This window comes from Chiloscyllium plagiosum, unplaced genomic scaffold, assembly GCF_037043375.1.
Source record: "Chiloscyllium plagiosum isolate Xiang-an unplaced genomic scaffold, Cpla_swu_hap1 HiC_scaffold_47, whole genome shotgun sequence".
Lineage (NCBI taxonomy): Eukaryota > Metazoa > Chordata > Chondrichthyes > Orectolobiformes > Hemiscylliidae > Chiloscyllium > Chiloscyllium plagiosum.
The window spans coordinates 22989840-23134018 of NW_028270185.1; the positions used below are offsets into that span (position 1 = coordinate 22989840).

General features: G+C 41.5%; 2 long non-coding RNA genes and 1 gene segment (V, D, J or C); all 3 read left to right on the forward strand.

Moving 5' to 3' along the window:
* Positions 1-1305: 1305 nt before the first annotated feature.
* Positions 1306-34113, forward strand: LOC122542912 (T-cell receptor beta chain C region-like). The segment is given in 6 exon segments: positions 1306-1435; positions 1699-1926; positions 28947-29288; positions 29562-29582; positions 30568-30674; positions 33347-34113. Coding segments are annotated over 6 exon segments (771 nt in total).
* A 5970-nt stretch (positions 34114-40083) lies between these two features.
* On the forward strand, positions 40084-101189 carry LOC148136011 (uncharacterized). 2 transcript variants are annotated; one of them, XR_015754750.1, is made up of 3 exons: positions 40084-40211; positions 79779-79938; positions 101038-101189. It is a non-coding gene; the product is annotated as an uncharacterized LOC148136011 (long non-coding RNA). The 2 variants fall into 2 exon arrangements; XR_015754751.1 differs by lacking the exon at positions 40084-40211 and adding an exon at positions 79285-79398.
* Positions 101190-103910: 2721 nt separating this feature from the next.
* On the forward strand, positions 103911-118601 carry LOC122546034 (uncharacterized). 2 transcript variants are annotated; one of them, XR_015754725.1, is made up of 3 exons: positions 103911-104075; positions 115488-115704; positions 118164-118601. It is a non-coding gene; the product is annotated as an uncharacterized LOC122546034 (long non-coding RNA). The 2 variants fall into 2 exon arrangements; XR_015754724.1 differs by lacking the exon at positions 118164-118601 and adding an exon at positions 115820-115914.
* The last annotated feature ends 25578 nt before the right edge of the window (positions 118602-144179 follow it).

The following is a 144179-nucleotide window of genomic DNA, read 5'->3' on the forward strand; positions in this document are numbered from 1 at the left end:
GATTAGGAAGGGTTTAGAGGAACATGGGCCAAGTGATGGCTAATGGGACGAGATTAATTTAGGATATTTTGTCAGCATAGACCAAAGGGTCTGTTTCCCTGCTGTACATCTCTATGACTCTATTGCAACAGCAGTGAGTGGTTTTAATTTTCTCATAAGTTGGACGAATCGAATTGCCCAGCGTAGGAAGAGTTCATAGTCTATATTTAAGCCAGATTGTCATATCAATATGTTCTGGAATCAGCCTGGGCCTAAACTATGCCAGAAATGGAAATGAGACAGGATTTATTTTTGTGCCATCTGCAAATTTGACGAATGTACATTCAATTTTCTCGCCTGAGTCATTAATATATATCGGAAATGATATATATTAGTCATATATTTTGTCCCCACCATTGATTCCTGTGGCATTCCACCAGTTACAGGTTTCCATTCTGAAAACACTCTCCTTCTCCTAACTGTCTGTCTGCTATTATTGGAAAGTCATTAATCATTTCCATTATGGGTACAATACAGACGACACCAACTGTCACTTCCTGCTAAAAAAGATACTATTCTGCAGCATCTGATGCAATTCTACCTTGTGTTAAGGGCAAGAGAAATATGTCCTCTCCTGTCGACGTGTATACGAAAATAAGAGGAATTATTTCTCACTTTCGCCTTCCTTAATTTACAATTATATTAAACTTGAAGCACTTTCTATCGTCTTTGACTATCTTCGCAAGTCAACGAATCTTCAAAGGAGTCCTTTTTCTGAAGCCTAGCACTGTTGCATTGTGGGGAACGTGGTAATCAATTTCTGCCAAAGTCTCGACAAATAATAATGTAACAACGATCATCACGGCTTTCCGTTAAGTCGTTTCAGGATTAAACTGTCTCCCCAGGTTACTGAGCGAATTCGCTGCTTTTCTTCAAAATTGTGGCACTTGAAATGTTAACATCTTCTGAGAGTCCAATAAAAAAGGATTTCCGAATCTCCCTCCGTACTGAGCCTCCGGCAAATCCAATGTCCACTCGATACCGGTCTTCTGACTTTGCAATATTGTGTCTCCGAGAGCGCAGGACACTGTCTTATTCCTTCAAACATGCACTGTACCTCCCTGCTGCCCCTCCGACAACGTAACACTCTGTCAATACTTCTCCTTTCAGTCCAGCAGAACTTCTTTTGCTCTGCACTGAGTGTCGCTCTCGGTTGTGCTTTAGTTGTAATCATGTGATTTAAATGCAATAATCTCAGTGGCGAGGGCGCGGCCTAGGGGGTCTCAGTTAGTATATAAATACACGCAGGACTGCTTAAGCTTCTTCCAACTGAGCAAATTGCGAAAACAATATCACCCGGTGATATTCTATAAAACAGCTAGAACATCAGGAGGCAGAGACTGGGATAGAATGCATTTGGGCTCGATTTCATGCATCATTATTTTATTGTTGCCGTGTAAGTTCCTTGGCCCTCCCACTGAATTTACTGAGGTCATGTTCAGAGATATTGGAAATGTTAGGAATTACAGTATTAATTGTCGTTAGTGGTGAACTGGTCAGGGAAAGGTTTTTGGAACATTTAACAATTGAGTGGTGATTGTGAAAGGGCAATTGTTGGATCTCGGCGATGAACCTCCGAGGCACATTAATAATGGTTTGCTTTCGAAAGCGTTGCCAGTAACTTTAAAAGCAAGTTTTCCTTTTTCTTCTGTTACATAGATGTGATCTCTCAGGAGCATCGGATCTTCCAATCGCCAACTCAATTATCTGTTGAATGGGGAAAAGGCGTGAGCTTGGACTGCCGACAAAGTCAGTCGTTAGAGTACATGTATTGGTACCAACAGAAGAAAGGTGGAGGACTGCAAATGCTTTTGCGCTCATATGGCTATGACAACAATATAGTGAAAGAGAAAGGTGTCTCTGATCGGTACCAAGCAACAAGGAATGGTATGCAAAACATTAACTTGAACATAACTGGGGCGATTACAGAGGATGAAGGGATATATTACTGTGCTGCCAGTAGTGCCACAGAGGCGCAAGTAAGTGATCCTTCAGTTCAAAAACCTACCATACCTCCCACTCTCAGATCCACAGTAATAATGGAATCGCACGTTGACAATCGTCAACACACAAGGACATAAAAACTAAGAGCAGGGGTGGGTAATTCAGGCTCTCAAACTTGCTTCAATAGGATTCAGTATCATCATGGTTGATCTTATCTCGGTCTGAACTCCACTTTCCTGCCCGCTGTTCATTCCCCTTTAAACCACCACGAATTAAAATATGTTTAGCTGTTCCTTAAATATACTCAGTGTCACGGCGTCCACCATGCTCTCCGATAGCGAATTCCACAGATTCAAGACCCTCTGAGATAAGTAATTTCTCATCTCAGTTTTGAATCTCCCATCCCTTAGCTTAAAACTATCTCTTGGATGTTTTGTCAACTAACATTTACACTGAGGTTCAGAAGGAGAAATTAAGTAAGAAATTAAAATAGTTTTGGAGATCGTGTTAGAGGAGGACAGAGGCCAAGAACTTTAGGGAGGCAGTAACAAACCTGAGGCCCAGAAAGAGAAAGGATGTCGAAGAACTGCAGGCATTATTGAGACAATGCTGCCACCTATCGCTCTGCTTTCGCTATTGCACGTAACTCGTTGATTGGCTAAAACCTGGTTAATTTGGAAAGTAAGAAGAAAGAAAACCGTCTCCATTGCAGCCCCTTCATTAAGGTTTTCTGAAGTAAAGCTTGATATGATCCTAGATGAAACCATCACATTTCCGTTATGAATTGATTCTGGGCTCGGAATGCTTTTGCTTACTATTTACAAAGTTTGATATCTCAGACATATAAGATCCAATTTGCGAACAGACGTCAAAGCAGATCCCATTGATTTCTTAGCAATCCACCCAGACGTTAGTGTCAGTGCGGGTCCCCAAATCTCATGAAACGTTTTCCTCCTTCACAAGGAAATGTAGTCTTTTCCTTTTCCAGAGCTAGATTGCTCTCCAGTTTAAAACCCCTGCCGAATTTCAGATTACGATCCTCGGCCAAACGGTATATGAATCCAGAGTTCCCTCAGATCTATTCTCACACCTAATGTGATGAACCCACTACATTTCCGTTACGAATGAATCTACAAGCATATGGTTTTCATCTAAACCAGAGGGGTTCCAATATCCTGGGTGGGAAATTCGCTAAAGCTATTAAGGTGGGTTTAAACTAATACAGCAGGGGGATGGGAACCAAAATTGTAGGACAGGTACAGAAGAGAATGAGAGTAGGGAGTTCCCAAATCAAGTATCTGACACTGGCAAGCGAGAACCTGGTTGGAAGTGTGTGTACTTCAACACGAGAACCATCCGAAATAAAGTGGGTGAACTGGCAGCATGGGTTGGTACCTGGGACTTCGATGTTGTGGCCATTACGGAGACATGGATAGAGCAGGGGCAGGAATGGCTGTTGCAGGTTCCGGGATTCAGATGTTTCAGTAAGAACAGAGAAGATGGTAAAAGAGGAGGAGGTGTGGCATTGTTGATCAGGGAAAATATTATAGTTGTCGAAAGAATGTTTGAGGACTCATTAACTGAGGTAGTATGGGCTGAGAAAGAAGTCACCAAGCTGGGAGTTTTCTATAAGCCTCCGAATAGTCCCAGAGATGTAGAGGAAAGGATAGCAAAGATGATTCCTGATAGGAGTGAGAGAGGCAGGGTAGTTGTCATGGGGGACTTCAACTATCCAAATATTGACTGGGATCACTACAGTACGAGTACTATAGATGGGTCAGTTTTTGTCCAGTGTGTGCAGGAGGGCTTCCTGACACATTACATAGACAGGCCTACAAGGGGCGAAGCCACTTTAGATTTAGTACTGGGTAACGAGCCTGGCCAGGTGTTAGATTTGGAAGTAGGTGAGCACTTTGGAGACAGCGATCATAATTCTGTCAGGTTTAATTTAGTGATGGAAAGGGATAGGCATACTCCACCGAGCAAGAGTTACAGCTGGGGGAAGGGAAATTACCATGCAATTAGGAAAGATTTAGGAAGCGTAGAATGGGGAAGGAAACTGCAGGGGATGAGCACATTAAAAATGTGGAGCCTATTCAAGGAAAAGCTCCTGTGTGTCCCAGATAAGTAAGTACCTGACGGGCAGGGAGGAAGATATAGAACACGTGAGCCGTGGTTTACGAAGGAAGTGGAATCCCTGGTCAAGAAGAAGAAGAAGGCTTATGTCAGGACAAAATGTGAAAACTCAGTTAGGGCGCTTGAGGGTTACAAGGAAGTCAGGAAAGACCTAAAAAGAGAGCTCAGAAGAGCCAGGAAGGGACATGAGACGTTGTTGGTGGATAGGATCAGGGTTAACCCTAAGACTTTCCATAGGTATGTCAAGAATAAAAGAATGACGAGAGTTAAATCAGGGCCAAACAAGGATAATAGTGGGAAGCTGTGTGTGGAGTCAGAGGAGATAGGGGAAGCACTAAATAAATATTTTTCGACAGTGTTCACTTTAGAAAATGAAATTGTTGGTGAGGAAGATACAGAGATACTTGCATCTAGACTAGAAGAGATTGAGGTTCACAAGGAAGAGGTATTAGAAATATTGCAGAGTATGAAAATAGACAAGCCCCCTGGGCCCGATGGGATCTATCCTAGGATCCTCTGGGAAGCGAGGGAAGAGATTGCCGAGCCTTTGGCATTTATCTTCAAATGATCATTGTCTACAGGAATAGTGCCTGAGGACTGGAGGATAGCAAATGTGGTTCCCTTGTTCAAAAAGGGCAGTAGAGACAACTCTGGTAATTACAGACCAGTGAGTCACACTTCAGTTGTTGGTAAAGTGTTGGAAAAGTGTTGGAAAAGGTTATAAGAGATAGGATTTATAACCATCTAGAAAAGAATAATCTGATCAGGGGCAGTCAGCATGGTTTTGTGAAGGATAGGTCTTGCCTAACGAATCTTATTGAGTTTTTTGACAAAGTGACCAAACAGGTAGATGAGAGTAAACTGGTTGATGTGGTGTATATGGATTTCAGCAAGGCGTTCGATAAGATTCCCCACAGTAGGCTATTATACAAAATGCGGAGGAATGGGATTGTGGAAGACATGGCAGTTTGGATCAGTAATTGGCTTGCTGAAAGAAAACAGAGGATTGTAGTTGATGGAACATGTCCATCTTGGTGTCCAGTTACTAGCGGCATACCGCAAGGTTCGGTGGTGGGTCCATTGCTGTTCGTCATTTTTATAAATGACCTGGATGAGGGCTTAGAAGGGTGGGTTAGTAAATTTGTGGACGACACTAAGGTCAGTGGAGTTGTGGATAGTGACGAAGGATGTAGTAGGTTGCAGAGAGACATAGATAGGATGCAGAGCTGGGCTGAGAGGTGGCAAATGGAGTTTAATGTGGACAAGTGTGAGATGATACACTTTGGCTGGAGTAATCGGAATGCAAAGTACTGGGCTAATGGTAGGATTCTTGGGAGTGCAGATGAACAGAGAGATCTCGGTGTCCATGTACACAAATCCCTGAAAGTTGCCACCCAGATTGACAGGGTTGTAAAGAAGGCATACAGTGTTTTGGCCTTTATTAATAGGGGGATTCTGGAACCAGGAGGTTATGCTGCAGCTGTACAAAGCTCTGGTACAGCCACACTTGGCGTATTGTGTACAGTTCTGGTCACCGCATTATAAGAAGGATGTGGAAGCTTTGGAAAGGGTGCAGAGGAGATTTATTAGGATGTTGCCTGGTATGGAAGGAATGTCTTATGAGGAAAGGCTGAAGGCCTTGAGGCTGTTCTCGTTAGAGAGAAGAAGGTTGAGAGGTGACTTAATAGAGACATAAAAGATAATCAGAGGGTTAGACAGGGTGGACAGGGAGAGCCTTTCTCCAAGTACGGGGATGGCAAACACGAGGGGACACAACTTTAAAGTGAGGGGAGATAGGTATAAGACAGATGTCAGAGGTAGGTTCTTTACTCAGAGAGTATGCCTGCAACGGTAGTAGATTCACCAAGTTTAAGTTCATTTAAGTCGCCATTGGACAGGCATATGAACGTACATGGAATAGTGTAGGTGGGATGGGCTTCAGATTAGTATGACAGGTCGGTGCAATATCGAGGGCCGAAGGGCCTGTACTGCGTTGTAATGTTCTATGTTCTATGTTCTTACCATTTGTTCTTCCTTTCCAGCGTATTTGTTCTACTTCTTAGGTCACTGCTAATGGTCAGGCGATACACCAGCTTCTTAACACAGGTTCAATTGCTGCTCCTCAATCAGGCTGTATCTCGTTGAGACTCAAGTACTGAACTCCAGCATCCATTCAGTGGCACAATTCCAAATCTCCAGCTGCTCCAAGCGAAACCTATTTCCAGCTTCAGAGAACCAGCAAACAGTAGTCGATTAGCAACGTGGTTTCAACTTCTATTGCCCCTGATTTTCGTTCAGCCCCATTTTGTTTATAGCTGCGCCAAGCAAAAGGTTGCATTCCTTTGACCTACTCCCAGCTGCACTGGACAATAAAGGCTTCCAGATCGTCACTTAACTCAAAATTCTTACAGATAATAGCAAAATGTTTTGCTATTTGCTTCTACTCTGACATTTCCATGACGAAACAATTCTTGGCTGACTTTCTGAATTGAGTGACAATCTGTGCTGTTGTTGCTGGGCAAAAATCAGTTATAACTGGCATCGTAATATCTGTGCGTTAAATATTACAGTGCTAGCTCACACAGCAGAAATTCATGCAAGATTGATTCTGTCACACATATGATATGCAAACGTTGCTCAGGAAGCAGATAACCTTAACTCAACACTGGAAGAGATTTTTGTCTATTGCATAGATGTAAGTGCTTCAATTGGTAACCCCCTGACATCTGAGCCAGATCCTTCCAGATGAGGGTCGACTCCTGAAAGTTGGGTACGAGTTGAATGTTGGCAATTTCAACACTAGTGCAGAGGGGGCGCTGCCTTTTTGGAACGTCTGCTTGTGGAACACCACACTGCTGGTGGATTGGGAATGCGGATGTACTGAATAGTGGGAGGAACCAATGAAGTGTTAGTACTTACTGAGCAAGCAATTTCAGAAAGTCAGGACTAAGGACGGCCAGGCAGCAAAGACAGACTACGACACTATCACAGGTTCAATGCTGACAGAGCGCTACATTACCAGACGTTCAGTGATGAGTAAGAGCACCGGGCTGTGGTAGACTGTCTGAAGAACTGTAGTGACTAACCTATGAATTATGAATTAGTAAATTTAAAGTGCCCATTGTAGATAGGTAAATACATCTAGAGTGCTCTATATCAGAGGGACAGCGCTGAACTGTCAATATCAGCGCTGTGGGAACTCAATTGAAAGAGACTGATTCACGAGGGAGTGGTTCACTCGCAAGAGAATCCTGCACAATTGTAATGCCTGAGAGCGCCCTTACTGATGGCTGGTTCGTGCCGAGGAGGTGAAGCATTGTCAGAGGACTGCATAATTTTATTACCAAAAGATCAGTGCTACATGCATCATCAGAGCGGCTTAATTCAAGAAAATATATCAAATTGAAAGCCCATCTGACGTCTTCAATGAAGAAAGTATGTCCAATCATTGAAATGAAGAGCAGGATGATTTCTGCTTGCTATTGCAGGGCCATCATTTTCCCCTCAGCTAACAAAATTAAAAATAGATTTCCTCACTATCGTTCAATATTTTGCTTGTGAGAACATCTGTGCACAATCGGGTGGCTTAAAGGCATGGCATTCTAACCAAAACTCCATCAATAAACACATCGACTTACATCCCATTTATCTTGCCTTGAGAGAAAGAACCGGAAATGACATCACCCACCTTAATAAACCAAGACCTATAAATGGAGAGGCGAGACATACCACCAGCGATTCACCGGCGACTGTCCCTGATGATGTTCACTAGTTATGGTGAGGAAACGTCTGAAAACAACCCTTCCAGCTCAGCGAGCTGACTTATATACTTATCATCAACCTGAGCTACAAATCGCTGACACTGATGAAAACTCCCAAAGTGTTGAGGACGTTTTAATGGAATTATCCATTACTTAATTTAAAAAGATTAAAACAACAATTTCTGAGGTTAACATGATAAAACAACTCGAGATCATCCACAAATCTGGAGCCATTGTAAATATTTTGTCAAAGGCAAGTGTAAGTCCTTTGTCGCTGCTCAATTCTTCAAAAAAAAGTTCAGAAAGCTTATTTCATGAAATGATAAACACAGGTACGAACACACACATTATAAGCAGGACGAGGCCACTCATTGAGTCTGCTCAGGTATTCAGTACGATCATGACTGATATGACAAACAGAACTACTGGAATTTTAAATTGTCTATTGTCGGTATATGTACAAAAATCATTTGGTTCACTAATACCCTGAAGGGAAGAAAAGTTGCCATCCTTACCTGGTCTGGCCCCTACGTGGTTCTAAACCCGGAGCAATGTCCTCTGAATTGGCCTAGTCAACCAACAAGTCCAGGCACTGCCGACGATGCCCTCCTCTCATGCAAGAATAATAAAACAAAATGCCGGTAATCTAACCCCCGCCCTTCATTACTGTACATAGGCAATAATCAGTTCTAAGGACTAAGGACTAAGACATTTTGGGAGTGCGCCTTATGTATTATAAAATGTTTAGAGCTCCCGGAACATGTCGATGCTTGATGTCAATTTTATCCTCCGCCTACGCACTTCCTGTAACTTTGTCAGCATTTCGTTCTTCTCCTTTCATATGTTTGTCCAATCAGAACCCTTGCCGTGGGCTAAGCCTTTTCTCATCACTTCCGGGTTGGATTTATCCATCATTATTTTATATCAATGTTTATTTTGCACTCTAACCATTTTCTTTACGCCGACCCGAACAAACCATTTGACCACAAACAAAACTCTGGCACCTCCAGTTTCTCTCATCCAGGGAACAGTGCATCAATCTGATTGGTTCCTGAAAAGTACAACCATTCAGTTTCTGTCTTTGAAAATCACTTTTACACCTCCTTCAATGACATCACGTTTCTTTCTGTGAAATGGATACCAGACCTATGCACTATGCACATATGGTCGAGTCAAGTTCCTTTATTGGCTTAAAAGAACTTCCCAATGAAATAGTGGGAAGTTAATATTTTGTTCGCAAGGGGAGAAACTACAATATCAATGGTATTGTATTCAATAATTCGTTAACATTCCAAAAGATTAATTAGAGTATTAATTCCATAGCCACTCACATTCAGTATCGAATATGAAATCAGGATAAAAATCTGGTAAAAGCAAGTTAGCATAATTCAATTACATAAATACACTAATACCATAGCGAATTGAGGAACAATGGACGGAAAGCTAAAGGAAGTGCCATGCCTATTTAGATTATATTGCAATTACAAGTAAATAGACATTATCAGCACTGACTCTCATGGTAATTTCAACATTTAAGTATCCTATTAAGGAATGGAACCACATTCATAATAGGAAATATGTAATAGAAATATGACTGTACCTGCATCATTCCACCTTGCAGTTTTGAGATCTCAATTCGATCGAGTTTATGATTTTCATTGAATGTTCTGAGCGTGATTGCAGGCACCGGTTCTGGAAGTTAGTAGATGGCACAAGGGGTTTCCACAACTTAGTGCAAAGGTTATCAATTCTTCTGAATAACGTTTCAATCGTTATGAACTATTGCGCACTTACTTCCATACAGCCGTCACCTCTCTACCGCCAGTATTTGACACCCATGTCCAATTCCTCAATTGTTATTCATTGTTAAACACTTCATCAACGTAGTGAACCTGAAGTTTTGTGCTGCATTCGGTCAAAGATGAAACACCTTAACACACATGACAAACGGTGGAGTTTTCCATGCTACTGTTAGTGGCAGGTGCACGGTGAGCTGGATTGGCTTGAAGTAAGATCAACTGAAATGATAACAACATCGCACGCTTTACGGGAGGCAGTGGCCTGGTAGTATTATCACCACTCGAATTGAACTAGTGTTCTGGTGGCCAACGTTCGAGTCAGATGGTGGAATCTGCTTCCAATTTCTTTTTAAAAGTCTGGAATTAAGAATCTACTTCTAACCGTCAAATCATTGCCAATTGATGGTTGAAACCCCATGTGGCTCACTCATGTCCTTCAGCGAGGAAGAAAAATTAGCTTTTCAAGTGATAAGTTTACCAGCTTACAATGCACTTGATTTACTGTAGATATCAAAGGTCTTTTGGTTGAGAAAATGTGTTAGGTTCCCAGCGTCCTGTACATTTCAGAAAAGATGCAACAAGTAATAGTTCCTCTCTCTCTCTTACATGGTTAAAAGGGCCTCCCACTCGTGTGTCACAGATGGAAAGAGGTTGAATAACCTCCTCCAGTGTCTGTACAACTGAAGATAAAGTAATTGAATGGTCACTTATTTTCAGCTTGAACATGCTGAATAGCCTGTTCTTGTTCCGATGCATATAGCTCCATTGGTTGGATGAATTCCTTAAATCCCTATTATACAAGTTAAAGTGCAGTTGATTGGTTTCCTCTTCCATTTTTTAACGAGCTCTGATGTTGTATGTCCTCCTCAAGTTGCTGTGCTCTATGGTTGACGAGTCCACCCCATTGTCTTATGTATCAAGTTTCAGAAGAGGTTGTGGAGTCCAACTACGATCTAACCAATCCCAAATGACATTGCAAACGAAAGCTGGGCAGAAGGACTTAAGAGGCGGGGTCTTATGCCATTCATACTCGACATTTTTTTTTGTATGAGAGTATTTCACCGTGGGGACAGCAGGGCACTGTGATTAATTCCAATGCAACCTCTGTACAAAAACCTCCTTCGAAACGAGCTCAACAGAAGACAACAAGGTGAATGCACCACCATCACATTTCAATTAAAGCGGTTCAGGGAAATACCATGAAAGGACAATTGTAACTGCAAGGCACTTCTAACGAAACAAAATGCATCATCTTTGTGTCATTTTTCTGAATATTGATCACTCTTCATCCCAACTTCCTTTGACAAGCCTGACAAAGAATCATTGAGCCATTTCTCACATTGCCATTCCATGCAACTTCCTTGGCGGAATTCAAATGCTTCTCCTCCGTTTTTAAAGTATTTTTGTGCTCCACCACCCTTTGAGTGTTCTCATGACTTGACCAGTAACTCTTAATTGCGACAACAGTCCACTTTTAGGTGACCGTTCCATGCTGTTGGAATCTGAGAACATGTGGAGTCAATAACATACTTTGAGATGGGCACCAAATTAACGGTAAGAGAATGAACTTTGTTCACCTCAGAAATTATCTAGCAATAAAAGTTCACAGTCCTCTGAGATCTGAGCTACTTAAAACGTCAGAGACTGTTCTGATATGTGTCAATGCGCCCAATGCAGTACAGTGACAGCATTTATTTATCACTTCCGAGCAATATTCAATTCCAGAGAAGGCATTGATTCCCTCTTCTGATTCACAAAGGAAAATGCCTGGGTCATTCTGGGTCAAGTTGGAGGTGGTTCTTGTAATCTGTCCAATACAAGAATACAACAACGCAATGTTAACGAAGGTGTAACGTGCCATGCAATTAAATTATAATTCTACCCACGCATTCAGAATCTGTTCAGAATAAACTGGTCGACAGGGACCAACATTTAATCATGCGGGTACAGATGGAACCAATAGATTAGAACAACGTCTTAGAGGCAATTACAGCATGCAAGGATGCATTCAGAGGATGCATAACCTGGAAGCATACAAAGTCAAATGAGATTCATATGTTTGATATCAGTATACTTCATTTAGAATGGCATCACACAGACTAAAAAGTGACGCTGTTTTGAGGCTGTCTGTGACGGGGTAGTGTCACTGTGCTTCAGAAGTAAATTATTTCGGGCCAGGCACTAAATTAACAGTTCTGGGTAAGTCATCTATCTTATTTTTTCCCAGTGTGTCCATTAATACTTTATTGATGACTAATGAGCCGAGCCTTTCATATTCTCTCCAGTTCAATACTTGTTTCTTAAATTTTTGCCTGTGAAATGCCGATCTCTTTCATTTCGTAAGAAACAATTCCCGAGACCGTTCATGATTGAGAATTGAACATTGTTCAATTGAACATTGGTCCTGGTACCAAGTTAACAGTCTTAATTAAGTCTACAGTTATTTCGGTTCTAGTATTGATCAGAATCCATGTCAATCTGCAATTGAACATGATGTGGGGGGGGGGGGGGGGGGGGAGAGAGATGTGATACGTTCAAGATTAAAACAAAACATTGATGAGACTTACAACCTGATTCACTCTGTCACTATTTTCTCCTTATTCCAAGTTGCCTTTGTACCTGGATGACTTGCTTGCCCTGTAAGGGCAGTTAAGAGTCAATTATGTTGCTGTGGGTCTGGAGGGCAGACTAGTTGTCCTTTCCTAAAAGGACATTAGTTTACCAGATGATGTTTTACAACAGTGGATTCAGATCATCTCTCGATTTCCAATTGCCGATTTTACCGAATTCAAATTCTGCCATCACCACCTTGGCTCCAAGGACAGTACGTGCGTTTCTGCAAAACCAGTCCAGAGAAAACGCTCCATATAATCTCCTTCCTAGAAGATAGCATGCATATTATAACATATTGTGGGTGACATAACCAGAAATGTTGCATTCTATAAGTATATAAAACATTACGGGGTGATGTAGTCAATGTGTTAAGATGATTAAAGAATTCGAAAACCTACATACAAATATTTTAGTACCTTTGGTCAGTGAGATGGAGAAGCAAGGAAGGGTTTGCAGCATCTTAAATTAACAACAGTGTATTTTGTGGAAGCATGTGGAAATGTAGAAATATGTTGTTCCAACAAATCTCCCGAGATTTACTGTCCACTTGATATCTCAACTGTGAAATCGGTAAATGCTTGTTCGGCAAAGGTATTACGTGTTAAATAATCATGGCGGGGTAGTGAAGTTAAAATACCAAAAAAAAACCCACGATGTAATTGAATGGTGGAACAGAATCTAAAGAGGGAATCATCACTCGTATGTTCGTAAGGTCAATTCAGGAACTATAGTAGGAACTTCAACAGAACTGACTTAGCAACACAGACTCAATGGGGTTTTGCTACAGCTTGGTACCGCTGTGTTCTAACAGCGAAGCTTACTTTGGAGATGGGACGAAGTTGGTCGTTTTCGGTAAGTGATTGCATTCTCAGCGCTACAGAAAGTTGTTTAAATTCATGTCTTAATGCAGAGTTTGGTTGAGGGGGTTGAAATGCAGGACCTTGGTAAATAATTATGGCTTTTATAGTGGAAGGCTTGATGAGTCACTGGACTGGTGGAAAAGAGCTTGAGAGAAAACATAACTGAAGGTCCTTGGAAGAAAACTGAACATCCTCAAAATAAACAGAAATTGAAATAACATTATTGCAAACAGAATTGTTGAAGTTGGCGTGTGAGAGTAGAACAAGAGCGCAAAGCAATACTGTACAATGAAAAAGTATCAGATTCAATTGGTCTTTATGTAGTTCCAGGAATATATTATTAAAGTCATAGAGTCAAACAACATGGAAACATACCCTTCCGTCCAAGTGGCCCATGCCTTTCAGGTTTCCTAAACTGAACTAGTTCTATTTGCCTACATTTAGCCCATATCCCTCTAAACATTTCCTAACCATGTACCTGTCTGAACGTCTTTTACATGTTGTAATTGTATTCACCTGTAACACTGTAGCGACATTGGATGAATTTATAAACATAATAAAGATTGACAATGACCGCATCTGAATTGGGAGGTGTTGGCCGAGCGGACTGTTAATCCAGAAACCCAGGTAATGTTCTGGGGACTTGACTTCGAATCCCATTATGGCAGATGTAGAATACCGAAATTAATCAACTGTAGTATTAGAAATTTCATGACGTCCATGAATCGATTGTCAGGCAAAATTCAGTTAGATCATTAGTGTCCTTTACTGAAGGAAACTGCCATCCATACCTAGTTTGGCTTACATGTGACACCAAGCACTTGGAATAGGGTTGACTTTTAACGCCCTCGGGGCAATTAGTGATGGACAATAAATACTGGCCGAGCTGTGACACCCTACGTCCGAGAGGCATTAAAAAAAAACTCAACAGTGTGAGCTCACTTTGTGGAAAATAGTAGGGTGAGACGTGATCTGACTGAACTTTTTTCAGATGATGAAAGGAGTTTCACTGAATCATAGAATCCCTACAGTGTGGAAATAAGCCATTTGGCCCAACAAATCCACACCGACCCTCCGAACACTTACTCACTCGGACCTATTCAAAACAGCTTAAATAGAAAATGTACTTTGATTGCAACTGAGACCATATTCAGAGGCTATAAATATAAAATAATTGGTAATAAAACCAATCGGGAATTCAGGAGAAAGTTCACCAAAGACCTAGAATAAATGTTAAGAATTGTTATCATATCAAATGATTGAAAGTGATTACAGTTGATGCATTTAAGATGCAATACACTTGCGGAAAAAGGCATAAAGAGAATTGCGGGAGACATTGGCATGAACCTGGACGATGGAGTGGTCTGTTTCTGTTACAGATATTTTTATTATTCAATACATTTCCTATTGATCTAAAAGTTTTTAATAGATTAGTAGATAACAGAAAATAATGTTTTCAGATTATAATCGTATTGAGAGACGTGAAATATCAACTAAAATTCTAGGATAGATTTGCAGTGACCTGTCAACATTTACTAGCTTGACAACAGAGCTAAAATTGAGGAAGGTTTGTATATCGTACTTAGTGACTGATATAAGAGGTGACTGACTGGTTTGATTGATGTGTGTAAGATAATATAAAAGTTAATCCATCAGCTATTTATTCTGTTGGCATAGTTCATAGTAAAGCATGGAATGATATTTGCATAGTGGAGAGTAACTTTAACATTAAAGTCCGACTGTCCAATACGGATGTCAGGAAATTCATGACTTTTGAAGGGTGTAAAAATTTGGGTGCCTTCCCTCAAGGAAACTACTGAAGCTAGGGAGTCAATTGTAACTTCTTAAGATGAGATTGGTAGATTTTGTTTTTGCCAGCAAGAATATTAAAAGATATCGAAGAAAGCGGTATGACATAACTAGTTGAAGGTCACGACAACCCCAAGGGCTGCGGAGTATATCTTCTAGTTCCTATATTGCTTTGTTTGTTGGGCTAAAGTTTCCATATTTCCATCTGTACCCTTGTTCTGAAGGGATTGTGGTAGAGAGAGGTGAAATGTTTTAATAGAGGCATCTAGCTTTCTATTTTGTTGACATTTGCTACCTTGGACGTGAGATTAATTTGATTGTTTTCAATAAGTTTGTGAGTGCGCAAATGTCTAAATATCCATTAGTCCTTTTATCCTCTATCTATCTGTACTGGCCTGGCCTGCAAATGTCACCTTTTGCTTCCTTTTTATGCATGCCTTGAAATCTGTGTAATCATTTGCATTTCTGTGCATCTGTCTACTTATGTTGCATTTTGATACCAAGGTTTAATGTAGTGTGGTTGGGAATGCTCAGCCTGTGCATTTCGGAGAAGGAACATTCTTAACAGTTTTGGGTGAGTTAGATTATTTTTGTGATGGAATCATCTCGCAAGACAAAGCTTTTCACTGTGCCTTGGTACACGTGACAATAAATTCAATTCAATTCAATTCAATTCAATTTGTGTTCCTAATTTCCAGTTCTCCTTCCTTTCTTCAAACTGAGGTTCATCTTGAGTGCAGAATTTAGTTAAAAGTTATGAAGATTTCTGAGAAAACTATTCTAGTATGAGCAGGGCTAACATGTCGAGAGGTGGATAGATGGTATTGAGAATGTTTGCAGTCAAATTCAAGAAGACTAAAGTCAACTAGTAATGGGAGATGCAGTTCAAACTAGTAGGACACTAGAATTTTTGTCTTGTCACATAATGATGTAGGAGCAGGAAGTACACAATTATCGCATTTTGGCGATGGCAATAAGTTAACAGTCTTCAGTAAGTTAATGCTTTTTTGGACCCAAACAGCTTTGAAACAGGAGAAACAATTTGCTCTCCTCAGTTTGAAGAAAGGAAGGAGAACTGGAAATTAGGAACGCAAATTGAATTGAACTGAACTGAATTGAATTGAATTGAATTTATTGTCACGTGTACCGAGGCACAGTGAAAAGCTTTGTCTTGCGAGCAATACAGAGAGATCGCATAGTTAAATACCATAGATAAGTAAATAATATGTAAGCAGCAGCAAAAACAAAAACACAGATATTGGCGAATGTTAAGAGTTTGTGAGTCCATTCAGTATTCCAACAACAATAGACAAAAGACAATAGGTGCAGAAGTAGGCCATTCTGCCCTTCGAGCCTGCACCACCATTCAATATGATCATGGCTGATCATCCTTAATCAGTATCCTGTTCCTGCCTTACCTCCATAACTCATGATTCCACAATCCTTGACAGCTCTATCTAACTCTTTCTTAAATGAATCCAGAGACTGAGCCTCCACTGCCCTTTGGGGCAGAGCATTCCACACAGCCACCACTCTCTGGGTGAAGATGTTTCTCCTCATCTCTGTCCTAAATGGTCTACCCCATATTTTTAAGCTGTGTCCTCTGGTTCGGCACTCACCCAAAGGAGAACAGTAGGATAGAAACTGTTTTGAAACTGGCTGGTGCATGTGTTCAGGCTTCTGTACCTTCTCCCCAATGGTAGAGGTTGTAGAAAAGCATTACCAGGGTGAGATGGATCTTTGACGGCGGCCTTTCCTTACAGCAGGTCCAGTAGATGGATTCTATAGATTTGAGGTTGGTCTTTGTGATTATCCGGGTCAGTTCACCACTTTCTGTAACCATCTCCGATCTTGAATGGTACAGTTGCCATATCAGGTAGTGATACATCCAGACAGAATGCTCTCAATGGCGCGCCCATAACATTTGGCAAGGTTACTTGCCATCATGCCAAATTTTCTCAGCTGCTTGAAGAAGAAGAGATGTTGCTGGGCCTTTGTAACCAGTGCATCCACATGAAGAGTCCAAGAAAGTTTGTTGTTGATGACCATTCCCAGGAGCTTGACAGTCTCCACTCGTTCCACCTCTGTGCTGGGGGACATGAGTAATAAATGATTGCTACATTAAAGAAGCAGCAAACAAAACAACTAAATATTGGGGTTTGTCTAGGTGGCGGTGCATGAAGACCCATAAGGATAGCCTGAAATGCAAAGAGACAGATATAAAGAAAAATGGAGACCATGAAAGAATGAATGAATGCAATGCAATCATCAATCGACCAAATGAACTTATTTAGATGTGTCTGGAGAATTAAGGGTTCAGAATGTATTGATACAGCAATATAAAATTGTGTCAAGAAACTGCGACTATACATTTCTCAACAGGGTAAAGCCTGTATTTAAGGTTGGTGATCTTAATACATAAAAACAATGCTAACCATAGCTGGAATGAAGTTCCCAAATCTTTCTGAAATTTCCAATATTCCTTACAAAGGAATCAGTGACTAGGTGGAAATTGATAGTGATAATTACCAAGTGTACAAGAGTTTGAAATGATTACTTAGTACGTAATTTTACAATATCAAATCAAAGTGGGATTGTGATGGAGGGACATTGGTGTTAATGAATACTCAAAATATTTGGAAGGAAGCGTTGAGGGTGCAGAAAGCCACTCATTAAAAATTTAAGAGGAGATAAGAAAATAAGTTTTGATCAACTTTTAGGAGTCAGTCGTTGGATCCCAGTTAAAGAAATGTGTTTGCTTTTGAACAAAACACGGTAGGTTCTTTTTCAAGCCTTGGATATGGAGCAGTAATTATTTACTAGAATGGCTCCAGACGTGGGACAGCTGTGGGGACCTGACATTTCCTATGATTCTCTACAAGTCAGTAAAGAACAATTAGGGATTTAATCAACATTTTCAAAATTAATTAACATCTTGTGTCGTGTAAACAATCATAAAGCTCACTTTGGCAGAATGATCGGTGACCAATGTTAATGATTTTGAGGTAATTGATATGAGGTAATTGATATAAAAGATTCAGCAGAGTGATTTCTCATAGAGGATTTGGTATGGAATGTGTTTTGCTGGAAGCTTGCTGAATGGAAACAGGGTAAACATTTTTTATTGAAAAAATATTTATGAGGCAATGAGAAAGCAGAAAAGTGAGTGAAATTAAATGAATGGCTCTTCCGAAGTTTTACTGGCTGACAGGTCTCTTTTTCTGCTTTATAATTATAGCACTTTTAGCGTGGCATTGGATATAAAATAAATTAAGGAGATGAAATAAGGAATCAGTTAAGTAAACAGTGGCCAATTGCAAGACTGCTTTAAAAAACACTTTATCTTGTGAAGTTTTCTATCAAGGGTCTCACATTGTGTTCTGGAACTCAATATTATTTCGGAAGTGGCACTAAATTGACTGTAATCGGTGAGTCTAGAAATGTTAGGTTAACTTGGAAAATGTATGTTGTCAAAATTGCTAGGAAAGAGGTTTGAGATATCGGTTCGATTGCTGAAATGCCTTTTGTATTCAATGCATTTAGGGGATAGATGGGACCTAAAAGACAGAGAGGGGTCATCATTGATTGAAGAATTGTATAAAAGGAAAACTATTTTAAAGAAAGCTTTTTTATTATTCCACGTTATGGATTCTTATAGATAGCAAAAGGTTACTTGTATTATGAATTAAAATTTCCCGAATGCTTTAGAAGGTGGAATAGTTTTGTAACCGTGTTGAAGCACTGTGCTCTGGAAGCTATAATTATTTCTTTGGTGAAGGGACTAAACTGACCGTTTTTGGTGAGTTGCAAGTTAAAATATACGGTTAAAATTTTCATCTTTCAAATAAATAAATGAATTGAAAATTAGGTATTCTGCCATTTTTCTAAGACAAACATTTCTGGTGGGAAATATCAATTTCAAAATTCATTCAGAATATGAACATGTGAATTTGTTGAGAAATATAGAAGGAATATTTTTGATTGTTTGCCTGTTGTCAGAACCTCCGGAAAGGCTAACATTTATCGCCTAGAACTAATTGCCATTGAAAAGTTAGTAGCGAGCTGCCTTGCTGAACTGCTGGAGTCTATTATTTTGGAGATATCAGGAGCCTTGTTAAAAAGAACGTTCCAATATTATTGCCCACTTCCACAAAGATGGATTAAAGATCTTGTGGATTGTTCATTCTAAAAATTGATATACCAATAAATAAACGAAACACAATATTCCAGATGCACGTCATCCTCCTAATTTTTTTTTTAAAATTCTCACTGATTCAAACTGTCATTCTATTTCTATGTCCTCTCTGTATCTGCTTTCATTTCCAATGCTAATTTTTCATCTCGGCCATTTCCTGTTGCAGAAAGTTCGACATTCCCACAACTGAGTTATGATTTCCTCCAGAATTCCTGAAGTTGAACTACAATACAATTTTGCAATCTCCATCATTCCCTCATTCCCCCGTTCTGCAGAACTCCACCACTTCTGTGTCTCTTCAGGTCGAGTTTAGATTAGATTTCCTAAAGTTATGGAAATAGGCCCTTCAGCCATACTGACCTTCCAGAGAGTAGCCCACCTGAACTCATTCCCCTACCCTACATTTACCCCTGACTAAGGGACCTAGCACTATGGACAATTTAACATGGCCAAAAGACCTGACCTGCACATCTTTAGATTGTGGGAGGAAACCCATGCAGACACGGGGAGAATGTGCAAACTTCACACCGACCGTCACCCGAGGTGGGAATTGATCCCAGGTCTCTGGTGCTGTGAGGCAGCAGTGCTAACCACTGAGCCACCGCAGTGTGCTTGACTGCTAAGCAACTAAATTCTGGAAATTAGCCCCAGATTTCAGTATCACATTCTGCTCTTAGTTAGACTAATTCTTAAAGTTTTTGATGCAGTTAAGGGGTTGGATGATAAATGCTGGCTGTCAATACTGCTGCGAAGCATCACTTATTTATTGAAATTCAACACCTTGTATGAAATGCAAGGAGTGGTGTTGTAGTGTATTTTCTATCCATCGTCTAAGTTCAGTTTAAAAGGACGTAAGTGTGTCATTTGAGAATCCTTCTCAGAGGACAGCATTTTAAATAGTTGGCAGTTTTAACATTGTTCTGTAGCACTGTGCTCAAATAACTATGACTATACATTTGGCGATGGGACCAAATTAGTAGTTTCAGGTAGGTAAAGAATTCAAAACTTTATTTTGACTTTTATTGTTCGTAAGTTATCTCCAGTGGGTAGTGGCAGATAATCATTTGGCTCTTGGTTCAAAGCCAACTTTGGAATCCTGATTTGCTTTAAGAATAGTATTGTTATTGTTTCATCCTGTCTCAAGTGGAGATGACCTTTACTATGAGTCTATTCTCTGAAATTCCTACTGTTCACACTGAATATATTCAATGCAAGATTCTTCCCTTTCTTGACTAATGCAGTGGGAGACAGACTCATATACAGTATCTTTTATTGATCAGGAGAACTTCACTGCGTTTATACATGGGTATCTTGCTGAATTGAAAAACCTCTTCACATGTGTCATTCATTCGGCAAAGTTTTCCTGGCAACTGTTAGTAGAAATGCACTGTTAATTACTGGAAGTGTCAACTAAGTAGGATGTAGTAAGGATAAAGATGACATTTGCGACCTCAGTGTGCAGTAGAGTCAAACATTGTCAAATAAAGGATAAAGAAAGCAAAGCATTGTGAGAGGGAGGCAGTGAATATGAGGAAAGTTCACAATAGAAAAAAACAAAGAGAGAAAGACTTAAATAAAGTAAGAGAAAAATGAAAAGAAAGAAATGTATGAATGATTGAAGAATTGCTTTTTAAAGTGATCTCAGAACAGTTTACTGCCTGTAGGTTTGAGAAGTCAATGTTAAAACTGTTCAATATCAGCATGATAGAGATTGATTGGCACTATATCCACAATATTATACTTGTATTTCCATTCCAAATTCTTTGTTTTATCTTTTTGCAGTGAATGTGACATCAATGTTGTTATTTTCAATAATTCGATAGACCATCACTGAAATTTTGTAAATGTTCATTACACTCTAGTATTTGAATCAATCTATTGTTAGCTTTGTTCTAAGTTCCAAGTTATATGCAACTCCAACAGCAAGGAAATTCACTGAGATGTCTTATAGTATATAATGGTCTTTTTGGGTTTGACTGATGGCCCCAAATAATTCAAGAGAAATTGAGACTAAAGGATGACACCTTAAAATTAGAGGTAGAATGGAGTGTTCTCAGGAATCATTCCTTCACACAAATTCTAATAGAACTTAGAAACTCCCTCATTAAATTGCAGTGGGTGCTAAGATTAAACTGAAACATTAAAGCAGAGTTAAGTACTGTTTTAGATGCTTTCAATATCAGGGATATGGACCGAAGTTGGGAAATGGAAATGTGGTACAGATTGGTCATTGAATGGGAGGAGAAGGTTGGGAAACTGAACGCCCTCAAAACAGTTGATTAGATGTTAGCACTTATGCAATACATTTGTAAAATTGTTTTGAAAACAGCAATGAAGTATAATTTGAGGGACAAAAGTCTTGGATAGGTAAATGCAAATAAAAGTGTTCTTGCTTATATAATGCAGGATACAATATCACAGTTTGCAGATGACAGTCAACCAGGGCGAACTTTCAACTGTGAGGCAAATTTTGTGATTTCCAAAAGGTCAGTGACAAGTTAGTGAAGTGGGGCAGGTGATTGGCAGGTGAGGTTCAATGTAGGGAGGTGTGAGGCAAAGCACTTCGGTCAGAAGAACACTGAAGGGCAATATAAATTAAGGATTTCAATTCTAAAGGGGGCTCAGGAGCACAAGCACGTTGGTGTAGATGTACACAGATTACTGAAAGCAGCTGGACACGTGGAGGGAACTGTACTTAAAATATGCAGTGTGCTTGGCTTTATTAATGGGGTATAGAGTTCGAGAGAAAGACACTAATATTGAACTTGTACAAAGCACCTCAGTTCGTGTTTTATGTACTTTGCAGGCTCCACATTATAGGAAAAATGTGAATACATTGGGGAAAGTGCTGAAATAATTTCCCAGTGCAGGAAGGTTGGATGGGATGAAAGGCGTCCTTCTGCACTGTAACAATATTGCGGTTCAATGATATCCATGTTCCAAGAAATATTAACTAAACTTTTGAAGTTAATTTGCTGCTCTCAAATGTGTCTTTATAATTAGACAGTTGAGAAAAGACCAGCTAACTCAAAGACATTGTAGTCAATCAAATAAAAGTGTTAATATGAATAAAAGAGTTAGATCTACTTTTATTATATAATCATCAAGCACCAGATCCTGTGTTTTGATACAGATTGAAATAATGCCCAGGATCAAAGTCAGTTCTCAACTTCAGACATAGTACAATTTTGACAGTATTGTGTTTGCAAATGTGAAGCAGTGGGAAATTGAAGAGCAATTATGTAGAGAGATTGCTGATAGCTGTAAGAATAAGTGAGTTTTATTGATAAATTGGGACGGCCAGTGTTAAGAGCTTGGATGGGGATGAATTTTTTAAAATATGAATTTAGATTAGATTACATTACATTACATTACAATGTGGAAACAGGCTCTTCAGCCCAACAAGTCCACACCGACCCGCCGAATCGCAACCCACCCATACCCCTACATTTACCCCTTACCTAACACTACGGGCAATTTAGCATGGCCAATTCACCTGACCTGCACACCTTTGGACTGTGGGAGGAAACCGGAGCACCCAGAGGAAACCCACGCAGACACGGGGAGAACGTGCAAACTCCACACAGTCAGTCGCCTGAGGCGGGAACGGAACCCAGGTCTCCGGCGCTGTGAGGCAGCAGTGCTAACCACTGTGCCACCGTGCCGCCCACGAAATATGTTCAAAAAAGTTTTCTGAATCACTATATGGATGGCCTGACTAGAAAAGGGGCAAAGCTGAACCTCCTCTTGGAAAATAAGGCAGAACACGTGACTGAGGTGTCAGTGAGGGTCATATTTGGACCAGTGACCATAATTCTATTAGTTTTAAAACAGTTGGAGGAAAGAATAGGCCTGCTCCGTGTATTAAATTCAAAGTGTGGGCAAAGCCAATTTTGATGGTATTAGACAGGTCTTTGGAAAGTTGATTTGGCGAGTTTGTTTGCAGGTAAAGGGATATCTGGCAAATGGGAGGCTTTCAAAAATAAGATAGTGAGAATTCAGGGGCAGCATATTCCTCCTCAAATGAAGGGCAAGGCTGGTAGGAATAGTGAACACTGGATGACTAGAGATATTTAGGCTCTGGTTAAGAAGAAAAAAAGAATATGTGTCAGGTACAGACAGCTGGGATTAAGTGAATTCCTTGAGCAGTAAACGGGGTATAGGAGTACACTTCAGAGGGAAATCAGAAGTCGAAAATAGGATATGAAATAGATTTGACAAATAAGGTTAAGGAGAATCCAAAGTGATTCTGCAAATATTTTAAAGGCAAAAGAGCAATTAGAGAGAGATTAGAGCCCCTTAAATATGCTTGAGGCTAGCTATGAGTATCATAGGAGATGGATGAGATGTTGATTATTGTACATCAGTACTTACTGTGGAGAAAGACATGGAAGCTCGGAAATGTTGGTAATAAATAAAGATGTCTTGAAAAAAGTCCACATCACAGAAGGTGAAATCCTGGAGATCTTAAAACACATAAAGGTAGTTAAAGCTCTGGAACCTGATCAAGTGTATCCCAGGACATCCCAGGAAACTAAGGAAGAAATTGTGGGGCCTAGCAGAGATATTTGTATAATCGATAGCTATGGGTAAAGTGCTGGAAGACTGGAGGGTGGCTAATATAGTCCCGTTATTTAAAAACGTTTAAAGGAATAGCCAGACATGCACAAACGGGTGATGCCAGTGGTGGGTAAACTTTTGGAGGAATTCTGATATACAGGACATACATGCGTTTGGAAAGATATGGACTGATTATGCATAGTCAGCTTGGATTTCTGCGTAGAAAATCAAGTCTCACATACTTAATTGAGATTTTTTTTGAAGAGGTAATCAAAAGGATAGATGAAGGCAGAGCTATAGTCTTTGTCTACATGGACATTAGCATGGTCTTCAGCATGGTTCCATATGATAGAGTGTTTGGCAATGTTCGATTATATGGGATCCAGGAAGACCTAGCCAATTGCATATAAAATTGCCTTCACAGTAGGAGACATGAGGGTTGTGGTAGAGGATTGAATTTCAGTCTGAAGGCCTGTGACCAACAGTGTGGCATCAGGATCGACGCTGGGTCCACTGTTGCTTGTTGTTTATATAAATGGTTTGGATGAGAATGATTAAGTAAATTTGCAGATTACACCAAAATTGATAGTAGAGTAGACAGAGAAGAAGTTATCCATAAGTTCAGACGTATTTTGATCCAATCAGCTGAGGAATGGCAGATGGAGGTTGAAGTAGTTAGATGTGAAATGTTGCATTTTCTTAAGTTCATGGCGGAGCCCTGGGAAGTAGAAATTCATGGAAACTGTACCATGTGGAAACAAACCATTAGGCCCAACAAGTCCACACTGACCCTCCAAAGACTATACCACCTAGACACATTTCTCTACCCTGTTACTCTATATTTCCCCTCACTGATGCACCTAACCAACACATCCCTAAACATTATGAGCAATTCCTTGAAAGTAGCCTCACAGGTAGACAGGGTGTCGATGAAGATGTTTGGCACGCTTGCCTTCACCAATCAGAGTATTGAATACAGGATTGGGACGTCATATTACGACTGTGCAAGACATTGGCAAGGCCACATTTGGAGTGCAGCATTTAATTTGATCAACCTGCTATAAGAAAGATATTAAACTGGAAAGGGAACTGAAGAGATTTACAAGGATGTTAATGAAACTGGAAGGTTTTAATTGGAAGGATTAGGTGGGATTTTTCCCCCTTGGAATGTACAAAGTCAAAGAGTGACCTTACATGAGGGCTGTAGATAAGGTGAATAGCCAAGATCTTTTCCCTGGGTAGTGGAGTCCAAAAATAGAAGACATAGGTTTAAGGTGAAAGGAGAAAGATTTAAAAAGGACCTGAGGGGAAACATTTTCACAAAGGTGTTGGTGGATATATAAATGAGCTGCCAGAGGAAATAGCAGAAGCGGGCACAATTACAGTGTGTAAAAGATGTGTTAACAAGTTCATGAACGGGAAATGTTTAGAGTGTTTAGGACCAAATGCTGGCAAATGGGACTTGTTCATTTGAGGATCTTGGTCGGTATGGATGAATTGGGCTGAAGAGTCTGTCTCTTTGCTACATAACACTATGACTCTTCTTATGTCAATCTGAAATATATATTTTTACTAAATAACAATAGGGTGAAGTAAAACAACAGATCACCTGGTTGAAATCGCTGTTAGTGTGACAGGAGGAGTAACAGGAAGAAAATTATTAACTCTCCATGATTAATTTAAATATAAAACACATGAATAAGAAATATAAGAACAGCTTTTGCCCTGCTGTAGTCAGACTTATGAATGGCCCTCTTATTATATTAGAGTTGATCTTTCTCTGCACCTTTTCTGTAGCTCTAACACTATGTCCTGCATTCTGTTCAATTACCCTGATGTATTTATGTAAGATATGATTTATCTGGTCAGGATAAAATATAATACTTTTCATTGTATCTTGGTACCAGTGACAATAATAAATCAAATCAAATCAAATTAATGCTGCTATTGAATTGGTAACTGCTGTAACTCAAAACCAGTAACTTTTGAAAAGGAACCAACAGACCCAGTTGCTTCTTAATGAAACAGAGGAAGCAACATAAGGCCAGGAAGTAATCACTGATCACTTGAATCTGTTCCATCATTTCATTAAAGTACCGAATGTTACTAAGGATGAATGGGTTCTCCTTAGGGCTAAAAACATTAATGGGAAATAGAGCCGAAAGACTTGAATTACTTGGAGACACTGGAGAGACTGAGACCATTTCCTTAGGCTGCTAAGGGAGAGATTTAATAGAAGTGTTCAATGTCATGAAGTGTTTCAAATACATGGAGGTTTGGCAACCATAGAAACACATAATTTGTGTGACCTTTAATTTTTCTCTATATATCCTACATTTGGAGCCTTTATGTTCAAATCTTTGTGACCTAAACACTGGAATTCCTTCCATAAACCTTTCCACACCTGTCTGTTGGGTCACTATATCAATTTATTAAAGTCTGTCTTCTCATTGATAAATATCATACAGTTTTCTTTAGTTGTTAAGACTTTGGTAATGTGTCCAGAATATCTCTGACCCAGTGTTAAGTGTTGTTCAACTTGCCCTGATGTTGATGGTCTTGTGAAATCTTTATTTCATCAACTGCACAAGATAAATACCAATGTATTTACCTTATGAAGCATGACTTATTCCTCTCCTTAGCATAATGGCAAATTCCTAGTGACCTCAATTTAGGTAAGGTGTTGGGGCAATGCAAAAGGTTGCTGGTTGCTGGATTAAGTTCAGTATGGAGAGACTTCCATTTAACAAATGCATGAAAGAAACTGGGATCATTCTCTTTGAAGCAGAGACAGTGAGGTGGAAATTGAACTTGTTGTTATAATTATAATGGGCAATCTATAAAAGACAAGTAAGCAGTAACACTAACAAATATGATGGACACCATAGCATATGACAGCATTTGAATTCGATAATAACATAATATCAGAAGAACTCAGCGCAGGGGCATGCAATTCTGCACTCGTCATGTAACATGATTCAGCTGATCTCATCTCGGCCTCACCTCAACTTTTCTGCCTGCACCCAATACTTTTTAACATGTTCTTACTTAAAAATCTGTCCCTTCCTTAAATTTATTTACTGTCCCTGTATTCACCTTACTCCATGATTGCGAATTCCACAGATTCATGATCCTACGAGAGAAGCAATTTTACCTCGTCTCTATTTTAAATCTGCTATTCTGCAGCCTAAATCCATGGCCTCTCATTTCAGATTGTCTCAGAAAGGGAAACAACTACTTTACATCTACTTTGTCAACTCCCCGTTAACACTTCATGTAGCTCAATTAGATCTCGTCTCATTCCTCAAAACTCTAGCGTATATTGGCCTAAACTGCTCAATCTTGCTTTTACTTTCTGGAAAATATGTAGTGAACCTTCTCTGAATTGCCTCCACTGAATTACATACATCCTCAATTAACGACCAAAACCCAAATTAAAAGCTAACCTATTGACTACTACTGCTGATTGTTGTAAAAGCCCTTTTGGTTCACTATTGCCTTTTAGGGAAAGAAAATTTGTCATCTTTACCCTGGTCTAGTCTACACTTGATTCCAGGCCCATAGCAATTTGGTAACTCTTAACTGCTTCTGTGGCCCAGGCAGCGATCCTCACATCCCATGAAGACATTTCAAACAAATGTTAATTGCAGCCATTGAACAGAAATGCAAATCTGAGGGAGAAGATCCCAGTAAAAGGGAAACTATTAGGAACAGACTCAAACTTTAGTTCTGGACTTTTCCAAATGGAAGTGCCAGGACAAATGTTTGGAGACAAGACTTCACATCCCATGACAGTATCTGAAAAATTTAAAATCAAGTCAGTTGCAATTCTGGAATTAAATACTAGGCCCACTCAGCAATGTTGACCTTGAACATTAAGGATCATCCTCATAATGTATTTTGTTTAGTTCAGTCCTTTAGGGAAGTGCATCTGATATGTATACACTGTTTAAATTATTCTGACTTCAGACTAACCAAATGTGGTTGACTATCAGTTGACCTCTAAAATCGTTGGCAGTCAACCTCAATCATTTGAGAGCAATTTGAGCTGAGAAATATTATTGGTATTGTCAACAATGCTTGCATGCCAGAACAAATAAACAAAAAGTAAACTTCACAAATGACGTTATGAAAATTTGACTGAATATCATTTGCAGGGCTTTTGAGGGGATAGCAGAGTGGTGATGAATTGAATATGTTACCAGTAATGAATTATATTCTTTATTTTCCTTTATTCTAATTCCATGTTCTAAGGTCATCTCTAATTGCCTTTCAAAATGAATGTCTTGCTGGGTCATTTCAGATAATTCACTTAAGAAGGAAACACATTGTAATGGGTGTGAACTCTCATGTAGGCTTATTAGATAAATAGAGTTGAAAAATGTGATGCTGGAAAAACACAGCAGGCCAGGCAGCATCCGAGGAGCAGGAGAATCGACGTTTCGGGCATAAGCCCTTCTTCAGGAATCCCGAAACGTCAATTCTCCTGCTCCTCGGATGCTGCCTGGCCTGCTGTGTTTTTCCAGCACCACATTTTTCAACTCTGGTACTCCAGCATCTGCAGTCCTCACTTTCTCCTTATTAGATAAATATGACAGATATCTTTCTCGAGAACATGTTGTCTTCTGTTCCCACAGCAATCGATGATAGTTCCGTGATCATTACTTCTGCAATGAGATTTATGGTCTAGTGTTATTAGCTGAGCTCAAATTCCATCGAGGGCATTAGCCTGTTAGTCGACTCACTACCACTATGCCACAGCTCACCAATTTGTCTAGTATCTTCCCTTATTGCTGTATCATTCCATGGCTGCACGCATTATATTTAAGATCACATTTCAGATATTAGACAAGAGTTGAATTTGGAAGTGCCTTCACCAATGAAACATTGTGAGCAAGAGTCCAATAAATTAAGGTAAGTAGGATAGCATGTTGGACCAGAATTCTGTTAAAAATTTCCAGATTAATAGGAAAATAACACTGGCAAGAGGCAAAAAGAATTAGATCAATAAAAGATTCAGATTATCATCTTTGCCGTCCTTGATTATTTAACTTAAAATGCTTCCAGTTTCTAATGTGATTAGATCATTAATTGATAATAATTAACATGTGGTCAGCAAATAGTTGAAAGCGCCAAAGAACTTAATTATTCTGTGTACGATTGAAATTCTCGTTAGAATTTCATTCTCATCCATGCTCTTTGCATTAATATTTACTTAATTCCCTCACAGAAGGTGCTATCAAGGAACCCAGCATCACTATTTTTCAACCCTCTCCAGAAGAAGTTAATAAGAAGCAGAAGGCGACAGTGGTTTGCCTCATATCTAACTTCTATCCAGACAATGTCAAGATCACCTGGTTCATCGATAATGAGATTCAGCAGGCCAATGACACAAGGATTCTGACTGATCCTAATTCCAGATCAGTGGATGGGAACAAATCCTACAGCATCACCAGTCGGTTAAGATTGGAGGCCCGTGATTTCGTCCAGCCTAGAAATGTTGCATGCAAAGCGGATCACTATACTTCAGAAAAAGCGATGACATACAATGCACATTTGACCATCAGTGTTAGTAGGTATTTGACTAAAACTCATTAAAATGTTCTGTGAGTTGCAAAGAATTTATACAGTTCCAGACTTTCAATTAAAAATATTCAATTGATAATTCCAGAAAAATCTAGACTCAGTTGCAACTGTAATGATGAATGTCAAAGTAAAGACTCATTTAAAAGACTTAACAGTTTGATAAGGTTTTGTGACTTACAACTTTGATTATCTGCATCTACACAATTGATACATAAAGTATTCTGATGCTAACAGCTTGTGTTTCTTTTTTTCTTTTCAGCAACCTGTGGTATTCGTAAAGGTGAGTCTCTAACTGTTTCTAACTGCTTCTGGACAACACACTAGAGGAAGGAGGGGAAAATCTTTTAAAAAATGCAGGGAAAATTTACCACAATAATTCTAGCAATGAGAGATTTCAGCTAATAAGTTAAAGGAGATGAGATTTTTCTCCTTGTAGGAGATTGTGGAGAGATTTGAAAGATTATTTCAGATTAGAGAAGGTAAATCAAGAAACTCTTTTCCCTGAGCTGATATCAGAAGAACTAGAGTAAGCTAGGGGAAGTAAATTGTGTGGAAACTCATGATTCAGAACATAACAATGGCCTGGTAATGCAGAGGACCTTTGTGGGAGTAGCGATGAGCTATTATTTCAAAACGAAATTGAAATATTTGAAGGAAATAATGATCAGAAAAGCAGACTGGAATTGACTAGTTTCTCTACAGAGAACACATATATATTAAATGGGTTGAATGTCTCCTTTTGTGCCCTGAGATTTTAAATGATCGTGGCATTTGTTTTTGTTGATCTTGTTTAGTGGATGGGTATTGGCTTAGAAACTGCACAGAACTCAATGCTGCTTCAAGATCTTGCATTTCAAATTGATATTTGATCCCAATTTTTAACATGTCAACATAAAAGAGACTCCTTCAAATAGCACATCTCCCGCTTAGTAAGCAGTAGGAGTGTAGGCCTCAATGATGAAGCTCACTTCTCTGGAGAAAGGGCATGAACATATTATCTTGTTACTCAGAGGAATGAACACAAATCACGATGATTCCTAATTTACACACTTCTGAGTTCCCAGTTCAGACCCACCTTGTTTGTATGAACTTACTATATTCAGGTAGGCCCTAGTGATAATTCTCTTGTCAAAGGTAGATCTTTTATGTTCTTGAAGATTGACACTAACAGTAGACTTCTGAAGTTCAAGTGTGTTATATTTTTAAACATATATATTGTTCGCTTTGAGAGAATCTAAATGTTGTTCACTATGATCATTTCACAGAAGAAAGAATCCAAAGCATGGGAACAGCAAAATTGACGTACTTGATCCTGTTCTGCAAAAGCATCTTGTATGCAGTGTTCGTGTCATTTCTTGCTTGGAAAACTAAGGTAGGATTGGACTGGCTTGTGATCTTCGAAATTTGTATGATAGATCTAAACTGTGTATTTGAAATAAGAATGAAAAAATGCATTTTACCCAGAGAATTGTGGTGTCTGAAATGTACTGTTTATAAGGGTAGTGGAGGCAGATAACCTCACAATGTTTAAAAAATGCTTGAATGAGCTCTTGCAATATTACCAGACTGAGGGGCAAGTGCTGGAAAGTGGGACTTATGTAGATTTAGTGTAGCTTTGGCATTACAGATTTGATAGGCTGAAGAGCCTCTTCTGTACTGTATGATTCTATGATGTTTGTTCAACAGGTCTTTTTTTTTGTTGATTCATGTGATGTGGGTATTTATTGAAAAGGATATTTATTGTCCAATCCTATTGCCTTGAACAAGCTGGTGATGAGCTGCCTTCTTGAAAGGCTGCAGTTCTTGTTTCTCCCTGATACCCAAAAACTTCAGTTTTGCTAATGCTTAATGTTGCTATCTTCAGTCAATTGTTGCCTTGATGTCAAGGGCTGTCACTCTCATCTCACATGCAGATTCACCAGTTTACATTTGTATTTTATCCCATGCTATGGACTTTTCCAAATAAAATTCTATTCCACATTCATTCTAACTGCTCCCGATATCTCTGAAGTTATTGTGGAAACTCACCTATTCATTATTAGAATTATGAAAAAATAATAACAGAGAAAGAGATCATTTGGCACACCTTGTCCTATCCAATGCTCATACACTACACTAACCTGCTCTGATTCCATTTAATCTAAACTTTCTAGTGACTTGGCCTTCTTGCATTTGTCTACCTTTCAAATAAAGATGTCTATGCTATCACCTCAGCAACTCTTCACAATTGCAGATGAAAATGAAAAGCAGAAACAGAATTTATTTTGACCTATCAACCTCATTCTTCCATTTAATTCAATAAATGGTCAATTCTGCCTGATCCTCGAGTCTTTCATTCTGTTAATCCCTGCTTTAATGTAACCTGTTGGGGTACATGCTCATTTACCTTGTGAGAGTTGCATTTGTTTTTGAGGTTAGCTCACATTCTTCTAAATTCCATGGAACATAATGCTTTCCTACTAATTCACTCACCTTTGGCCCATCCCTTCATCTTGGGACACAATTATTTTGCATGCCTTCCTAAGTCAGGTTTATCCTTCCTTCTGGAAGGAGACCAAAATGGTGTATGGTATTCCAGATGTTCCCTGGGTAATTACAGCAAGACATTTTTTTTTAATCTTGAATTAAATTGCAGCGGGTGACTTCCATTCCTAATTCTTTGCTCTCTCTGCATGTTCACTATTTGTTAATTGTACACAAGGGCAGTTGGATCACTCGCACTACCAAGCTTTTCCAGTACCTTAAAATTTAATTAAAAATTTGCTTTTCGCCTTTTCCTACCAACTTCATATAATAAAAATAGAAATTGCTGCAAAATCTTAGCAGGTCTGTGGAGAGAAACCAGTGCTAATGCTTTGGGTCCAGTGACCCTTCTGCAGAATTAGATTGTGTGAAGTACAGATAAAGTGCTGCTTCACCGAGATGGTGTATTTGAATACTGATCAGGGAGGAAGTAAACAGGTAGGTATTGCACTTTCTGCATTTGCAGGGGAAGGTGCCGCGGGGTCATTTGGAGTGAGGGATGAGTGGACCAGGATGTCCTGGAAGGCTGAAGGCTGAAAAGAGAGGGGAGGGGAATATGTGTTAGGTGATGGCATCCAACAGGAGATTCTGGAAATGGCAGCTAATGATCCTCTGGATGTGGATGCTGGTGCGATGGTAGGTAAGGCAAGGAGGACCTATTGCTGTTGTGTGATAAAAGAGAAGAGGTGAGAGCTGATATCCGGGAGATAGGTCCGACCCGGCTGAGGGCTCTGTCAACTATGGCACGAACGAATCCTTGGTTGGAGGGGTTTTTTTTAGATTAGATTAGATTACTTACAGTGTGGAAACAGGCTCTTTGGCCCAACAAGTCCACACCAACCCGCCGAAGCGTAACCCACCCAGACCCATTCCCCTACATTTACCCCTTCACCTAACACTACGGGCAATTTAGCATGGCCAATTCACCTGACCTGCATATTTTTCTTTTGGATTGTGGGAGGAAACCGGAGCACCTGGAGGAAACCCATGCAGGCACAGGGAGAATGTGCAAACTCCACACAGAGAGTCGCCTGAGGCAGGAATTGAACCTGGGTCTCTGCTGCTGTGAGGCAGCTGTGCTAACCACTGTGCCACCATGCCACACCAAGTGCTTTACATAACTTCATGGTATAGTTTGTCTACCACCTTCTTGGCCAATCTCCTAACCTACATAAAACCTTGTCTCCCAAAATGCATCCCCCTCAAAGATGATCAAGATTTGCATTAGCAGGCAGCATTGAGAATATGAGAGATATTTTACTATGTGGAGAAGTGTTATGATTAGACAGCACTGCTTAAAAGGAAGGCTAATAGAAGGAGATTAAGTTATAATTTTCCAATGAGAGCAGAAGAACTGCTTTGAGCAGGGACAGAACTTGGAAAGTGGAGAATGAACAGGATAACTGGATAGCTCATTCAAAGTACTAGTAGGGGTACAATGGACAAGATATCTTCATTAAATATTCTGTCATTATATGATCCTCCTGATGGTAATATGTCTGTTTTCTTATTTGGTAATAGATCTCTTCCAGCAAGCGGTTTGACTGATCATCATAAAGCACTGAACTCAATGAATGGATAATAGCTGAACACATGAAAGAGGGAGAAGAGACAAAGCAAGTGAATTGTGAATATCGATGGGTAACTTTATCCAGGCCATTCCTGCTGCAATCCTGAAACTTTGATCTTTTCCCTGACTCTCCAACAGTGTTGCTTGAGATTATCAGATTAAATTTATGCCTTGACTTGCTTTTTCAACAGAAATAATTATTTCATAGTCTAATTTCTTTAAGTGTCTGTGCTTTGAATAGATTAAATTTTGAGGGTGCACCATTCCCATTCCAGTCTGTCATTCTTTATCAAACGCTAGCCATTTTAAAAAAAATCTTTAAGTAGAATTAGGGAGATTAAAATGCAAGAGGAGGATATTCAATGAATCATGCATGTGCCTGTTCTTTCAATGTCAACCATGAGTTCCAATAATTACAAGGCCAACAGTATCAGTTTCTCTAATCCATCTATGCAGGTGAATTTCTGCATGCGAAATTGCATTTTCATAAAGCAATGTATATTATGAAGTAGTATAAAGCCTTTTGTAACTTAAGATCCCTTTAATGCAACTGTCAATGCTAATCACCTCATAGATTGCAATGAAAATGGAGATTAGAATCATGCATCATTTGTAACAGTGTTCAGTAGATAAAGTATAGTCAAGTAATGTGTAATTTTGTACATATTGCTGTTTGTTAATTGTTTAAGAAATAAAAAGAACATTTTAAAAAAAATAATTGAACTTCTCTTCATTATTATTTGAATTTTGTCCCACGTCCTCTGCATTACAATTCCTAGGTATCTTACAATATGTATTTTGTTGAATGCTGTCGATGAAAGTATCAAAGGATAACACATGGAAAAAGATGTACAGGGAAGTTACCTTTATTATCCTTCAAAAAGAAGAGATGGAATGGTGGCATTATCATTAGAATATTAATCTAGGGACCCAGGTAATTTTCTGGAAACCTGGGTTGTAAATCTACTATGGCAGAAGGAGAATTCTTTAAAGAAAGGTCTAAAATTGGGAGTCTAATGACAACTGTGATAAGCAGTTTGATAACTTGGAAAGCAGTGATTGAATGCTTAGAGTCAGCACAGTCATGAAAGGAAAATCATGTTTGACATCTTTATTTCGTTTTTGTGAGGATAATTAAAAGAGTTGAAAAGGGTGAGCAAGAGCTTGAGGTTTATTTGGATTTTCAGAAGATCCACAAAATGTTCCCACATAAGATATTAGACTTACTTTAGTGTGTAAAATTAGGGCATATGGAATTGGGGATCGTGTGCTGACCTAGATTTAAAAACTGGTTGACAGACAGGAGTAGAAATAAACGGATCTTTTCCAGAGTGACAGGCACTGACTAGCAGAGTTTCTTAGTGAACAGTGCTCAACCCCAGCTACTCGCAATATATACTCATAATTTAGATAAGAAACTAAAATGTTTGCAGACAGAGCCAAACTTGGTGGAGAGTGCACTATAATGAGGAGGCAGAGATGTTTCAGTGCGACTTTGACAAGTTGAGTGAATGGGCAAATGCATTGTGAGTGAAGTATAATGTGAATAAGTGTGAGGTTATCCACTTTGGCAGCAAAAATAAAAATTATAAAAATAACGATAAGATTATTACCCGAAGAATGACAGATTAGGGTGGTATAGGAAGGATAATATTAAACTGGAAATCATTCAGGAAAGATTTGCCACGATGTTGCTGGGAATAGAGGGATTGAATTAGAAGGACAGCCTGGATAGGCTGGGGCATTTTTCACTAGATCATAGGAGATTGAGACATGACCTGATAGAGGTTTATAAAATCATGAGGGGCATATATAAGGTGAATAAAAACCTCGGGTGGGTGAGTTCAAAACTAGGGGGCATGTTTTTAAGGTGAGAAGAGAAAGACTTGAAAGGAACCTGAGAGACACTTTTTGACACAGAGTGTGTCATATGTAGAATGAACTGCCAGTTGAAGTGCTAGATGCAGTTACAGTTACAACATTTAAAGACATTTGGGTAAGTACATGAATAGGAAAGATTTTGAGGGATATGGGCCAAACGCAAGCAAGTAGAACTAGTTTGGTTTTGGAAACTTGATAGGCATAAATGAGTTGGACCAGAGTCTATTTCTTTGCAGTATGATTCTATGACTCTAGGCGCAATGATAACTAGATAACCTTGTACACCAGTCACTGAAAGTAAGCTTGCAGGTGCAGCAGGCACATGAACAAAGCAAATATATATTGGCCTTCATAGCAAGAGGATTTGAGTACAAGTACAAGATGCCTTACTACAAATTTACAGCTAAAAAACATACCAGGGGTCTTAGCTGCAGTTTTGGACTCCTTATTTAAAGTAGGGTGTTCTAGCTATGGAGTGATTGTCCTAAAGGTTTAGTAGATGCATTCTATGGTTGGCAGGATTGGTGTATGAAGATGGAGTGGATCGATCATGACTTATGTAGTGGAGTTTTGAAGAATGATTGGGGCATCTCATAAATAAAACTATAAAATTCTGGCAGGCCTAGAGCAGGTAAAACAGGAAGGAAGTTCCCAATTACTGGGAAGTACAGAACCAGGACTCACAGTCTTAGGATGTAGGATAGGCCACTGAGATGAGGAGAAACATCTTAACCCAGAGAGTGGGAAACCTGTGATAGTGTTAGGGGCTAGTGTTAGGGTTCACCCATGGAATTCTTTTCCAGAGAAAGCAGTTGAGGCTAAAAGTTTCTGAATGAGTCTCATTGTCCTTTTGTTTTCTTTTAATTTCCATTCAAATCTTGCCTTGTTTATTTCTTGCTCTTTCTCTCTCTGTCTCTATCTATCTGTCTATCTATCTATTTATCTATCTATCTATCTATCTATCTATCTATCTATCTATCTATCTATCTATCTATCTATCTATCTATCTATCTATCTATCTATCTATCTATCTATCTATCTATCTATCTATCTATTTATCTATCTATCTATCTATCTATCTATCTATCTATCTATCTATCTATCTATCTATCTATCTATCTATCTATCTATCTATCTATCTATCTATCTATCTCTGATTGCCTTTCTTTTACTATCCCTCATTGCATGCCAATGTCTCTTACTTTTTCTGTTTCTCTCTCTGCCCACTGTCCCCACACTCTCTCGCATGAATTCAATTGTGTTCCTAATCATGTACCTTCTCTTTTCCAATATTATTACCTCCTTGTCTTCTTACCCACCAAACTCCCACCTTTCCCAGCTCCCCCAGTCACTCTGAATATTTTCTTCAAGGGAAATGCAAAGTGCAACAAATGTCCTTTGACAGTGAGAAGAAGGAAGAGTGAAGAGAAAGCTTATTGGCATACTATAAAAATAGTAATTTTACTTTTGGGAAAGCTATAAACTAAGTGCAAAATTTGATAAGGCAATCATGTCTTTTGACTTTAAAGATGATGTCAAGGAAAACACATTGCTGAAAAATATTGCTTCAAAACAATATTTGAATTGCAAATGGAAAGAAAAACAAGCCGTAGTGTAGTGAAACACATGTTGAACGGAAGTTGTGGGATCTGAGTTTTCAAATGGCGTGGTACAGCTTTCTGCTGAGAGGTTTCGAATGTAGGTCATTGCATACAAGTTTCTCTCTGTGGTTTAACGGAATGGGCTAGCTACAGTCAAGTTGCTCTCTGTTTGGAGGTGCATTGCCTGAGATAGTGCTGTCTCTTCTCTTTTTGAGTGATAAGAATCATGAATGCCTACCACCTGCCACCTCCATGGAAAAAACTCGGTAAAAACAATGACTGCAGATGCTGGCAACCAGATTTTGGATTAGTGGTGCTGGAAGAGCACAGCAGTTCAGGCAGCACCCGAGGAGCAGCAAAATCTGGAAGGGCTTTTGCCTGAAACGTCGATGTTGCTGCTCCTCGGATGCTGCCTGAACTGCTGTGCTCTTCCAGCACCACTAATCCAAAACCTCCATGGAAAGCAATGCAGCTGCTGGGGATGCTTTGAAGTCATTAACACATTTCTTCAGCTAAATATCCATTTTTTTTTATACAAACATGCTTCTTATTTTCATTTTTTTTCCATATAATCAGTTTTTTCCATCCATTTTGGTTTTCATAACTTTACTTATTGATTCTTTTGTTCCTTTTTTAAATGTCTTTTGCAAAATCACATTTGCCTCTTCTGTCTTGCTTTGCTTCTATCAACTCTTTGCCCATTATATCCTACTCTTTCTCTTTAATTTTTATCTATTTTTTCTTCTCTGGTTGTTTGTCTTTCTGACAGCTTTCCTTTCATGTCTTCAGTCCATTACATTTTCTCCTATGGCCTCCTTTTCCCACTTTTCTCATTGATTCATTTTTTTGTTCCCTTGCATTTAAATAATTTCAAACTGGTATTCCTCCTCACTTCTTTTCTCACCATGGCCTCATATTTGTTTCTTCACTTCCATCTTATCAAAAAAAAACTCATCATTGCCCTTTATTTTCACCCTGCTTTCATCTCAGGATGAACGCACATTTTAAATTATGGTTTCTATTGCTCCTTAATTATCACATTATCAGATTTTCTGTGTATAAGAGAGAAAGAAAATGAGACACTGAGAATGGGAGGAAACAATAGAAAAATGGGACAGAGAGAAAGAGAAAGAAGACAACAAGAGTTTGGAAACTAGGTAGATAGAGTGATCAGTTGGCAGACAAATAGACACATGGGTAAATCAGGAGAAAGATAGATGGATAGATAGATAAAGTTTGGTACTGAAACTTGCAATGCAATAGTAGGAAATACAGGCTGTCTGCAAAAGAGCAAGGATTTAACAATGAATTACAATATCAGGGTATGGAAATGCAAACACCTATAGATCTATTCAATTAGTAGTAAGTCCTGAATACATATTAGGGGTTTCATCTGGCACTGGTTTATCATCAATGTATTTTATTTGCTTTATGTAAATAAATCTGTATAACTCTGTGAAAAAAAAGGAACATAAATTTTGACTGTTATTCTGACGCTGCCTGAAAGGATAATATTTTGTGCTGAGTTTTGATGTTCATGCAAAGGATTATTTTGCCATCTGTGTCAAATGACCATGGTTTTTCCATTAATTCTTGATTTAAGTTTCATATAGAGACTACAGAAACTGCTGTTCAGTTATTCAGAGCAAATAAATCTACAGTGAAATTCCCCAGCTGGTACAAATGTAAGGTGCGGGGGTTAGGTGGCAAGGAAATATCATTTATCTGCCATGATGAGAAACCTGAAGTTCTTATCAGAGTGTAGAAAACTAAGCTGCCTTTTATCAAATGGTACTGGGATGATGGGAATATCACATCGTGGTTACTCAGCTTTCGGCTCTACACATTAGGAAGGTCTTCAGTGCCTTAGCAATGATATAGAAGGCATTTGCAAGAATGGTACTAGCATGGATGGACTTCCAGTTGCTGGATGGATTAGAAAAGCAGTGATTATTTGGTGAGTGTGGCAAAGTTAAGGAGTTAAGATGGAGAAATGTGAGAGAGCTACTAAACATAAGAGTGGACTTGATAGCGAGACTAGAGAGAAGCTGCTTCCTTGGAAGTGAGGTCAGTCAAAAGATGACACGGATTTCAGACAAAGGAGCTGGAGGAACCTTTTTGTGAAAGGGTTTTTGAAATTGAAAAATAATTTTGAAAATTTAATTTGACATGTAATTGCTGAGCACGGAACAATTTGCGAGTTGAATAGATCTCTCTTAGGATGGACTTCATTCTGTACTGTATCATTTGATGACTGTAGTTGTGAATTTGGGAAATAACAAATGAATGCTTGCTTCTCACCTAAGCATGAGCAAATGCTTGCCAGAATTTCTATTATTATGGCTGTACTAACTGTGATATTGATATTAATGAGCAATCATATGAAGTGATACATACTGTGCGCAAGTACATATCAAGTTAATTTCCTTACTGAGTTGCTGGGTTTCCAAGCTGTCACCCAATTGCCCTAGCATGTGATCACAGGACCATTCAGTCCTTTGAGCATCTACTGCCATTTGAGAGCATTGTAGTGTGATTCCAACTAAGTTCAAATAGGCAAATATTGTCATTAAAATATTTTAAATATTTTCAAATTACTGTGCAGCCTCAAGAATGTACTGGGCAAGTCAAATTCCACTGCTGTTTGTGTGAAGAAGTTGGTCATAACATCATCTGGGATGACCCTATCTCATTTTAATGATGTTTGGTTTTATTCAATAAGCCGCCCTGAAAAATTAATTGTTTTCTGTTTAACTTCCAAATCATCTGATCAATATGAAGTCTTATCATCTCAAAGAAATGTAATGCCACAAAAGAAAGCATTAGGAACATAATTGTCTGAGCTCCTGACCATATGATTCTAAATACTCTCTTATAGAAGAGAAAACACGTCCAGCCTCTTAATGTGACAGAATGGTTACAACACAGAAGTAGACCATTCTGCCCCTGAGTCAATGCCGGCTGTATATAGGAATAATTCAGCAAGTCCCAGTTTTCTATCTACGCATCATTTCAATTAGTTAGCTTGAACACCTGCAAATCTGTCTGTACTCTTCAGTTTTAATGCTCATCTGGAAACGTTTAATAAAATGCAGCAACATTATCAAATTACACAGAAAGCAAAAACAGAACACAAACAAGCAGGATGTGTGGTTATCAAAGAACAGCTGCAATGTTTTAAATAGGTCAACAGGTGCAAAATGTGCAGAACGTCAGCCTGGTGTGTGAGTTTAACAATAAGTGAGTTGTAACATCAAATGCTGATTACAGAAGCAAACCCACAGCCGTTGTGTTTTTCCACCAGAGAGAATGATGCAGAACATTACCTTAAAGGGTAAGTTAGCAGAGTGATCATTTGACTAGGCTAGTAATCTAAATGTGTGAGCTAATAATAGAGTCATAGAGATGTACAGCACGAAGCAGACACTTCGGTCCAACTTGTCCATGCCGACCAGATATCCCAACCCAATCTAGTCCCACCAGCCAGCACCAGGCCCATATCTTTCTAAACCCTTCCTATTCATATACCCATCCAGATGCCTTTTAAATGTTGCAATTGTACCAGCCTCCACCACTTCCTCGGGTAGCTCATTCCATACATGTACCACCCTCTGAGTGAAAAAGTTGTCGCTTCAGTCTCTTTTATATTTTTCCCCTCTCACCCTAAACCTATGCCCTCTAGTTCTGGACTCCTCCACCCCAGGGTAGAGACATTGTCTATTTATTATATCCATGTCACTCATGATTTTAGAAACCTCTGTAAGGTCGCCCCAGCTTATTCAACCTCTCCCTGTAGGTCAAATCCTTCAACTCTGGCAACATCCTTGTAAATCTTTTCTGAACCCTTTCAAGTTTTACAACATCTTTCTAATAGGATGGAGACCAGGATTGCACATAGTATTGCAAAAGTGGCCTAACCAATCTTGGGATATGAGATCAGAAGCTGTCATGACAGATAATTTAATCTGTGCAATGAATGCCAGTATTGATATTTTAAAAAATAGTTTTAGAATGGGGCCGTAGATCATCACAGAAATCCATTGGAACAGGGGAAGATCATTTAGCCCCTCTCAGCGATTCCATCATTCATATCTGATCTGAAGCTTAACTCCTTGTATCCAGCTTTAGTCATTATCCCTTGAGACTTTTCTTAACAAAACATTATAAATCCCAAAATCTATTTTAACAACTGATCCTGAATTTGTTGCTGTTTGTGGACAAGATTGCCAAACATCTACTCCATTTCATGTGTAGATGTGCTTTCTAACATGTCTCCTGAATGATCTGGTCCTAATTCTCAGGCTATGATCCCTAGTTCTGGTATCCTCAAACAGTGGAAATATTTATCTTTATCTACCTTGTCTTTTCATGTCACTATCTTGAAGTCTTCGATCAAATCATACTTCGACCTTCTAAATTCTACAGAAAAGTAATTAATGCTTCACTAATGTCCCTAAAGCATGGTACTGGATTAGTGGTGCTGGAAGAGCACAGCAGTTCAGGCAGCATCCAAGGAGCAGCGAAATCGACGTTTCGGGCAAAAGCCCTTCTTCGCTGCTCCTTGGATGCTGCCTGAACTGCTGTGCTCTTCCAGCACCACTAATCCAGAATCTGGTTTCCAGCATCTGCAGTCATTGGTTTTACCTCCTAAAGCATGGTAACTTGCTGGTCTTAAATGATCTGGTCTATGAGTCCATACTCACTATGTAGTTGCTTTCAAGAATGATATAGAAAGCCACAAAACTGTCAGGAAGATCTGTAACTAGCGCACATTGTCTGGCTCAGGAAAGTAGATCATAATTGTCTTTACAAGAACAATAGAATTGACAATAAATTCAGTATTTTCCACATGATTGCATAGTGAATGAAAATTAAAGGGCTTACTCAAACCATGAGTACCTAAACATGTGTGTATCTAGTATCCCGCCTCTCGACTTCCCACTAAGACAAAAGGTGCTGTATGTTTCCATCATTCCCCTCAATGATCTGTGTTTAAATACTCATTTGAGTGACCAATCTACAATTACTTTAACGTGCTGTCAACCACCCATATCCGTCATTAATATCTGTGCTGTCTCCTGCATTACTAAATCCTGAACTTACATAGCATGCTAATGTATCTGTCATATTATTTCTTCCAGAAAGATTCATCCTTTGCATATTTTGACCTATTTTTGGTTGCCCCTTTGTCCTTGAACTCTAATGTGTTTCCTACATTTTGCTTGGTTGCTGACTTACTTTCTACCCTCTATAAACTTGATCTTACACCAAAGACTGTCACCTAAGTCTCAACTCATATCGGGTCACATTCTCCTATCCATAGGTACTCACTGACATACATGACCTTTTCATATATCAGCATCTTGTTTTGAAAAACTTTGGACTTGTTTTAAAATATTTGAAATGCTCCCTGAATCTGCAAATTGCTCCAAATCCACAAACCCCTGAGATACTCGTATTCTTCAATTCACTTAACTGTGGTCTCTTGGGCTACTCAATTAACTCTTTCCACTGCCTCTCCACTGCTCCCCACACCTGGATGTTATTTCCTCATTGAAATTATTCCTTTAACCTGCTTGACCAATCTTTTGATCTTTTGACCTGTTATCAATTTATGTGACTAATTTAACATTTTTAATGGAAATGTGAAAGGTATGTGGGTTTATTAATAATTCTACATAAGTTCTTAAATTGTTTGTTTATGCCTGTACGCCTTGCATTGGAAGGGGGTCAGTTAGCTCAGTTGGTAGGTTTACATTTACCTTCAATATTTTGTGGTTCCACTGCTTTCTGGCATATTTCAGCTCCTGTATCTACTGTGAACTTCCAGCAGCTGCTGATTTCTCATTTTGAAACTCTTATCAAGTAAATTTTGCCTATGATTTCTTAAAGATTTAGGTCCTACGTCTGCTATGTGTTTCCCATTTTGTGAGCTTATTCCTGCCTTTGCTGTGCATTTTCCCCAGTTCTTGCATTCACATTGTAAATATCCCTCAAATGGGGTGCTGAATTACATAGGTTTATAAAAAAGAACAACTGGTGGAAGGTTTGGTTTATCACAATGCATAATTTGAATAAATCATTTACTATATTTACTATACTTTGCAGACAGATGGGTGACAGTGAGGGGGACTGGGAGGAAGCAGCCAGAGCAGGGATCCCCTGCGGCCGTTCCCCTCAAGAACAAGTATACCGTTTTGGATACTTGTGGGGGGGGACGACTTACCAGGGGTAAATAATGGGGCTCAGGCCTCTGGCACGGAGCCTGTCCCTGTTGCTCAGAAGGGAAGGGTGGAGAAGAGCAGAGCAATAGTAATATGGGGACTCGATAGTTCGGGGCACAGATAGGCAGTTTTGTGGGGGCGAGAGAGACTCACGTTTGGTATGTTGCCTCCCAGGTGCAAGGGTACGTGATGTCTCTGATCATGTTTTCCGGGTCCTTAAGGAGGAGGGGGAGCAGCCCGAAGTCGTGGTCCACATTGGCACCAATGACATAGGTAGGAGGAGGGCTGAGGATGTTAGGCCGGCTTTCAGGGAGCTAGGTTGGAAGCTCAGAGTTAGAACAAACAGAGTTGTTGTCTCTGGTTTGTTACCCGTGCCATGTGATAGAGAGTCGAGGAATAGGGAGAGAGAACAGCTAAATGCGTGGCTACAGGGATGGTGCAGGAGAGAGGGATTCCGGTATTTGGATGACTGGGGTTCTTTCTGGGGAAGGTGGGACCTCTATAAGCAGGATGGTCTACACCTGAACCTGAGGGGCACCAGTATCCTTGGCGGGAGGTTTGCTAGTGCTCTTGGGGGGGGTTTAAACTAACTCTGCAGGGGCATGGGAACCTAGACTGTAGCTTTAGGGTGCAGGACCTGGAGTGTAGGGAGGTTAGGAACATGGCATCAATCTCAAAGGAGGGTGCCTGTAAACAGGAAAGTGGCTTGAAGTGTGTATACTTCAATGCAAAAAGTATACGAAATAAGGTAGGTGAACTTGCAGCGGGGGTTGGTACCTGGGATTTCGATGTTGTGGCTATTACGGAGACATGGGTAGAACAGGGACAGGATTGGCTGTTGCAGGTTCCAGGGTTTAAATATTTTAGTAGGGTCAGAGATGGGGGTAAAAGAGGGGGAGGTGTGGCATTGCTTGTCAAAGATCGTATTACAGCGGTGGAAAGGAAGATGGATGAAGACTCGCCATCTGAGGTAGTTTGGGCTGAGGTTAGGAATAGGAAAGGTGAGCTCACCCTGTTAGGAGTTTTTTTACAGGCCTCCTAATAGTCCTAGAAACGTAGAAGAAAGGATTGCGAGGATGATTCAGGAGAAGAGTGAAAGTAATAGGGTGGTTGTTATGGGGGCTTTAACTTTCCTGATATTGATTGGGAAAAATATAGCTCTAGTTCATTAGATGGGTCGTGTTTGTCCAATGTGTGCAGGAGGGTTTCCTGACACAATATGTAGATAGGCCAACAAGAGGTGAGGCCATACTGGATTTGGTTCTGGGTAACGAACCAGGCCAGGTGTTAGAATTAGAGGTAGGTGAGCACTTTGGGGACAGTGACCACAATTCGGTGATTTTTACTCTAGTGATGGAGAGGGATAAGTGTGCACTGCAGGGCAAGAGTTATAGCTGGGGGCAGGGAAATTATGATGGGGTGAGGCATGACTTAGGATGCATGGCTTGGAAAAGTAGGCTTCAAGGCAAGGGCATAATTGATATGTGGAGCTTGTTCAAGGAGCAACTATTGAGTGTCCTTGATACGTATGTACCTGTCAGGCAGGGAGGAAAGAGTCGTGTGAGGGATCCATGGTTTAATAAGGAATTGGAATCCCTTGTTAATGGAAGAGGGCGGCCTATGTAAAGATGAGGCGTGAAGGTTCAATTGGGGCGATTGAAAGTTATAAGGTAGCCAGGAAGGACCTGAAGAGAGAGTTGAGAGCAGCAAGGAGGGGACATGAAATGTCCTTAGTTGGTAGGATTAGGGAAAACCCTAAAGCTTTCTATAGGTATGTCAGGAATAAAAGAATGACTAGGGTAGGAATAGGTCCAGTCAAGGATAGTAGTGGGAAGTTGCTTGTGGAGGCTGAAGAGATTGGGGAGACACTGAATGAATACTTTTCGTCAGTATTCACTCAGGAACAGGACATTGTTGCCGATGTGAATACTGAGTCACAATTAAGTAGAATGAATGGCTTTGAGGTATGTAGGGAAGAGGTGTTGGAAATTCTGGAAAGGGTGAAAATAGATAAGTCCCCTGGGCTTGATGGCATTTATCCTAGGATTCTCTGGAAAGCAAGGGAGGAGATTGCAGAGCCATTGGCCTTGATTTTTATGTCCTCTTTGTCTACTGGAGTAGTGCCAGTAGACTGGAGGATAGCCAATGTGGTTCCCTTGTTCAAGAAGGGGAGTAGGGATAACCCTAGTAACTATAGGCCGGTGAGTCTCACTTCTGTTGTGGGCAAAATCTTAGAGAGAATTGTAAGGGATAGGATTTATGAACATCTGGATAGGAATAATGTGATCAAGGATAGTCAGCATGGTTTTGTGAAGGGCAGGTCGTGCCTCACAAACCTTATTGAATTCTTTGAGAAGGTGACTAAGGAGGTGGACGAGGGGAAAGCGGTAGATGTGGTGTATATGGATTTTAGTAAGGCATTTGATAAGGTTCCCCATGGTAGGCTACTTCAAAAAATACGGAGGTATGGCATTGAGGGTGAGTTGGAGGTTTGGATTAGGAATTCGGCTGGCTGGAAGAAGACAGAGGGTAGTAGTTAATGGTAAAGGTTCATCTTGGAGTGCCGTTACTAGCGGTGTTTCTGCAAGGATCTGTTTTGGGACCATTGCTGTTTGTTATTTTTATAAATGACCTGGAGGAGGGGCTAGAAGGTTGGGTGAGCAAGTTTGCGGATGATACGAAAGTCGGAGGAGTTGTTGACAGTGAGGAAGGATGTGGCAGGTTACAGCGGGATATAGATAAGCTGCAGAACTGGGCAGAAAGGTGGCATATGGAGTTCAATGTAGCTAAGTGTGAGGTGATTCACTTTGGTAAGAGTGACAAAAAGATGGGGTACTGGGCTAATGGTTGGATACTTGGTAGTGTGGATGAGCAGAGGGATCTTGGTGTCCATGTACACAGATCTTTGAAAGTTGCCACCCAGGTAAATAGTGCGGTGAGGAAGGCATATGGCGTACTGGCTTTTATTGGTAGAGGAATTGAGTTCCGGAGTCCTGAGATCATGTTGCAGTTGTATAAGACTCTGGTGCGGCCGCATCTGGAGTATTGTGTGCAGTTTTGGTCGCCATACAATAGGAAGGATGTGGAGGCACTGGAACAGGTGCAGAGGAGGTTTACCAGGATGTTGCCTGGTATGGTAGAAAGATCGTATGAGGAAAGGCTGAGGCACTTGGGGTTGTTTTCATTGGAGAAAAGAAGGTTTAGGGGTGACTTGATAGAGGTGTACAAGATGATTAGGGGTTTAGATAGGGTTGACCGTGAGAACCTTTTTCCACCTATGGAGTCAGCTAATACGAGGGGGCATAGCTTTAAATTAAGGGGTGGTAGGTGTAGGACAGATGTTAGGGGTAGGTTCTTTACTCAGCGAGTCGTGAGTTCATGGAATGCCCTGCCAGTAGCAGTGGTGGACTCTCCCTCTTTATGGGCATTTAAGCGGGCATTGGATAGGCATATGGAGGATAGTGGGCTAGTGTAGGTTAGGTGGGCATGGATCGGTGCAACATCAAGGGCCAAAGGGCCTGTACTGCGCTGTATTCTTCTATGTTCTATGTTCTATATGTTTAACATAAGTTCCAAATGCAATTTTCGAAAGAGTTCATGTTCAAGAAATAAAATAATGTTGTTGCAAAACTCATTTATGAGAAAATATACAGCTTAACTCATTAAAAAAATTAACTACCTCAAGGAGGTAGATCTTTACATGGCAACAATATCATCATCAGCCTTGATTTTGGATATTTGTTCCAATTCCACCTCAGGACTCAATGGACAAACAAGGTGTTTCATAAGCAGCTCAAATTGATCATCAATCTGTATACCTTTTGGATGCAGCCACGGCAGGCTAAAAGAACTAGAAAGATATAGTAACTGTACTATTAGCAAGATCACAGCTGTCATTCAGGTAGCCTGTTTAAAAGGCATCAACAGCAACTTAGGTGGAAAGATGACCAGTAACAATCCGGCCTTCAGTGTTATCGGGTTTTCTAGAAACAGGAGGATTTTATAACAATCATCCTTGAGCTGTCAGTGCCACTTCATTTATGTTTGTGTTGGTCCTTTCGGGATTGGTGCTGAATTTCTTCTTGAACTGTTTAGGGAGTGTAGGTACATTCAGTGTGCAATTGTGGGGGTAGGGTGGAAATAAAGCATTTTAGTCAAGTGAGGGAATGGCGATACAAGATAATTTGTAAATCAAAGGGAAAATTCCAGGCGATGTTTCTTTAGAGACTGTAGAAGTTTAAGATTCAGATGTGTCTTAAAAAGAACCTTAACAAGTTACTATTTTATACAGTACATATTACTTACATCTTGTGTTGCTGGCAAAGGGACCGAATATATAAGTGCGCTGATCAATCTTGTTACTTTATTTTGCATGTTGTTGTGCCACTTGAGTGTATTGTAGGTACACTCATTCTGGCAAGCTGACAGCAGTCCATTATACCCCTGAATTTGCCTTGTAGATGGAGGCTAGACTTTCGAAACAAGTTATTGAGCTAGTCACCACAGGGTTTACAGTCTCTGAACTGCTGTTGCAGTCACAGTATAAGTAATCCAATTAAATGTTTAGTCAATACATGTTCCCAGGTTTTGACAGTGGTAAAAAACAGTGATGATATTCCCAGTGAAGATCAAGGAGTGTATGTCAGATTATTTCTTGTGGGAGATAGTCTTCCTCAGCAATGTTTCTCAACGTGCCATACAATAACTAGCCATTAGAAAATAACATCATAACAATCGTGCAAACACAGCTGAATCATTTTCTCCTTCCTTTTTCTAGGATATGTATTGAAGAATGTTGTTAATTCATTTTTTTCAACAACTTTACTGCAAACTGGAAAAGGATATGATTGAATTAGTCATAGAGTATGTCTTTCAAATTGGCACTTGATACAACTGGCGAGTGCAGATTTATTGTAGTAGACCAAAGAACCAGAGGGAAAGGATTTTTTTCTAAAGTACACAACTACTTGACAGCACTGTCTGAAATTGTGGAGGAAGCAAATTCGAAAGCAGCTTCTATAAAGGGATTTGGATAAGTATTTGAAAGTGGAATGTCAACCAGGTTTGTAGGACAGAACAGCAGAGAAAGATTAAGGAAATGAACAAGGTCTCTTTTTAACTTCTGAAGTAGAATGTACATGAAATTAATTCATGTAATTTACTCCAACAATCCTGTTAGTCTTTGACTTTATCTCTCTCCCTCTCTCTATCTCTTTCTATCTCTGTCTTTCCCTCCTTTTCAACTTATCTCTGTCTGTACTTTCCCTAAGTGTTGTTTCTGTCTCTCTGTTCCTCTCTGTACTTTTGTGCCTGTCTGTCAATTTCTCTCACTTACACTCTCAATGTTTCTTCTCCTCTTCCTGTTTCCTGTTTCCTCTGCCTCTATCCGTCCATTAAAAAACCTTTGTTTTTGTGAGAATGAGTTCCTTTCTTTGTTTCTCTCTAGGGCACATCCTCTCCATTTTTTTGCCATTCATTCATGGTGACTCTCGTGTTCACTTTATTGAACGATATAATTCTGTTTGTCACACCTGTCTCCTTATTGTTCTTTCTTTGCATGCTTCTTTCTTTCAGTCTCTTTCTTGGAATTTCCATCTCGCTGTTTTCTTATCTGAACATCTCTCTGCGTCATTGTTTTGCTCTATTTTTATTTTCTCCCTATTTATTTACCTGTGTTTGTATATGTCACTGTCTTAAAAATTCTCCACCCGTGTGCCTTTGTTTTTGCTTCAGTCTCTTGTTTATTTCTCTGTTCGTCTTTCCACATTATTTTTCCTAAACCTGTCCTTGCTACTTTGTTACACATTGAGGAGATGTGCAAATTCAGAGATTGCCAATGCAGGGCCTTAGTTGTTTCCCCTGTCTCAATTCGCTATCGCATCCTAATGGGGTATGAAAACCTGGAGAGCTTTCAGCTGTGGGAATAGAGCATTGATGTTGATATCACATTTGAGCAAAATGTCTGCATATGACTCACAACTTTACCTTTAACACCTCAATGGTGATAGTGACAATGTAACTCAGATTCTGGGGATCTATAAAGTGTTTTTGGTCAGTCTAACTGAAAGACAGACATAAGGCAATGATAACATGCCTCAAGTTGCAACTTCTTGCAGCTATCTGAGTCACAACAATAACCTGCACTTATATAGCACCACATGCTATATATTTTCCTGAAGCATAACATAATATAAAATGAGCCCACAGTCTAAGTGGTACTGTCACTAGACCATTGATCCAGAAACCCAGGTAATGTTCGCTGGACCTGGGTTCAAGTCCTAACATGGCAGACGGTGGAATTTAAGTTAAAAATCTGGGTTTAAAAGTTTAACAATGACCATGCCAATTGTCAGGAGGGGAAAGCAAAACATTTGATTTACTGCTAACCGTTGGGGAAGGAAGCTACTGTCTTTAGCCAAAATGTAACTTCAGATGCACAACAATGTGGTTGACTCTTAATTATTCTGGGTAATTAAGGATGGACAATAACTGCTGACACCCACACATCATGAATGAATTATTTTCAAAATTCCAATGCTCCAGATAAGTTGGAATTTCCTCTCAGCATCGATCTTGTTAAAGGTCTTGAAAGTTGTAGTCCCTTCAATGAGGTCACTCTCATTCTTCAAAATTGTAGAGGTAACCAATGGTAGAAATAACCATTAGATAAAATGCAACTGTGCCGTTAGAATATAAAATATGGAAGAGCATAGCATAGGAACAATGTTGTGCCAAACATAACGCCAAATTAAACTAATTTCTTCTGTTTGCCCTTGGTCCAGATCCCTTCATTCCTTGCATATTCATATGCTTCTTTAAAAGACCCTTAAATGGTCCTATTGTATTTGCTTCCAACACACCCCTGGCAGCACATTCCATACTCTTACCACCCTCTGCATAAAAGAGACTTGCCCCTCACATCTCCTTTCTTAGGAACTTACTCCCCTTACCTTAAAAGAATGCCCCCTGGTATTAATATTCCAAATTTGGGAGAAAGATTCTGACTGTCAACCCTATAATCACAGAGTCCCTACAGTGTGGAAACAGGCCATTATGCCCAACAAGTCTACACCGACCCTTCAAACAGTATCCCACCCAGACCTATACTCCTACCCTATTACTCTACATTTCCCCTGACTAATGCCACTAACTTACACATCCCTGAACACTGTAGGCAATTTAGAATGGTCAATGCACCTAACGTGCACATATTTGGACAGTAGGAGGACTGGAATTGAAGCCGGGCCCCTGGCTCTGTGGTGCACAGTGTTAACCACTCAACAACCATGCTGCCCACAGTATGTCTCTCACAATTTATATACATCTCTCACAATTTTATAAACTATGATCAGGTCTCCCTCCAGCCTCCGCTGCTCCAGAGAAAACAACCCTAGTTTTTCCAGCCTCTCCTTATAGCTCGACTCCAGACAGGATCCTGGTATACCTCATCTGCATCTCTCCAAATGCTCCTGTAATGTGACAACCAGAATTGAATGTATTATCTTAAGTAGGTCCGATAAACATTTAGAAAGCTGCAACATCACTTCCTGACTTTTGTACTCAATGTCCCGACCAATAAGGACAAGAATGCCATACACTTTCTTTACCACCTTATCCACTTGTGTGGCCACTATCATGGAGCTGTGGACTTGAACCCCAAAATTCCTATATATATCAATGCTGTTCAGGGTCTTGCCATTAACTGTATACTTTCCCTTAACACCTCACACTTACCTGGATTAAACTCCATCTGCCAATTCCCCTCCCCCATATCTGCAACTGATCGATATCCCACTGTATCCTTTGACAGCCTTCAACCTTATCCACAACTCCCAAGATCTTTATGTCACTGGCAAACTTCCTAACCCACTCATCTACGTTTTCATCCAAGTCATTTATATAAATCATGAACAGCAGAAGTCCCAGTATGGATCCCTGCAGGACACCAATATTCACGGACCTCCAGGCAGAAAAGTGCCTTTCACCACTGGCTTCTATGGCAAAGCAATTTCTGAATCCAAATCGCCAAGTTACCATGGATCACATACAACTTATTGTTCTAGATGAGCCTTCCCTGAGGGACCTTGGTGAAAGTCTTACTAAAATCCATGTAGAACAACATGTTCTACCCTCATCAATTGCCCTCATACAATCCTCAAAAACATGAAGCAAGTTCATAAGGCATGACCTGCCCCACACAAAGCTATACCAACTGTCCCAAATATGTGAAACTTCTATCCCTAAGAGTTCTCTCCAACAGGTTCCCAACCGATGTGAAAATCACTGTCCATAGTTTCCTGGATTATCCCTATTTTCCTTCTTGCACCGAGGAACAACATTAGCTACTGACCAGTCCTCATGGACCTCTCCAGTGGCTAGTGAGGATACAAAGATCTTGATCAAGGCCCCAGCAATCTTCCCTCTTGCCTCTCTCATTTACCCAGGGTAGATACCATCGGACCCGATAGACCTATCCACCTTACTTAGAGAAGGTGTTCAAATCTATCCTAAATATGTAATGGCGGAGCATTTCAAATACAAAATATAATCAAGCAGAGTCAGCATGATTTCATGAAGGGGAATTCATACCTGCCAAATGTATTGTCATTCTTTGAGTAGGTAAGAAGCAGGATAGGTAAAGATGAAACAGTAAGTGTGATACAATTTGATATTTAAAGGGCATTTCAAACATGCCACATCTCAAGGGAAAAAGTGAGGACTGCAGATGCTGGGGAGTCAGAGTCAAAAAATGTGGCACTGGAAAAAGCACAGCAGGTCAGGTAGTATCTGAGGAGCAGGACAGTTGACATTTCGGGCATAAGCCCTTCATCCCTGATCTCAAGAGAGTAAGGTAAGACTGGAGAGCCTCTATTTTAACACAAAAATACATTATAGATAAGGCAGATGGGTTAAGGGTATGGATTGACACATGGAATTGTGATGTTGCTGCCCTTACAGAGACATGATTGAGGGAGGGACAGGTCAAGCAACTCAACATTCCATTGTATAAGATCTTTACAAGTGACTCGAAGGTGTGTAAAAGGAAAGGTGGTGTCATTTACTAATTAAGGTATTAGTCACTACAATAAAGAGGGATGCTATCTTGCAAGGGTGAAGATTAGAGAGGTGCTGGAAAAGCACATCAGGTCAGGCAGCATCTGAGGAGCAGGAAAATTGACGCTTCGGCCAAAAGCCCTTCATCAGGAATGAGGCAGGGAGCCTCCGGGGTGGAGAGATAAGTGGGAGGGGGTGGGGGCTGGGGAGATGGTAGCTAAGAGTACAGTAGATGGATGGAGGTGGGGATGAAGGTGATAGGTCGGAGAGGAGGGTGGAGTGGATAGGTGGGAAGGAGGATTGGCAGGTAGGACAGATCATGAGGACAGTGGTGAGCTGGAAGATTGGAACTGGGGTAAGATGGGGGCAGAGGAAATGAGGAAACTGGTGAAGTCCACATTGATGCCCTGGGATTGAAGTGTTTCAAGTCAGAAGATGAGGCGTTCTTCCTCCAGGCATCGGGTGGTGAGGGAGTAGCGGTGGAGGAGGCCCAGGACCTGCATGTCCTTGGCAGAGTGGGAGGGGGAGTTGAAGTGCTTGGCCACCGGGTGGTGGGGTTGATTGGTGCCGGTGTCCCGGAGATGCTCCCTAAAGCGCTCTGCGAGGAGGCATCCAGTCTCCCCAATGAAGAGGTGACCGTATCAGGAGCAACAGATACAATAAATGACATTGGTGGATGTGCAGGTGAAACTTTGATGGATGTGGAAGGCTCCTATGGGGCCTTGGATGGAGGTGAGGGGGGAGGTGTGGGCACATGTTTTGCAATTCCTGCGATGACAGGGGAAGGTGCCAGGTGAGGAGGGTGGGTTGTTGGGGGGTATGGACCTGACCAGATAGTCATGGAGGGATTGGTCTTTGCGGAAGGTGGATAGGGGTGGGGAGAGAAATATATCCTTGGTGGTGGGGTCCGTTTGTAGGTGGCTGAAATGTTGATCGGTGATGCAGTTTATGCGGAGGTTAGTGGGGTGGAAGGTGAGGACCGGGGGGTCTGTCCTTGTTGCAGTTGGAGGGGTGGGGTTTGAGGGCTGAGGTGTGGGACGTGGATGAGATGCATTGAAGGGCATCTTCAATCATGTGGGAAGGGAAATTATGGTCTTTAAAGAAGGACGCCATCTAGTGTGTTCTGTGGTGGAACTGGTCCTCCTGGGAGCAGATACAGCGGAGGTGAAGGAGTTGGGAATTCGGGATAACATTTTTGCAGGAAGTAGAATGGGTAGAGGTGTAATCCAGGTAACTGTGGGAGTTGGTTGGTTTGTAAAAAAATGCCTTGCAAGGCTTTGTGGGAAGAGATTAGGAATAATAAGCGAGAAACTCAATCTATTAGGAGTGTCCTTTCTTCCAAACCCCCAATTAGTTAGCAGACAATTGAGTAGTTTCTGGCCAATTCACTGATTTGCATTTAAATAGTAACATGGCAATTATGTCATGATTACCCCAGTATCACTTGGGATAATCGTAGTATAAAGAACGTAGAGAGGGCAGACTTCTTGCAATGTATCCAGGAGAGTCTTTCAAATCAACATGAAGGTGGTTCTCCAAGGGACAGTGCAATGCTGGCCCTAATTCTTGGAGCAAAGCTGAATTGGTGTTTGAAGTGTCAGTTCGGGAGCATTTTAGTGACAGCAACCACAGCACCGTACATATTAAGTTTGTTATGAAAAAAGATTTTTTTAAAAACTGTAAAAGAAATATTTTGGTTTGTGGAATTGGATTGGGGAATATTTTAGTAAAATAAGGCAGGATCTGGTCAAAATAGACTGTGAACAGCTACTTGAGGGAGAATGTACAGTGATAGACAAGCAAAAAAGATGCAGGGGAAAGTATAGGCCCAACATGTTGCTTTTAGGGTGAAAGGTGGGAGCAAAATGCCCAGAGAACCCGATGTACCTGAAAGCATGAAAAAAATGCCAATGTAACTGGTGGAAATACAACAATTTAGTGGCGTTCTGGAACTTCCCAGTTCTGAGGAAGAGTCATTGGATCCGAAAAGTTAATTAATTTATCTTCACTGATGCTAACAGTCCTGCTGATCCTTTCCAGCAATTTCTGTTTTTGATTCTGTTTGAAATCAATCAAAACCCTACAGGAGAATAGAAAGTGTAGGGGACAGTGCTGAAAGCAATTAGGAAACCAAAAAGGAACATGAAAAGCATCAACAGACAAGATTAAAGAGAATCCCAAGATATTCTACAAGTCTTCAAAGGAGAAGAGAATAACTAAGGAAAGCATTGGATTACTTGGGGGCGAGTGTGGAGATCTGTGCATGGACCCAGAGGAGATTTGTAGAGTGTTAAACAAATGCTTTATTCAAGAGCAAGCAGACTTAGGCACTGAATTCTGGAAGATGGACTATGAGGTTCTTGAACAGATTGGTATGGGAGTTGAGGAGATACTGAAGGTTTCTGAAAGGGGAACAAATCCCTAGGTCCAGTTGAGTTGTACTTCAGGCAGCTGGGGAAGCCAAGAGAGGAATCACAAGGGCCTTGACCAAATTTTTGTTTTTTTTTTGCTATGGTGGTGAGGTGCTAGAAATAGGAGGACAATGTTTTCACTTTTCAAAAGTGATTTTTGAGATAGACCAGGACACGAATAGATCAATGAGTCTCATCTTAGTAGTAGTGAAACTTTTGGAGCACATTCTGAAGGAGAAAATTAATCTCAATTTATGTTTTCAAGGTGGTGATAAAAAGGCTGTTTGTATGACTGTAGGCTGGTGTCCAGTGGTGTACCCTCACTGTTCATGTTATGTATATATCAGTGATGTAGATGAGAATGTGGGGGAATGATAAGTAAGTTTGCGTATGACTCAAAGACTGGCCAGGTGGTTGGCAGTGAGAAAGAAGGCCTTAGGTTACTGTCAGAGTAGCAGCAAGAGAGAAGCAGAGCAAAGTGATGAATGTGGCAGTGGACATTCCAGGTAGAAGCTTGAGGAGCATAGCCTTGATCAAGCTTTGCAGTGGGAGAGGAGTGGAATGGAGGAACCTAGGGGTGAATAGCGGCAATGGAGTTACCAAATAAAAGCCTGAGGTGTAGGGCCAAATCAAGCTCAGCCCGAGCAGCAATGAGTGAACATAGAACATAGAACATTACAGATCTGGAGTCAGGCAGGGCTACCCACTCTCTCCTGCCTTGCTTGTGTGCTGTACAGAGCCATTTGCTGAGTCCATCAGGAAGGATGCAAGACTGAAAGGGGTGGCTATTCCTGGCATTGGGGGTCTACAGTTTTTTTTAGTAAATATTTTTATTAAAAGCTTTCTCACATCTTTTACAAAACTACTATATATATAAAAAAAACCAAAATACAAAACAATTGAGGTAGTACAACAATATCATATCACAATACTATTAGTGATAAACTACCTACTATTCTACCAGAACAAACATATCTACAATCAATTCAATAAAAATTAAGTTAAACTGAATTCAAATTAGCTTAAGTTAAATTTTAACACTTTATTATTTTTCACTCACTGCACCTCCACTAAAGCTCTCACCCCAGACACTGCACCCACATTTTTCCTCCAGCTTCTGCCTCCCAGGCCCCACGGGTGCCATAACTCATTCCCACAGGTATATCACAGACCTAATTAATATTGACAACAAGTCTGCCTCAGTATAATATAGAAAGGGCAGCCATGCCTTATAAAACTTCTGTTTTATGGTCATAGAGTCATAGAGATGTACAGCATGGAAACAGATCCTTCGGTCCCACCTGTCCTTGTCGACCAGATATCCCAACCCAATCTAGTCCCACCTGCCAGCACCCAGACCATATCCCTCCAAACCCTTCCTAATCATATATCCATCCAAGTGCCTCCACCACATCCTCTGGCAGCTCATTCCATACACATACCATGCTCTACGTGAAAAGGTTGCCGCTTAGATCTCTTCTATATCTTTCCCCTCTCACCTTAAACCTATGCCCTCTAGTTCTGGACTCCCTGACCCCAGGGAAAAGACTTTGTCTAATTATTCTATCCATGCCCCTCATAATTTTGTAAACATCTATAAGGTCACCACTCAGCCTCCGATGCTCCAGGAAAACCAGCCGCAGCCTGTTCAGCCTTTCCCTATAGCTCAAATCATCCAACCCTGGTAACATCCTTGTAAATATTTTCTGAACCATTTCAAGTTTCACAACATCTTTCCAATAGGAAGGAGACCAGAATTGCATGCAATATTCCAACAGTGGCCTAACCAATGTCCTGTACAGCTGCAACATGACCTCCCAACTCCTGTACTCAGTACTCTGACCAATAAAGGAAAGCATATCAAAAGCCTTCTTCATTATCCTATCTACCTGTGACTCCACTTTCAAGGAGCTATGAACCTGCACTCCAAGGTCTCTTTGTTCAGCAACACTCCCTAGGACCTTACCATTAAGTGTATAAGTCCGACTAAGATTTGCTTTCCCAAAGTGCAGCACCTCGCATTTATCTGAATTAAACTCCATCTGCCACTTCTCAGCCTATTGGCCCATCTGGTCCAGATCTGTTGTAATATGAGGTAACCCTCTGCGCTGTTCACTACACCTCCAATTTTGGTATCATCTGCAAACTTACTAACTGTACCTCTTATGCCCGCATCCAAATAATTTATGTAAATGATAAAAAGTAGAGGACCCAGCCTCCATTTTGAAAAACAACCCTCCACCACCACCCTCTGTCTTCTACTTTGAGTCAGTTCTGTATCCAAATGGCTAGTTCTCCCTGTATTCCATGAGATCTAACATTGCTAATCAGTCTCCTATGGGGAACCTTGTCGAACGCCTTACTGAAGTCCATACAGATCACATCTATTGCTCTGCCCTTATCAATCTTCTTTGTTACTTCTTCAAAAAACTCAATCAAGTTTGTGAGACATGATTTCCTATGCACAAAACCATGTCGACTATCCCTAATCAGTCCTTGCCTTTCCAAACACTTGTACATCCTGTCCCTCAGAATTCCCTCCAACAACTTGCCCACCACCGAGGTCAGGCTCACTGGTCTCTAGTTCCCTGGCTTGCCTTTACCGCCCTTCTTAAACAGTGGCTCCACGTTTGCCAACCTCCAGTCTTCCGGCACCTCACCTGTTACAATCGATGATATAAAGATCTCAGCAAGAGGCCCAGCAATCACTTCTCTAGCTTCCCACAGAGATCTCGGGTACACCTGATCAGGTCCTGGGGACTTATCCACCTTTAACCGTTTCAAGACATCCAGCACTTCCTCCTCTGTAATCTGGACATTTTGCAAGATGTCACCATCTGTTTCCTTACAGTCTATATATATATTATATATATTAGATTATATATTACTTACAGTGTGGAAACAGGCCCTTCGGCCCAACAAGTCCATACCGACCCGCTGAAGCGCACCCACCCAGACCCATTCCCCTACATTTACCCCTGCATCTAACACTACAGGGAATTTAGCATGGCCAATTCATCTAACCTGCACATTTTTTGACTGTGGGAGGAAACTGGAGCATCCGGAGGAAACCCGAGCAGACACGGGTAGAATGTGCCAACTCCACACAGAGATTCGCCTGAGGCAGGAATTGAACCCGGGTCTCTGGCGCTGTGAGGCAGCCGTGCTAACCACCGTGCCACCCACAATCTTCCATATCTTTTTCCACAGTAAATATTGTTGCAAAGTATTCATTTAGTATCTCCCCCATTTTCTGTGGCTCCACACAAAGGCCACCTTGCTGATCTTTGTGGGGCCCTATTCTCTCCCGAGTTACCCTTTTGTCCTTAACATATTTGTAAAAACCCTTTGGATTCTCTTTAATTATATTTGCCAAAGCTATCATGTCCCCTTTTTGCCCTCCTGATTTTCTTCTTAAGTATACTTCAACTTCCTGTATACTCTTTTAAGGATTCATTCGATCTACTTTACATATGCTTCCTTCTTTTTCTCAACCAAACCCTCAATTTCTTTAGGAGAAAGTGAGGACTGCAGATGCTGGAGACCAGAGTTGAAAAGTGTGGTGCTGGAAAAGCGCAGCAGGCCAGGCAGCATCCGAGGAACATCTGCAGTCCTCACTTTCTCCTTGCTCCTCGGATGCTGCCTGGCCTGCTGCGAAAAGATTCTCCTGCTCCTCAATTTCTTTAGTCATCCAGCATTCTCTATCTGCCTTCCCTTTCACCCTGATAGGAATATATTTTCTCTGGATTCTTGTTATCTCATTTCTGAAGGCTTCCCATTTTCCAGCTGTCACTTTACCTGCGAACATCTGCCTCCAATCAGCTTTCGAAAGTTCTTGCCTAATACCGTCAAAATTGACCTTTCTCCAATTTAGAACTTCAACTTTTAGATCTGGTCTATCCTTTTCCATCACTATTTGAAAACAAATAGAATTAAGGTCGCTGGCCCCAAAGTGCTCCCCTACTGACACCTCAGTCAACTGCCCTGCCTTATTTCCCAAGAGTAGGTCAAGTTTTGCACCTTCTCTAGTAGGGATATCCACATACTGAATCAGAAAAGTACACACTTAAGAAATTCCTCTCCATCTAAACCTTTAACACTATGGCAGTCCCAGTCGATGTTAGGAAAGTTAAAATCCCCTACCATAACTACCCTATTATTCTTACAGATAGCTGAGATCTCATTACAAGTTTGTTTCTCAATTTCCCTCTGACTATTGGGGGGTCTATAATACAATCCCAATAAGGTGATCATCCCTTTCTTCTTTCTCAGTTCCATCCTAATGTACTTCCTGTATGTATTTCCGGGAATATCCTCCCTCATCACAGCTGTAATGCTATCCCTTATCAAAAATGCCACTCCCTGTCCTCTCTTACCTCCCTTTCTATCTTTCCTGTAGCATTTGTATCCTGGAACATTAAGCTGCCATTCCTGCCCATCCCTGAGCCATGTTTCTGCAATTTCTATGATATCCCAGTCCCATTTAAATGTGAACTGCATTCCATCCTTCAGATCCAGCACCTCCACTAATCCCCCCTACTGACATGGCTTCAGATTTTGTGAAGTTGATCCTGTATCCTGAAAAACTGCCAAATAAATTAATTTTTTGAATCAATCAAGGAACTGAATCCTCCAGATTGGCCAAGAACAAAAGGACATCATCAGCGTATAGGGTGATCTTGTGCTCCCCCACTCCCACCCTTGGCATCACTATTTCAGGATCCCTCTTGTTAGCCTTGGATAATGGCTCAATTGCTAAACTAGTAACAGCAATGAGAAAGGACACCCCTGTCAACTACCTCTCCCAATGCTACAGTTATTTGACATAGTGTCGTTTGTGATGACTGCCGCCTTTGGATCATTATATGACACAGACACCCACCTCACAAAAGCTCCCCCCAGACCAATGCACTCTAGGACCCCAAACAGTCAAATGTCTTATCAAATGTCTTTTCCCCATTGAAGAAGGCCGCCAAACCCAGGATTCACCTTTGCTGGCAAACCTGGACTATGTTCAGTACCCTCCTGATGTTGTTGGAGGAGCTGTGGCCCTAATATAGGGCAATACTTCTTACAATCTCAGGGCCAGCACCTTTGACAGAATTCTAAAGTCTACATTCAACAACGAAATTGGTCTGTATGAAGCACATTCTTTGGTGTTTTTCTCCTTCTTTAAATGAGAGAGATATTAGTTTCCCTCCAAGAGGGTGGAAGACAATCCTGAGTATATGAAGAGCTATACATCCCCAAAAGTGCCTTCACCAATTCCTTATAAAACTCACTCAGGAATCCATTGACATGTTTTATTGCTTCCTATACCTCTGTATGGTCATAGGCGCATTTAACAGGGTGACCTGCTCTGTGTTTATACTGGGCTCTTGTATGGTCATAGGCGCATTTAACAGGGAGACCTGCTCCGTGTTTATACTGGGCTCTTGTATGGTCATAGGCGCATTTAACAGGGAGACCTGCTCCGTGTTTATACTGGCGGGATCCAGGTTTCCAAAAATGACTGCATTCACATTGCACCGTGTTTGCTGCCCTCTGACCAGTATAACTCTGGAAAGTATTCCCTAAATCTAACATTGATCTTCTTCAACCAATGGGTAGCTGTGCCAGCCTTCTCTCTAACAGACATAATGGATTGGGAAGCATTTTTCTTTCTAACCAGATATGCAAGATTACTACCTAACTTATCTCCAAATTAAAACAATCGTTGTTCAGCAAAGGATACCTATTCTTTTGCCACCTGTGTGTGTGCAATGAGTCGAGAGCAGCCCAGAGAACCGTGATCCACTGCAGCTTGACCAATGAGGGCCTATTATAATAGGCTTCCTCAGCTACTTACAGCCGGGTCTCCAGAATCCATTACTACTCCTCCCTCTGCCTCCTTCTAGTCATTGAATACAAAATGATCAGGCCTCGCAAATATGCCTTAGTGGACTCCCAACGTATTGTCGGATTACTGGCCATACCCGAATTGATATTCCAGAAGGCCCTGAACTCACTTGTAATGTACTCAAAAAAATTGCTATCCCTTGACAGGAATGGCCTATGCGCCAGTGCCGTGCATCCATTCCACCACCCTTGATTTTAACATCTAAATACACTGACGTATGGTCCGAGATAGTTATAACCCCAATTTTGCAAGCCAAAGTTCTGTCCAAACAAACTGACAGCATAAGGAACATTTCAATTCACGTGTGGCACTTGTGTGGATAGGAAAAAAAAGTTAAATCTCTTCTATTAGGGTGCAGATACTTCCACACATCCATTAATCCCAACACCTCACACAAGTTCACCAACTGTCTAGATTGCACAGGCATATCTGCCGGCTCCCTTGGCATCCTGTCTACCCCGCGATCCATTAGGCAGTTAAAGTCCCCTCCTATGATTGTGCGGCATTCCCCCAGATTCATTAATGTAGCAACTGCATTAATTAGAAATTTAAGAGGGTGTGCAGAGGGACAATAAACATTCCGGATGCCATGCATTAGAGCTTTAAGAATGATGAACCATCTATGTTTGTCTTTAATTAAACAGTTGCCTGGAATGGGAGGTTCCTTCTTACCCGTATAGGCTCTTCTCCACTCTTGGAACTAAAAGAGGAGAAGAATACCCTCTTCTAGGCCTCCTGCTGCAGCTTCAGATGTTCCTTATCAGTTAAATGTGTCTCCTGCAGCAGAGCGATGTCGACCCTTTTCTTCCTAAGCCTTGACAGCTCCTTTTTTCTTTCAATGGGGATATTGCTCCCTTTTACATGCCAGGTTGCACCACCTGAACAAATCACTAGCCATGGTCATCCAGGGCAGCCCATGGTTTCCCAAGAGAAGGAGGCTTATTTGAGGTGCGGCGAGTAAAAAAGACACTAGCTCTATAAAGTCTAAAAACTACTCCCATGAAGAAACAACTGCCACTAAAAAACTAACCATTACATTTAACTTAAACCAACACTCAAATAAACTCCAATTCACTACAGATCTCCAACCTTGCCCTGAAGGGGCAATCCTCCTAATCTTTGCAACCATCCTGGCTCCTTCCAGCTGAGGCCACACTGTAGCCCCAGGCAATGCACAGATAAAGAAAGTGTGTCATTTACATTCTGAGAGTTAACAATGGGCGCCCAACCAATCCCCTCCACACCTCTTCTCCATACATCTTAACCACAGACATAGCTACCCCCAAACCAAAAAAAAGGACAGCAGCAAAAAAAAACCCAAACAATAAACAACTGAAATGGTAAATAAATCAGGTTTTACAGCAAGACAGTACAAAAGCTATAAAATGAATAAGCACAAATAAGGGAGAGAGGAGAAAAAGAGGAGCAGAAAAAGTAAAGAAAGACTGTACCATTATCTGTAATGGTGCCCCTTCCACTCCCCCCACCCCCACCAATCCCAACCCGAGTCCTTTATTTCAAAACATTCACAAAGTCCTTGGCCTTTTCTGCTGAATAAAAATTATGTACTGTCTCCTCAGTGAGTGAAACGCAACATAGCCAGGTAGCTGATGGAATATTGAATGTTCAGATCCCTTAATTTTCTTTTAACTACATCAAATGCCTTCCTCTTCTTAACTATGGCTCCTGGGAAGTCTTGAGAAAATGTTATTCTTGAGCCTTTGTGCATTAAAGCCTGTGGATCTCTTCCCAGTCTTCTTGCTGTTTCAATCACTAACTGGTTTTCTTTATATTGCTGGAGCTGCATTAGCATTGTGATCCAGTGGGCCTGCTCCACACTCACCAGGCCCAACTCCAAATTCAGGCCAAGAACTTTGTTAGCCATTTCTCTAGGAATCCAATGAGGTCCCTGCCTTCCTTGTGCTCCAGGAGACCCATGAGTCATAAGTTTTTTTTATACTTTTGATTTCCGGGACATTCACTTGTTCCTGAAGGACCCAAACCCGGTCTCCCAGTATTTGGATCCTTATTCCCGAGACCTTTGCCACAGTCTCTGAGATTGGTGTCCTCTGCTCCACTGCTACTATTCTTCGGTCCAGTGTTTGAATCTCCTGCTCCTTTTTCAGCATGGCAGGTATTGGCTCCATTGTTGCTTCAATCTTTTCTTAGAGTTTGGCAAACTCCAAGAGTAAATACTGCTGCCCCATTAAATCCAAAAGGGCCACCCCAGGAGTTTGAGCAATGGCTACAGGCAACCCCGACACAGTAGGGGAGTGCCCTCCTTGCTGTACTTCTTTCACCCCTTTTTCTTTATTCGCCTTCATTCTGATCATAGAGCTGTCGAACCACAATTTTAGCAGCTACGGGTGTTCAGTAACTTTATATTATCAATTTTTCTCCTCAGGATAGTTAACGAGAGGGGGTGCGTGGGCAAAGGTCCGCCTTATCAGGGGTATGGCACAGAGCCCAGCACAGCAGACCACTCAGACTGCTGCCATCTTGTATCTTGGGGGTCAACAGGTTAAAAATCAACTAGGAGAAAGTGAGGACTGCAGATGCTGGAGATCAGAGCTGAAAATGTGTTGCTGGAAACGCGCAGCAGGTTAGGCAGCATCCAAGGAGCAGGAGAATCGACGTTTCGGGCATGAGCCCTTCTTCAGGAAATCTCTGAAGAAGGGCTCATGCCTGAAACGTCGATTCTCCTGCTCCTTGGATGCTGCCTAACCTGCTGTGCATTTCCAGCAACACATTTTCAGGTCAACAGGTTAAGGCCTCCCTGTACATGGATGACATTACCGCTTTCTGCTTGGATCCACTGTCAGTGTACAGATTCATGTGCAAGTGTTACCAGTTTCAACAGGCCTCAAGGGCCAAGGTAAATTGAGGCAAGAGCAAGACCATGCTCTTCAGGAACTGGGCCAACCAATCCTCTATTCCCTTTCACCATCAGACAGATCACCTGAATGTGATGGGTATTTGGCTTGGTGGTACTGGGACTTGCACCAAGACTTGGAAGGAGCATGTTATCAAATTGAGGCAGAAACTAGGCAGATGGGAGCAATGGCAACTCTCCTTTATGGGTAAAAACCTGGTCGTCCTGTGTGAGGTAGTCTCAGTTTTGTTATACATGGCGCACGTCTAGTCTATTCACCGAACCTGCACTGCCAGTCACCTGGGCCATCTTCCACTTCATATGGACATCAAAGATGTATAGTGTCAGAAGAGACATCATGTATAAAGTTCTGGAGAAAGGTGGGGAAAACACACCCAATGCTACCCTTATCCAGATGGCCACCTTCGAGTGTGGCTGCATTAAATGTATATATCCCTGGTACACAATCACCAAGTGTCACTATATACTGAGGTTCTACCTGTCTTCGGTGTTGCAAAGGATGGGCTTGGCCTCGCTACTGCGGAACGCTCCATATCACCTGTCCTTTGTGGTAAAATTTGTGAAGAAAAACACCTTTGACCAAAAGTCCATTAGGAGGTGGTCAGCACATAGTGTCCTTGAGACCATTTGGAAAAAAGAGAAGGCGGATCCTGTCGATCCCTGAGAAGACCATCAAAGTCATTTGGCAGAATGCCTCATCGCCAGAACTTTCAAACAAGCACCAAGACATTGCTTGGTTGGTGGTGAGAAGGGCACTGCCTGTGAAATCCTTTATACATGCCCGTCTCTCTGCGTCACTGCACACTGCCCTTGTTGAGGTTCGTCCTGAGCAACTTCATGACGTGGGATGACATGCTCTATGGTCAGTTCCTCAGGACATACACTGAGATGAACATCAACTGTGTCTGGAGGATCATCAACACAATAAAAGACGCTTTTTGGTCTGCCCGAAACTTGCTGGTCTTTCAGTTGAAGGAGTTGACCTCGACTGAGTGTTGCAGACTGGCACATTCCAAGGTCCAAAATATGTGCTGAGGGACGTGCTGAAGCTTGGGGCAGCTGCCACCAAGGTGCAGTGGGGAAAGACCACCATGCAAGGTCCCTTTGCTGAAGAATAAGAGGGGGGAGGCCCATTTAGTAATTGGGCTCTGCTGTCACCTTTGCTGTGGGCGTCAAAAACATTTTATGTCGTCTATATGTAAGAAGTGTATAGATTTAAATCAGTTCATTAACTGTCCATGTACAAAAGATTTATTTTGAATGAATAAAATATATTTTTGAAATTAAAAAATGGGTGTATTGCATTATTGATAAAGGAAACCATCACTGCTTTAATAAGGGAGTATATCTTAGAAGGTTTTCAAATGAGGTCATCTGAGTAGAGCTTGGAAATAAAAAAAAGGGTGATTGGTAACTATAAGACCATAAGACCATAAGACATAGGAGTGGAAGTAAGGCCATTCGGCCCATTGAGTCCACTCCACCATTTAATCATTGGCTGATGGGTATTTCAACTCCACTTACCCGCATTCTCCCTGTAGCCCTTAATTCCTTGTGACATCAGGAATTTGTCAATCTCTGCCTTGAAGACATTTAGCGTCTCGGCCTCCACTGCACTCCGCGGCAATGAATTCCAAAAGCCCACCACTCTCTGGCTGAAGAAATGTCTCCGCATTTCTGTTCTGAATTGACCCCCTCTAATTCTAAGGCTGTGCCCATGGGTCCTAGTCTCCTTGCCTAATGGAAACAATTTCCTAGTGTCCACCCTTTCCAAGCCATGTATTATCTTGTAAGTTTCTATTAGATCTCCCCTTAACCTTCTAAACTCCAATGAATACAATCCCAGGATCCTCAGCTGTTCCTCGTATGTTAGACCTACCATTCCAGGGATCATCCGTGTGAATCTCTGCTGGACACGCTCCAGTGCTAGTATGTCCTTCCTGAGGTGTGGGGCCCAAAACTGGACACAGTAATCCAAATGGGGCTGAACCAGAGCTTTATAAAGTCTCAGTAGCACATCGCCGCTTTTATATTCCAACCCTCTTGAGGTAAATGACAACATTGCATTCGCTTTCTTAATCAAGGATTCAACCTGCATGTTCACCTTTGGAGAATCCTTGACCAGCACTCCCAGATCCCTTTGTACTTTGGCTTTATGAATTTTCTCACCGTTTAGTAGTCCATGCTTGTATTCTTTTTTCCAAGTGCAAGACCTCACATTTGCTCACATTGAATTTCATCAGCCATTTCCTGGACCACTCACCCAAACTGTCTAGATCCTTCTGCAGCCTCCCCACTTCCTCAGTACTACTTGCTTGTCCACCTATCTTCGTATCATCGGCAAACTTCGCTAGAATGCCTCCAGTCCTTTCATCCAGATCATTAATACATAACGTGAACAGCTGTGGCCCCAACACTGAACCCTGTGGGACACCGCTTGTCACCGGCTGCCATTCCGAAAAAGAACTTTTTATCCCAACTCTCTGCCTTCTATCAGACAGCCAATCCTCAATCCATGCCAGTAGCTCACCTTGAACACCATGGGCCCTCACTTACTCAGCAGCCTCCCATGTGGCACCTTATCAAAGGCCTTTTGGAAGTCTAGATAGATGACATCCATTGGATTTCCCTGGTCTAACCTACTTGTCACCTCTTCAAAGAATTCTAACAGGTTTGTCAGGCATGACCTCCCCTTACTAAATCCATGTTGACTTGTTCTAATCCGACCCCGCTCTTCTAAGAATTTAGAAACCTCATCCTTAACGATGGATTCTAGAATTTTACCAACAACCAAGGTTAGGCTAATTGGCCTATAATTTTCCATTTTTTTTCTTGATCCTTTCTTGAACAATGGGATTACAAAAGCGATCTTCCAATCATCCGGGACTTTCCCTGACTCCAGTGACTTTTGAAGATCTCAACCAACGCCTCCGCTATTTCCTCAGCCACCTCCCTCAGAACTCTGGGATGTAGCCCATCAAGGCCAGGAGATTTATCAATTTTAAGACCTTTTAGCTTTTCTAGCACTTTCTCTTTTGTAATGGTAACCATACTCAACTCAGCCCCCTGACTCCCTTTAATTGTTAGGATATTACTCATGTCTTCCACTGTGAAGACTTATGCAAAGTACTTATTAAATTCTCCAGCTGTTTTCTTATCTCCCATCACTAGCCTTCCAGCATCAGTTTGAAGTGGCCCAATGTCTACTTTTGCCTGTCATTTGTTTCTTATGTATTGAAAGAAACTTTTACTATCATTTCTGATATTACTGGCTAGCCTACCTTCATATTTGATCCTCTCCTTCCTTATTTCTCTCTTTGTTATCCTCTGTTTGTTTTTGTAGCCTTCCCAATCTTCTGATTTCCCAGTGCTCTTGGCCACTTTATAGGATCTCTCTTTTTCTTTGATACATTTGCTGACTTTCTTTGTCAGCCATGGCTGTCTAATCCCTCCCCAGATAATCTTTCTTTTCTTGGGGATGAACCTCTGTACAGTGTCCTCAATTATACCCGCAAACTCCTGCTATTTTTGCTCTACTGTCTTCCCCACTAGGCTCTGCTTCCAGTCGATTTTCGTCAGTTCCTCTCTCATGCCCTCGTAATTACCTTTATTTAACTGTAACACCATTACGTCTGATTTTGCCTTCTCTCTTTCAAACTGCAGACTGAACTCTACCATATTATGATCGCTGCTTCCTAAGTGTTCCCTTACTTTAAGATCTTTTATAAAGTCTGGTTCATTACATAGCACTAGGTCCAGAATAACCTGCTCCCTTGTGGGCTTCATGACAAGCTGTTCGAAAAAGCCATCCTGTAAGCATTCCATGAATTCCCTTTCTTTGGATCTACTGGCAACATTATTTACCCAGTCCACTTGCATAATGAAGTCCCCCATGATCACCGTGACCTTGCCTTTCTGACATGCCTTCTCTATTTCCCTGGTACATGTTGCTCCCCTGGTCCTGACCACTGTTAGGAGGTCTGTACATAACTCCCATTATGGTTTTTTTGCCTTTGTGGTTCCTCAATTCCACCCATTAACTGACATTATGGTACTTGCCTCTCAACAGTCAGAGTGATACACAGGCAAATCAGGATTTTGAGAGGAATAGGATTATAGTTATAGCTTCGCGAACATTAACTGGGATTGGCTTATCATGAAAGGATTCAACAGGCTAAACATTTTAAGCGTATCCAGTAGAGCTTTTTTGTGCTGGTATGGAGATAGTCTTACAAGAGATGATGCAGTGCTCGACCTAATCCGTGGGAATGAAGCCAATCAAGTGATAGAGATTTCAGTGGTCAAGCATTTTGGGGATAGTGATCGTCACCCTGTAAGCTGCAAAATTATCATGAAAAGGGATGAAATAGTGAACAAGTTAAGTTTCTAAATTGGGGAAGGCAAATTTCAATCTTGGACAGGATCTGGCAAACATTGACTGGGGGCAACTACTTGCAGGTAAGTCTAAATTTGCACAGTGGATGTTTTTAAAAAGTATTATAGCGATAATTCAGGGCTAGTGTGTTCCTCTAAAAGTGAAGGGTAAGGGCAGCAAGGACAGCAAACCCTGAATGTCAAGGGATAGTGGAAGTTTGATAAAGAAAGAAAGGAAACATAAAAGCTGAAAGAGCTTTGTGTGCTGGAAATCAAAAACAAAACCAGAAATTGGTGGAAATGCTCAGCAGGTCCGGCAGCATCTGTGGAGACAAATTATAGTTTATATTCCATGTCAAGTAACCCTTCTTTTTGAGAAGGAAACATTCATTAAGTACACAGCATTGAAGATGGAGGAGGCCCTTCAAAATTACAGTGAGTGCAAAACGTGCTGAAAAAGAAATCCAGAGGGCAAAGAAGGGTCGTGTAATTACAGACTTGTTAGTCTGATGACAGTGATCAAAAAATTGTTGGAACAAATTCTGAAGCACAGGATTATTCAGCGTTTGGAAAAGTGATTGATCAGGGATTTGTCAACACGAATCTGTTATAGCATGATCCCGCCTGATTAGTTTTATTGAGCTTTTTGAAAAGACAATTAAATATATAAATCAAATGCAGTGATATGATTTACGTCGACTTCACCAAGTCCTTTGACAAGGTCCCACATGGAAGGCTGGTCCAAAAAATAAGAGCGTAGGAGGTCAAACACAAGTTGATAAACTAGACCTGAGATTAGTTTTGTAATTGAAAGCATATGACCAGTCATGAATCTCATGGATCATTGTTGGGACCCCACTGTTTGCTATGTGCATTAACAACTTGGATATGAATTAGAAGGTATAATTATTAGGTTTACAGATTTCACAAAAATTAGTGGTTTTTGTTGATAGTGAGGAGGATGGTCTCAAGCTACCATCTCATATTGTTGACAGATGGAATTTGAGTTATGTGGAGAGGCTGAATCAGCTAGGACTTTTTTCCTCATAGTTTTGGAGGCTGACCTTGCAGAGCTTTATAACATTATGTGGGGCATGGATAGGCTGAATAGCCAAACTCATTTTCCAAGGGTTAGGTTTCCAAAGCTAAAGGGCATAGGTTTAAGGTGCATGGCACGGTGGCACAGTGGTTAGCACTGTTGCCTCACAGTGCCAGAGATCTGGGTTCAATTCCTGCATCTGGCAACTGTCTGTGTGGAGTTTGCATATTTTCTGTGTCTGCATGGGTTTCCTCCCACAGTCCAAAGATGTACAGGTTAGGTGAATTGGCCATGCTAAATTGCCTGTTAGGTGTAGGGGAATGGATTTGGTTGGGTTGCGCTTCAGAAGGTTGGTGTGGACTTGTTGGGTTGAAGGGTCTTTTTCCACACTGTAAGGAATCTAATCATTTTAAAAGGACATAAAGGGTGACATTTTCAAGCAGAGGGTGGTGCATGAATGGAATGAGTTGCCAGAAGAAGTGGTAGAGATGGGAACAATTACAACATTCAAAAGGCGTCTGATGGGTAAATGGATAAGAAGGGTTTAGAGGTCAGATTGGGATGTCTGGTTGGTGCGGACAGAGTTGGACTGAAGAGTCTGTTTCCCTGCTGTGTGACTCTATAACTCTATAAACGTGAGGCAATGCATGTTGGAACATTTAATAAGGAAAGGATCTACACAATAATTCCTAGGGAATTCTGAAGAACAAGGCAACCTTGGTGTACAAAGTCCCTAGATCCCTGAAAGTGTCAGTGCAGATAGGGTAGTAAAGAGGAGACACGGGATGCTTGCTTTCATTGCCCAGTGTAGAACATAGGAGCAAAGAAGTTTTGGTATGACTTTATTAGCATTGGTTAGGCCACAGATAGAATACTGTGAGCAGTTGTGGTCACCACATGATTCCACAAGGGTGCAGAACAGATTCACCATTGTGTTGCCTAGGTTTGAGAGTCTAGTTACGAGGATAGACTGGCTATGCAAGGTCTGTTTTTTCTTGGAGCCGAGGAACCAGAGAGCAAATTCTGATTAAGGTATACAAAATTATGGAAAGTATAGACAAAGTAGATTGTGAAAATATTCTCCCTGTAGCATATGCATCTAAGACCAGATTGCATGCATTTAGGGTGAGGGATAATTGGTTTTGAGGCATTCTGAGGGAACGTTTTTATCATTCAAAGGATGGTAGAAACATTGAATGCAATGCCTAAGAAAGTAATACAGGCAGGTATATTTGCAACATTTAAGGACCATCTAGATAACACTTAAAATGCTGGGGGATGGAAGGCTATTTCCCAAGGGTAGGTAAAAGGGGTTAGTATAGCTTGGTGTTTGTTGGTAAGCACAGACATGGTATTCCAAAAAGGCTGTTTCTATGGCACATGACTCTATGAGGGTACAGACAGATGACCAGATTGGCAGATGAGTGGCAAATGGAATTTCACCCTGATATGTGTAGGGTGATGTACTTTGGAAGAAGGAACAATACAATGGAATATGCAATGAATGGCAGGACACTGGGAAGCTCAGAGGAACTGAGTGCTCTTTGGGTGCTTGTCCTCAGATCCCTGAAGTTAACAGGGCAGGCTAAAAGGGTAATCAAGAAAACATAGGCATAGACAAGGAATTTATGTTGGAGCTGTACAGGACTTTGGTTAGGCCACAGCTGGATTGTTGTGTTCAGTCTTGGTTACCACATATTAGGATGAGTGTGATTACACTGGAAGGGGTGTGCAGAGGAAATTCTCCAGGATGCAGTTTGGGATAGAACATTTCAGCTGTGAAAAGAGTTGAATAAGCTTGGCTTGTTTTCCTTGAGGAAGAAAAGTTTGAATGGGAAGAGTATGTGATCATGAGGGGTGGATAGAAAGCAGCTGTTTTCCTGAGTTGAAGGGTCAGTGACAAGGGTGCATTGTTTTAAGGGGATGGGCAGGAGGGTTAGAGGGGATTTGAGGAAGAAATTTTGCTTTTAACTTAGAGGGTGCATGGGTCTTAAATGCAGTGTCTAGGAGAGTAGTTGAATCAGGTAACCTCACAATCTTAAAATGTACTTCAAAAACCACTTAAAGCGTCATCACATTCAAAACTATGTCCCTAGTGCTGGAAAATAGGATGAGAGTAGATTTAGTGTATTTTTAGCATTACTGACTGAATGGGCCAAAGGACCTTTCTGTATTGTATGATTCTCTGATTAGCTGGGATTGAGGATTTGTTAACCAATAGAATTCATAGGGTTGGCATAAAGGAATATTTTCAGAATGGCAACCTGTAACTAGTGGAGCAACACAGAGGGTCAGTGTTGGTGCCACAACTATTTACAATACAAGTATATATTAATTACTTTGATCACAGAAGTGAATATAAGTTGCAGATGGCACAAGCAGGGAGTTTACAAAGGGATATAGACAGATTAAATGAATGGGAAGAAACGTGGATGATGGAATATAATGCGGATAAATGTGCAGTTAAGCACAGAAAGAATAAGAGAGCATCTTTTTAAAGGAGAAATATGTTGAGAGATCTACAGCAAAGAGGAATTTTGCAGTCTATGATCAAAATAAAAGCTAGCCTCCAAGTTCATTGGGTAATTAGGAACTGAAATGGAATGTTGACTGTTAACTTCAAAGTGTACAGAGTAGTAACATAGGGATTCCGTGCTAAAAAAAACATTCAAAGCACTAATCAGGCCACAGCTGGAATACTGTGAATAGTTGCTCATCTTGTTACAAAGATAATATGTGCTGGTTTTGAAGACAGTTCAGAGAAGGTTCACTGGTTGTTAGAAGAGTATAAACAAAGAATATATGTGATCTAACTGAAACATATAAGATGCTTAGGGAGCTGGACAGGATAGATGCACCAAGGTTGATTCTCTTTTTGTGAGTATCTAGGACCAGAGGGCATAATCTCAGTACAAGGACTCGCCCATTTAAGATGAAACTTTGGAGTTTTCTTCCTAAGACGATGATGAAACTGTACTTTTCCTACTGCAAAGGGGTGTCAAGGCTGTTTTCTTCAAATATATTCAAAGCTAAGATAGACAGATTTTTAAGCAGTAAGGGAGCCAGGGTTTTGGGGATAGGCAGGAGAGTGAAGTTGATAATTATCAGGTCAGCCATCATCTCATTGCGGAGCGGAATGGATTCGATGGGCCAAGACGTGTATATCTATGTCTTCTGTTCTATAATTCTGGACGTAGGGCCAGATCTGCCCAGTTGTAGAGCCGAATGTGAATTCAGAGAAAGGGAGCGACCGGATCATAAATGCATTCGAAGGTGATGATAATAAACTTGAAATTGAGTCATGTCCACGCGGAGGAAACGAAGGTCCACAAATGAGCTGGGTGATGGTTTTGCGCGAGATAAGATATAGGCAGAGACAAATAGAAACCACCTATTATCATTAAATAAACCCCACCCCGATCACACACGTGGCAAAATTGAAACCAGTTTTCCACAACCTTGATCTTAACAGAAATCGTTTGCCTACATCTAAAACAAAGTGCCGTTCATTAAGCATTTAGACTTCGTCGATATAGTTGTCGAGAGTGTGGTGCTGGAAAAGCCCAGCCAGTCAGGCAGAAGGACAATCGACGTATCGGGCATAAGCCCTATTCCAGCACCAGACTCTCGACTCTGATCTGCAGTCCTCATGTTTCTCTCCGTCAATTTCGTTATTTATTAACATCTCCCTGAATCTTTCTCGGTCGTTTTTTTTGTGGTAATGATATCTATACAAGTTAAAATTATCGTCGGCAAAACTTTTTATGAGGTTGAAAGAGAAATAGTAAATATAGAGATACAATTCGCCGCGTTGCAAGATCCTATGGAATGGGAGTACCTCAATTTAAGAGTTAGCTCATTCCTCTACTTCTCCCCAATCGCATTTTTTCGCCTTCTGTAAATCCCTCTCACTCCAATTTCCATAAGTTTAGGCCCTTACGTCTGTCTCGAACTTTCTTCTTTGAGTCCCTCTTTCTTGCTCTTCTTTGCATTGCTTTTGCCGATTTCTCCTATGCGCCGCCTCAGTTATGCAATATACTTCCACATTAAATCTCAATAATTGCTTCACACGTGTGCAAATGAGAAATCACAAAATGAATGAATATCGCAATAATCTTTTGTTAAAATGTGTCGTGGATAATTTGTATTTTTTAGTCAACATCTCCCTCTGGTGGTGTAATGAAAGAATGGGGACGACAACAAAAAGAACTTGCACATTTATCATAACTAGCAAATCCAAAGGCTTCTCAGAATATCTGGACAATTCAGAAACTTTGAACTGGGTTATGTGAGAACATTTAAGGAAATATTACAAAGGACGTAGTGAGTATACCGAAAATATTCAATTAACACTTTTACATTCTTGAAGATGACGGTGGCTCTTTAGCATTTACGTTATAATTCGTATAATATTGAAATACATGCAAATGTTGTTGAAGCTTGAGCTTAATCATTTGAAAGTAGATGAAGCAGTCCTGATAGGTGGCATCCACGTGGTCTTGAGGCAAATAAATTATCTTTTTGGGATCCACTTCACTGAATTTGTAGCAGCTTAGTATAAAGTGAAATTGATTGTCACCCTTTTAAAATAAATCGCTGAAAAAGCGGAAGTACGTATCCATTGATACCAGTAATTGAAAAAAATATATACGGATAGTGAGTTATTGTTATATAATAAACGCAGAAATTGCTGGAGAAACTCATCCGGTCTGGAAGCATCTGTGGAGAGAAAGCAGTGATGGTCCTTCAGACTGTTCTGTTTTGGTTTTATGTACCTTATTGAATAGAGATGGCTCTTTCATCGTCTTCCAACATTGATTCATAAGGAGGCTTCATGTCTAATAAATTTTATATGTCTTTTTTATTTTGAAAAAGGAATCGACATTAGCTTAACAGCATCGTTTGAATATGAAACTCGGGAACAGGTTTAGTGCTGCCCCTATCAATAAGATCATGTGCTCTCAATTCCAGCTTACTGCCCCGCAAGGGTATTCTGCCTTGTCCTTCGTGCTTCATGCTCAGGGTTAGGAACCGCGGCAAAATGTCGAAATAACTAATATTCCTTGATAACAGTAAAGGATTTTGAAACTACAAGGTCTGCAGTTGGAACAAGTAGTGGACTCACTGGGGAAGGAATACGCTTTCTATTTATTTAAGAGAACGATGATTAAACCTTCTATATTTTTTCCGATCATTTTGTGCAGTAAAGTTGAAAATGGTGGTCCTTGCCAAGAGCTGAAGAGCATATGTAAGATTTCGAGGTATGCCTTAGTAAGAATGTCACTGCAAGACCAAGACTGTGGATGAGGAAAGGCAAGCAGTCAGTGCCTACACAAAATTAAAAATCACACAACACCAGGTTATAGTCCAACAGGTTTAATTGGAAGCACACTAGCTTCCAATCCATGTGCTTCCAATTAAACCTGTTGGACTATAACCTGGTGTTGTGTGACTTTTAACTTTGTACACTCCAGTCCAACACCGGCATCTCTAAATAGTGTCTATACAAACTTTAAAAATCTTTTACCGAGGTTTCACTCAGGATTCCTGCTGCAAGGTCGAAACTAAAAATATTAGCGGTGATCTAGTAAGCTACACTGAATACCGATTGGAAGAAAATGGCAGGATACATGCGGATCTACGCAAGTTTCAGGACCATATATCAAACTCTACGATATCCTAGATGTGCTGAGAGAGTGGGATCCCACTCGATTTTGATGCTTAATTTGGAAAGACGTAGTAGTTTGTATGTAGGATAAACCAGAGCCGACAGACACACACAACCATCTGGGAAAGGTACAAAAGGAAAAGAGAGGAAGTGAAATCAGAGTATTCGAGGACATAAATGCCCGAAGATCCGTGAAGAATGTTTTTAAGTGAAAATAAGAGTGAATAAAGTGTTGGGTGCTTTTGAAAGGGTATTTGAAGTATTAGATCTTCCTCTCTGAGAATACCTTACTCAGATTTGACGTTCTGACGCAACTAAAACATTTGTAATGAGTACAATGGTGGACTAAGAGACAAATTCCCAATTTGAAATATCTTAGTTATCCAAGAATAGCTCCTTTATTCACCAAAGTGGAGTTACAAGCCACCTGTTAAGTGCACTGATTTTCAAGCCCCAATCCTGGGTTCGCCACAATAGTTAATAATTCAATCTAAATAAGCAAATCCTCAATTTAACTGTCTGACGAAACCCAATCAACAGAAGACACTGACCAAGCTCTTGTACGTGACAATAACTATTATTAAGTGTTCATAAATTAATTCTAATCAAATGTAAAGAACCATGAGCTATCAACATATGTCTCTAATTAGTTGAAATTCTAACCCTTTTTTGGCACTCCCACACATTCACATTGCAAGATACAGACAACAAAATAAATCGTTGGTGTTATGAGATGTGGGAAAATAAGTGGGGAATCGTAGTACAATAATAACAAAGAAGAAATTACTGGAAAAAAATCAGCAGGTCTGACATCATCTGTGGAGGGAAAGCGGAGTCAATGTTTCAGGTCAAATGACCCTTATTTAGAATGGAAATTAGCTGGCAAGAAAGGTTAGCACGTCTGTTAGAGAAGAGATGGGGAGATGAAGCGCAGGCTGGGTGACCGCTTTATAGAACACCTATGTTCTGACTGTAAGCGTGACCCTGACCTTCCAGCTGCCTGACATTTCAACACATCACCATGTTTTCTGGTCAACACCTCTGACCTGAGCTCGCTACAGTGCTTCAGCAAAACTCAGCAGAAAGTGGAAAAATAACACATCATTGTCCGCTTGGGAACCCTGTAACCTTCTGGACTCAGCATTGAGTTCAATCATTTCAGGGCCTGAGCAAATTGTCGATTGTCTTTAAACCTACCCCTGAACACCAGGCCTTGTCATCTTTTGGTACCACAAACGACCTATGGTCAACCATTAACAGCCCTCATTCTTCACCCAGGCTGTTTATCCATTCATTTTCTGCCCAACAGCGTTTCTGTCTATCTGGGCTTCCTCTGCACCTATTGCTTACTTTTTCTGCTCTCTCCCACTCATTCTCTAATAATATAAATACCAAATCTTTCCTAGCTGCCATCAGTTCTGAAGAAGCCACTGCACCCGAAATGTTAACATTTCACAGATGATGTCAGCCCTGCTGAGTTTTTCCAGTAATTTCTAACTTTGTTTCTGATTTCCAGCATTCGCAGTTCATTGTTTAACTTTTGGTTGCAGCTCACTAGCACCAGCCTGTAGGTTTTGACTTTTTTTTCTTCCCATGATATCCTACTCTCCACAGTATTTCCATCCAGATTCTCAATTCTTTGCGCAAACACAGGGTACATACCCATTAATTGTTAAGTTTCACAGACGCGGATTCTTTGCTGAAACTGGCCTGTCTTCTAATGCTCTTACTCTCTGTCTCAGCAGTTTCCAATGTTTTGGATGCATGAGCAGTTAGTATGCTGCAGTGTACAATTTAGGTGTGCAACAGCGTGAGTAGACTAGAGTGCATCTTCCCGCCAAAACTCTCACATCCGAGTCATTTGAGGGTGGAAGATGAAGTGGCGAACATACGTGATGTTTGAGATTAACAAAAGGCTGGTCCTGCGAAAAGGGAAACATTCCAACCAATGGCGAGGATGCCAAAATGAAAGGATATTATGAAATACCGAAATTTCCTAATATTAGGAAAACATGTGGTGAAACTTCGCTTTATTACCTCTAAAACAAGCAGATCCTTCCTAAATTAGAGCAAAACATTGGACATTTAAAGTTTCACCAAATCCTATGCAATTATATCCATATTCCTATGCTTCCATTTCCTTGCACAATACCTGCTTGCCTGCCTCCTGACTTCTCTGTTCCATTATTAGTGCATTCTTCGAAAATCAGTACTTAAAAGTTTCAAGCATTTTTAAATGGTTTGTTTGACTAATTTTAGTAGCAAACTACACTTACACCCACATTACATATCCACCTTTCACCTTGTGTTTAAGCACTTGATCTTTGCAGTTTATAATCTCACACCTTACATTTCCACCTCGCGTTTTACGGTCCAAAAACCGGTTGCATTATTTCCTGGACATTAAGATAATTTTATGCAGGATATCTGCATTCTTGGTCAAGTAATGGAATGCAGCATATTTCTGAGTTCTTAGGAAGGGTCACTGGATCCGAAACGTTAATTCTAATTTCTCTTCACATATATTGCCAGACATGCTGAGCTTTTCCAGCAATTTCTGTTGTTGTGATAATACATTTGTTTATCCGGATGTAAAACGCCAGAACTGTTTATTGAAATGAATGAATTACTTAAATTCTGAGTGAACTTCAGCGCGGGTGCACCCTGAATGGGTGCTTCCGAAAATGACATTTCCCAAGTGACGTTGCCAGCTGCCATCAAACCAGATGGTCGAAATTTGATAATGTTTGTGAGTTCTGGTAACAGGTTTAAGCAGGGTTCAGTTTGACTGGGCTTGGATTTCACACTAAAGAATCATTATGTAACATGTGGCCCATGATAAAGGATCTCAGGTAAGTGACAGAGAAACTTTCGGCAACATCGAGCCATGTCCAGTCCAGAGTGATTCATTTGACAGCACTCTCGCCTCTCAGTTGTAGGATTTTGGGTTAAATTCACATTAGGAGACGACATCAGCAGTGCCCAGTCTGATATTATCAAATAATATTGAGCATTTGCGGCACGTCGTGAAATACTGTAGGCTGTGGGCGTAGCGTTCTTACAGTGCTGTCAGTGTACCGAGTGATGTTTTGTTCCTCCTTTAACATGAAGGCGTGTGCCTAACCCTTGTTTGCTATGTTTGGGAGCTTGCTGTGCATTTTTCTGCCTTTTCTCCGAGTTTGCAATCATGACGCACATCAAAAGAATCGATTCAATTGATGATAGGGCATTTTTTTGGAATGTCGCGTTTTCTGAAAAGAATCACAGAAATGCCAGAACGTACATTACTGAGAATTTCCACGGGTGCTTCTAAATGCTTTCTGGACGTTTTTGTATCTGTCTGGTGCAGTTTTGTACCGCTGTGCTTTACTGGCAGCACAGAAATAGATCGCAGAGTCTGTCTGTTCGGGGTTGTTCAGTTGCAAGCTGAATTTATTGCTTTCAGTTTTGAGCTGGACGGTGAAGCGATTCTGGAAATCGATCCCACAGCCGCCATACCCACTGCATATCCACTCTATAACGCGTCCCTTTTGCCGATACCAAAACATGGTGTATGTACTCATGCTATCTCCCTTCAAACTGCAGCCCAGACTGACAGTCTGTTCCAGTGAAATCGCAGCCGCGGGAGGAAACTGGACCACGTTAGGTGCAGCCCTAACCCCTAGATTGAAAAAAAAACAAAAATAAATGATTTCGAATAATAGAATAATTTAGCATCGTCATGACTCTGTCAACTAGTTAAAAGACCAATCCAATCAGTCCCAATACCCTACCTTTTCATACAGCTCTACAATTTTCCTTTCAATAATTTATCGAATATTCTCATAAAAATTATTGCTGAATCAGCTTCAGCTTCTATATAGATTTTTTTCTAACTTTTTTCCATTTGCTAAACAGCTTTCCACTGTTGAACACTTACGGTACATCCACCGTCCGAGTAATAAAGACATAAAGACTAATAAGCATGTTCCAGGTGTGGCAACCATTGCTATTCTTATGAAGCGACCCAAAGATGTTGAAGGACAATGTGTTACCTAGATGAGCGTAATCAAGGTAAAATATCCTACTGAGCGGAAGTGCATCAGCTGGAGATGAACTCCATCTGAAGATGGACCAACCAATCGTGCACTGGAATTAAGTCAGGTCAAAATTCCAACAAATGAGCACTTGTTGCTATTGTATTCGGCACTATCATGAACTGTACAAAGGCCCACCTCTGAAGGTAGAAGAACAAACCGCGTTGAGAATGTTGTTTTAGCAATTTCTACCTCTCAAATGACATCTGGAAAGAAAATATTATTTGCATATTCCATTGGCATTTTGTGGGACTGATTGGGAAATGTTGCCTGCCGTGTTTCCTGAGTTTTTACCTGAACTCCTAAGAATTGGTGGCAAAACATAAGGGATTGGCACTTGTGGTTTCATACGGAGATATTGAGCATAAACACAAAACATGGAGGCAATCCTGGACTTTTGTAAAGTTATTCCAGTCACATCGAGAAGACTCACTCAATTTCGTTCAGAACACATTAGGGAACAGAGGAGGGACCATCAGAAGATGCAAAGGAGATTTTACAAAATGTTTCCAAAATTCAGGACGAGAATCTGAAATTATTTTCCTTATAGCAAAGTGATATTGCGGGAGCTTAATAGAAGTGGACAATTTTAGGACAGGTATAAATAAGGATGGTTGATAAAAGCTGCTCCCATGAGCTGTTGACACAGAAATGATGAATCATAGATCTAAGGTTTTGTGGATTGAATTTCGGAATGAACAGTTTTACACAGGGAATCATAGCAACGTGAAACTTGATGCATGCGTGAACATGGAGAGCTACATGTGTAGAACGAGGAATAGAATTATTGCTCCATAGAGAGCTGTCACGGACCAGATAGGTGGAATTGCCTCTGTTAGTTCTGCAATAATTTCGCGACTCCATGACTGGCTGTGAAGTGTTTGTAAGTAGAAACTCACACATTACCATTACCAAATGAATATCAACATGCTCGTTGGTTTACTGAACTCTCTAGAGTGCACTAGTCACAGATGGAGCTAGGTACGTGTTGGCATAACAAGCAGGTTTTTGTATTAGTCTGTGGTTAGGTTGTGTTTCTGTGCCGTACTAGCTACACAGTAGTAGGTTGCAGAGTCTACCGACTGTGAATTCTTCAGCTTCAGGATAAATCGGTTATTTGAAGAGTCGTGTTGCACTTCCAATCTATTATTCAAATCTGACGCACAGCTTTTATATTCATTGCACAACCATTCTATTGCTGTCCCTTGTTGGCGGTACCATTGCATAGTATAGCTGCTCATGCTCTCTCCCTTCACACTACAGGTCAAAGTGGCAGGATGTCCGTGTGGAATCGTGGCCCCTGCTGAAGACTGGACTACAGTCGGCGCAGCTCGAATCCCTAGAACATATCCCAAGAAGGGTAATGTTATAGGTTAAGGCAACAAATCGAATGAAACCAAAGAATGTTACAATTGCAGGAGAGGTAATTCGACCACTTTCCTCTGATGGCCTTTTCCGTGAGCTGTCTGCTCAGTTGTTTTTATATTTCTACTCTTACGTATTACCTTCTAGTTCCCTCCCTCAAACATTGATCCAATTCCATTTAATTTTGAAACGTAGTATTGAATATCCTCCAAATGGGTATAATTAAGATTTCTCCAATTTTACTGTTTCGAAAGGTGTGTTCGACCCCTAATACTTACACTGAATCCATTGAGCGAGCAACAGGGTGAGACAGATTGTGATCGCTTGAACTGACATTGCCATCGCTCTTTTCAGGAACTGAGCGCCAGCGTTACTGGTCGATAGGAGGGCGCTTTTGAAATGCTGCCATAGATAAACCACTAGATTGGTGAACTGTGATTGACAGTTTCCCGGCCAATCATGTGACTGAACCAACAAATTCTATTGATGTCTTTTTTTCTCGCAAACCCGTTCTAATCTGTAATCGCTACCTACGCTTTTTTCTCCTTAAACCCTTTACTTTCCGCTCGCCTTTTTCACACAATTCTGGATCAGTGGTGCTGGAAGAGCACAGCAATTCAGGCAGCATCCGAGGACAGGCAAAATCGACGTTTCGGGCAAAAGCCCTTCATCAGGAATAAAGGCAGAGAGCCTGAAGCGTGGAGAGATAAGCTAGAGGAGGGTGGGGGTGGGGAGAGAGTGGCATAGAGTACAATAGGTCAGTGGGGAAGGAGATGAAGGTGATAGGTCAGGGAGGAGAGGGTGGAGTGGATAGGTGGAAAAGGAGCTGGGCAGGTCGGACAAGTTCGGACAGGTCAGGGGATCGAGTTGCTGGAGGTTAGAAGCTAGGATGAGGTGGGGGAAGGGGAAATGAGGAAACTGTTGAAATCCACATTGATGCCCTGGGGTTGAAGTGTTCCGAGGCGGAAGATGAGGCGTTCTTCTTCCAGGCGTCTGGTGGTGAGGGAGCGGCGGTGGAGGAGGCCCAGCACCTCCATATCCTCGGCAGAGTGGGAGGGGGAGTTGAAATGTTGAGCCACTGGGCGATTTGGTTGATTGGTGCGGGTGTCTCGGAGATGTTCCCTAAAGCGCTCTGCTAGGAGGCGCCCAGTCTCCCCAATGTAGAGGAGACCGCATCGGGAGCAACGGATACAATAGATGATATTAGTGGATGTGCAGGTAAAACTTTGATGGATGTGGAAAGCTCCTTTGGGGCCTTGGATAGAGGTGAGGGAGGAGGTGTGGGCGCAGGTTTTACAGTTCCTGCGGTGGCAGGGGAAAGTGCCAGGATGGGAGGGTGGGTCGTAGGGGGGCGTGGACCTCCTTTTTCACACAATTCTTGCCCATTTTTCATTAATCGGGAATTACATCTTTGCCATTCAGTGAGAATTAGGTTTACGTGCTGAGACTTTGGGTTCTACTGCTGTGGTGATGTTTAAGGCTTAAGAAACACATGAGAGGAATCTCGAAACTGAAATATCAGAGCCAGCTACCTGATATTTCTTACCAGCTATCGAGATGCTGAATATATTTGCTAGTCTTTAGTGAACCTTTGGCCTGGCTATATACTCCAGAGGTCACGTCAGCGTCAAGACAGTTGGTGTAGGCTGTCGATGGACCACTTCCATCTGGTTCACATCTAGCATCTTGACATCATTGGGATGAAGACCTTGTCCTTCTTGTATAACAAATCAGCACGATACCCAATATTCCAGTACAGTTTTCAACATCTCACTAGGAGAGCACATCAAATTTTACCTGAATTTTAGATACCAGAAATGTATGTCAGCAGGCTGATTTCCTTTGTATCATGTGGCGTGTTGACACAGGAGATGCGTCAAGAAATGTTATTCCGCTATTCCTGCATTGGCTGGCGAGTCATAGAGTACAGTAATACAGCATGGAAACATGCCCTTTGGCTCGAACTTGTCCATGCTGGTTTGATTTTCCAAAGTGCAACACCTCACACTTATCTGTATTGAATTGCATTTGGCAATCCTCAGCCCACTTCCCCATCTGGTCAAGATCCCTCTGTAATTTTTGATAACTTTCCTCGGTATCAATGATACATTTTTTTTAATCATCTACAGAATTACTAATCATGCCTGCACATTCACATCCAGACCACTTATATGAACTACAAATAACAATGGTCACAGAACTGAGCCCTGTGGCACATCACTAGTCACAGGCCACCGCTGCAAGAACACCCTTCAACCATCATCCACTGCTTCCTACCATTTAGTCAATTTTGAATCCAATTAGCTAGCTCTCCTTGAGACCTCCATGCAAGCCTGCTATGCAGCCATTACTAAGATCTGTTTAGACAACATCCATTGCCATATCCTCGCAAATCTTCTTGGTTACCTCTTTAAACACTCAAACATGACCTCCAGCACACAAATCCATGCTGACTATCCCTAATTAGACAGGTAGATGAAGGTGGGTTGAAGGTGATACTTCGAAGAGGACGGTGGAGCAGATAGGTGGGAAGGAAGATGGACAGGTAGGGCAGGTCAAAAGGGAGGTGCCGAGTTGGAAGTTGGATATAGGATTAGGGGAGGGGTGGGGAAATGAAGAAACTGATGAAATCCACGTTGTTCCCATGTGGTTGGATGGCACTAAGGTGAAAGATGAGGTGTTCTCCCTCCATGCGTCGGTGGTAAGGATTTGGTGGTAGAGGAGGCCCAGAACCTGCATGTCTTTTGGGAGTAAAAGGGACAGGTAAAATGTTCAGCAATGGAGTGGTGGGGTTGTTTCGCATGTGTGTCCTGGAGATCTTCCCTGAAGCAAGTAGGTGTCCTGTCTCCCCAATGTAGCGGAGACCATTCCCTTCATGACTCTCTTGTCAAGTCCATGGCCCCCCACCAACCCACCCTCCCCTCCTAGCACCTTCTCTGCCACTGCAAGAATTACAAAAGCTGTGCCCATACCTGCCAGCTTACCTCCCTCCAAGGCCCCAAAGGAGCCTTCCAAATCTGTCAGATTTACCTGCACTTTCGCACACGTCATTTACTGGATCACATTGTTCTGGATGTGTTCTTCTCTATATTGGGGAGACAGAACGCCTACTTACAGAGTGCTTCTGAGAACATCTCCAGGACACACGCATGAAACAATGCCACCACCCCGTGACTGACCACTTTAACTCCCCCACCCACTCTCCCAAGGACATGCAGGTTCTGAGCCTCCTCCATTGCCAAACACTGACCACCCAATGCCTGGAGAAAGAATGCCTCATCTTCCGCCTTAGGGACCGCTAACAACATGAGATCTATTTGGATTGGACCAGTTTCCTCATTTCCCCTCCCCCCACCTTATCCCAGATCCAATCTTCCAATTCAGCACCGCCCTCTTGACCTGTTCTACCTGTCCATCTTCATTTCCACTTATCCGCTCCACCCACCTCGGCAACCTGTCACCATCACCCCCACCTTCATCTACCTACGGCATTCTCCGCTACCTCCCACCTTCATCTACCTACGGCATTCTCCGCTACCTCCCCCCCCCCCCCCCCCATTAATCTCTTAGCCCCTTTCGTGCACAAACTTCACTCCTGATGAAGAGATAATGCTCGGAACATCGATTCTCTTGTTCGGATGTCACCTGCCCAGCTGTGTTTTTCCAGCACCACACTCTCGACTCTGCTCTACAGCATCTGCAGTGCTCAATTTACCCCTAATTAGACCTCGACTAGCCAAACGTTTGTTGATCCTGTCACCCAGGATCTTCTCCAACAAGTTGCCTATCGCTGATGTCAGGATCACTGGCCAGTAGTTCCCTGATTTGTCTTTGCTTCCTTTCTTAAAAAGTGGAATAATATTAGCCACCCTCCAGTCTTCCAGAACTTCACCAGTGGCTGAAGATGAGGATTTGCACCTGCTGATCGAAAACAATCTTGGTATCTGCAAGTGGAAGCGTTTTTTCTTGATGTGTGGAACGAGCTCATGGGTTTGGTACCTTTAAATGAATATGTTGTCCAAGATAGCCCGAGAGAGCTTCAGGAACCTGGCAATCATATTGAATATGGTGGACACTATAGACGACCATTCTGATCTTTACGGGGACCTACTCTCTCCCCAGCTACCCTTTTACTGTTAATATAACCAGAGAACGTCTTGTCTGCCAAATCCATCTCATACCCTCTTTTGCTCTTCTGATTTCTCTCTTAAGTGAGCTTTTCATTTTTATAATCATGTATGATTCACTTCAGCCTGAGAACTTAAATCTAAAGCCTACCTTCTTTTTCCTAACTAGAACCTCAATGTTCCTTACACATTGCCTGGACTCTTGACATCACACTTTTAAAAGCCTCCTACTATCCAGTCATTCATCTTCCTTCATACAGACTCACACAATCGACCTCTGCTAGATCCTACCTAATGTCCCCAAAATTGGCCCTGCTACAGTTTAGCACCTTAACCTGTAGACCCGTCCTATCTTTATTCAAGACTATGTTAAAACTAAGACAGTTATGGTCACTGGACCCAAAATGCTCTCCGACTGACACTTCTGTCACTTGGCCGACATCATATCATTTGAGGAACTCTTGTGTTGCACCCTCCCGAATACGGTCCTCTACATATTGATTTAGGAAACTTTCTTGAACACATATGACAAATTCCACCCCATATTGGATTTTTACACTCTGGACGCTCCAGTCAATACAGGGGTAATTAAAATCTCCAACCAATACTACTCTATTATTTCTCGAGGTATCTGCAATATCTCTACACATCTGCTCCTCTAACACCCGCTGGCAATTTGGAGGTCTATAATGCAGTCTCAAATGAGTGGCCGTCCCCTTCTTGTTTCGAAGTTCCAACCATAAGGCCTTATTTGATTATCCTCTTAAGAATATCCTCTCGATGTACTGTTTTTATATCCTCACTTATCAAAATGGCCCCTCCTTGCTTACTTGTATTGTACTTCTGTCACGTCTGTAGGTTCTGCATCCTCTCGCACTGAACTGCCAGTCCTGCCCTTTTCTCAGCCTGTTTCTGTTATGTTTGCAATATCCCAGTCCCCAGACCCAATCAATGCTGTAAGCTCGTCTGCCTTACCAGTTAGTCCTGTGGACTGTGCCTTAAACCTCAATTTCAGTGAAGTCCCTTGTCACCTAATACCATTCTGAAGTTCGATACTAAACATTCATTGTCTGACTCAACATTCAGTTCCCGAGATGAAGGAAGAGTAAGCACTTTTGTGGCCACCTGAACAGAGGAGAACACAGGGTTACACTGAGGATTTGCACCTGTTGATCGAAAACAATCTTGGTATCTGCAAGTGGAAGCCTTTTTTCTTGATGTGTGGAACGAGCTCATGGTTTTGGTACCTTTAAATGAATATGTTATCCAAGATAGCCCTAAAGAGCTTCAGGAACCTGGCAATCATATTGAATGTGGTGGACACTATCACATACGCTCTGGGGCATACTAAAATTAGTAACGTTGGAATTTTGATAGTTTATGACAGCAACTGAATAAGAACCCTCGAAGCTCTGAGTTAGTTGATCTTTTACTTAGCATGTAGGTATGTTGCCTGAAACATATCTGTATCTGTGCCTCCAATGAACTATTGTGTGCCAGAGAAAAGAAAGATGGATACCAGAATTGCGAAAAAGGTGTAGTTGTATATGTTAAACGGTTTTAAATAAGCATACAAAATTCATGTCATATGTCACATACAGTATATGGCATATCATTGAAATAAAATTTGCCAAAAATGATATTAAGGTGGCTTCCATAAGCGTCTTTATGGTCATGCTGGCAAGGTCCACATTTGTTAAGTCGTGCCATGGAAAATAGGATCTGAAGTGGGCCATTCTGCCACACTTTCCTATTACAGCATTCATAACCCAGTGAAATGAGGAACTCAGACATTGTTCCAGGGTAGATGGCATCTAACTGGGAAAGCAAATTGGCGAAGTTCCCAATCGTATCTTACCTTTGTCCTCCTAGGCATCAAGTTTATCTTCTGGTTGGAAGGTGCTATCGATGAGACAGACTGCGCATTTGTGGTGGGGGGATTGAATGTTTGTGGATACGGTACCTCCAATGAACTATTGTGTGCTGGATGGCATTGACTTCCTTGGTGGTTATTGGAGTGTGTGCATCCAGGCAAGTGAAGAGTGTTCAATCACTCCTCTGACTTGTACCTTGTGCATGTTGTACAAACTTTAGAAAATCAGGAACTGAGCTACCAACCGGTGAATTCTCATCTGCTGTTATAGTCAGAGTAGTTTTATGGCTGGTCCAGTTCTGGGGTTGTGTTCAATTAGGATTCTCGGGTTGTTGGTAGTGGGGGATGCTCCTGTTGCAGTAAATCTCTTGCAGTCTCTCAAGCACACGGCTTACCTGCGATTACTGACATCTATATGATTAAATGTGATACCTCAGCAAGCACGTTAAGTTGCTTGGAGAACAACATTGTGAAGTAAATGTATAGTTCTGCTACGGATGCACAAGATGCTACTTCAAGCCTTTGGTGATGGCAAGACATACCAGCAGGGGTTAATTGTGAATACATCAGAATCCTTGGGCGAATTCACAATTACGTCTGCGTTCAGTTGAGTTTTACTGTCTGCTTTGCTCATACAATGTTATACAGTGCACGTCGGTGAGCCCGTCGTGGTGGTATGCTTATACTGTGAAAGGTGCCGACTTTCAAGTGAGGCATTAAGGCCCGTCTGCACTCTTGCTTTGTGTAAAGGTTTCGAGATGCGCTGCTAGCAGGTGGAAAGTTTAGATTAGATTCCCTACAGTATGCAAACAGGCCATCGACTCAACAAGTCCACACCGACCCTCTGAAGAGAAACCCACCCAAAACCAATCGCCTACCCTTTATTTACCCCTGACTAATGCACCTAACACTATGGGCAATTTAGCATGGCCAATTCACCTGACCTGCGCATCTTTGGATTGTGGGAGGAAACCGACGCAGACACGGGGAGAATATGCAAACTAACACAGATAGCAAACTAAATACAGGAAAGCAGTGGCTCCAGAAAACATATTCAAGAACAAAGGAAATGTAAGCATTCACAAACGGAACCATTGCAGAGTTCTGGGGAAAGGGCAGAGTTTAGGGCAATGCAAACATGTTTGGAAACACTGGTACAGCCATACGGACAGAATCAACTCTTAAGTGTCCTATCCATCCATGGCGAAAGAAAATGAGGGTCGAATGACATGAAATGTCAGATAATGAGTTCTGCGTATTGTTTATTTTTATAACTATAGACCATCCTTCTCAGATGCTGTGTGATAAAACGAGTGTAGAAGTAGACGTCAGTGTGAGACGGAGGGACATCTCTAACTTCCATATCTAACAGCATGTTGCTGATCCTGACTGCCTTAACAATCTCGGAGGTCTAATTGGAAACAAAACCTACTCTGACGGAGTGAAAAGAGCTCCTAAAGGCCGATCTGGTTGTTGTCATACCAGAACGGAATGCTATGGCCAGTATTTATCAGCGTACATTTGAATCTGTCTAACTTGTCTGTCGCCACTGACTCCAGAGAGGGTGTCTGCGCCAAGGAAGAGGCTAGTGCTTCTGTCACATTTGATGTCTGTTAGACTCTCATTTAAGTCAATTTTAGATTAAAGCAGAGAAAATATTTAGAGAAACTACAACATCCATCTATAAAACGTCAAAACTGATTGCGGAAAGCATAGAATCTCTTTAGCACTGTGTGAGTTCGCCAAAGTATAATCATTGTTGTGATTGAGATGCCAGGCGACCAATTTCAGTACAGCAAGCTACCACTAATCACAATAAATAAATAGCCACGATACAGTTCTTTTTGACATTTTTTCGAGGTAACATGCTGCCTCAACACAATTTCTGTGAGTCCTCTAATACTCTATCAGTTGTGCCACGTGATCATTTACACCCCCTGGAGAGTGAAGCTGAGTTTAATTGTTGTGTCACACTACTGAGGCACTAGCCCAGGGAACATCAATCAAAATTGTGCTCTCAACAGTCAACAGAAGCAGTCGGCACCAGCAGCGTTGAATTTAGCAGCAATACTGCTACCAGCGAGTTGAAAACTACCACTATGATGCAAAACACCACAAAGACATCTGTAAATATTTGGTGCTTTGACCTACGCAGGATTAGTGATATCATCAATGTAGATAATGAATTCAATCCAATCGTTCTCGATGTGAGGGAAGAGACCTCAAGACCACCTTTGGAGCTACTCTCTAGCTGTTAAAATAGCACGCTTATGTAGACTTCCTGCCTTCTCCACATTCCACCTCATTCTTCAGACAGTGCATCACCTTCACGGAGTTCGAGAACACGGAATGGACAGCTCCCTTGTTAGAGATTAGAATTAGATGTTGCTATGACAGAGTTGTTCACGATGAATTGTTTGTTGAAGTTGAATGAAATGACCGAAGTGGTAGTTATGACTAAGGCCTTAAATCAATCATTTGCTCACCCAGAAAATGTTAAAGAAAATGAGAAAAACTCGGAACCAGAACCACTCTGCTCATATATAGAGAATGCTGGAACAGAAGCAAAGATTGCTGGAAAAGTTGAACGGGTCTGGCATCTGCGGAGAGAAACTAGAGTTAACATTTCCGGTCCAGTGACTCTTCCTCAAAACTCATCCAGAATGCTGGCCCAGCTTAATTTAAGATTTTCTCCAAGACTATCCCCTACATATTCACATGTTTAAGTGCGTTGTTATTCTGGTTTCACCCCTCCTTCGGTACAAGAAGCATTGTAGATTCAGAGATCCATTCACCTCATGCGACCTTAGGAACTGGCCAGCGACAGTATCTCCGAGGCAGGAAAGCAAGGAACATTTACACCAACATTTACTTCATTTTTGAAGAGCGACCAACGGTGAAACGCGGACTTTAAACGTTCTTTTTGGATCTACTTTCAAATTAAGATCAAGTGGCGTAACTTCTGCTTCCCGTCTGCCTCTCCCTAGTTCCCTCCTGTACCAAAATTCTCCTTTGAATTATTGTTAGCTAATTAGTTTTCATGAAAACAAAATTATCTACGAATTATCCACCTGCTTCGAGAAAAGAAAGCTCTTCATCTGTTTAAAAATGAGGCTTCTTAATCATAGTATTTAAATTGTTCTAGTCTCTGCAGGAAGAGGAAACATGTTTCTTGTGTCCATCTAATCATTTCCCTGAAGAGCTCCTTTTTTTCAACAAGACCATTTCTCATTCTTCTCAACGCTAATTCATGTAGATCCAGCCTGTTCAACCTTAACAAGGTCAAGATAGGATTGAGTCGTCTGAACCTTGTCTGCTTTTAAGGCAATGATATTATTTTTAGTAAAAGGAGACCAAACTTTACACAATATTCCAGGTGTGGTCTCACCAAAGTTCAGTACAGTTGAAATAAAATTTCTCTACTTGCATGTTGTGACACGAAGCTAGTCCTTTCTTTTTTCTAACAGCAGTTCCTTGGCTCAAGGAGACTCTGTCCTTGATTTCTTTTTCAACAGGGTAATAAACCGGTCCTGGCTCCAATCTGTCTGGTTTGGTACAGAGATGAAAACGATTTTGAAAAGTCTTTTGTTTATGTGTAAACAGATGAGACTTCAGGCCAAAGTGGTCATGTTTTAGAAATGACCTGTATATGAAAAGGGGATGGTCAGCTCTCGAGCAGAGCTGAGCAGTTTAATTCAGTCCTGTACTGTTTGGAAGTTCAACAGGGAATTGTGTGAAAACGCTCTCTTTCTTTTCTGCCCTCCAACTTCAACATGCAAGCCTGTGTTCCATTTATATTGGTTTTTAAAAGGGAGTTTGCTTATTGGGACTATTGTATACATTCAGAACAGCATAATAAAGTCTAGTTGGATAGACTGAATTCTTTAGGGATTCTTTATTCTGTTCTTTGTGTTTCGTTGCATAATTTTGTGAATAACACTTTGTCTTTGCAAAGATTTAGGGTGTAGGTTTGCTCACTGAGCTGTAGGTTTGATATCCAGACGTTTCATTACCTGGCTAGGTAACATCATCAGTGGCGACCTCCAAGTGAAGTGAAGCTGTTGTCTCCTGCTTTCTATTTATATCTTTTTCCTGGACGTGGTTCCTGGGATTTGTGGTGATGTCATTTCCTGTTCGTTTTCTGAGGGGTTGATAGATGGCATCTAGATCTATGTGTTTGTATATGGCGTTGTGGTTGGAGTGCCAGGCCTCTAGGAATTCTCTGGCATGCCTTTGCTTAGCCTGTTCCAGGATAGATGTGTTGTCCCAGTCGAAATGGTGGGTTTTTTTCATCCGTGTGTAGGGCTAAGAGGGAGAGTGTCGTGTCTTTTTGTGGCTAGCTGGTGTTCGTGTATCCTGGTGGCTAACCTTCTTCCTGTTTGTCCTATGTATTGTGTGTGGCAGTCCTTGCATGGAATTTTGTAGATGATATTGGTTTTGTCCATGGGATGTACTGGGTCTTTTAAGTTTGCTAGTTTTTGTTTGAGAGTGTTGGTGGGTTTGTGTGCTACTAGGATTCTGAGGGGTCTTAGTAGTCTGGCTGTCATTTCTGAAACTTCTTTGATGTATGGGACAACGCAACTATCCTGGGACAGGCTAAGCAAAGGCATGCCAGAGAATTCCTAGAGGTAAAAAGGCCTGGCACTCTAACCACAACGCCATAAACAAACACATAGATCTAGATGCCATCTATCAACCCCTCAGAAAACGAACAGGAAATGACATCACCACAAACCCCAGGAATCCCATCCAGGAGCAAGATATAAATAGAAAGCAAGAGACAACAGCTTCGCTTCACTTGGAGGTCGCCACTGAAGATGTTACCTGGCCAGGTAATGACACGTCTGGATATCAAACCTACAGCTCAGCAAGCAAACCTACACCCTAAACCTTTTGCCTGTTTTAAAATCTCGTAGTCAACCTCGCTATCTTACTCCGGGTAATTTTCACTGTGCACTTACTGAAGCAAATTGCAAAGTTATGGTCTGGGGATGCCTGGTTAAGAAAGTTTTGAGTGGTCTGGCTTCATTCAAAACAGTTGCAACCTGATGGTAAGAAGTTCCAACGCACCACTTATCTTCCGAATCACTTGCTTTACCTGCATGTGAGCCTTTCTGTTTAATTGCGCCAGAACACTGAGGTATTTCCTCAATGTTGCATTCTGCACTACCCCTTCATCCAAGTAATTGACACAACTATTAAATAGTTCACATATCAAAACTGATTCTGTCGTGCTGTACTAGTTACAAATTGGCAATATAAAAGACCATGCCAAACAATCTTGTATGTGTGCTAAGATGTTACTTCATATAGCATGTGCTCTTATCTTGAACGTTATGAAATGTATTTTAAAGTCCAAAAACACAATATCAACTAGGTCCTCTGTTTTGCATTTTGCTTGTTCCTAACTAAAATGACTAATAAATTAGTTGAACATTATTTGCCTTTCACACAACATTCAAATTTATTGACTATACCTGACCACATCGTTAATGTTTAGACATCCCAATATAACATCCTTAATAACAGGTTAATAACAGATGAATGTTAGGCCAACTAGCATATTTTCTGTTTCCCTCCTTTCTTGAACAAACACGTTACATTAGCTATTTTCACAAAAGGTTAGGATCCTTTTATAGCCTGATGAATTTTGGAAAAGGATAATCTCTCTCTCTCTCTTTCTCTCTCATCCAGTCAGTTATTTTAAGGCCTTAGGGTACAAGCTATCAGATCCTGGAGATTTGCCAGTCATAAGGCCCAAGCTTTCTTAGCACATTTTCCCTAGCAATTGGAATTGCTTAAAGAACCTCTCCCCATTCTTTCCTGATTTGCTAGTATATCTATGATGTTACTTGCATCTTCTGTTGTGAGGACAGAAATAAACAACTATTCAATGCTTCTAATATTTGATTGTTTTCCATTATAAATTCCCAGGCTCACCCTCCAGAAGACTAACACTAGATTTAGTTCCTGTTTTCTTGTGTAAATACTTGCACAAATTCTATTGTTATTATGTTAGAACAAAGAAAATTTACAGCACAGGAACAGGACTTTCGGCCCTCCAAGCCTGAGCCGATCCAAATCTACTGTCTAAACCTGTCTCCCTATTCCTAAGCATCTGAATCCCTCTGCTCATCACCTACTCATACATCTGTCCAGATGCATCTTAAATGAATCTACCGTGCCTACCTCGAGTACCTCTGCTGGAAACGCGTTCCAGACACACTCCACCCTCTGTGTAAAGTACTTGCCTCGTGTATCCCCTTTAAACTTTTCACCTCTCACCTTGAAAGCGTGACCTCTCGTTATTGAATCCTTCATCTTGGTAAAAAGCTTATCTCTGTCTACCCTGTCGATACCCTTCATGATTTTGTAAACCTCAATCAGGTCCCCTACAATCTCCTTTTTTCTAATGAAAACAAATCTGACCTACCCAACCTCTCTTCATAGCTAGCACCTTCCATATCAGGCAACATCCTCGTAAACCTTCTCTGCACCCTCTCCAAAGCGTCCACATCCTTTTGGTAATATGGCAACCAGAACTGTACACGGTATTTTAAATGTGGCCAAACCAATATCTTGTACAATTTTAACATGACCTGCCAGCTCATATAATCAATACCCCGTCTGATGAAGGCAAGCATACCATATGCCTTCTTGACCACTCTATCCACCTGTGCAGCAAACTTCAGGGTACAATGGACCTGAATTCCCAGATTTCTCTGCTCATCAACTTTTCCCAAGGCTCTTCCATTCATTGTATATTTTGCTCTAAAATTAGACTTCCTAAAATGCATCACCTCATATTTGTCTGGATTGAACTCCATCTGCTGCTTTCCTGCCCCACTCTCCAGCCTATCTATATTCTCCTGGATTCCTTGACAGTCCCTTATGCTTTCTGCTACTCCATCAATCTTCGTATCATCAGCAAACTTGCTGATCATACCAACAGTGCCCTCTTCCAGATCGTTTAGGTATATCAGTGATCCCAACACTGCTCCCTGTGGAACACCACTGGTCACCTTTCTCCATTTCGAGAAACTTCCTTCAACTACTGCTCTCTGTCTCCTGTGCTCAACCAGTCCTTTATCCACCTAGCTAGAACACCCTGCACGCCATGTGACTTCACTTTCTCCTTTAGTTTACGATGGGAAACCTTACCAAACGCTTTACTAATGTCCACATGTGTGACATCTACAGCCCTTCCTTCATCTATCAACTTGGTCACTTCCTCGAAGAACTTTATTAAGTTGGTAAGACACTATCTCCCCGGTACAAAGCCATGTTGCCGATCACTGACATGCCCATTCTTTCCTTAATATAAATTGATCTTATCACTCAGTACCTTATCCAGCAACTTTCCCACCACTGACGTCAGGTTCACTGGTCTGTAGTTACCCGGAATAACTATCCTTCTTGTACAGAGGGACAACATGAGCAAAGTTCCAGTCTCCTGCCACCTCACCTGTATTTAAAGTTGCCACAAAGATACCTGTCAGGGCCCCAGCTATTTCCTCTCTCGCCTCCCTCAGCAACCTGGGATAGATCCCATCCCGTCCTGGGGATTTGTCCACCTTAATAATCTCTAGCCTACCCAACACATCTTTCCTACTTAGGTCAACGTGATCCAAACTAATCAAACTTCCATCTCGAATCTCAAAATTCATCATGTTCCTCTCCTCAGTGAACACTGATGCAAAGTAATCATTCAGACTCTCACCCATTCTCTCAGGTTCGACACACAGCCTTCCTCCATTATCATTTAGTGGACCATTCCTTTCTCTAGTTACCTGCTTGCTTCTTATGTAAGAATAAAATGCTTTGGGATTCTCCTTAATTCTGCTCGCTAAAGCTATTTCATGACCCATTTTAGACTGCTTGATTCCTTGTTTAAGACTGGGCCTACTCTTCTGATATTCCTCCAGGGCCCATTCTGTTCTTAGCTGCCTGCACCTTATGTACGCTTCCCTTCTCCTCTTGGCGAGTTGTACGATTTCTCCTGTCATCCACAGTTCATGAATCTTGCCTTTTCTATCATTCGCCTTCAACGGGGTATGCCTATCTTGCACTATCTTTAACCTATCTGTGAAAGTTTCCACATATCAAATGTGGACTTTCCTTCAAAAGCTGTGTCCAATCCACATTTCCCAGTTCCTGATGATATAATTGGCCTAGGCCCAGTTTAGTACTCTTCCCTTAGGACCAATCTCATCTTTGTTTACGCGTATTCTAAAACTTACAGAATTGTGGTCACTGTTCCCAAAGAACTCCCCCACTGCAACTTCTACTACCTGGCCTGGCTCATTTCCCAGTACCAGCTCCAATATGGCCCCTTCCCTCGTCGGACTATTGACATACTGCTCTAGAAAACTCTCTCATATGCTTCCTACAAATTGTACCCCTTCCAGACCTCTGACACTAAGTGAATCCCAGTTATTGTTGGGAAAACTAAAATCTCCCATCACCACTACCCTATTGCCTCTACATCTTTCCATAATCTGTTTACCTATTTGTTCTTCTACCTCACGCGCACTGTTGGGAGGCCTTTATACAGCCCCAACAATGTAATTGCGCCCTTCTTATTTCTCAGTTCCACCCATAATGCCTCACTACCTATGTTTAAGCTGGCTTTCACTCATACTCTACTTTCTCCATGTTTTTAGTGATTCTTTCATGGTTCCAAAAATAGAAATAATCTTCTAATTAAAATAAATATCGCAGAGTTTGGCAGTCTTTGTTTAAATTTTGACACTATCTTTTACATCCGTAAATGTTCCCGGCTAACTCTTCTTTGTCAACAAGTCTTTCTTTCTCATTGAGAGGAAAGAAGGGGACTCATATACTGGCAGGGAGATTTGCTAGAGCTGCTCGGGAAGGATGGGACCCAGTGAGGTAGTGAGGAAAGAGATCAATCTGAGACTGAAGAGAGACAAACAGTCAGGGCTGGCAGGGTCAAGGTAGGACAAATAAATTAGACTGCATTTATTTCAATGCAAGGGACCTAACAGGAAAGGCAGATGAACTCAGGCTATGGTTAGAAACATGAAACTGGGGTATCATCGCAATTACAGAAACATGGCTCAGGGATGGGCAGGACTGGCAGCTTAATGTTCTAGGATACAAATGCTACAGGAAGGATAGAAAGGGAGGCAAGGGGGGGGTGGCCTTTTTGATAAGGGTTAGCATTACAGCTGTGCCGAGGGAGGGATATGCTCGAAATACATCCAGGGTAGTTATTTGGGTTGAATAGAGAAATAAGAAAAGGATGATAACCTTATTGGGATTATATTATAGACCCACTAAAAGTCAGAGGGAAATTGAGAAAAAAACTTATAAGGAGATCTCAGCTATCTATACGAAAAATAGGGTGGTTATGGTAGGGGATTTTAACTTTCCAAACATAGACTGGGACTGCCATGGTGTTAAGAGTTTAAATGAAGAGGAATTTGTTAAGTGTGTACAAGACAATTTTCTGATTCAGTATGTGGATGTACCTAAGAGAGAAAGTGCAAAACATGACTTACTCTTGGGAAATAAGGCAGGGTAGGTGACTGAGGTGTCAGTGGGGGAGCACTTCGGGGCCAACGATCATAATTTTGACGTATTAGGCAAGAACGTTCGAAAGACGACTTGGAGCAGATTTTCGCAGGTAAAGGGACGGCTGAAAAATGGGAAGCCTTCAGAAATGAGATAACAAGAATCTCGATAATATATATCCTTGTTAGGGTGAAAGGAAATATTGGTAGGTATAGGGAATGCTGGATGACTAAAGAAACTGAGGAGTTGGTTAAGAAAAAGAAGGAAGCATATGTAAGGTATAGACAGGATGGATCATGTGAATCCTTAGAAGATTATAAAGGAACTAGGAGGATACTTAAGAGAGAAATCAGGAGGGGAAAAGGGGGACATGAGATAGCTTTGGCAAATAGAATTAAGGATAATCCAAAGAGTTTTTACAAATACATCAAGGACGAAAGGGAAACTAGGGAGAGAATAGGGCCCCTCAAAGATCAGCAAGGTGACCTTTGCGTGGAGCTGCAGAAAATGGGAGAGATACTAAATGAGTATTTTGTATCAGTATTTACTGTGGAAAAGGATATGGAAGATATAGACTGTAAGGAAATAGATGGTGACATCTTGCAAAATGTCCATATTACAGAGCAGGAAGTGCTGGAGGTCTTGAAACGCATGTAAGTGGATAAATCCCCAGGACCTGATCAGGTGTACCCTAGAACTCTGTGGGAAGCTAGAGAAGTGATTACTGGGCCTCTTGCTGAGATATTTGTAGCATCGATAGTCACAGGTGAGGTGCCGGAAGACTGGAGGCTGGCTAACATGGTACCACTGTTTAAGAAGGGTGGTAAGGACAGGCCAGGAACTATAGACCAGTGAGCCTGACCTCAATGGTGGGCAAGTTGTTGGAGGGAATCCTGAGGGACAGGATGTACATGTATTTGGAAAGGCAAGGATTGATTAGGGATAGTCAACATGTGTCCGAGGAAGAGGCAGACATAGTCAACATATGTTCCATGTGCCCGTGGAAGAGGCAAGCATAGCTAGGGACCATGCAGGTGCCCATGGCTAACCCATCGGTCTGAAGAAAGTGGAGGATTCAAAGGAGAAATTGTTGAGGGTGAGGAACAGTTCAGCCAATTGAATGAGTGTGTCGGTGGAGGGGTACTGGTTTGGAGCGGGAGAGAAAGAAATGGAGGGCTTTGAGGCCTGTATCGTGGCGGATGGACATGCACAGGAACGAGACATCCATGGTGGACGGGGAACCGAAAGTACAGAGGAGGTGGAGGGCATGGGTGGTTTCACAAATGTATGTGAGGTGTTTCTGGACTAAGTGGGACAGGGCGTTGTCAAGGTATAAGGAGATACGTTCGGTGGGACAGGAGCAGGCAGAGACAATGGGTTGACTGGGTCAGTCAGGTTTGTGAATTTTGGGAAAGAGGTAGAACCAGGCGGTGTGAAGTTCCAGGACTATGAGGTTGGAGTCTGCAGTCCTCACTTTCTTCTCACTGTAGGTGTAATCGTGGCTTTCTAAATGGAATTGAATAATTACTTGAATGGAAGATGTTTGTAAAATAAAAGAAGGCAATGGACAAAGAATAAGGAAGAGTGACTAAATGATGGAAGGGTCTGAACTGGCTTCATAAATTTAGGATAGTCACATATATCCAATGACGTATTCAGGAGAAATATTTTGTTCAGAAGGTGCCAAGAGTGTGTAACTTAATAGCATGAAGGCTGGTCAAATAAACAGGTGTGAAATGATTAATGTAGAGAAGCTGGAGAAGTGAGAAGGTAATGGGGGCATGTTGATAGTGTGTTTGAAGAGAGCATGAATACCTAATTAGACAAATCTGTAGTAACGACTCATGCGCTCATCTAGTTCTGGCTAATATGCAAAAAATGAAATAATGGTTTAAAATACGTCCCTGCCTACAATTCACCGAACACTTGTTATCCTCATCAAACAAGATTTCAGTTGAGTTAACGGTTTTCAACAGGTGCTGAAACTGCCATCAGAGGGCAGGTGTCTCAATAATAAACCTATCTGTAGCAGATTTTGTACAAATTGAAAGATCAGACATGCTTGTTAGGAGAGACTGGAGACGCCAAGATACTTCTCTTTGCAACCGAGAAGTTTAAGGGAAGATTTGATGGAGTTCCTCAAAATCCTGAAGGCAATTGGTAGAGTTAATGAAGAGGAATTGTTTCCACCTGGAGATGATTCGACAACCAAAGGCCAATAATTGGAGGAGCAAAGTGGAGTTCCTTTATATAGTGAGTTTTTAATCTTCTACACAACGTTACCTTTTAAGTGTGGTGGAAGCAGGCAGTCTAACTAAACCTCGCTCGATGCTAGCTAAGACTGACATCATAAGAAGAGAAGATTCTGTTAAATTCTGTGCATTATCATTTCTACTATGACTTGTTAACACAGTTATCCCAATAACATAACCTCCTTGTTTAATTTAAGTTGTATCTCAAAGGAACAATATTATGTATATTGATACAAATACATCTATTTTAATTTAGTGCAAATTGTAAGTCCAATGTTAGACATATGGATAGAAGAAGGTAAGAAGAAAGTATGGAGGCAGATAGTCAGCAAGATAGATAAGAGAGATAGATAGACAGGAAGATAAACAGATTATAGTAGGATAAATAGAAAGATAAATCTATAATAGATGAGAGATGGGCGATACATGTATAATAGATAAATAGGAGATTGACAATTTCATCTTTGATTGCAGAGACAGATTGATTCACAGACCTCTGGACTCTGAATCTATCCTACATATTATTACATTTCATCAAATGGTAGTGTCTTAGGTGTGTTTTTGTCACACGGTTCAGCCCCACTTTACCTCTGTGCATCACTGCAGGCACAGAAATACTGAGCTGAGTCGCCTGGTTGCACGTTCTCTATATTTAGGTCGAAAGAGCCGTCTGTTGTCTTCTTGGCGAAAAATCTGTCTGTGATTCCGTCCGACCTCTTCGGGTCCTCTCCATGCACTGCGTACAATAGATTTTGCAATCCCTGGCCCGGGAGCTGACGATACCAGTACATGTAAGCATCACTGCCGCTTTGGGTGCAAGGAATAGTTGCAGATCCTTCCAATTTCACCGACACATGCTGCTGAGACTGCACAATCTTCTGAGACTCGCAGAATCCTCGAAATAAAACAGAAGTAGTAATTAGAAACTGAAGATTGCTACTTTCGCCAGAACTTGGATCTGTTAAAAATTAGTTCGTTGTTCATTCCTTCTTTCTTTCCATTATTCATTGTCTCATTCTATATCTATTTCTCTCTGTATAGATCCGTTTTATAATATTTATTTTGTAAACAGCTGTACAGATTTTTGCTCCAAACTGTAAAGACCTCGATGTGACGAGAAATTACATTAACTACCTGCCAAATAGATGAACAGGAACAGGCAGGATAGAAGCAATGTCCGCATCATGTACTAAGGGGGCTGTGAATGCCAGTAAGACTTTAGCCTGGAGGCCTGATCCGGGCAATGTGAACATAACCAACTTAACCTTTTGAGAAATGAACAGTGATCGTCATAAAACTCCGCCCCCACATCCCGAATTGCCAGCTCAAGTCCACACCACCCACATTGCATAGCTCTTCTCATCATATACACTGTAGACATAATTTATGGGACTGCAAGGCTTCAAAACATTCAAGTAGATGAACTCAGCAGTGTCTGATGTAGCTTAATTTTAAACGGGCTGTTCTGACATATTTTGACACACTTCTGGGGCAGCTAAGACTTGAACCCTCACTCTGATAAAGTGGAATGGACCACATCGTCGGGGTGATATATTTCTCTGACCATCTTTACTGTGTTTGGTGAACTAGGTGATTACAGTAATAGCATAAGAAATCGAAGCAGATGTAGGACATTCGAACAATTGAAGCAATATCAAGATTAAGAGGGGATTAAGCCTTCATTCAAAGTCAAGATTAAGAGGGTATTCTATTGAGGCATTCAAAATTGTGGACAATTTTGACAAGCGAAAGAAGGATAGTTTACTTCCACTGGTTAGTATGTCGGTATCTTGGAGTCACAACTTCAAGATTGTGTGCTGGAGAGCTTGGAACAAGATGCGGAGAAACGTCAGTATTCGAAGAGTTGTTTAGATTTGGAATGCGCACCCTGGGAGAGTGGTGGAGGTTTCCGAGTAGAGCTGGATATATATATATCTGAAAGAGATTAAGTTAGAGGGCTACAGAGATAGCATTGGAGAGTAAGACTAGGTAGGTATCTCTTCTGTGGTGTTATATACACGGTGGGTCACATGGCCTCATTGTGTACTGTACAGTTCTATTTATGTATTTTATAACATCACTGGTGATCAGATTATGGCCTCAACTCCACGTTCCGGTCTGTAGAAACACCTATGGTACTGCCAGCCAGACAATTTCATGATTTTGACCTCACAACAACAGTGAATGTTTGGCAATATAATTCCAAATTGGGATTGTAGGATCGTCTGTGATTTTCCCATCTAACTGCTTCCCTGATCCTTCTAGGTTGTGGACACCACAGAATTCTGAAACACTGTTGAAACCAAGAAGTGTAAATGACCAGTCCCGTTGTTTCTTGTCAAGGTTTCTTTGTAGACGTTCTCTCAGGCAGCCATTCATAAGGCTTCTCTGCATTGTTGTATTCTCTTTCGAGATAGTTCTTCATTAGTTCACATGGGACATTAAATTGCGTTAATGGTGCTTTCACCCGCATGAGACTGGATCGGCCTGCATGCCTATCCTGATCCCTGACTCTCCCATATTTTGAAGATTTGAGGTGATGCTGAACTCCTCAATATTTGCTATCTTGAATGTTTCCCCTTTTCTTTGAAAATTGGCACCAAAATGCTTTGCATTCATACCCTTGGGATTTTGTTTCTTCTCATAATATAAATGAACAGCTTCTCCAGACCTGGATTGCATGATTGTTCATTGTAGCAGGTCATATTGACACAGATTATTTCCATGTCTACTCCAGTTTCGTATGTTCTTCTAACAAGTGTCTCCTCATTTCCATCTTAAATGAAGTTGTTGTCTCGATTCAAGATTCCCCTGAGAGAGAGCAGTTTCGCTCTATATTACCCTAACGCTTCCCGTCAGAATTACATATATTTCAATAAGACCACGTCTGATTCTTCTAGATTCCAGTGCAGATAAACATAAATGTCTTGTTTCACAAATCTTACATCCTATGAATGATTCCAGTAAATATTCTCTGGACGGCTTCTACTGCACGTGTATTCCCCCTTATGAAAGGCAAGACTGTCCAAAGAACTCGAGGTGTAGATTCACCAGTTCTCTGTATGGTTTAGCTTGACATCTCCGCTTTTATATTTAAACAAAGTCCTGATTTTAGGACTGTTAGCGTGTTTTAAATCTTTCCAGGATCTCAGACTTCCCTCACACTGCTTTTTCCTCTCACCCCTGCATTGTTCCTATCTCGGGAATCAGCTCCAGGCCTTAGAAAAAACCCTATTTGTGCACGTTCCTGCAGTCCTTCCAAAACCCCTTGTCCCTGTAATCCCCTGCAAATGCTACAACCTCTCTATCTATGCATTCTTCTCCAGCTCCAAAATTCTATGATAATTCTTGTCTGTTCACCATTCTAGATTTCCATTGCTCTGCTACAGGCGACTCTAGTTGCAAATATGAGGCAATAAGCACTTTGGCCTATCGTTGTCATGCTGAAGGAGCGGCGCCTATCACCTGATGAAGGAGCGGCACTCCGAAAGCTAGTGTGCTTCCAATTGAATCTGTTGGACTATAACCTGGTGTTGTGTGATTTTTAACTTTGGGCCTACTGTTGTATTCTCTGTGCCTCTTTACTTCATTTTCCTATTTTGAAATACTCTTGTAAAACTACGTGTTTCAGCAAAGATTAGTCATCTGCCATATATTTTATATTATCCTTTATCACAAGTTTCTTGATCCTGCCCTCATAGTGTGTTGTGTGACATTTTTATTACATCCGCAAAAAGTAATCAATTCTAATCAATCAGCTCTGTACTGTTTGTAATGCCTTCAGATCCTTCTTAAAGCGAAGAGATTAACTGGATGCAATGCTCTAAATGAGGTCTAATTAATGACTGTTACAATTTCAATATAATCTCCTCACATTTGTCTGTATTCCGTTAATGATGAAGACTACAATGGTGTAGATATTTACGATCAAACTATTCAGAGATGTTATTACACATCTATGGAGCAAGTGGGATTTGAACCCAATATCTTGGTCCCGAGTTAGCAACAATATCATTGCATCACAAAAAAACCCTATTCAGATATTGTGTGCTTGACTAACTACTCTGTCACCCTGTCCTACCACTTTCAATGCACGAACACATGCACATTTCCCTTCTAGGATTTAATTCATGTGACGGCTGTCTATCCTTAATTTTCCTGGAAACAGTAGTGGTAAGCTACCTTATTGAACTGGTTCAGTTCGTATAGAGTAGGGGTGTCCACAATGCTGTACCCCTTCGTCACATTCTTTGTCCCTTAAATTAAAGTTAACTACATTGTGATTATTGCTGCCTAGGGGATCCCTTGGTAAAATTACCCAAACTTGCAGTATCGATCTCCCAGAAGGACAACTCCAGCAAAAATCTACTAATTCAACGTTGATTGTTGAAACCTGCAAGCAGCACCACCACACTCCGACATGCGCCTCCAGTAATACCTCAATGAGCCTGGTTTAGAGTTGGTGATTGTTCCCCCAAGTTCCAGACACAGCTCCCTATCCTCTCAGCCGCCCGCATCCCACCTCTCAGCTCCTTGATTCCTCATTTCCCTCTGGTGCACAAAACATAGAACAGTACAGTACTGGAACAAGCCGTTCGGCCCACGATGTTGTGCCAAATCAAACTAATCCCTTCTGCCTGCCCGTGGCCCATATCAAATTATTCCTTGTTTACGCATGTGCTTATCTAAAAGTCCATTCGATGCACTTATCGCTACCCCTGGCAGCGCGTTCCATGTACCTATCAATCTTTCTGTAAAAAAAAACTTGGCTCCCACGTCTCCTTTGAACTTTCCCCCTCTCGCTTTAACTGCGTGCCCTCTGGTATTAGAGATTTCAACTCCGGAGAACAAAGATTCTGTCACCCCCTGTCCATGCATCTCATAATTTTGTAAGCTTCTATTAGGTCACTTCTCAGCATCCACCGTTCCAGAGAAAATAACCTTAGTTTATCCAGCCTCTCGTTTTGGGTCATAGCCTCCAATCCAGGCAGAATCCTGGTAAACCTCTTTCCGCACTCTCTCCAAAGACTCCATCCTTCCTGTAACGTGGCCACCAGAATGGAAGACAATACATAAAGTTTTATACAGCTATAACGTGACTTCCTGACTTTAGTGCTCAATTCACCGACCAAAACAGGTAAGCATGTCATATACTTGCTTTGCCATTCTACTTGTGTGGCCACTTTCAGAGACAGTTATAGTTAGGACCCCTATGTCCTCTATAAATCAATACTGTTAAGGGCCCTGTCATTAACTGTATCATTCCCCTTAATACTTGATGTCCTGAAGTGCACACTTACACGGATCAAACTCCATCTGCCATTACTCCGCCTATATCTGCAACTAACCCAAATTCCGTTGTATCCCTTGACAAACTTCTACACTACCTCAGGCGACTGACTGTGTGGAGTTTGCACTTTCTCCCCGTGTCTGCGTGGGTTTCCTTCGGGTGCTCCGGTTTCCTCCCACAGTCCAAAGAGGTGCAGGTCAGGTGAATTGGCCATGCTAAATTGCCCGTAGTGTTAGGTAAGGGGTAAATGTAGGGGTATGGGTGGGTTGCCCTTCGGCGGGTCGGTGTGGACTTGTTGGGCCGAAGAGCCTGTTTCCACACTGTAATGTAATGTAATGTAATCTAATCGAATCTACCCACAACTTCTGCGATCTTAGTGTCGTTTTCAAACTAACTAACCCACTCGTCCATGTTTTTATCCAAGTCATTCACACAAATCATAAACAGCATAAGCCCCAGCCCTGCGGAGCACCACAGGTCACAGACCTCCAGCCAGAAAAAAACCCACCTCTCCACCATTAGGTTAGATTAGATTACATTAGATTAGATTACATTACAGTGTGGAAACAGGCCCTTCGGCCCAACAAGTCCACACCGACCCGCCCATTAATTTCTATCTTTTACGGGTAAGCCAAATCTGAATCCAAACGGACATGTCACGATACCTGTTATAACTGACGAATCTTCTTCTCCCCATTATCCTTAAAATAAATCTTTTAAAACGAAGCTGTTTAATGATTCGCAGCACGAATCAAATGTCTTGTTTTAAAAATTGTTGTGAATGATGATAAAAAAGCCCAGTCTCTTTTAAAGATCAAAAAGAACGATCTGTAATGGGTGGTTGGTTGTGGGGGTGGGAGTGCGGCAGTGGAGGTGCGATGCTGATGGTGATGTTGGTGGTGGGCGTGAAATTATACTAAACACTCCCGGAGGCGACCATGTGATATAGTTGCAATCAGAAGCATCTCCAGTGTATATAGAGACTCAATAGCAATCTCTGCAATTGTCTTTGCTCCTGATATTCAGTCAGTGACGGACGGTGCGGGTAATGGAGCGGGGCACGGCTATCATCCGTGGGGAGGAACTGGACTGCCGATCAAAAAGAAGAGGTAGGAGGTTCGTATCTTTTCTGTTTATTTTACCAACAGTAATGATTTGCTGTGCAGTAAGAGCTGTGTCCATCATGTTTCACCGCAAGCTTATTTATTCAAAAGACGGTTCTTATTCTGAGCTCGCATTTCTCTATTTTACAAATATATTGCTGGACTGTTTGCTTCTTTATTTTCCCCTCAGAATGCGTACTTCAGAATCTGCACCAAAGAGCCTTGGTAACTAAGATGGCGCTGTAAGCGGTGACTTGTAAACTCTTCACTGTACTCGTTTTAGTTAGTGTGACAATAAAGTAATCCTAAATTCTCAAATTCTCTGTTCGACTCCTAACATTCGTTTACACAGGATTCCTTCCTCCCGCTCAGTTTTTGTCCGCTTTCTATTTCTCTTAATATATTTTGTTTTCTGTCCTTCCTTTCTTCTTTCTCCACAGTTAGTTATGTCCCCATTTTCGCACATCTTCCTTTCCCTGCCGTTTCTTTAGCTATGAGGTCACAGTCCCCACCAGTTTGCCTTTGCCATCTCCAAATGTCCTGAGTACAGAGTGGACTGCAGTGCACTGTTGAAAGGAGTGATACTTTTGGTGTGCAATTGTATGGACAATCTCCAAGAATGGAGCTGCACATCATGCTTCACTCTGGTGCTGCATATCACGTGAATCCAGGGAATCAGTGGATGGTTTCACTGCTAAAGGACCAATAGGCTCAAAGTTCTAGTTGAAGACCGCCAACCTACAGGTGAAACATTTAGCCATGAATTATTGTGTCTTGAGTGTTCACAGTAACAGACAGATGTGAGCAGTTCAACAACAACCTCAAAGGTGACAGAAACATCTACTGAATTAAAATACCATATATGACTATCTGTTCACAGGGAATGCTGAGAGAAGAAATAAGGGAATGGATTGCGTCGGGTAAAGGCTCAGCTGCACATAAACTCAGAACCAGAAATTATAAAGGTGGAAAAGGAAGGCATGGGCTTAGTGGAATTTTGAGGGGATCGCTGCATTAGAATTTGTATTTAAAACAAGTTGAATTGAACATATACAAAGCCATTACGCATTTTTGTCTCATTTCTCTAAGACCAGAAGATCTCGGATCAGACGTAATCATTCAGTTCATCCAATCTTCTCCACCATTCAATAAGATAACGGCTTATTTGATAAACCTAAAGCCCACTGTCCCGCCTTCTCTCATAATCATTGATCCCCACAATGAAATGTGGTGTATCTCAGCCTTAAGTATACGTAACGACTCAGCTTCAATAGTCCTCTGTGGTAAATAATTCCCAAGATAAACTAACCCCGAGAGATTCATTTCTCCTCACCTCTGTCTGAGTGTGTGAATATTTGGAGATTATGCCCTAGATCTTAGCACGAGGGGAATCAAACTTTCCACACTTGGCCTGTCAAATCCTCTAAGAATCTTGCATTTGTCAAATAAGTTAACTCTCATTCTTCTAATTTCCCAATGACTGCACAACCCACTCAACCTTTCATCATAATACAGTGCTTCCATATCTGGTATCTGCCTAGTGACCCTACTCTGGACTGCCTCTAATGTCAACGAGGTAAAAACAATGACTGCAGATGCTGGAAACCAGATTCTGGATCAGTGGTGCTGGAAGAGCACAGCAATTCAGGCAGGATCCGAAGACAGGCAAAATCGACGTTTCGGGCAAAAGCCCTTCATCAGGAATAAAGGCAGAGAGCCTGAAGCGTGGAGAGATAAGCTAGAGGAGGGTGGGGGTGTGATAGAGTAGCATAGAGTACAATAGGTCAGTGGGGAAGGAGATGAAAGTGAAAGGTCAGGGAGGAGAAGGTGGAAAAGGAGCTGGGCAGGTCGGACAAGTCCGGACAAGTCAGGCGATCGTGTTGCTGGAGGTTAGAAACTAGGATGAGGTGGGGGAAGGGGAAATGAGGAAACTGTTGAAATCCACATTGATGCCCTGGGGTTGAAGTGTTCCGAGGCGGAAGATGAGGCGTTCTTCTTCCATGCGTCTGGTGGTGAGGGAGCGGCGGTGGAGGAGGCCCAGCACCTCCATATCCTCGGCAGAGTGGGAGGGGGAGTTGAAATGTTGAGCCACGGGGCGATTTGGTTGATTGGTGCGGGTGTCTCGGAGATGTTCCCTAAAGCGCTCTGCTAGGAGGCGCCCAGTCTCCCCAATGTAGAGGAGACCGCATCGGGAGCAATGGATACAATAAATGATATTAGTGGATGTGCAGGTAAAACTTTGATGGATGTGAAAGGCTCCTTTAGGGCCTTGGATGGAGGTGAGGGAGGAGGTGTGGGCACAGGTTTTACTGTTCCTGCGGTGGCAGGGGAAAGTGCCAGGATGGGAGGGTGGGTCGTAGGGGGGCGAGGACCTGACCAGGTAGTCACGGAGGGAACGGTCTTTGCGGAAGGCGGAGAGGGGTGGGGAGGGAAATATATCCCTGGTGGTGGAGTCTGTTTGGAGGTGGCGGAAAGGTCGGCGGATGATTTGGTTTATGCGAAGGTTGGTAGGGTGGAAGATGAGCACCAGGGGCGTTCTGTCCTTGTTGCGGTTGGAGGGGTTGGGTCTGAGGGCGGAGGTGCGGGATGTGGACGAGATGCGTTGGAGGGCATCTTTAACCACGTGGGAAGGGAAATTGCGGTCTCTAAAGAAGGAGGCCATCTGGTGTGTTCTATGGTGGAACTGCTCCTCCTGGGAGCAGATACGGTGGGGGCGGAGGAATTGGGAATACGGGATGGCATTTTTGCAAGAGGTAGGGTGGGAAGAGGTGTAATCCAGGTAGCTGTGGGAGTCGGTGGGTTTGTAGAAAATGTCAGTGTCAAGTCGATCGTCACTGATGGAGATGGAGAGGTCCAGGAAGGGGAGGGAGGTGTCAGAGATGGTCCAGGTAAATTTAAGGTCAGAGTGGAATGTGTTGGTGAAGTTGATGAATTGCTCAACCTCCTCGCGGGAGCACGAGGTGGCGCCAATGCAGTCATCAATATAGCGGAGGAAGAGGTGGGGAGTGGTGCCAGTGTAATTACGGAAGATCAACTGCTCTATGTAGCCAACAAAGAGACAGGCATAGCTGGGGCCCATACGTGTGCCCATGGCTACCCCTTTGGTCTGGAGGAAGTGGGAGGATTCAAAGGAGAAATTGTTAAGGGTGAGGACCAGTTCGGCCAAACGAATGAGAGTGTCGGTGGAGGGGTATTGTTGGGAACGTCTGGAGAGGAAAAAACGGAGGGCTTGGAGTCCCTGGTCATGGCGGATGGAGGTGTAGAGGGATTGGATATCCATGGTGAAGATGAGGCGTTGGGGGCCGGGGAAACGGAAGTCTTGGAGGTCAGTTTGTCTTTCCTTAGAAAAAGGACTCAAATTCTTCACAGAGTAGATGACAAGTGCCTTGTATAATTTTAACAATACCTCCCTTCATCATTCTCCATTCCCTTTTAAATGAAGACCAACATTTCATTTGACTTCCTTACTAACTAATTGAGTGGGTCACAAATTCTCTTTTGGGAACATAGCTGTAGTGCATACCTGATCTGTTCTGTGAATCTCTATATGCATTTGGTGATTGCTCAATGTTCAACAAGGATTGAGGGTACCGGTTTCACAGGTTGTCTTTTGGTGGGGTCACAAAATGCCACGGAGCATCAACACTGCTGAATGAACTGATCAAGTCAGAAAGGCTGCTAGAATGGTCTGTGGTAGGTTGTGAGCCAACCAACATGAGGTAAAAAAGAAATTTACTTGACGTTCTAATGAATGTCATTCCTTCAGATGCATCAGTCCATGATAATGTTTGCAACATTGGCCTCCAATAGTTCTAGTGGAGATGAAGTTGTGCCTTCATATTGAGATACTTTCCATTATGGGTGTGGCACTGTGAACTTCTGAAATAAAATAGATCTTGAAATTCAAAACCGAGTATTCCAGACTTTCTGTAGTCAGGCAGCATTAGTAGAATTGAACTCAAGCATGATCTGCAAACTCAGGACCGAGTGTATCTCCCATTCTACCTTTTCCATGAAGACAGGGCATCAATCCTGACTGAATGAAGGGTACAGGAGAGCATGCCAGGCGCACCTTTGAGCAATCGGGTCAACTAACAATGCAGGACTACTTACATATCAAGCAGCATAAACAGGAAGTGATTAACAGAGCTAAGCAATTCCACAACCAATCTAAGCTCTGAGATACTGTTGTATCTAGTATTGAATCGTGATGGAAAACTTAACAACTCATTGGATGAGGCTTGGCAACTATCCCCACCTTCAATAAAAAGGGATGGGGATTTTTGTGATGATAATGCCATCAGTGCAAAAGATAAGATGATCCATCTTGACCTATTGATGAGACTAGTTACAAATGCCAGGCTTCAACCAATTCTATTCACACCACGCAATTACAAAAAATAACTGGAGGACCTGGATGCTAAAAAGAACCTCAATACTTGAAAGTAAATTGTTCTGACAACACTTTGGCAATAACAGTGACGGCGTGTGTTCCTGAACTAGCTGCACTCCTAGACCAAGTTGTATCTGTACAGCTGCAGCACTGGCATTTACCTGACAATGTAGAAAGCTATCCTGTATGCACAGAACAGGAAAATTCCAACACAGCCAACTACTGCCCTATCAGTCTACACTCAATCATCAGTAAAGTGTTGGATGTGATCATAAGCAACGCTCGTTTGGAAATAACCTGCATACTAACATCCACCTCGAATTCCACCAGAGACACTCAGATCCTGAACTCACTACAACTTTAGTTTAAACATGGCAAATAGAGATGAATTCCAAAGGTGAAGTAAGAGCAACTGCCTTGACATCAAGGCTTTGACTGAGTGTGACACTAATTAACCTCGAGAAAAATTATAATTAATGTGTACCAAAACGAAACTCTCCACTGGTGGCCGTCATAGCTGGCACAAAAGAAGATTGTGGTTGTAGTTGGAGGCCAATCATTTCAACCGCAGGACTTCTCTACAGGAGTTACTCAGTGTCATATCCTGAGCCCTACCATATTCAACTTCTTCATCAACAACCTTCCCTCCAACTTCAGGTATGTCGTTCGGTGATGATTACACATTCTTCAGCAGTTTCACGACTCCTCAGAAATCGAAGCAGTTATTATCTATATGCAGAAAGTGGCAATTAACATTCCCATCACACAAATACCAGATAATAATCACCTCAAACAACAGAGAATCCAGCTAATGCTCAAAGACATTACCATCTCTGAATCAGCCACTAACAACAGGCCTTAACTGGCGAGAAATTAAATTAGATTATTCATATAAATTATGTGGTATCAACAGTAGGTTAGAGGTGTGGAAGTTTGCTGAGAACAATTCACTTCATGTTTCCCCAGAGCCCCCCCCCCCATCCATGTATAAGGCACGAGTTAGGGATGTGATGGAATACACCCCACTTGCTAGGATGGGTGCATTCTAACAATGCTCAAGAAGGTCGACACCATCCCATTTGATGCCTACAACCTTTCACATTCACTCCCTTTTTCACCAACTGGCAGTGAGCACCATCCAAAAGATGCAAAGTTATAATTCACCAAAGCAAACACACAACTACTGCCATCTAGAAGGACAACTGATGCTTTGAAACATTACCAGCTGCAAATGCCTATCCACGTCATGCACCATCCTGACTTGGAAATATGTCACGGGTATTTGCAGGCACTTGGTCTAAATTCCGCAAATTTTGTTTTCTAGCACCGTGGGCAATATCTCCACTTCGGTGCAAAAACGGCTGGCACATGCTATGGATTAATTAGGGATGGGCAATAAATGCTGGCGTGGCCAACGGAGTGAATTGGGAGACTTAGGTATGGAGTGGCAAAGTTAGAGAACCTACAAAATAATTGTGCGTTCGTGATCGATGCACGAAAGAAATTGATTAAGCAAGAAGGAAGGATAGAAATAATCGGCAAAACAGCAAAGCAATGAAGGAGAGAATAGAAAATAGAAGGAGATGAAAATAACAGCATGTGGACTTATGTTCTGAAGACAAAAAATACTGGAAATCACAGCGGGCCAGACAGCATCAGTGGAGAGAGCGCTAACGTTTCGAGTCCAGATGGCTCTTCGTCAGGAAGAGAGGAGGAAAGTTTGCCCACTGAGGTACGTTAAACAGAACAGGGTGAGAGGAGGATGCAGTCAAACCATTCGCATTTCTTAGACTGGATCAGGATAAGATCCTTTCAGTTCTGCGAAGCTTTCACACAAAACTTTGGGAAATCATCCAGATAAGACTTCTCAGGAATTCTCAGTGTAATTGGGAATCCAGATATGGTTATTCGAGTTTTCCTTAACAATAGCCAAACAGGAATGCAGCTTAATATGTGCATATATTCTGATAGGGTAGGACGACTAGGGGCGTGTCCATACTCTTAAAATCGTGGGCTTTTGCTATTTGATTTAAGAACAGCAGGTTGGCTCATCAGAAGGTTAAGCACTCCTCGAACACTTCACTTACTAAAAGGAAATTGCAAATAAAAAGATGTATCTGTTACTAGGTCTACTGAACATCCTTCACAGTAAGCACGTTTTTAAAAAGACAATTACTGTTTTTCATCACTTCTTACCATTTCTTTTCATGCTTCTTTAATTATTTCTATCTCCATCACTCCCTTTTTCTCGGTGATCCGAATGATCAAATTGACCAGTTTCCTCTCTGTGCAGCCATCTCCAACAATCTTCGGGAAAGAGTGGAACTGAAGTGCACTGTGTTGGGGGGGGCGGGGTATCATCAATCCTGGCATGTACTGGTACAGACAGCTCCCCGGGAGAGGGCTACAAAATGATGTTTTACTCCATGCTAAGTGGTTCTGTGAATACGGAGTGAGAGGTTGACGGTTTCACCGCCAAGCGACCGACTATCTCCGAGTTCTACTTGAAGACCTCCCGCCTGTGGGTGAATCAATCGGCCGTATATTACTGTGCCTGGACTATTCACAGTGATTCGGAAAGAGGAAGCAGCTCAACAAAAACCCCAAAGGCTGCAGAAAATAATAGATCTGAACAAAACTGTGCATGGGCTAGGCCAACTGTATTATCTTGTATAATGAGAAAGTGAGGACTGCAGATGCTGGAGATCAGAGCTGAAAATGTGTTGCTGGAAAAGCGCAGCAGATCAGGCAGCATCCAAGGAGGTGAGTCGACGTTTTGGGCATATGAATTCCTGAAGAAGGGCTTATGCCCGAAACGTCGATTCTCCTGCTCCTTGGATGCTGCCTGACCTGCTGCGCTTTTCCAGCAACACATTTTTCAGCTCTTATCTTGTATAAGAACAACTTTCTCGCAATAAGAATTATTCTGCAAGGAATAGAATGACATATTGGCGCGGTTATGATAAATGCACCTTATACTTGAAAATTGAATCAGCAGACCAGGGTGATTTTGAACAGTTGACGAATTTAACTCTGTGTAAAACATTAATATACCAAAACACAGAAAGAAAAACGATAGAATCACAAAAGCAATTAATAGATAGATAAGAACAAATCGAAAGGGAACAAAACGTAGGGTTTTGGTCGACGTTTGCATTCACAAAATGGTCAGCAGAGGCCGCCGTAGCGTCATGCAATTCATTGATGAGCACTGGAGAAGGTGAAAGGGAAAAGTAGCCAGCGATTGTCAACACTAAGATGTTACACTTATCATGAAAGACCCAATTTTGTTTTTGTAATGAGAACAAGTAAAAAGATTGAGTGCAGAACTGATCGGATCTTGCCTGTACAAGGACATTTAAGAATCGCTGGTGCCTAACAAGGTGCTCTTCAGTTCCATTCTTCCTTGAGGATTGTGAGAGACGACTGCTCGAGTCTGGCTTCTCGTCTGCAAATCAATGCTTGGGACAAATACGGAGAATTGATACAAAGGACACACTTTTAAGGTGAGAGGCTTGAACTTTATAGGGCACTTGAAAGACAACCACCGAGAGGGTAGTAGGGAACATTGTCTGGGAGGTGAGTTGAAGCGAGTAGCCACACAACCTTAAAACAATCCTGACGAGCACTTGAAATCTCATAATACTCAAGGGTATAGGCATAGTGCTGTTAAGCAGAATAGTGTAGTTTTGGTGGTACAGACTCAATGGACCAAAGAACTTCTCCTGTACTATATGGTTCTATGATTTTTTAAGTCTTTGAAATTATGAAAATATTAATTATAAGAAGACATGATTATTGATTCGGGAGATGAGGACTACAGGATCACAAATACAAGCTTTTCGTGGTATTTGAATATTTTAAATATTAGTGCTAATTCCAAAAGGGAAATTCAGGTAAAGAGTCTTCACTCAGAGAGTGATTAGAATGTATATCTGTTACGACACGGGGTAAACTCTCCTGCTTAATTTAAACCAGCAACATAGAAAAGGCTGGTATGGGGGCTCAGTGGTTAGTACTGCTGCCTCAAAGCGCCAGGGACTTTGGTTTGATTCCAGCCTTGAGTGACTGTGCAGTGACTTGCACATTCTCCCCGTGACTGAGTGGGCTTCCTCCCACAGTCACAATGATGTTAAGTGAATTAGCCACGTTAAGTTGTCCACAGTCGTCATGGATGGGTAGGTTAGGGTTAATCAGGGTTAAATATATGGTAGGGGAATGGGTCTTGCTGTGTTACTCTTTGGAGGGTCGGTGTGGACTTGCTGGGCCGAAGGGCCTGTTTCCATACTGCAGGGATTCTAATTCTTAAGAAAAGATTTATCCCATGCGGTAATCAGTGAAAATTTGAGAGGCCAAGAGCATGGCTCAGGTAGCTGGTTGCTTAAAGTTAAAGTAACAACTTTATTTCTTAAAGTATAACAAAGAATAATTAACTTACAAACTATTTACAACTCCTTCCTCTCGACTATCTTTTACCTTTCCCTTCTACAATACAAGTCCGAGAAAATCTTCCCGATAAAGATTTATTGAAAAAAAAATCAAATTCAAAACCACCCAGATGTCAAACCTTCTTTTCTTCTTAGGGAATTCTGCTTCACAGGTTACTGATCGATAAAAGTACCTTTAAGAGAGTTATTCTCTGGGTAGTCCCGACATGCTGGTGGCGTGGCAGTTCTCCTCCAAACTGTTCAATTTTCCCCAGTCTTATTCTCCCAAAGCATTGGATTGTGTCATTGGCTTTCAAGATTTTCGATATGCTAAATGCAAACTTGATTGGTGTTTGATGATTTTGGTGGTTGTAATTTAAACTGATTGGCCTACTTTGGATCTGTTTTTGTCTCCAAGCAACCAGCTACCTGTCCCATGCCAGTAGCTGGACCACATGTTACATTATAGCTTATTCAGAACACTTGGTACTGTCAGGTAGTTCTGCTAGCTTTTAACTCTCTTAAAGTTATAGTACCACCCACATCTTCACAGCAGTAACAGGCTATCACACAGCTGAGGAGAACAGCATCAATGCATTGAATAGATGGGGAGGAAGAAATTCAATAAAGTCATGTGGAGGAAGGGAACAGAATTATATATGAGTGGGTTCACGATACGTGTACTCTGAACTTGAAAATGGAGTCAAGTTGGTTTTGATCCATTGTGTAAAATATATGAAAATACCGAACACAGATAGAATTCCCAGCTCGGTGAACAGAACCACAACAGATAGAACAAACGATTGCAAAAAAGAGCAACTTGCAGAAAAATTAGAACAATCCAAAAGAGCAAAATAGTTTGGTTTTGATGTTGAGCCAACATTTCTATTCTCAAATGGTCAGCACATGTCGCGATATGAACCCAAAATAAAGTGGCTTGAACATGATTCAATCATAATATTGAATCATGGGCCTCTGTACAATTATTTAGGATTGCTCCATCAATCAATTAGATTGGTTTACTGGTCCCTTTCCTAATTTTGTTCAGCAGCCTCCAGCTGAGATCATTGTTTCTAAACTTCTAACTGACTATTAGTTAGCATTGTCGTTGCAGGCAGTGAGAGTTTTGACATCACTCCTGAAATGTCTACTTCTCAACATGAAATGAAATCACGTTGCTCTGCTCTTACCGTGAAGAAAATGCCTATAACTGTTGGAAAAATACTCGCCTAAAATTCTGAAATAAAGCCTTTAACTGAGCTCACGTTCAATCTTCTGTACTCAAGACAATACAGTTAGATTTGTGCAAACCGTTTTCGTGATTAACACCACGAACCCCGGTCTAATTCTGTTTAAAGCTGCCCAAGATATAAAGACATTTTCCAGGTGCAGTCTGCTCAGGATTCTCAACAACAACTTCCTTCATTCTACGAAGGTAGCGTACTGTCGATGGTGGGAATCTGAAACAACACAGGACAAGCTGGAGAAACGCAACAGGTCTCTCACCTCCTACAGAAAGAGGAAAACAGAATTAACTAAAGTCTGAGTTAATAGGGAGTGGCTGATTAGGCAGGGGCTTTTTCGCTAAGTTCTAACTGCATGGACGGGGTGAATAGCAAATGTCTTTTCCCCAGTGCAGATGAGTCCAAAGGTTTAAGGTGAGAGGCGAAAGATTTAAAAAAGAACTGAGGGGTAAATTTTTCTCACAGAGGGTTGTGCGTGTATGAAGACAGGCAAAATTACAACATTTAAAAGGTATGTGGATGGGCATATGAATAGGAGAGGTTTAGATGAGATGGACCAAGTGCTGGGAAATTGGACAAAATCAGATTGGCATGTTTGATTTGCTAGGTCGAATCTGTTATCATACTGCGTGACTCTATGATTAATTCTCAACGACTCTTCTGTAGAATAGTTCCAAAGAACATTCCTTTTTTTGAATGGACTTAACCTATTCATGCTGGAGTTATCACTGTATTTAAGGAGCAGTGACCCCTAATATTCAGGTGTCAATCAAAATGGTAAAAATTCACCTAAGCAACGCAACAACAAAAAAAGAAAAGAAAGAAGAAAGTAATGACGAAATAAAAGAGAATGACTACAGAAAGAACATGGAGAAGTGAGACAATGGAATGATTGATAACTTCTGAGACGCTAAAATTCCATTTGTTTCTTAATATGGGAGGGTGCTTGGGTCTATAACTGATTTCAGTGGCTGGGATTACAGGTTCAAAGTAATAAAACTTCTTGTATTCCACTGGCAAATTTCTAAAATACCATTAATCCTATGAACTTGCTGAAAAAAATGGCTGATCTCTACTTTCCTTTCGTCCACAAACCCCTCTAGTCCAGATACTTCGAACTAGTGACACAGTTAAATCAATCTCAGTTTTGAGCTGTAAAAATGACTCAACTATCCACAGGTTTTTGCCTGGTGATGGTTTCAGATTTTCACCATTTTCCATGTAGCAGAATACCTCCTGATGCCACCACCGCTTAAAGACGTGATTATTTTTGTGTGCTTTGTCTCATGATTCTGTGTGGAATTTGCATGTACTCCTTTTATCTGAATGTTTTTCCATTACATCCTCTGGCTTTCTCGCAGAGTCGAAAGATGTGCAGTTTATGCCGATTAGCATGGTAAATTGCCCTGTGACGTCCATCAATGTGCAGGCTAGATGAGCTAGCTACAGCAAACATGGGATGATGTGGAGGTGCTGCACCTGGGTCTGATGCTCCTCAGAGGGTCGGCACAGAGTCAATGCGTCAAATGACCTCTTTCTGCATCTATTCTGTGAATAAATCAACACTTCATACAGAAGGTAAGGTAAACAATATTGGTCAACTCATCATCATGATTTATCTCTTTAGGGCAAGATTTCATTCCATTGAATCAGTTTTGCCGCATTTACAAAATCTAATTATTTTCTTTCCCAGATAATCTGTCCAGGAGTTATGTTCCTGATGGAAATTGTGCAGAGTTTTGTCCAACTGAAGCAGAACATACTCTGTTTTGTTTTCCAATTTCATTGAATAAAAAATGCCAGCATTCAATTATACTTTTGACTGTGGTGTGATACAACATGTTTGCGCAGGACTATCTTTTTTATATAATTTGTGTATCTGAACAACTACATTCCTTCATAAAACAAATTGTTCTAAGGCTATGAGATAGTAAGAAATAGGAACATTAGGTGATTCGGGCCCAGAAGCCTGCTACATCAATAGGATCATGTTTGATTCAACATCCTCAAACCCACCTTCTTGTCTTTTCCCCATTAACCTGTGATTTCTTTCTCATCAAGAATCAATCTATCTCAGTTTTAAATATAAGCAAAGGCTTATATTTAAGTGACCCCTAATTTTCAGGTTTCTGTGTCAAGAAATTCCAAGGAATCAGAATCCTCTGACAGAACAAAATCCTCTTTATTTCAGCCTTAAATTAGCATCTATTTATCCTGAGACTATGTCTTCTGTTCCTAGATTTTCCCATGAGGGAAACACCCTCTTAGCTTTTAGCCTGTAAAGCCCCCTAAGATTCCTAAATGTTTGAATGAGAAATGTTTCATTCTTCTGAGCTCCAGTAAGTCGAGCAGCGAATGTTTTAGCCTTTGCTCATAAGACAAATGCCCATACAAGGGGTCATCTAAATTAATCTACTCTGAACTGCCTCCAATGAAATAAATGATTTTCTTAAATAAGGGGACCAAAATTACTCACTGTACTCGAAATGTGGTTCTCATTAGCATCTTGTACAGTTGCAGTAAGACCTTTCTACTCTTATTCACCTATCCCCTTGAAATAAGGGTCAACATTCCATTAGTCATCCTGATTATCTGGTGCACCCATGAGTTTGTTTTCTGTGTTCCATGCACAAATATCCCCAAGTCCCTTTACATTGCAGATTTTGGCAACTGTCTTTCTGTTTGAATTGAGCTCAGTTCTTTTGTTGTCCCTTCTAAAATGGACAACTTCACCGTTTCCCACATTATATTCAGTTTGTTTACTTTTTGCCCACATCATTATCCTAATAATTTTGCTCTACAACCTATTTGTATCCCGTTCACAATTTGTCTTTCCACTCCTTTTTGTGTTGTCTGTAAATTTGGCTACAATACATTTGCGTCCTTCCTCTAAGTCATTAATACATTTATTGTAAACAGCTCCTGTTCCAGCACTGGTCCCTTTGCAACTCTACTCGTTACAGGTTGCCAACCCGAAAAAGAACCCCTTATCCCCACTCACTGTTTCATGCCGTTTGGCAAATTCCCTATCCACGCCAATATTCTATCTCAAACAGCACGGACCTTTATATTTCGGCTTAGCCTTTTGCGAGGTACGTAATCCAATGCCTTCTGGTAGACCAAATACATCACGTCTATTTGTTCCCTTCTTTCCACTCTGGTTGAAACTTTCTGGAAGACAGACACGACTACACTTTCATGAGGCATGCTAACTCTTTTTAATTAGATTGCAATTCTCTATTATTATTATTTACTTACTAATTAATTCCAACATTTTTTCCAATAATAGATTTTAGGCTAACTGGTCTATAGTTACCAAATTTTTGCCTCCTTCCTTTTTTGAATAGGGTTGTCACATTGACAGTTTTACATCCTCCAGTACTTCTCTGGAATCCAACGATTTTTGGAAAATTACAACCAACGTATTCACTATCTCTGTAGCTACTTGTATTTAAATCCTCGGATGTAAGCCACCAGGTCTAGGGAATTTATCTGCTTTTAGCCCAATACGTTTGCTGAAACTGGTTCTCTCAACTCTCGAATTAATATGGCAGAAAATAACCTCCGAATTTCCCATGTTAAACTACATCTGCCACTGCTTTGCCCGCTCACTGCGTTTATCCCAGTATCTTTTGAAAACTACAGACACGCTTCACTTTTATCTGATCTTGAGGGGATCGATGCATGATTTCAATCAGAGTAGGAGAACCCTGACCTCCCACAACTACATCACTTCCTTAACTCCTTCATATTTAATCAATGACTTCAAAAGAGCAGAGAGCTTCCGCGGAGGCCCAACACCTGTATTTTTGCTCATATCTCTGTTACAAGAACAGCTTACAAGATGTATATCTTCTTGACTCTCATCAGCTTATTTCAATGTAAGTGTATTTTTCAGATGATATTATTTATTAGCATCCATTGTTTTTCTTGGCTTTCTTTCACTCGTTATATATTTCTATCTTTCATTCTTACCTCATATAATTTAAAGATCCACCCGGTTCTGATTTGATTCTCTCCCGCTTCTTTTTCCTCAGTCGTGAACTCACAAACTATCCGCCAGGTTCCAACCGCTGTTTCCAAATTACCCGGGAAGAGTGTGGAACTGAAGTGTTTTGTGGATGGGACTAGCAGTAACCCTACTATGCTCTGGTACAGACAATACCCGGGGAAAGGGCCACAGGTGATGTTTTATTCCACTGCTATCAATTATGTGAATCCAGAGGATGCGGTGGACGGTTTCACCGCACAGCGACCAAGTGGTTCTGAGTTCAACCTGAAGACCTCCAGCCTGTGGGTGAATCACACGGCCATGTATTTCTGCGCCTGGAGTCTTCACAGTGACTCAGAGAGAGGGAGCAGCTCAACAAAAACCCCAAAAGTTGCAGCTGTTTTAGATAATACTGCGCGGTACCTCCTCCTACATTCCTGAGTTCATGCAAAACAACAGTTTTCATAATTACAGCGGGTTTACACTGAGCGTCATTGATCCAATATACAGTTGCACTAGATCCGAGAGCTTCAAATAACCAGAAGAGAGTAAACATGTTCGTTTTTTTCCCAGAAAACAGTAAAACTCACTGGTGAACAGGTCTTTGCGATTTTCAAACGCGTTTTATTGACAGAGAGAAACTGTTTCCCCCGGTAGAAAACAGAGATTGAGGGAAACACATATATAAATCCTTTAAAAAATCTTATGCTTATGCGGGAGAAGCCACGTTACATAGACAGTGGTGGGAATGTGCAAATAGCTACCGCAGGAACAAAGACAGAAATGGCTGGAGAAAGTCAGCAGGTATGGCAGCATCTGTGGAGAAAGAGCAGCTTTAATGTTTCTAGTCCAGTAGCACTTCCTGATGAAGGACTTATTCCCGAAATGCAGTAACTTTCTTCCAGTAACACTTGGAACGGCTATATCAGAGGGTGTATTAAGGTGTCTGACGCTGTTGCAGTTTCGGAAGAAAATGGATAAGCACGTGATAGAAAATAGATTGGACAAGTTGTGGGATATGACTGTAACCCGACTGGAGCAATTCTATTGATTAGATTACTTACAGTGTGGAAACAGGCCCTTCGGCCCAACAAGTCCACACCGCCCCGAAGCGCAACCCACCCATACCCCTACCCCTACATTTACCCCTTACCTAACACTACGGGCAATTTAGCATGGCCAATTCACCTGACCTGCACATCTTTTGGATTGTGGGAGGAAACCGGAGCACCCGGAGGAAACCCACGCAGACACCCACGCAGACACGTGGAGAACGTGCAAACTCCACAGTCAGTCGCCTGAGGCGGGAATTGAACCCGGGTCTCTGGCGCTGTGAGGCAGCAGTGCCGCCACCGTGCCGCCCACATTGGAAGCATTCAAGTGCATGCAGGTCAATTCTGGCTGAAACAAATAATGATAACACACGCAAACAAGATGAAATACAAAGATGAACGAAGTGAAGAAATTTAAATTTGGGGAGGCAACAGAGGGCACTCCAGGACCACGAACTGTATTCTCACCTGCAACAAAGACCCCGAGTGCGAAATTCTGCCCTTCTAGCCTGATACTGAATTTCTATTTCTGATACTGCTTCTAAAATGCTGAAATGGTAGTCAACATTCCCTATAATGCTTGATAATTTATTAGTGAAGGACAACCATGTGTCTTTTTAGTTATTGTCTCGAAATAATTCGGCTGAATGTGTAGTACAGTGATGGTTGGTTAAAATATCTGTTCTGGAGTGCTCCAGCTAATACTGACGGCATTGTTCCATACTGCAAAATAACCGATCAAGCTGTCCACTTCCACCCACCCCTCCCCGTTTTGTATGTTAGTCTATTGATGAGAAGGCTGAACTCGATTTGACCTGGAATTCCTTTGTGCAACTGTCCACCTTTTTTCAGAGTTACGTGGAGTTGAACAACTAAATGCCTTTGCCGTTTCTTGTCAGTTAGAAAGTGCCCTGATCTATTTTTACTCCAAGTACCTTTGATCAAACCCCAACCCCCGTTATATTTACCTTATTTTAGTAATCGGCTTCCATCTTCCTATTCCCCTCTCACAGCCACATCCAATGTTAGAGAGCGCTGGGGTGGACTGGAGAAATTTCAGTCAGGGAAGGAGGACAGCGCAGCCAGAGAGTGGGATGTCCAGGCAGCCAATCAGAGAGAGGGAGGCCTAGAGTTGTTGGAGTGTGCCGTACTGTCCAACTACTTCACTTCTGTCTAATCCGCGGATGCTGGAATCGGAAGTAGCCAAGCAGGAGGCTGGAGCAACACAGCAAACCAGGCAGCATGATGGGTGGAGAATTCGACGTTTCGGATTTCTGATTTCTACAGTGATTTGAAAAGAGCGGGATGTCCCTCACAGGATTCTACACTCCAGTTCTAGCTCTCAACTTAAAATCCACCGACATCCGACGACTGAATCTGCCTTTCCTGGAAAGGGAAAGGAGCCGCAGTGCAGCAAGGAAGAGCACATTAGGGGTTGCATGCACGAGTACAGGCAACAGTCCATGTTTGTCTCTGCGGTTGCAAATGCAGTGGACCCGATGGAGGCGGTGGACAGGCTCACTGCCGAGCGAACGAATGGCAACACGTTTAATCTGAAGTCCTCCAGGCTGAGGATAGAGCATTCGGCCATATATGATTGGCCTGGAGTCTTCAAAGTGACTCCGAGTGATAAAGGCATTGACAAAAACCTAAAAAGGGCACATTAAAAGTGTGCGGAGTTTCAGCGGGTGTTGTTGCTACAGAGGGGAAGCGTTTATGACAATAATAAATGATTAAGGCTTAGAATAAGAAAGACAGAGTAAAAGCAGAGATAGTGACGAAATTTTAAAGCATGATCAACAAAAATGAGGGGCCACATGTTTCAGGAAAGATTGCGAGCTGAGAAACAGAATTTTATGCTCAGGGCAGGAACTTTGAGGAACAAAAGGAGGGCATTCAGCCCTCTTCGGATTCCTAGACAGGGACACAAACAAGTCATTCAGTTCGTTCTGATCCTGTTAGGTATCTACTTGATACCACCACACCCTCGACAGTGACATACGCAGGAACAGTGCATCTCCATCCGTCACAGAAGGGGACAACTTGATGACTTGAAGCTGTGACAGATTAGCTTTCGGATCAACCTGCTTAGAGGCGTTGTTACAGACAGGTGGGGCTTGAACCCAGGCCTCCTGGCTCAGCGATAGGGACAACGCCATCGCACCACAAGACTCCTTCTGAGGCTGCTAGACGGGAACGGGAGGCCCAATAGGGCTGGGCTAACTCAAGTTTTATCCATCGGCAAGTTATACATCTTCACCTGATTTTCATACTTTTTTGTTTCGACTGATGGTGGCGAGTATGCCAATGTCTTCTTGACCACCCTATCCACCTGTGTTGCCACTTTCTGGGAACTTTGGATCTGTGTGCCTAGATGTCTCTGGAAGTTTGACTCCATTACATGTCTGCAATTTTCTCTATATGTCCCTACTACATTAAATCTTCTAAACTGCATCACTGTGCATTTGTCTGGATAAAACTCCATCTGCTGTTTCTCTGTCCAAGCCTCCAGCCTACGTGTATTCTCATGTATCCTCTGGCAGTCCTCTTCACTGACCGCAGCTCCCCCAGTCTGTATATTCCACAAACAAATTAATCAGTACACCAACATTCAAATCAAATATATATTACAAACAACAGGAGTCCCAGCACTGATCCCTGCATAAAACCACTGGTCACAAATTTCCAGTCAGGAAAACACCCCTCCACGGTTACTCTCTGTCTTCTATGGATAAACCAGTTCTGTAACCATCTTAGCAGCTCACCGCAGATTCTGTCTTTTGTTTCAGCATGCCATGCGAGACATTGTCAAAGGTGTTGCTAAAGCTCTGTCATTATCAAGCATTTTTGTCAATGCTTTAAAAAACTATCAAGTTTGTGAGAGCGACCTTCCCCGCACAAGAGCATGCTGCCCATCGCTAATAAACCCTTATTTCTCCAAATGTAAACAAATACTAACCATAAGAATCTTCTCAAATAATTTCTCTACGACAGATGTAAAGCTCACTGGCCTGTAATTTCATAGCTTATCCCTGTTGCCATCTTTAATCAACGGAACAACGTTAGCTATTCTCCAGTCCATTTGGACTTCTTCCGTGACTAAAGAGGATAGAAAAGTTTCGTACAGGGCCCAGCAATTCCCTCAACTATCTCCCTCAGCATTCTGGGACTGATCCTATCAGGTCCTGCGGACTTGTTTGTCTTAAGGCTTTTCAAAACACACTAACACCTTTTCCTTTTTATTGACATTTAGCATCAAGAGATCCGTTTCTTCCTTTTTTAAATGATTTCCTCACCACCGCCCTACCCCGAAGAGAGTTCATATGTTCACCATTCTCTGAGTGAAGAAATTAATGCCCGCCTTAGTGAGAAATGATTTGAGTTGTATTCAGAGATAGCGGCTCTCATTCTAGATTCCCATATCCGTAAAACAGGGGGAGAACGTCACAGTATCCTGGCTGTCCCAAACGATTATACATTTTACTGAGATTCCTTTCAAATCTTTTGAAGAACAGTGAATGCAGTGCAGTTCTTCCATTCTGTCCTCAGAACACAAACTTGTGATACCATCATCTGGAAAGTATTTTACAACATACACAGTTCAATTAGATCAGCCCTCGATCTTCTGAATTCAAAAGAATGTAAGCCAGATTTGTTTAAATGCTCTACTTAAAGGGAAAATACTACGCTTGCTGGAGAGTTGAAACATTTTTTTAAAAATGGAAATTGTTGGAGAAACTCAGCAAGTCTATCAGCAACGTGGAGAGATAAGCAGGGTTAATTTCGAGTTAAATGATTCTTCCTCCCAACATTTTGAAAAACTTTCTGAAGCAGACTCATTGAACTGGAAACGTTAATCCCGTTTCTCGCTCCATAAATGCTGCCAGATCTGTCGAGTTTCTCCATCACTTTCTGTGTTGATTTAGTCTGTGCCGACACTGTGTTACCGGTAAACCACTGCATCTGCCTTTTCAGTTCATCTCCGACAGTCCCTTCCCTCTGTTCCCAGCAGTCTTCATGTTCAGCCAATCAGAGAGAGAGTAAGGTCTGTGACCCCCGGCACTTTATATTTTCTTCTAAGCTTTGGATCCAGCCGGTTGATTTCTCGCAACACCCCAGATTCCAGTTCACAATCCTACCGTTCTGAGGGAAAGATCAAGCTAAAGATGCACTTATTACTGGGTCTGATGATCATGTTTCGCTGTAAGAATTTTTGTTCAACTTTTCTGCCTTTCTTTCTCTCTCTCTTTATTTACCTCTCTCTTTCTTTCACTCTTGATTCCTTGTCTTTCTTTTCTCCCAATTGTCATTTCTTTACTTCCACTGCCTCCAATGTTACTGATCGCCTCCACTCCCTGTAGTTTTTCCAGACATGAACTCACAAACTCTCCGCCAATCACCTGCCGCCATCTCGAAATCCCCCGGAGAGGGAGTACAACTGACGTGCGTCCTGGATGGCAGCAGTGCAAAAGCAATGTACTGGTACAGACAATTCCCGGGGAAAGAACTGCAGTTGCTGTTTTACTCCGTTACCACCGGTGCTGTGGATCCAATGGAGACAGTGGACGGTTTCATTGCCGAGCGAATGACAGGGTCCATGTTCAACCTGAAGACGTCCAGGCTCCAAGCCAATCACTCAGCCATGTATTATTGCGCCTGGAGTCTTCACAATGACTCAAAGAGATAAAGCAGCTGAACAAGAACTCCAAAGGCCGCAGGAAACATATCACTATGAAAAATAAAACCACGCCTATTCGGGTTATTTTGCAACGTCCGCGAGTTTTTACAATAACAAGAGACAAAAAAGACAGAAAGAAAGTTAACAAAAATAAATAATGTGTTTGAAAGATAATTAGACAGAACGCAAAGTAGGATGTAAAATTAAACGAATGAAGGGAGAATTTATTTTTAAAAAGATGTTCTGAAATGGCAATGCACTTCTGCAAAAGAACAACAGAGGTCGATCTAGGATTTTGAAACAAAATTCTTCAGTAAAAGCATACCAGAGGCCAATAATCCCTGACGATACTGGTTACACAACCATAGGTAGAAGCAATTTCAACCTCCCTTGATTTTGTTGTACCAAAGCAGAAAGCCCTACTTTGATCCTATTACCTAGACACAGGAAGATGTCATTTTGCCTCGAGGCAACATTAAAAAGATCAATTCGTTCATAAACGCCGCTTTGCTTTTCAACTTGATCATGAAATAAACATGTCGTTGCTGTAGCTTCCTGCCTTTGTTTTATATACACGTCTTGAACACCAATAACTCACCCGATAACGTGTGCAAAGGAATGAATCCTCATAGTACGCCCAGAGCCCCTAGTACTTAAGTTAATGTTTGCCTACTTGTCTAGATGTATCATCACAGAGAATCGTTTTTCTTTATCAAATTTATTGGCACATTTTAACTTTCTTTCTAATCCTTTTTTCTTAACCAGTAAAAATGCATTGTGTGACCTGGGATAAAGACCTAAGTAAAGGTGCTTGAAATTCAACGGCATTACCACCCAATGACCCAGCATCAACACTGTGTGCTGCATCACTGACCAGAAACATAATTAGACGAGCCATTTAAATTTGTGTCTGAAAGAGCAGGCCGGAAACCAACTATTCTGCTGGACTAACTGACATGAAAGAAAGTCCCACTTTATCAATCACAAGTCGGGAATGTGGTGGAAAGTTCTCCTCTCGCCTGGATGAGTCGAGCTACAACAGCTCTTGAGAGGCTTTCTGTCAACCAGGATAAGGCTGCCACAATAACTTGGTAGCTTATCCACGATCATAAACATTCAATATGTCCACCAATAGCAGACAATAGAATGGAGTGTGCCACATACATGATGTGCGACAGCAAATCACAAAGTTTCAAGCAAAAGTACAACTCGGAGCAGGAGCAGGCTATTCGCCTAATTGGGAAGAAAATTGTTAATTTCAATATGTCCCTTAGCTCAACTTAACTGCTGCCCCGTTGCTCTTTAAGTATCTTGTTAGTCAAGAATCCGTCTATCTCTGCCTTAAAAATATTTAATCATCCTGCTTCCACTGCTCTCTACAGAACAGAATTCAATAGTTTCAGAACGTTTTGGCAGAGAAAATATGTTGTCTTAGTTTTAAACGGGAGATCCCTTATTGTTAAACTATGGCTCCTAATTTTAGTTTCTAAAGCAAGAGAAATATCCATTTTAACTTCTATCCTGTCAATTCCCTCAGAATCATATGAAGAAGATCACCTTCGTTCTTCTGAATGCAAATGCATAAAAGATCAATTTGTCGAAATGTACCTTATAAGATACCCCCATTTTACTGGATATCCACTTCTGAACTGTTTTTGCAATTACGTCCTTTCTCAAATGAAGCAACAGAACTGTACTTAGTATTCCAGATATGGTCTCACCAACTCTCTGTACGACTGCAGCAAAACATTTTTAGCTTCTATTTTCCATGAAATAAATGACACCTTTCCATTTGCATTCTTAATCACTGGTTGCAAACCAGTTGGTATGAATCATCAGTACACACACATTCTCCTGTACCCTCAGAGTTCGCTCAATTACAATTAACATGCTGTGTTACTATACTTTGTACAAAAGTGGATATGCCCACATTATGCGTCATCTGACAACTTTTTACGCATTCACTTACTTTCCTTTTCAGACTCCTAATTTCCTCTTCTCAATTTACTACCCTAACTAACATTCAGATTAGATTCCCTACAGTGCGGAAACAGGTCCTTCTAGTCCACTAGGTCCCTCTAGTCCAACTAGTCCACACCAACCCTTTGAAGAGTAACCCACCCAGTGCGAAGGGGTGTATGAAACTTATCTTGAAATATATTACCTAGTTTATATTAGCTAAATTGGCACACCCACATGCAACTCTTTACAAATAGCCATCTTCATAGTTCTCGGTAATTGTGATAAAGAGTTCGCAAAATCTAACACAGCAGGGCAGGCAGCAACCGAGGAGCAGGAGAATCGACGTTTCGGGCATAAGCCCTTTTCCAGCGCGACATTTTTCAACTCTGGTCTCCAGCATCTGCAGTCCTCAGTTTCTGTTGCAATATCGCAACATACCATAAACACATCCCTTGCCAAAAGGGTAAATTCAAACACAGATTTTTACAAGTAGGAAAGTAACAATATTTAGAGATATTTTAGAGAACGTTCGTTAGAACTCATTTACTGAAGCTTGCGACCCTTCTGGTGCTCAAAATATCTTGCGATTGCTACAGCTAAAAGAAACCCAGAAAGCTCTGAACTGGGAGAACTGGTCAGACCCCTTCCATTGCTAAACGTTTAGCTTTCTAGCTCTCCAAGGTCTTCGTTTTCCCTGCTCCTCTTCAAAAAAGAACACAGGACAAAATAACATTTTTAAAGTAACAGCATCATCACAGGATCGTCAATAATCCTTATTTCCAACACAAATCAGACAGAAGATTGACCACTTTATTTTCTAGGAATTGAAGAGCCCAACACGTTCAGTGTGTTAAAGTCATTTACAGACAATGTCTATGAACCCAAAGCAAGTCTATGAAGTAGATAAACCAAAGACCCCTAAAAGAACAATATTTGTAGGAGAAATCAATAATTCTGGAAAAATAATTTCTAAAATGCATTAAGCTATATGTGAATGTACATACCACTGAACGGTAAACTACTTCGCAGTGTCTCAGTGCTACCAGGCAAGTTTACGTGCCTCGAAAAGAAAGCATTGCGACGTTCCTCAATTAAACTACAAGGATTTGGAGGAAATCAATTCAAAATAAAGGACCACATCACATCGAAGGTCAAATTTAAAAGGAGCCATAGAGTCTCACTATAACATCCAAAATCAGAAATGTTCCCCTGTTTACTGAATGAGTGCATGCTAAAATAAGTCGTTAACTCACGAGAACGGCTGCATCCAACAGGTGCAAATTCAAGAACATGATTTTGGAAGGACATTCCCAAGATGTTGATAGCTTTGGGAAAATTGAAGGTAGAATGTCATACTGCCTTAGAGAGAACTTAAAACCAATCCACTTTCACACTACAAATGTCGCATTCAGTTCCGTGCACGCTTTTACAAAAGTATCTGCTCAGACAAGGTGCAATCTCATTGGTTGAAGTTTCGAGGGGATGGTGTTTAGTAATGGCTACATTTCATACATCTAATGATAATAATAATCTGAATCTAAAGCAAATCTGACAGTCCACTGCTTTATTTATTTGGTTAAACATATGTTTTAAATTTTCAGAATGGCCTTCAGTAGGTGAAAGTCCAGCAAGAGAGTGGTCTTCACCAAAAGAGCTGTTTTCAGCAAAACGACCACTCATTGACACGGACCAGCAATATGCAAGGATTGAAGTGGAAATGTTAGCGTAGGCATGCAATAACAAGTCTGATTATGTAATAAGACTATAGTTTTCAATTAAAACCGTTTATAAAACATTGGTCACTCTGCTGAGTACAAAATAGAGACAGTTGAGACGCCACCCCAGAATTCAAGAGCTCAGATTGAGGCTGATGACGTGTGGCTCAGTCGCTGAGTCTGTGCTGGTGACGTACAAGATACCAGTCAAGATAGCAGGAATTACGGAATGAAAACAACATTTGACATCATTTAGGAGGTTGAAGTCTAAATTCAGAAGACACAAAAGATTTATCACGCATCGAAAGAATGCTAGATATTCTAAGAAGCTCAATAATGATGTAGAGGTAGAATGTACCCTAAATACTCGATGGAACTGCCCAGATAATATAATCAATATTTCCAACGTCTTCCACTACTTGGAGCGGTTAGACACTTTACTATCGTCAAATACATTCCAATCTTTAAAGGGTAATTGGCGATAGCAGGCGCAATAATGCGTGAAATTCTTCAGAGGATTCATCCATATCATTTAGTCATTACAAAGTGTCATTCAAGCTTGCAACTGTCAGCGTGGTGGCCAGAGATTTGTTAAGACGTAAATAAAGAATTTTTTTACAGAACGGAAACAGCTAGGAGTCAAACAGCAGCATTTTGGAGACTAATTGCAGTTCGATATCATGCAGACTAATAATAGTAAAGGTCATATAGAATGCAAGTCTGCAAACTACCCAACGTTTTGTATTCAACTGAACGTTTCAACCTTCATGCTGTTGACTTGTACTTGTAACTCTGCGAGATATTAAATATGAAGGAGATAGAGGAGAAATATATATCTGCCATTTTTCCTAAACTGTTTGAAGGTGTTGAATCCCTCCCTTCATAGATGCAAATAGTTAAATAACTGCCTAATATCCCTAAGTAATAACTTCAAGAACAACTGAGTAGTTCCCACTTTTCCAGAATAAACCAGGGCTCCTGATGTAGGGCTTATGCACGAAAAGTAAATTCTCCTGCTCCTCGGATGCTGCCTGACCTGCTGTGCTTTTCCAGCACAACACTCTCAACTCTGATCTCCAGCATCTGCAGTCTTCACTTTTTCCGAGGTCTTTCTTTCTGCTCTGTTCACAAGGTCTGAATAGCCTCGTCCAATATCTATGTTCTTGTGGAACCACGGACGAGACACACGTGTAATTCATTGACTAAGACCGCCATCTGCTGATCCTGGGGGAAGAAACATTTTTACAGTTCTACTGGACAACAGTCATTGATTTCAGTGCGGGCTCATCTTTATTAATCCATTTCTAATGTCTTCATGTCTACTTTTTTTTATTCGAGCAGCCTATCCTCATCGTAATCGCCACGGTGACTCTGCAAAAGGTGAGCAAAGCTGTGTCTGCTTTTCTTCCATACAGCTGTTTCCTGTTGTCTTTGGAGGTTTTTGTTGAGCTGCACCTTCTCTCCGAGTCACTGTGAAGACTCCAGGCGCAGTAATATACAGCGGAGTGATTCGCTCGGAGGCTGGAGGACTTCAGGTTGAACTCAGAAGCACTTGGTCGCTCAGCGGTGAAATCGTCTACTGTCCCATCTGGAATCACAAACTGTGTGGTTCTCGAGTGAAACAAAAGTTGCAGTTCCTTCCCTGGGTATTGTCTGTACCAGTACATGTACTCATTACTGGTTACCTTCACCATGCACTTCAGTTCCACACTGTCGCTAACAACTTTGGAAACAGAAAGAGGAGTCTGGTGGACAGTCACTGAGTTCACGTCTGAGGAAGAGATGGAGAGAAGAGGAAGTCAATCAAATGTTTGGAGAACGTGAGATAAATTAAACCGATAACAATGTAAAGAAAGGAAATGATAATTTCACTAACAACGAAATAAAATCATGAGGCACATAATCAGATGCATCTTTTACTTCAAGTTTTCTCGTCGCCGAAAAGAAGTTAAATGGAGAAAATCCAATCACTTAATTACGAACGCTTTCAAATGACTTAGAACATGTAAAGGGAACAAGGAAGTGATGCAAGTTTGAATAATATAGCCGTCCCCACTCTGTCTGAAAATCCCACCCCTCTCTCTCCATGATTGGCTGAAGGAAAGCTGATACGAGCAAGGGATTTCAGAGGAGACCGAGACAGTGGATGTAGGTTGACAAAGCAGGGATACATAGTTTAACGTGAACATAGAGTCTTAGTCAGAAAGATGGAAACAGATCCTTCGGTCTAACTCGTCCATACCGACCTGATATCCTATTTCCCATTTCCTGCCACTTGTCCCACATCTCTCAGGTCATCCATGATCTGCCAAAGTAAGAGAAGTTACTGCACTATGAACAGTTGAAAAGCGAGTACCTCCGGAAGTGTGAATGAATTGCATTGTCTCTCGTTCGTAATTTGTATCGAACTACTGGATGATTTTAGAAATCTGTTCAAAGACTAGCCTCTATTTCAAGAAAACGGATTTCAACATGGAGGAGGTTATTGTTGAAAACACTGAGCAGATTCCAACGAGAAAATTTCAATCCTGGGCACATACCACAGGGAGAATGCATTAGGCTTAGAGGGAGTGCTTAGTGGATTCAGTGGTATGCCACAGAGCTTTAAGGACTTAATAATAAGGACAATTTGCAATGTCTTGTCTGTGATGAGTACAGAATATTGAGGGTGATCCACCATTGAAGCTTTTTTCCACTTCGGCAGAAATACACTCTCTCTCGGGCACACACTCACACACAGACATACACACTCTCGCACACACACACAGGGACAGGCACAGACGCACATGCACATACTCTCTCACACTATATTACCCCGTACATGCATATACACTCACGGTTGGGCGTATTATTTCATTCAAGATTGTTTTCTGTCAACAAAAGACTACCAGACCTCAGCTTAAAATATAGACAGATTCAAAGCGGGACCTCACACCTAAAGTGCATTGTCTAATCTGAGGTATCACCTCTTGTACCTTGAAACAACCTTTAATTGTCTAGGAACAAAGTCTTGAACGGAATTTGATTTTTTTTTAAATTTTAGTCAGCAGGCTTCTCCTAACTGGTTAAAACACTCAACAAGGGCAGTAAGTTTTAATTTTGTTAACATTTTATTTATAAGTACAGTGGCTTATGCCTCCCTATCACTGCACGTGCGTGGACCGAGCAGAGCTCCAAAAGCTTGCAATTTTAAATAAACCCTTTGTGCTATAACCAGGTTTCATTTGATTTTTGACTTTGTCCACCCCAGTCCAAATCTGGCATCTCTACAATATGAATAATATTTAGGGTGGGAGCTGGATTAATGAATCTAAGTTAATAATCAGCTGTAACTTTATTAGAGAGGTGAAGGGGACTCCAGGGACACTATGAGGTTTATGATTCCTGTGTTCTTGCTGTCAACATGGTCCAAAGACACCCTCGGCTGTACAATTACTGAAAGAGAACGTCAGCTCTTTGCTTTCCTTCTTTACATATTTCTTGTTATTACGCCTTTTTCTGTGACCCAAATTCATCAACTGTTCAAAATGGACATGGTCTACTGGCTGAACGAGCTCAACCCATACACAAATCATGTTGGACCGCATCAATGTAGGACTGTATAAGCTCCTTGCTAAAGTTTTCTGTCACCTCTTTCTGGACCCCGTGCCAACATATTCAATGCACCGTTCCATCTTCTCCAACTCACAATCTAATCACAGGATCATTACAGTGTAAAAGGAAACCATTCAGATCATCAAGTGTGCACAGCTTTCCGAGCATTCTAACTTGGTTAAAAGTCTTCTGCTGTTTCCTTGTAGGCCTGCGCATTATTTTTCTTTACACACATATCTAACTCCGTCTTGTGTACCTCAGTAAAACCTGTCTCCTCAACAGTTCCGAGTACTGCCTTCTATATTCCAATTACCCGCTGTGTTGAAATGTTCTGCCTCGGCTCACATTTGTTTTTTTTTACAGAACAGCTCTAAAACGTATCCTCTGGTTCTCGATCTTTTTCGAAGTGGAAACTTTTTCTCCCTATCATCTCTGTCAACATCCGTCGCCTTTCAAACCTTCTGTCAAATCTTCGTTTGCCTTCTCCTCACCAAGGAGACCAATTTCAATGTTTTCGGTCTATCCTCGGAACTGAAATGTTACATCCCCGGAACCATTGTTATGAAACTTTACTGCACTCTCCCGATTGCATTCACTGCTTCAAGCCCAGGCCTGTTCCCAGTGCTGCAGCTGAGCTCTAACCATTGCCTTAACTAACCCCATAAAAGTCTCCCTGCTCTTGCACTTTACCTCCCTATTTATGAAGGTGAGAATATTGTATGTTTTAACAATGTTCCATCACCTTCAATCACTTACACATATATACCCACAGGTCACTCTTCTCCTGCACATCATGTAGAATTTTGCTTAACATTATACTCGTCATGTTTCTCCTGAATTTCCCTTTGGGATTATTTGTGACTCATAATCGTTCTGCCCTGGCCTTCCAGATCAGAAACATTTTCTGACATGAATCCTTTCATAATTATAAAGTGCTTTATTAGATACGTTCTTAATATTCCAGCTTCTGCAGAAATGGAAGGATTACTTCGAGTCATTGAGTTGTAATTGCTCATTTCTGGGAACCTCCTTGTGTAATTGCCTTTTTACGCTTCCCAGAATTCCTCAATCTAGCTTTCACACACTCTTTCTCGCAGATTGCAAGCAAGGTCAAAGAAAAGCGCAGTTTTGACGAAGGAAGCTGTTCTCTGCCACCTTTAGTTTTTTTTTGTTGAAGTGCCCCCTCACTCTGAGACATTGTGAACTCGCTCGGCGCCGTTGTACACAGTTTAGTGATTCAGTCCAAGCTGGAAGTCTGCACGTAGAACTCAGAGTCACTCGGTCTGCCGGCGGTAAAATCGTCCACCGGCTGGTTTCGAATCACAGACTGTGCAGTAAGGGAGTGAAACGTCAGCTGCGGATCTTTCTCCACTTGTTGCCTATACCAGTAAATATAAGGATCGCCGGTGAACAGCACGGTGCACTTCAGTTTTATCCACTGCGGTGGATTGCTGGAGTCAGCTGCGGAGTCCGTCGGATAGTCTGCGAGTCGGCGCCTGGAAGAAAGAAAACCAGTAAATTGGAACAGCCTGGTCAACGTCCAAACATCGAAAGGGAGTTGGGAGTATGAAAGAAAGACAGAAAGCAACATAGAAAGTAAAACTAAGCAACAGAAAACATGATCATAATGGCCAGTAACAGGTACTTCTTGTGTTTGCAATTTTCTCTTACGATGAGTCGAGAACAAGAGTTTGGGATCTTTTAATGAGACGCCGGTTTTCTGAGGAATCATCTTGACGATCAGAAAGAAGTGAAGAAGGTTTCTATACGCCAACTTCCTCGTTCTATCCAATCAGAATTAATGTACTTGTTTCTTTGAAATTCCTCCTCAGTCGCTGTTCATGAAAATGCAAGCAAATATGTCTGGATTCCGGATTCGACACAAGTGCATTGACAAGTAGACAAACAATGGAGAAAGTGAGGACTGCAGTTGCTGGAGATCAGAGTCGAGAGTGTGGTGTTGGAAAAGCGCAGCAGGTCAGGCAGCATCCAAGGAGAAGGAGAATCGACGTTTCGGGCATAAGCCCTTTATCAGGAATGGTATGTCAGTTATGACAAGTAGGCATATCATGACTACTTCTCCAGAATATCAGTCTGGACGAACTCAAAGGGTCTCTCTATTTCAGTTTTCAAATTCCACAAACACAATTTATTCCTCATAATATTTTTATTTCAGTCATAGTTACCAGAACAGGTCGGTTCTGTACAGTAGCATATGAAGCAAAAACAAACATTGTCTACACAGCATGCGAACCAAAGGTAGAAATATCCATTGGATACTTGTCCAGAAAATTGAATAATCATCAACAGCAATATTCTACGACAGAGGAGATTTTGAGTTTCATAGTATTCCTCCAGTGTAGAAACAGTCCATTCAGTCTATCAAGTCCACATCAATCCTGCAAAGAGCTTCCAACTCGCCTACCTTTGGACTGTGGGAGGAAACCAGAGCACCCAGAGAGCACCCATGCCAATGCAGGGAGAATGGGCAAGTGCCACACAGACAGCTGGAATTGAGCCCATGTTCCTGGTGCTGTAAAGCATCAGTCCTAAGCACTGAGCCACTATGCCACCTCAGCTTGAGCTTGTCCGAATTCAATAATTATATTGCCAGTAATTTGTCTGAGACAACTGTACAAACTGATCATAGACTTGCAATTTTGGAAAAGATGAGGAATGAAAAAAACTCCAATTGTATCTAATGAACTTTATTATTGCAGTCATTCAATTTGAAACTTACACACATAGCAGGAAGATAGAACATGACTGCCAATGCATTGTCGTGACTTAGAAAGAGGACAGAGGCATTTGCAGGCAGGAAAAATGGACTGAAATGTACTGTAGTCCTGTATCTTTGAAGTATTAGAGTCAATATAATATATTGTAGTTTACTCATAACATAAAGCTAAGGATGACGAAAAATAAATTCATCTTTGTGTATTGTTGGTTCATTTTTAAGGGGGATCTGTGGTGATGCATCTTGTCTTGCTTTTCCATGAAGAAGGTTGAGACAGAGGTGCAGACCGATCTGCTCAAAGTAAACAGCTAGTGAGGCCTTTGGCCTTTTCTTTAAATTAGTGTTGGCTCAAAAGAAGCAATCTAGGTGGATGGGATCAAGCTCCCATAGAGCCATGATTTTAACATTTAACTTTTGGCATTTGCTGGGATCTTAACTGTGGAAGCTCTTTTTTTCTCTCTGCTACAGTAAAAAGCCGGGGTTCTGTTCCTGCTGCTAGAATTACATATCAGGCAATGTGTTTTACTAAATTTGCCTTTGCCAAGGGTATGTAGATGGGATGTTACTTCATTGGAATAGTTCATTAGTAATAGTTAATATATATTGATTAGTTAAGCATTTCGATGAAGTTACAGTCAAGCCAATTCTTTTCTTTATATTTTGTCTGTACTTCAATTGCTACAAAATACTGTGTTTTGCTTAAAATGGAGTCGTTTGCCCAATTACATTGCATCAGAAAGCAACGCCTTATCTCTAAAATAAGGAAAGGTTATTGTCTCGACTAGCTTCTTAATATATTTTGAGGGGGATGATCACGTCCATAAGCGGGGAATCTCATAGAAATCTACAAAATAGCAACTGAACTTGGCATGGCTAAACGCAGGAAGTACGTTTCCGATGACCAGGAGGTCCAGAACCAGACGTCACAGTTAATGATACAGGGTAGGCCTTTTATGACCGACAACGAAGGAAAATTTCTTCACCCAGAACATAATGAAGCAGAGAAATGTTGAGATAAAAAAAAACTCGCATTTCTTTCAGGAAGGACTTAGACACAGCAAAATGTTCGTCAATGTCGTTCAGTTCTTTTCAATAGTAAAAATCCCTCCGCTCTGGTATCATTGCTGTGACGTCATTGATTTTAAAGATCTTCGACTGTACATTTGTCTTGTCGCTCGAAATGGGGAGGGCTGAGAGCTGGGGCTGAGGGCTGTCCTCAACAGGACGAAAGTATCAGCGATGTCGTTGACAGCTGCTTCCTGCTGTATTTGGGGTTTTTATTGAGCTGCCCCATCTCTCTGAGTCACTGTGAATACTCCAGGCACAGTAATAAACAGCCGAGTGATGCGCCTGCAGATTGCGAGACTCCAGGTTAAAGTCAGAGCCACTCGGTCGTGTGGCGGTGAAACCGTCCGCCGCTCCTTCTTCATTCACATTTCCTGCAGCTGCAGAATAAAACATCAGCTGCAGCTCCTTTCCCGGGTATTGTCTGTACCAGAACATGTCATCGGTACTCTCACCCTCCACCATGCACCTCAACTCCACTGCCTTGCCGAGGGACCTGGAGACGCTGCTGGGAGTCTGATCAACTCTCGCTGTCTTCACATCTGAGAAAAGGAAAAGGTCAGTAAACAAGGCAATTGTTAGCGAGAAGGAGACAGGAAAAGAATAAAGCGTAAATGATAGTTGTTGTTTCAAATTATTGGTAAACAATCACTTGCATTGCAATAACGTCATGAAGCTCAGTAAGAGATACATCTTTTTACTTTAAGCTTTTCCTGTATGAACGCGAACAGGGTCCAATCTTGTCTGGTACTGCAATCAGCTGCTTTCAAATCAATGAGACAAACCTGGCGGGTTCAGGAAATGACTTGACTGTGCACATGCCCCTCCTCCTCGACTGAAAGCCCCATCTCTCTCTCTCTCTCTTTCTTGTTGCAAGTGGTGCGGCGGTGAACAGGAGGTTTCCAAAGAAGAGACAGTGAACAAAACACTGGCAGGTCCAGCTCAAATGGGATTCCGTTTCTTTGTGGGATTCGTGAACACAGTTGCCTGGTGTTGGCAGTCGACAATTTGTAGCAATTACTGATATTTTGTTGCATTTGTAAAGAAGGAGCAGTTCCACTAGATTAAGAATGTATCCGACTGTGACAGATGAGAACACTTCACTGATCCCGAAACACTTTTGTAGAGTGGAAGAGCCTGAGCAGCGGTTTTGGATAGTACCAGAAGCCTTGGGGATAGCCTTTGCTGATAAAAGAATTGTTTGACCCTCGGGCTGATGTAGGCCAACTCCTTGACTTCTCCCAACTATTAGAAGGGTTTCACTGGACCTTTTCATTTTTCTTAGTGATTTCTTCATTCAGTGAACTTGTGGAATTCTCCACTACGGAAGGCTGTGGAGGCCTAGTCAACTGAGTATATTCAAGAAAGAGATAGTCAATTTTTAATTGCAAAGACGTCAGAGGTTTGGGGGAATAAGCAGGAATTTGGTATTGAAACAGAGGATCCGCCGTGATCATATTGAATGACAGATTAGGCTCGAAGATGTGAATCACCTGCTTCCGGTGATGATCTTTCTATGTTAAATGGTTAAAGTTGAAACAAATTCCCTAACTCTCCCATTGTTACGGAAGTTAAGAAATTAACTGACTTGTGGAATTTAAGGAGGATGTATTCGCCTTCCCTGAGAGTTCCCTTTTTTCGCTCAGTCAAGATATCTGGCATTCTCTCTCTCCCAAAAGCGCGGTCAGTGGTGCTGGTCAGTTATATTTTAATCGAGTCAGTGTGTACACGAATGGTTAGTGGAAGTGAATGGACTGAATTTATGCATTGCTCCACTCTGGTCTATTTGACTGGCAGCGCAAGCTTGAGGGGCAATTTGGTCTCTGTTCCAGAACTAGCCCCATGTGCATTTCATGGTGCTGAAGCGCTCTCCATTGCACCAATAAAGAATAATTTATAACCATCCTGGAGTCTTTACACTGCTCTCTTACCATTTCTATTAATTCCCCGTCCATTTTCTATTAATTGCTTATTTTCAGTGCATTGTTCGAAATCCATTCTGTTTATCTGCGAATTGCACATTATTACACTCTCGGCAAAAAAAAAGTTAGAGCCTGAACTATTGATCCCTCTTTTCAACAGCTTCCTGCTTTTAAATTAATACGAACCTGTTCAAACTTTTTTGGTGGTTGAGGTCATTATCTTTATTCAATTTCACATTCACCCTCAACACTATCGCACTACCAAGAAGGATGTAGAAACTTTGTGAGGTTGCAGAAAACAACTACTAGAACATTGCCGAGTTTGAAGGGCGTTATAACGTCGGAGAATGAAGGGCGATCCGATAGAAGTTTACAAAATTGACCTTAATTAGAATGGACAGTCGATTCTTTTTTCTCTGGGTAGAAATGTTATTTACTTGGGGCCATAAGTTTAAGGCAAAAGGAGTAAGTTTTAAGGAAATGTGAGATGCAAGCATTTTTTTTAAAAAAAACATCAGGATGGTAAGTGCTGGAATGCGTTATTACAGAAGGTTCTGGAGGCGGATGCAACAGCAACGTTTAAGAGTCATCTTGACGTATACACGAATATTGAATTGAATTGAATTTATTGTCACGTGTATCGAGGCACAGTGAAAAGCTTTGCCTTGCGAACAATACAGGCAGATCACACAGTTAATTAGCATAGATAAGTAAATAATAGGTAAACAACGACAAGACAAAAACACAGTTAAGACGAATGCTTAGAGTCTGTGAGTCCATTCAGTATTTCGAATTGTAGGGTAGAAACTATTTCGAAACCGGTTGGTGCGTGTGTTCAGGCTTCTGAACCTTCTCCTCGATGGTAGAGGTTGTAGAAAAACATTGCCAGGGTGGGATGGATCTTTGAGAATGCTGGCGGCCTTTCCTTGATAGCGGGCCTGGTAGATGGATTCTATGGATGGGAGGTTGGTCTTTGTGATTGTCCGCCGAGCTCACCACTCTCTGTCAACGTCTCCGATCTTGAATAGTACAGTTGCCATACTGGGTAGTGATACATCCAGATAGAATAGGCAGGGAATAGAGGGATACAGACAGCATAGATGTTTCTAGTTTAGAATGGCGTCGTGTGTCGGGACAGAGTTGAAGGATCTGTTCCTATGCAACATGTTTTGTTCTAACAATATCTCAATACGTGATTGCTTTCTATCCCTTGTCCTGTTGCCCACGATTTTCCAAAGAAAAGGAAAAAAATGTAAACCCCTCAGGTTTTGACGATAACGTTGCTCCCTGTTACCGTTTGGGGTTTTTGTTGAGCTGTTCCCTCTCGCTGAGTCACTGTGAAGACTCCAGGCGCAGTAATACACGGCTGAGTGATTCGCTTGGAGGTTGGAGGACTTCAGGCTGAACTTGGTGTTACTCGGTCTGTCAGCGGTGAAACCGTCCACCGGATCCTGTGGATTCACGTACTGTGCTGTATTGGAGTAAAACATCAGCTGAAGCTCTTTTCCCGGGAACTGTTTGTACCAGTACAAGTTGGGAATACTACTGCTGCTGCCCTCCACATTGCACTCCAGTTTCACCCCCTCTCCGGGAAATTTGGAGACGGCGGCGGGGTTCTGCTCGATAGTCTGTGATTTCACATCTGAGGAAAAGACGGAGAGAGGAATAAGTTAGTAAAAGGGGCGGGGTGGGGCAAGGAATACAGAGAAATAGAACGAGAGCAGGAGTAAAGGATAGCCAGTTGAAAGAAAGTTGGATGTTAAAATATGATCGCAAATTAGGAAGTTCCTTACCGTAAAACACGACGAACAGAGAAAGCAACAGATACATCTTCCACTTCAAGATTCCCTTTTTTCGCAATCTTTATTGTCGGTGAGACAACATTGAAAATACAATGCATCCCTTCTCCCTCTTCCCTCTGCCTGTGAGCTTTGCCCTTCCCCTTTATTCACATTGATAGCCCCGCCATGTGTTAAGAGCCTCTCAGCCTCTCCTTCCCTGATTGGATGATAGGGAACTACCGAAAGTACAAAGTTATCAACACAGCTTGAGGATTGAAGTGGCGGGGGAGGGGGGGCGGGGGGGCACTGCTCAAGTTCACGTAAACCATAACGAAAGGCCATATGGACAGGACTCAGCAATAGGTAGGGTGCAATCACTTTGATGGGGTTGTACTGTCAATAGCCAACTGGCGATAGACAAACAGATACGTAGTCAGATTATGGAAAGAAATAACAACAGGATTGCTGTGATGGGTGATTTTAGTTTTTATATTGACTGAGATTCGCTTAGTGCCAGGGGCTTGAATGGAAAAGAATTTGTTCGGTATATCCAGAAAAGTTTATTTGAAACAATATATAAATAGTTCAACAACGGGAGGAACATGCTAGATCTGGTATTGGAGAATGAGCCCGGCACGTGATTGAAATTTCAATGGAAGAACATTTTGGGAACAGTAACCCTCATTCTGTAAGTTTTAAGTGGATAAGGATAACATTAGTCCTCTTGTGAAAAAAAGCTAAATTCTGAGAAGGCTAATTACCACAATATTAGGCTGGAACTGAGGGCAGCTGTTTAAATTTAAATCTAGCAAGTGGAATTTTTTTCACAGACCAGTTGAAGAGAGTACAGGTCAGGTTGGTTCTGATGGATGATCAGATTCGGGAATCTTGGGCGTTTTTGATAAGGGATAACATTACAGCTGTGCTGAGAGATGGGTATTCCAGCAAATACATCCAGGGATGTTATTTGGGTGGAACTGAGAAATAAGAAAGAGATTATTACCTTATTGGGATTGTATTATAGACCCCCTAATAGTCAGAGGGAAATTGAGAAGCAAACTTGTAAGGGGATCTCAGCTATGTGTAAGAATAATAGGGTGGTTGTGGTAGGAGATTTTACCTTTCCAAAAATAGACTGGGACTGCCATAGTGTTAAGGTTTTAGATGGAGAGGAATTTGTCAATTGTTGACAAGAATATTTTCTGATTCAGTATGTGGATGTACCTATTAGAGAAGGTGTAAAACTTGACCTACTCTTGGGAAATAAGGGGGCAGGCGACTGAGGTGTCAGTGGGGAGCACTTTGGGGCCAGCGACCATAATTCTATTAGATTTAAAATAATGATGGAAAAGGATAGACCAGATGTAAAAGATGAAGTTCTAAATTGGAGAAAGGTCAATTTTGACGGTATTAGGCAGGAACGTTCGAAAGCTGACTGGGGGCAGATTTTCACAGGTAAAGGGATGGCTGAAAAATGTGAAGCCTTCAGAAATGAGATAACAAGAATCTAGAGAATGTATATTCTTGTTAGAGTAAAAGGAAAGGTTGGTAGGTATAGGGAATGCTGTATGACTAAAGAAATTGAGGGTTTGGTTAAGAAAAAGAAGGAAGCATATGTAAGTTATAGACAGGACTGATCAAGTGAATCCTTAGAAGAGTATAAAGGCAGTAGGAGTACACTTAAGAGGGAAATCAGGAGGGCAAAAAGGGGACATGAGATATCTTTGGAAAATAGAATTAAGGAGAATCCAAAGGGTTTTTACAAATTCATTAAAAACAAAAGGATAACTCGGGAGAGAATAAGGCCTCTCAAAGATCAACAAGACGGCCTTTGTGAGGAGCTGCAGAAAATGGGGAAGATACTAAATGAGTATTTTGCATCAGTATTTACTATGGAAAAGGATATGGAAGATATAGACTGTAGGGAAATAAGTGATGACATCTTGCAAAATGTCCATATTACAGAGGAGGAAGTGCTGGATGTCTTGAAACGCATAAAAGTGGATAAATCCACAGGACCTGACCAGATGTACCCTAAAACATTGTGGGAACTTAGAGAAGTGATTGCTGGGCATCTCACTGAGATATTTGTATCATTGACAGTCACAAATAAGGTGCCAAAAGACTGGAGGATGGTTAACGTGGTGCCACTGTTTAAGAAGGGTGGTAAGGACAAACCATGGAAATATAGACCAGTGAGCCTGATGTCGGTGGTGGGCAAGTTGTTGGAGGGAATCCTAAGGGGCATGATATACATGTACTTGGAAAGTCACGGATTATTAGGGATAGTCAACATGGCTTTGTGTGTGGGAAATCATTTCTCACAAACTTGATTGAGTTTTTGAGGAAGTAGCTGAAAATGTGCTGCTGGAAAAGCGCAGCAGGTCAGGCAGCATCCAGGGAACAGGAGAATCGACGTTTCGGGCATAAGCCCTTTAACAAAGAGGATTGATGAGGGCAGAGCGGTTGATGTGATCTATATGGATTTCAATAAGGTGTTCAACAAGGTTCCCCATGGACGATTGATTAGCAAGGTTAGATCTCATGGAATACAGGGAGAACTAGCCATTTGGATACAGAAATGGCTCAAAGGTAGAAGAGAGATGGTGGTGGTGGAGGGTTGTTTTTCAGACTGGAAACCTGTGACCAGTGCAGTGCCACAATGATCGGTGCTGGGTCCTCTACTTTTTGTCATTTACATAAGAGGTAAAGTTAGTCAGTTTACAGATTTGGAGGTGCAGTGGACAGCGAAGAAGGTAACCTCAGATCACAAGAGGATCTTGACCAGGTGGGCCAATGAGCTAAGAAGTGGCGGATGGAGTTTAGTTCAGATAAATGTGAGGTGCTGCATTTTGGGAAAGCAAATGTTAGCAGGACTTATACACTTAATGGTAAGGTCCGAGGGAGTGTTGCTGAACAAAGAGACCTTGGAGTGTAGGTTCATAGCTCCTTGAAAATGTAGTCACAGGTAGATAGGATAGTGAAGAATGCGTTTGGTATGCTTTCTTTTATTGGTCAGAGTTTTGAGTACAGGAGTTGGGAGGTCATATTGTGGCTGTACAGGACTTTGATTAGGCTACTTTTGGAATGTTGTGTGCAATTATGGTCTCCTTCCTATCGGAAAGATGTTGTGAAACTTGAAAGGGTTCAGAAAAGACTTACATGGATGTTGCTAAGGTTGGAGGATTTGAGCTATAGGGAGAGGCTGAACAGGCTGAGGCTGTTTTCCCTGGTGCGTCAGAGGCTGAGTGGTGAGCTTATAGAGGTTTACAAAATTATGAGGGGCATGGATAGGATAAATAGTGGGCGGCACGGTGGCACAGTGGTTAGCACTGCTGCCTCACCGCGCCAGAGACCCGGGTTCAATTCCCGCCTCAGGCGACTGACTGTGTGGAGTTTGCACGTTTTCCCCATTTCTGCGTTGGTTTCCTCCGGGTGCTCCGGTTTCCTCCCACAGTCCAAAGATGTGCAGCTAAGGTGAATTGGCCATGCTAAATTGCCCGTAGTATTAGGTAAGGGGTAAATGTAGGGGTATGGGTGGGTTGCGCTTCGGCAGGTCGGTGTGGACTTGTTGGGCCGAAGGGCCTGTTTCCACACTGTAATGTAATCTAAAAAAAAGACAAAGGTTTTTTTTCCTCGGGTCGGGGAGTCCAGAACTAGAGGACATAGGTTTAGGGTGAGATGGGAAAAATATTAAAGAGACCTAAGAGGCAACTTTTTCACACAGAGGGTGGTACGTGTATTGAATGAGCAGCCAGCGGAAGTAGTGGAGGCTGTTACAATTGCAACATTTAAAAGGTATTTGAATAGGTATATGAATAGGAAGTGTTTGGAGGGATATGGGCTGGGTGCTGGCTGATGGGGCTAAATTGGGTTAGGATATCTGTTCGTCATGGATGGGTTGGACCGAATGATCTGTTTTCATGCTGTACAGCTCTATGACTCTGTGACTCTCTTAAAATGGGTCCCCTTAAGGACAAAGGAGAGAATTATGCACAGAGCCAGAATATGTAGGTGAAGTCCATGTTGAGTACTTTGCAATGGTATTCACAAAGGAGGGTGACATGGTGGATGATAAGTCTCAGAGGATCGCCAGTATATTGTTCCTTTATGAAAGAAGAGCAAGAGGTATAAGTCCAAAATGTTACAGTCCACTGAGCCTTTCATTAGTAACAGGGAAATAATTGGAGAAAAGTCTTAAGGATAGCATTTACTCACCTTTCGAAAAATATAGATGTATTAGTGACGTGTTTTGTCCTGGGTTTTCTTTTTATGAAGGAAGGTTGAGACAGAGGTGTCTGCTCAAAGCCCCAAAAATAAAAAGTCTGTGAAACGTTGTTTTTTTTTTAAAGTTGGAACAATAAAAGCAGCCTGAATGTGTGGGGCCACGATCTGAAACAATTAGAATTATTAGTTTAACTTTCAGGAGCTGTTGCTGGGGTCTTGAATTCGGAAGTGAAAATTCTTATGCCTCTGTTTATTATAGCTAAAAGCTGGGGGTTCTCTTCCTGCTGCTAGATATGCATGTGAGACAATTAATATTACTGAATTTGTCTTTGCAAGGGTGTATTTATAGTTTGTTACTACATTGAAACAGTTAATGAGTAGTTCATTATCTTGTTAAGCGTTTCAATGTTTTCAGTTAAGTCAATTCTTTTCTTTTATTGTAGTTCGTCTGTATTTTAATTGTAATATCTAAGTAAAGTGTTTTGCTTTAGCGCATAGTGTTGAACACTTGAATTTTGCTAGAATACCTACCCCTTACCTTTAAAATAAAGAAGTTATTGTCTCGGCTATCTCCTTGGCAAGTTTTGAGGGTGTTTACTCTGGTCCATAACAATAGACAGAGTAGATTTGTGTAGGGAAGTTTGTATTTCACAAATTTGGCTGAGTTTTGTTTTGAAGAAGTGTTAAAGATGATTGAGGGCTCAGCGATGGATATTGTCAATAAGGGATTGAGCAAGGACTTTGACGAGTTGGTAGGCTGATACAAAAGGTGAGGTCACATGAGATCTGCAGTGAGCTCGTACGAATGATATAGAACTGGCTTAGTCATAGAAGACAGAGAGTACCAGTGACAGGTTGTTTTTATGTCTGGAGATTTGTGACCAGTGATGTTCTGCAGGGATCAGTGCAGAGAACCCTATTGTTTGTAATACATATATAAATGATATGGAGGAAAATGTTGTTTGCCTGATTTCTAAATTTGTGGATCGCACAAAGATTGAGACAGCTGCAGAAATTAAGAAGTACTGTCAGAGGATACAGCAGGATGTAGATAGGCTGGAGAAGTTGGCAGAGAAATGGCAGATTGAGTATAATCTGGAACACGTGAGATGATCATATTTTGGAAGTATACAATATACGGCAGAACTCTTTATAGTATCAAAATACAGAGGGATCTAGGCCTACAGGTCCACAGTTCCCTGAAAGTGGCAACATAAGTGGATAAGATGGTCAAGAAGCAGATTGCAGGTTTGCTTTCATCTGTTAGGGTATAGATTATAAAAATTGGCAAATCCTGTTGCTGTTGTATAGAACTTTAGTTTGGCATAT